This window comes from Ranitomeya variabilis, chromosome 8 (assembly GCF_051348905.1).
Source record: "Ranitomeya variabilis isolate aRanVar5 chromosome 8, aRanVar5.hap1, whole genome shotgun sequence".
NCBI classification, from domain to species: Eukaryota; Metazoa; Chordata; class Amphibia; order Anura; family Dendrobatidae; genus Ranitomeya; species Ranitomeya variabilis.
The window spans coordinates 176,785,467-176,887,785 of NC_135239.1; the positions used below are offsets into that span (position 1 = coordinate 176,785,467).

The following is a 102,319-nucleotide window of genomic DNA, read 5'->3' on the forward strand; positions in this document are numbered from 1 at the left end:
AAAAGATGGCCCTCAGTGCGATATCACATATCCAATAATAACAGTTCTAATATCAGTTATATCCGGTTGAGACAAAGCCCTCCTAAAAACGTACCATATGCACACCGCCCTCATTAACCTGAACCAGGGTCATTGTGGCAACAACCAACAATTGTAGTAACCCACGGGTGTGCGCATTCCACATACCACCGGTAATTATAAGCGGTACCGCCGTAACATACACCCGGCCTGGTGGATCTGAAAATGCATATAAAAGGAGAGCATGTCTCACCTAAAGCTGGGAAGCCAACTGCACGTGCCCCGACGCGCGTTTTTTCTTATACTATGCATCCCCTGGGACCCTGTCATGTCCAATAAAGCTATTACCTGAGAAACATAGTTAATCTGTGGATTAGTAGCGTTATGTAGGTGCCCAAACACAGTACTGAAAGTGCAGCACCTGGGAGAAAATTAACTTAATTTCTCTCAGGAGCCGTTGGCTTTCAGTCATGCAGGCATGACTGGAGCCACTGAAAGTCTCAGCCCTCAGCACACTCTGTCACTGATTGGTTCTGTACTGATGCACTGTAGAGCCGGCTGTCAGTCAGTGCCAGGCCATACTTACAGCCGTTGCCCTCAGTACTGGAAGCGGTAATTGCTCCGAGCATGCTTGTACGACTGAAAGCTGGCAGCTCAGGAGGAAAATAAAGTAAATTTTCTCCTGGGTGCCGCACTTTCAGTACTGTGGCTGGGAGCCTTCATTTCAACCTTTAGATCTAAAAAGAATGTATCCTATAGAACATGTTATATGTAAATCCACCGACATCCGGCGCATGCGCGGATGAAACCATATCCCGTACACTTTGCATCACAGTGTATCTGTTGGATGTCGCTGGACCCTTATTTAATTTACAGACATCGCACTCTTTATTTTTACTTAGTTTTAGACTTAATGCTACAGTGGATGCTTTTATAGGTACATCTTTGAGTCAGCAGCATGATGACATACTAGCGGTTCAGTGACGAAAAGTTTACAAAGTTCCTTTTTAAAGTAGATGTTTAGTAAGTTTCTCAGTGTCGTTAGTGCTATGTGTAGCTGAGAACCACTGAGGTGCCACTTGGAGGAGGCTTGTCAGCCATGTGAGCTACTGGATTGGGAAGACTATGAAAGAATTGCTCATGACATTGGAAAGTAATCCCTGTGGTCACATATGTGCAAATAATCGAATATAAAATGTGAAGTCATTTGCTTGGGTGACCAGTGACATTAATAACCACCCAAATATTCCAGGAGCAAAACTACACTCCCAATCATCCATTTAGCACTTTTTTGTTTATTTGTGGACTGAAATGAAATCTTGATGGAAGTCTATCAAAAAATGAAGTCACCTGTACTGGAAAACACCAATCACTTGTGAATATAATAACAGGTCATAATTCTAGTTCTCCATTTGGCACATTGAGCGGAATCTGTCCCAGGCTGTAACTTTGCACACAGCGCCCGTTTTAATAATGTTTGACTATACACAGATCAAAAGCCCAAATATATGATGCTAGTTAAAATTTCCCCTTGCTTAGGAGAATATACAACAGACTTTTTTTATGCTGTCAGTCAATCATTGTGCCAAGACCACCAGCTGTTTCCACCATCTTCTGTCCTGGCACCGAGATTGCAGGCAGCACTCAGACCACTAATTGGGGCTTTTATGAACCATCTATCAGAGGACTGTGGTTTATTGCTTCTGTTTTAAAGGGGATTTCCAGGACTAATTTGTTGTTCTTACTATGGGCCTAGTACTAACTGGAAGGTAGCTGCTAACAGAGGCAACTACTTACCTGTTCTACCAGTGGTCACTGACCACTCCTGCCAGCAATTTAGCTGCTCCTTGTTCAACAGAGCAGCTCTTCTTCTTCCAGGCTGCTCTGTTGACAGGGTGTCATGAATATACACGCACACTGAGCTCTGCTGCATCTTCCTGCCTGTGCAAGTGACATGCAGCTCAGACGCACGCTGTGGGATTTCTGAGCCCCCTCTCCACACTGCATAGAAAACTCTTCTCACTACTCACTTGATACCAGGGAGCAGCAGCCCCCACTGAGTAGTTTATGGCCTTAAGCTGGCTAAAGGCAGCTGTGGTAACATGTACTCTTTTGTTCATGTAAAAACTTAATAGTAGGACATAACTTGACCCCAATTAGGGATAGAGATATAAAAACCCAATGAAATGCAAGGAACGGATTTCTCCATAAGCGGGTCATGTATCCACTTCGTGTTTATACTGAAATGAACCCCCATGTCATGCTGAGCATAATCATAATTTTGTCATCCTCTTACGAGGTTCATACGACGAGATATGTTTAGAGATGGTTTTTCATATCTTCCAGAAAGGGGAGTATTCAGCCACCCAGTGAGGTCACCACAGGGAGAGTGCCTTGGTTTTGGGCACAGGTATAAGATAGTGAGACCTCATTTTGAACTAGTCTTTGTCCAGGGAACTAGCTGAGAGACACTCTGTGATGCATTGGGACATATGCTCCCCTCCCCCCAGCCGCATGGTCAGCCATGATATGAAAGAACTGTAAGTGTTTTTCTTCCTTTAATCCCTTTTTATTTTGTAATTGTCTGTATATACATAATTGTCTCATTTATTAATATCGTTTTATACTTTTGTAAACACTGCTTACCTTTTGGAGTAAAATATATAAAATTACTAGCTTCGTTTTTCCTTGCACTATAACATACTTACACGTCCTCTGAAGTAAATTACGCTACTAATTGGGTTGGCTCCTGGCCCGTTATTAATTAAGAAATAGGAGCTGGTGGCAGCAAAGTGTCCTGCGCTGGTGGGTATTCCTGGCAGTGACGGAACGGGGTTTTTATAGTCTATTGCTCGCCTGCAGCTGGGAATAATTATATCACCCTCACTGCAGTGTGTGCCCCACAGCCAGTACATAGCAGGCAGCCTTTCTGGCGACTAATTATCCTAGGCGCAGTACCCTGTCTGACCTGAGGGTATGGGTGCGCCAGAGAGCTGTGAGTTCCAAACCGGAACTGGGAAGTGGGATATAAATAAATCCCTCTCAGAAAAGAACCGGGGCAGCCGAACAACCCCGGTTCATGACATATTGGTGGCAGTGGCGGATAATCAAAAATATCCCCCCTGTGATTTGTGACATGTTGGTGGCAGCGGTGGGATGATAAAAATATCCCCCCTGTGATTCATGACCATAGGCCGTGACTGCCGATGTCATGCTGATTCACAGCTGGCTTTCTGTAGTTATCCAGCGGGGGTCTGGAAGTCAGTCAGCATGACGTTGACAGTCACGCCCCGTCAACAGAGCAGAGTGGAAGAGAAGCCACTGCTCTGTCGATGTGAAATCAGCGGAAGCGACTGAATCGCCGACAGTGGCGGCAGAGATTGCTGCTTGGCACATCAGGCAAGTAGTTAGGAACATCCTGCCTGATAGTTCCTAAGCGTTTGGAAAAAAAATAGTCCTGGATGACCCCTTTAACATAGCTCCCAATCGTCCATACATGTCAGGGCTTTTTTCCCACCTTATATACTCACCTCTCTTCTTTCCGACATTTTCATTGCTCTGTAGCTCCTCCTCGACGGACAGTGCATAAACTCAATTATATATTGACTGCTTCGCCCTCCTATGATTGGGTTCCCCCAGGACTCAAACACTCATCTCCATGTTTGCAGGCTGCAGCTCTACCAATGAGGCACAGCTTGTAATAATGTAGCTAGGAGAATTTGGTAATCTTGGCCTCTATTGCAGGCAATGAACCCACATTCAAGTTATACATGTCCATAGAGATACATTGGATATATAACAATGTATTTCTCTGGCCCCTGTATACTGCAGGGAAGAAAAATACTTTTTTTGTTCCTATAAAAATAGTAAACATAATAAGCAGCAATTACGAAAATGTATTTTTTTTTCCTGTGAGTCTCCCCAAGTCACAAACCCACAACCTCAACATTACAGGCAGACGATTAAGCCACAAACTTTGATGATGTAATGTGGATTATTTTGTGTACTTGATCTGTACTGCAGGCTCTGACTCCACAAGCAGATTATATTGAAAGAAATACACTGATATGTACAATGTATGTATTTGTATTCTAGAGGGAAAATAAGATATTTTGCTTCATCCTATAAAATTACTACAAAATAATAACGAAAAACACTTCATAATGAAAAAAAAATGTCATTTTTTAAGGCGTTTTTTTTTTAAACAATAAACATCACAAATAACACAGACATATTTGGTGTCTCTGTAATCGTAAGGACCCGCACAACACAGCGACCAGATAATTTACAGGAATCAATAAAGGATGTAAAAAATGGCGTGAGGGATATTTTTCTCTATTAAACTCATTAAAAAGTAATAAACCAATAATGCTAAGGCCGTGTTCACACGTAGCGTAAATGCTGACCACTTACTGCAGGTCTCTGCATCATACAACACAATAACAATATTCTCTGATTATTATTTGCTGCTTTTCTTTTATACATTTTCCCCATTAATTGATACAATTTTGGGGCAGATTTTTTTTTTTACGCTATTTTAATAGTACAGAAAAGCTTTGATTCTGCGCTTAAAAATGCAATGACATTTTTTTCATGTGTTCTTTTCAGAAGAAGCCTATAGAGAAAAAAATGCACCAAAATCACAGAGTTCAGCAGACCAGAGGGAGTGGAGATTTCATGGAATCACATCCACTTGGCTTGGATACTGTATTTAGACCTTGTTCACATGTAGGGTAAATGCTCCGGATTTTCTGCCCCTTTTTTTGCGCAAAAATTCTGCTGTGTTAAACTGTCCAAACATCCGCAGCCTCCCGTCCAGATGCCAGGTAGAACTGACCTGGACGCTGATCCATAGACCTGTAAATCCATCTGCTCATCTTTAGTCCCAACTGTCCTGGATACAGCCAACAGTCCCGGATTTGGGTCTACACCCCGAAGTCTCTGGCGTTTTCTGAGTGTCCCTATGACAACTCCTCCTGCCAGGGGAGAAAGAAATGGAAAATGGCCTTGAAATGGGGTATGACCAAAATTTGCCCTCTTTCTGTTCTTCAAAATTTGGGAGGTGTGCTTTTAAGCTTCTTTTATTGATAATAATAATAATGATAAATATAATATTAGGACATGTTTTCTTAATATGCTGCACATATTAAGGCTATGTGCACACATCAGGATTCTTTGCAGAAATTTCCTGAACAAAACCGGACTTTTTCCGCAGGAAATCCGCATGCGTTTTTTTGCGCAGATTTTTCGCGTTTTTTTTCCGGAGCTTCCCAATGCATTAAATAGCGGGAAATCCGTGAAAAATCTGCAAAATTAATGAACATGCTGCGTTTTTTACCGCGATGCGTTTTTTTCACGGAAAAAAACAACATGTGCACAAAAATTGCGGATTGCATTCTATTTATAGGCTGCTTAATGGATGCATTTTTATCGCTTTTTTATAGCAAAAAATGAGAAAAAAACGTGAAAAATCCGGAACGTGTGCACGAGCCTTAGACACTTTCTATTTAAAAAATCCCTGATGTAATCAATAAGTCTTTTTCTGCTGACACATTCCCATTGAAGAAACAAGAGATTTCTGGATATTTATATAGGCATCCTAGAAGCAGAAAATAGGAAACGATCGTCTGCTGGCAGGTAAGAATGTCATCGCATGAGACAATACACAGTTTCATATATGTAGAGGTGCGATCCCTTTATGCTAAAAAAATAAAAGTTTCCTTTAAACAGACTGAACTTTGTCGTGGTTTTCGTAGATGGAGATTACACTCTCACGCCCTCGTATGTACGCAGCTACGAGTGTACAGTAAACACAATATGTGGAAAAACCTCAGTAAAACATATGTGTACACTAGGTCAGCAAATATTAGCAGGTAAAGGCTAAGGGAAACATTTTACACATACTGACAGAAGAGAGGGACACATTTCAAATCATATGACTTTTTTTTTTAACCCATGCCTAATATTGACCCTTATCAGACCTGAACTTGTCAAGTACCCCATGCCCTCCAACCCAGCAGCATTCACTTATTTATCAGTAAATTCCCTGCCTAACCGGCCCTGTATAATGTTTTTCTTAGACCTGGTTAATAAAGCATTTATATTGTCCCCCGTTTCCTATGCTAATTAGGGCTTTGACTGGATGATGGGGTGTTAGTTGCCCCGAACTAGTCGGCTTCCCCCATTACTAACCCTATTGTCATATTGTAAATAAAAAGCTTTATAAAGAAACACAAAGCTGACATCAACCCCAACCTTATTACCCCATTTGCCAATGCAACAGGGCAAGTGGGAAAACAAGGCTTAGCGCCAGAATTGGTGCATCTTATGGATGCGTTTTTTCTGGGGTGGCTGAGAACTGATGTTTTTAGTCTGGGAGGGGGCCAATATCCATGGTCCTTTCCTAGCCTGTTAATATCAGCCCTCAGCTGGCTGCCTAGCCTTTGCTGGTTATTAATTATAGTGGGACTCTACGGAATTTTTTTTTGTTGGGTCCTCCATTTTAATAACCAGTAAAGGTTATGTATACAGCTGTGAGCTAATATTAACTGCCTGGGAACCTCCATGGATATTACCCCCCCCCCCCCCCCCGGCTATAAACATCAACCCCTAGCCGTCTGCTTCCCCTCTGCTGGTTAATAAAATTTTGCCTTTTATTCAGATCTTTATTTAGTTATCAATTAAATATGTGTACAGCAAGCTATACAAGCACTATACTAATTATATATGACTGACATCTTTATATCTATCTATTCTATGTATATATGTAGTCTATTCTATTTTGTCAGGTCACACTGTGATTTTAATGTACGCAGCTGATGAAATGTCAGGTTTTTAAGAAGAAAAAAGGAGATGGGTGCTTAAAAATTAGACAGCACTAGCATGCTCCGTGTGCTGTGCGATTTCTTTTCTCTCACCCATTGACTTGCATTGGCGAGTCTTGTCTGATATACAAGGACAATTGTAGCATGCTGAACTGAGAAAAAAATCGCAGATGAGCAGAGACTCATAGAATAACATTAGTCAGAGTGCAATACGATTTTTTGATCAGACTGCACTTGTCTGTTTTTTCGCGAATGAGTATGAGCCCTAATATGAAGTAAAAATATGTAATGTAGGTATAAAGATATATGAAATATTAAGATAGTCATATCTTAGAAAACATAAATTCAAGATCTCAAACGATGTGTGATGCCCTTAGATAGACGTTGTGCTCAGTGTCTCTGCTGGATGTCAGGCTGTATGGTTGCATCATGCAACCATGCAGCCTGCCATCTACTGTATATGTAGCAGAGCTAGACCCATCGTGGTACAAATGGATTAGTAACATCTTTGTGGAAAGGTGAGGAATACCGTTGTTTGTTTTTTTTTTTACTCTTTTGCAGACGGGAATGGCATCGGTGGAATGGGCAAGGTCACAAGTATGGTTTACCCAAAGCACTGTACACGGGCGCTGTAATCAACGCACTGTACACGGACGCCTGTATATGGGCCCTATACCCAAAGCCCTGTACACTGGCGCTGTACCTGATGGACTGTACCCAGAGCCCTGTACACAGGCGCTGTACTAGGAGCACTGTACAAGGGCGCTGTATCCGAGCTGTGTTCGGAGTACTGTACACGGAGGCCTGTACACAGGCACTGTACCCGGAGCTCTATGTTTGGAGTACTGTACTCGCATGCCTGTGCACGGGCGCTGTACCTGGTGTTCTGCGTTCTAAGCACTGTACACGGAGGCCTGAACCCGGAGCTTTGTTCAGATCACTACACACGGGCACTGTACCCGATGCTCTGTACATGGGCGCTGTACCCGGAGCTCTATGTTTGGAGCACTGTACACAGAGGCCTGTGCACGGGCGCTGTACCCAACACACTGTACATTGAGGCCTGTACACGGCGCTGTACCCGACTGACTGTACATGGGCGCTGTACCTGGTGTTCTGCGTTCGGAGCACTTTACACGGAGACCTGTACAAGGAGCTGAGTTCAGAGCACTACACACAGGCGCAATACCTGATGCACTGTACACGGGCACTGAATAGGGAGCTCTATGTTTGGAGCACTGTACAAGTAGGCCTGTGCACGGGCACTTTACCTGATGCACTGTACACTGAGGCCAGTACACGGGCACTGTACCCAACACACTGTACGCTGAGGCCAATACATGGGCACTGTACCCAACACACTGTACACTGAGGCCAGTACACGGGCACTGTACCCAACACACTGTACACTGAAGCCAGAACACGGGCACTGTACCCAACACACTTTACACTGAGGCAAGTACACGGGCACTGTACCCGATGCACTTTACACGGAGGCCTGTACACCGGCGTTGTATCCTATGCACTGTACACGGAGTTGTGTTCGAAGCACTTTACACAGAGAGCTGTACACAGGCGTTGTACCCAGAGGTCTGTGTTCGGTGCACTGTACAACGGATCTCTGTGTTTGGAGCACTGTACACGGAGCACTGTACATGGATCTCTGTGTTCGGAGCACTGTACAGGGATCTCTGTGTTCGGAGCACTGTATACGGGCAGTGTACACGGATCTCTGTGTTCGGAGCACTGTACATGGATCTCTGTGTTCGGAGCACTGTACACGGATCTCTGTGTTCAGAGCACTGTACACGGATCTCTGTGTTCGGAGCACTGTACACGGGCAGTGTACACGGATCTCTGTTCGGAGCACTGTCTGTACATGGATCTCTGTGTTCGGAGCACTGTACACAGAGCACTGTACATGGATCTCTGTGTTCGGAGCACTGTACACGGAGCGCGGCACATGGATCTGTGTTCGGAGCACTGTACACGGGCAGTGTACACGGATCTCTGTGTTCGGAGCACTGTACACGGATCTCTGTGTTCAGAGCACTGTATATGGATCTCTGTGTTCGGAGCACTGTACATGGACAGTGTACATGGATCTCTGTGTTCGGAGCACTGTACACAGATCTGTGTTTGGAGCACTGTACATGGATCTCTGTGTTCGGAGCACTGTACACAGAGCACTGTACATGGATCTCTGTGTTTGGAGCACTGTACATGGATCTCTGTGTTCGGAGCACTGTACACGGAGCGCTGCACATGGATCTGTGTTCGGAGCACTGTACACGGGCAGTGTACACGGATCTCTGTGTTCGGAGCACTGTACACGGATCTCTGTGTTCAGAGCACTGTATATGGATCTCTGTGTTCGGAGCACTGTACATGGACAGTGTACATGGATCTCTGTGTTCAGAGCACTGTACACAGAGCACTGTACATGGATCTCTGTGTTCGGAGCACTGTACATGGATCTCTGTGTTCAAAGCACTGTACACGGATCTCTGTGTTCGGAGCAGTGTACACGGATCTCTGTGTTCGGAGCACTGTACACGGATCTCTGTTTTCGGAACACTGTACATGGGCAGTGTACACGGATCTCTGTGTTCGGAGCACTGTCTGTACATGGATCTCTGTGTTTGGAGCACTGTACACGGATATCTGAGTTCGGATCACTGTACACGGATCTCTGTGTTCGGAAAACTGTACATGAGCAGGGTACACGGATCTCTGTGTTCGGAGCACTGTACACGGAGCGCTGCACATGGATCTGTGTTCGGAGCACTGTACACGGGCAGTGTACACGGATCTCTGTGTTCAGAGCACTGTACACGGATCTCTGTGTTCAGAGCACTGTATATGGATCTCTGTGTTCGGAGCACTGTACATGGACAGTGTACATGGATCTCTGTGTTCGGAGCACTGTACATGGATTTATGTGTTTGGTGCACTGTACACGGATCTCTGTGTTCGGAGCACTGTACATGGATCTCTGTGTTCGGTGCACTGTACACGGATCTCTGAGTTCGGAGCACTGTACACAGATCTCTGAGTTCGGAGCACTCTACATGGATCTCTGTGTTTGGAGCACTGGACACGTCACACGGATCTCTGTGTTCGGAGCACTGTACACGGATCTCTGTGTTTGGAACACTGTACATGAGCAGTGTACACGGATCTCTGTGTTCGGAACACTGTACATGGGCAGTGTACACGGATCTCTGTGTTCGGAGCACTGTACACGGATCTCTGTGTTCGGAGCACTGTACACGGATCTCTGTGTTTGGAGCACTGTACACGGATCTGTGTTCGGAGCACTGTGTACGGATCTCTGTGTTCGGAGCAGTGTACACGGATCTCTGTGTTCGGAGCAGTGTACATGGATCTCTGTGTTCGGAGCAGTGTACACGGATCTCTGTGTTCAGAGCACTGTACACGGATCTCTGTGTTCGGAGCACTGTACACGGATCTCTGTGTTCGGAGCACTGTACACAGATCTGTGTTCAGAGCTCTGTACACAGATCTCTGTGTTCGGAGCACTGTACACGGATCTCTGTGTTCGGAGCACTGTACAAGGATCTCTGTGTTCGAAGCACTGTACATGGATCTGTGTTCAGAGCACTGTACACGGAGCACTGTACACGGATCTCTGTGTTCAGAGCACTGTACACGGATCTGTGTTCGGAGCACTGTACATGAATCTCTGTGTTCGGAGCACTGTACATGGATCTCTGTGTTCAAAGCACTGTACACGGATCTCTGTGTTCGGAGCAGTGTACACGGATCTCTGTGTTCGGAGCACTGTACACGGATCTCTGTTTTCGGAACACTGTACATGGGCAGTGTACACGGATCTCTGTGTTCGGAGCACTGTCTGTACATGGATCTCTGTGTTTGGAGCACTGTACACGGATATCTGAGTTCGGATCACTGTGCACGGATCTCTGTGTTCGGAAAACTGTACATGAGCAGGGTACACGGATCTCTGTGTTCGGAACACTGTACATTGGCACTGTACACGGATCTCTGTGTTTGGAGCACTGTCTGTACACGGATCTCTGTGTTCGGTGCACTGTACACGGATCTCTGTGTTCGGTGCACTGTACACGGATCTCTGTGTTCGGAGCACTGTACAGGGATCTCTGTGTTCGGAGCACTGTACACGGAGCGCTGCACATGGATCTGTGTTCGGAGCCCTGTACACGGATCTCTGTGTTCGGAGCATTGTACACGGATCTCTGTGTTTGGAGTGGATCGCCCCCGTAGGGCAGTGGGGTACTCGGTACTGGGTCCTTTGGTTCTCAAAGGGGGATGTCACGGTGGCCCGACCCGGTCCGTAGCCCTCGGGAGGTCCGTTGTAAATAGGGAAAGGTCTTTAAAGGGGAAATGTTCGTGACGCCACCTGTGGCATTCGGTCAGGGTGACCGACGCTGCTTAGGGGTCCGCTGGGGTGATGTTATGGCAGCTAGATCGTATACCTTCCCACAGGTGAAGTATGTCCCCAGGGCTTCCCAGAGTGTAGATGGTGGATGGTGAGAGGTGCAGTGAAGAACGAGGACACAAGGTTGCAGTCTCTTTACCTTTACTGAAGGCTTCAGCATCCACAGTCCAGGGTACAGATCACAGGGCAGGCAGAGTCCAGCCGGTCTGAAGGCAAATCCAGAGTCCCCTTATCCAGGTGGAAATCAGTAGCCTTCCTCTAGCGCCTGTGTGTTGTAGTACCTTCCTGCTGAGCTTCCCGGTAAGGTCCTCACAACTGATGTTGGTGTTCTAGATGTTATGTCTCTCTCTCTGTCCCCCAGATGGATAGGAACAAACCCGTATGACTGATGGCCTGAGGCTTTTTACAGGGACTCTAGCACGCCCCGGCCCCACAAGTTGCCACCGTGCCTCCTGGGTATAGGTCGTGCAGGTAACGTGGAATTAGCTGTCCTGCCAGTCTCTGGAGCAAATCTTGGAGACGATACTCCCTCGGTGTTCCAGCTACCGGATCCTGCGCCTCAGAAAGGAGGCAGCCTTTTGCAAGTCAGAACTCCTTCTGATTTTCTCTCCTTTTGCTATGACTTCGTTTCTCACCCTCTACAATACAATCCGCTGTTCGTGTCTCTTTCTTAGGATGCTGCTGCACGTGGGGCAGGCGCAGCTCCGTGGCCTTCTGTCTAGGCCTCTGACAGGATCCCACCCCTGTCAGGGACCACCTTGTCAGCAGCTATTAGGTGTTCCTCCTTCTTCTCTGTCTGCCTGACAGGTACTGCCTGGGTGAAGCCCAGTCAGCTTCTGCCTAACTTCCTATCCAGACCACCACTTTTACCTAATTGTGAAGAGTGCCCTAATAAATAGGAGCATAGCTCCCCCTGGTGGACTGGAGTGTGAAGTGATACCTGGTAAAGAGATCTCCTTTATTGCCTTCAGATGTAACATCACTCCCCCTGGTGGAAGAATGACATTACTGCAACAACCAGGACCCTGGGGTGCTGCAGGAGCACTGTACACGGATCTCTGTTTCTGGAGCACTGTACACGGATCTCTGTGTTCATAGCACTGTACACGGATCTCTGTGTTCGGAGCACTGTACACGGATCTCTGTGTTCATAGCACTGTACACAGATCTCTGTGTTCGGAGCACTGTACACGGATCTCTGTGCTTGGAGCACTGTACACGGATCTCTGTGATTGGAGCACTGTACACGGATCTCTGTGATTGGAACACTGTACACGGATCTCTGAGTTCGGAGCACTGTACACGGATCTCTGTGTTCGGAGCACTGTACACGGATCTCTGTGTTCGGAGCACTGTACACGGATCTCTGTGCTCGGAGCACTGTACACGGATCTCTGTGCTCGGAGCACTGTACACGGATCTCTGTGATTGGAGCACTGTACACGGATCTCTGAGTTCGGAGCACTGTACACGGATCTCTGTGTTCGGAGCACTGTACACGGATCTCTGAGTTCGGAGCACTGTACACGGATCTCTGTGCTCGGAGCACCGTACACGGATCTCTGTGCTCGGAGCACTGTACACGGATCTCTGTGATTGGAGCACTGTACACGGATCTCTGTGATTGGAGCACTGTACACGGATCTCTGAGTTCGGAGCACTGTACACGGATCTCTGTGCTCGGAGCACTGTACACTGATCTCTGTGCTCGGAGCACTGTACACGGATCTCTGTGCTCGGAGCACTGTACACGGATCTCTGTGCTCGGAGCACTGTACACGGATCTCTGTGCTCGGAGCACTGTACACGGATCTCTGTGCTCGGAGCACTGTACACGGATCTCTGTGCTCGGAGCACTGTACACGGATCTCTGTGCTCGGAGCACTGTACACGGATCTCTGTGTTCATAGCACTGTACACGGATCTCTGTGTTCGGAGCACTGTACACGGATCTCTGTGCTCGGAGCACTGTACACGGATCTCTGTGATTGGAGCACTGTACACGGATCTCTGTGATTGGAGCACTGTACACGGATCTCTGAGTTCGGAGCACTGTACACGGATCTCTGCTCGGAGCACTGTACACGGATCTCTGTGATTGGAGCACTGTACACGGATCTCTGAGTTCGGAGCACTGTACACGGATCTCTGTGTTCGGAGCACTGTACACGGATCTCTGAGTTCGGAGCACTGTACACGGATCTCTGTGCTCGGAGCACTGTACACGGATCTCTGTGCTCGGAGCACTGTACACGGATCTCTGTGATTGGAGCACTGTACACGGATCTCTGTGATTGGAGCACTGTACACGGATCTCTGTGCTCGGAGCACTGTACACGGATCTCTGAGTTCGGAGCACTGTACACGGATCTCTGTGCTCGGAGCACTGTACACGGATCTCTGTGCTCGGAGCACTGTACACGGATCTCTGTGCTCGGAGCACTGTACACGGATCTCTGTGCTCGGAGCACTGTACACGGATCTCTGTGTTCGGAGCACTGTACACGGATCTCTGTGCTCGGAGCACTGTACACGGATCTCTGTGCTCGGAGCACTGTACACGGATCTCTGAGTTCGGAGCACTGTACACGGATCTCTGAGTTCGGAGCACTGTACACGGATCTCTGTGCTCGGAGCACTGTACACGGATCTCTGTGCTCGGAGCACTGTACACGGATCTCTGTGCTCGGAGCACTGTACACGGATCTCTGTGCTCGGAGCACTGTACACGGATCTCTGTGTTCATAGCACTGTTCACGGATCTCTGTGTTCGGAGCACTGTACACGGATCTCTGTGCTCGGAGCACTGTACACGGATCTCTGTGATTGGAGCACTGTACACGGATCTCTGTGATTGGAGCACTGTACACGGATCTCTGAGTTCGGAGCACTGTACACGGATCTCTGCTCGGAGCACTGTACACGGATCTCTGTGATTGGAGCACTGTACACGGATCTCTGAGTTCGGAGCACTGTACACGGATCTCTGTGTTCGGAGCACTGTACACGGATCTCTGAGTTCGGAGCACTGTACACGGATCTCTGTGCTCGGAGCACTGTACACGGATCTCTGTGCTCGGAGCACTGTACACGGATCTCTGTGATTGGAGCACTGTACACGGATCTCTGTGATTGGAGCACTGTACACGGATCTCTGAGTTCGGAGCACTGTACACGGATCTCTGTGTTCGGAGCACTGTACACGGATCTCTGTGTTCGGAGCACTGTACACGGATCTCTGTGCTCGGAGCACTGTACACGGATCTCTGTGCTCGGAGCACTGTACACGGATCTCTGAGTTCGGAGCACTGTACACGGATCTCTGTGCTCGGAGCACTGTACACGGATCTCTGTGCTCGGAGCACTGTACACGGATCTCTGTGCTCGGAGCACTGTACACGGATCTCTGTGCTCGGAGCACTGTACACTGATCTCTGTGCTCGGAGCACTGTACACGGATCTCTGTGCTCGGAGCACTGTACACGGATCTCTGTGCTCGGAGCACTGTACACGGATCTCTGTGCTCGGAGCACTGTACACGGATCTCTGTGTGTTCGGAGCACTGTACACGGGTCTCTGTGCTCGGAGAACTGTACACGGATCTCTGTGTGTTCGGAGCACTGTACACGGATCTCTGTGCTCGGAGAACTGTACACGGATCTCTGTGCTCGGAGCACTGTACAGTGTACACGGATCTCTGTGCTCGGAGCACTGTACACGGATCTCTGTGCTCGGAGCACTGTACACGGATCTCTGTGTTCGGAGCACTGTACACGGATCTCTGTGATTGGAGCACTGTACACGGATCTCTGTGCTCGGAGCACTGTACACGGATCTCTGTGCTCGGAGCACTGTACACGGATCTCTGTGCTCGGAGCACTGTACACGGATCTCTGTGCTCGGAGCACTGTACACGGATCTCTGTGCTCGGAGCACTGTACACGGATCTCTGTGCTCGGAGCACTGTACACTGATCTGTGTGTTCGGAGCACTGTACACTGATCTCTGTGCTCGGAGAACTGTACACGGATCTCTGTGCTCGGAGCACTGTACACTGATCTCTGTGCTCGGAGCACTGTACACTGATCTCTGTGCTCGGAGAACTGTACACGGATCTCTGTGCTCGGAGCACTGTACACTGATCTCTGTGTTCGGAGCACTGTACACGGATCTCTGTGTGTTCGGAGCACTGTACACTGATCTCTGTGCTCGGAGAACTGTACACGGATCTCTGTGTGTTCGGAGCACTGTACACGGATCTCTGTGCTCGGAGAACTGTACACGGATCTCTGTGCTCGGAGCACTGTACATGGATCTCTGTGCTCGGAGCACTGTACACGGATCTCTGTGCTCGGAGCACTGTACACGGATCTCTGTGCTCGGAGCACTGTACACGGATCTCTGTGCTCGGAGCACTGTACACGGATCTCTGTGTTCGGAGCACTGTACACTGATCTCTGTGCTCGGAGCACTGTACACGGATCTCTGTGCTCGGAGCACTGTACACGGATCTCTGTGCTCGGAGCACTGTACAAGGATCTCTGTGCTCGGAGCACTGTACACTGATCTCTGTGTGTTCGGAGCACTGTACACGGATCTCTGTGCTCGGAGAACTGTACACGGATCTCTGTGCTCGGAGCACTGTACATGGATCTCTGTGCTCGGAGCACTGTACACGGATCTCTGTGCTCGGAGCACTGTACACGGATCTCTGTGCTCAGAGCACTGTACACTGATCTCTGTGTGTTCGGAGCACTGTACACGGATCTCTGTGCTCGGAGAACTGTACACGGATCTCTGTGCTCGGAGCACTGTACATGGATCTCTGTGCTCGGAGCACTGTACACGGATCTCTGTGCTCGGAGCACTGTACACAGATCTCTGTGCTCGGAGCACTGTACACGGATCTCTGTGCTCGGAGCACTGTACACGGATCTCTGTGCTCGGAGCACTGTACACGGATCTCTGTGTTCGGAGCACTGTACACTGATCTCTGTGCTCGGAGCACTGTACACGGATCTCTGTGTTCGGAGCACTGTACACGGATCTCTGTGCTCGGAGCACTGTACACGGATCTCTGTGCTCGGAGCACTGTACACGGATCTCTGTGCTCGGAGCACTGTACACTGATCTCTGTGTGTTCGGAGCACTGTACACGGATCTCTGTGCTCGGAGCACTGTACACGGATCTCTGTGTGTTCGGAGCACTGTACACGGATCTCTGTGTTCGGAGCACTGTACACTGATCTCTGTGCTCGGAGCACTGTACACTGATCTCTGTGCTCGGAGCACTGTACACGGATCTCTGTGCTCGGAGCACTGTACACGGATCTCTGTGCTCGGAGCACTGTACACGGATCTCTGTGCTCGGAGCACTGTACACTGATCTCTGTGTGTTCGGAGCACTGTACACGGATCTCTGTGCTCGGAGCACTGTACACTGATCTCTGTGTGTTCGGAGCACTGTACACGGATCTCTGTGCTCGGAGAACTGTACACGGATCTCTGTGTTCGGAGCACTGTACACGGATCTCTGTGATTGGAGCACTGTACACGGATCTCTGTGTTCGGAGCACTGTACACGGATATCTGTGATTGGAGCACTGTACACTGATCTCTGTGCTCGGAGCACTGTACACGGATCTCTGTGCTCGGAGCACTGTACACGGATCTCTGTGCTCGGAGCACTGTACACTGATCTCTGTGCTCGGAGAACTGTACGCGGATCTCTGTGCTCGGAGCACTGTACACTGATCTCTGTGCTCGGAGCACTGTACACGGATCTCTGTGCTTGGAGCACTGTACACGGATCTCTGTGCTCGGAGCACTGTACACGGATCTCTGTGCTCGGAGCACTGTACACTGATCTCTGTGTGTTCGGAGCACTGTACACGGATCTCTGTGTTCGGAGCACTGTACACGGATCTCTGTGTTCGGAGCACTGTACACGGATCTGTGTTCGGAGCACTGTACACGGATCTCTGTGCTCGGAGCACTGTACACGGATCTCTGTGCTTGGAGCACTGTACACGGATCTCTGTGCTCGGAGCACTGTACACGGATCTCTGTGCTCGGAGCACTGTACACTGATCTCTGTGTGTTCGGAGCACTGTACACGGATCTCTGTGTTCGGAGCACTGTACACGGATCTCTGTGTTCGGAGCACTGTACACGGATCTCTGTGCTTGGAGCACTGTACACGGATCTCTGTGTTCGGAGCACTGTACACGGATCTCTGTGCTTGGAGCACTGTACACGGATCTCTGTGTTCGGAGCACTGTACACGGATCTCTGTGCTTGGAGCACTGTACACGGATCTGTGTGTTCGGAGCACTGTACACGGATCTCTGTGTTCGGAGCACTGTACACGGATCTCTGTGCTCGGAGAACTGTACACGGATCTCTGTGTTCGGAGCACTGTACACGGATCTCTGTGATTGGAGCACTGTACACGGATCTCTGTGTTCGGAGCACTGTACACGGATATCTGTGATTGGAGCACTGTACACTGATCTCTGTGCTCGGAGCACTGTACACGGATCTCTGTGCTCGGAGCACTGTACACGGATCTCTGTGCTCGGAGCACTGTACACTGATCTCTGTGCTCGGAGAACTGTACGCGGATCTCTGTGCTCGGAGCACTGTACACTGATCTCTGTGCTCGGAGCACTGTACACGGATCTCTGTGCTTGGAGCACTGTACACGGATCTCTGTGCTCGGAGCACTGTACACGGATCTCTGTGCTCGGAGCACTGTACACTGATCTCTGTGTGTTCGGAGCACTGTACACGGATCTCTGTGTTCGGAGCACTGTACACGGATCTCTGTGTTCGGAGCACTGTACACGGATCTGTGTTCGGAGCACTGTACACGGATCTCTGTGCTCGGAGCACTGTACACGGATCTCTGTGCTTGGAGCACTGTACACGGATCTCTGTGCTCGGAGCACTGTACACGGATCTCTGTGCTCGGAGCACTGTACACTGATCTCTGTGTGTTCGGAGCACTGTACACGGATCTCTGTGTTCGGAGCACTGTACACGGATCTCTGTGTTCGGAGCACTGTACACGGATCTCTGTGCTTGGAGCACTGTACACGGATCTCTGTGTTCGGAGCACTGTACACGGATCTCTGTGCTTGGAGCACTGTACACGGATCTCTGTGTTCGGAGCACTGTACACGGATCTCTGTGCTTGGAGCACTGTACACGGATCTCTGTGTTCGGAGCACTGTACACGGATCTCTGTGTTCGGAGCACTGTACACGGATCTCTGTGTTCGGAGCACTGTACACGGATCTGTGTTCGGAGCACTGTACACGGATCTCTGTGCTCGGAGCACTGTACACGGATCTCTGTGCTTGGAGCACTGTACACTGATCTCTGTGTGTTCGGAGCACTGTACACTGATCTCTGTGCTCGGAGAACTGTACACGGATCTCTGTGTTTGGAGCACTGTACACGGATCTCTGTGTTTGGAGCACTGTACACGGATCTCTGTGCTCGGAGCACTGTACACGGATCTCTGTGTTTGGAGCACTGTACACGGATCTCTGTGCTCGGAGCACTGTACACGGATCTCTGTGTTCGGAGCACTGTACACGGATCTCTGTGCTCGGAGCACTGTACACGGATCTCTGTGCTTGGAGCACTGTACACGGATCTCTGTGTTCGGAGCACTGTACACGGATCTCTGTGCTTGGAGCACTGTACACGGATCTCTGTGCTCGGAGCACTGTACACGGATCTCTGTGTTTGGAGCACTGTACACGGATCTCTGTGCTCGGAGCACTGTACACGGATCTCTGTGCTCGGAGCACTGTACACGGATCTGTGTTCGGAGCACTGTACACGGATCTCTGTGCTCGGAGCACTGTACACGGATCTCTGTGCTTGGAGCACTGTACACGGGCAGTGCGCGCAGTACACGGAGCTCTACAGTCACTGGAACTGCTGGAAAAAAAGCGACTTTTTCTGTGTGGGCGGAGTTACCATAATGGAGGCGGGAACTACTTATATGGGCGGGATTAATGTCAAGAGCTACACTTGTCAACGGCGCCAGCTCAGCCTATCAGAGAGCCGGGGCGTGGCTTTTACTTTGTAACACTATAGTTGGCAGAGTGTGCGGCCTAATGACGAGGCGGGAGGAGCCATTCAGCATCAACACAGGGGATGGCGCTGAGAAGGGGGTTGGGCGGCTGTGGAACTCCTGAGTTGTTACGTTCTGAACCTCCCCGTCCTGTAGTGATGTTTACTAATGGAAGCGTCCATGTCCCCCCCTCCTCTCCAGTCCTCACCGCTATGCGCGTCTCCGAGCGGCAGGATTGAGGCTCGGGAGTGACTGAGCGCCGGGCTCCGGGAGTGTCCGCTGTCGTGCCCGGTCTTCTGCGGTGTCCAGCGCAGGATATGTGCGGGGGCTCCGCTCTACAGGACGGAAGAGGTACGGATGAGTGACAGCGGCGGCTGCGGGGAGTGCGGGGCTCCGGCTCTGCTGCTGCGGGCGGCGGGGAGTTTAGAGAAGTCGAGATAAACAGTTTCAGTTGTATCTATCCCGGACGTGTAGTGAGCAGCGGAGGGACATGGGGGGCGTCAGTGTGTGGTCTATATACTGGGGGGGCAGTGTGTGGTCTATATACTGGGGGGGCAGTGTGTGGTCTATATACTGGGGGGGGGCAGTGTGTGGTCTATATACTGGGGGGGGGGGCAGTGTGTGGTGTATATATACTGGGGGGGGCAGTGTGTGGTCTATATACTGGGGGGGGCAGTGTGTGGTCTATATACTGGGGGGGGCAGTGTGTGGTCTATATACTGGGGGGGGGGGCAGTGTGTGGTGTATATATACTGGGGGGGGCAGTGTGTGGTCTATATACTGGGGGGGGCAGTGTGTGGTCTATATACTGGGGGGGGCAGTGTGTGGTCTATATACTGGGGGGGGCAGTGTGTGGTCTATATACTGGGGGGGGCAGTGTGTGGTCTATATACTGGGGGGGGCAGTGTGTGGTCTATATACTGGGGGGGGCAGTGTGTGGTCTATATACTGGGGGGGGGGGCAGTGTGTGGTGTATATATACTGGGGGGGGCAGTGTGTGGTCTATATACTGGGGGGGGCAGTGTGTGGTCTATATACTGGGGGGGGCAGTGTGTGGTCTATATACTGGGGGGGGGGCAGTGTGTGGTGTATATATACTGGGGGGGGCAGTGTGTGGTCTATATACTGGGGGGGGCAGTGTGTGGTCTATATACTGGGGGGGGCAGTGTGTGGTCTATATACTGGGGGGGGGGCAGTGTGTGGTGTATATATACTGGGGGGGGCAGTGTGTGGTCTATATACTGGGGGGGGGGCAGTGTATGGTGTATATACTGGGGGGGGCAGTGTGTGGTCTATATACTGGGGGGGGGCAGTGTGTGGTGTATATATACTGGGGGGGGCAGTGTGTGGTCTATATACTGGGGGGGGGGCAGTGTGTGGTGTATATATACTGGGGGGGGCAGTGTGTGGTCTATATACTGGGGGGGCAGTGTGTGGTCTATATACTGGGGGGGGCAGTGTGTGGTGTATATATACTGGGGGGGCAGTGTGTGGTCTATATACTGGGGGGGCAGTGTGTGGTCTATATACTGGGGGGGCAGTGCGGTGTGTGTATATACTGGGGGGGCAGTGTGTGGTCTATATACTGGGGGGGCAGTGTGTGGTCTATATACTGGGGGGGGCAGTGTGGTGTGTGTATATACTGGGGGGGGGGGCAGTGTGGTGTGTGTATATACTGGGGGGGGGGGGGCAGTGTGGTGTGTGTATATACTGGGGGGGGCAGTGTGGTGTGTGTATATACTGGGGGGGCAGTGTGGTGTGTGTGTATATACTGGGGGGGGGCAGTGTGGTGTGTGTGTGTATATACTGGGGGGGGGCAGTGTGGTGTGTGTGTATATACTGGGGGGGGGCAGTGTGGTGTGTGTGTATATACTGGGGGGGGGCAGTGTGGTGTGTGTGTATATACTGGGGGGGGGCAGTGTGGTGTGTGTGTATATACTGGGGGGGGCAGTGTGGTGTGTGTGTATATACTGGGGGGGGCAGTGTGGTGTGTGTGTATATACTGGGGGGGGCAGTGTGGTGTGTGTGTATATACTGGGGGGGGGCAGTGTGGTGTGTGTGTATATACTGGGGGGGGGCAGTGTGGTGTGTGTGTATATACTGGGGGGGGCAGTGTGGTGTGTGTGTATATACTGGGGGGGGCAGTGTGGTGTGTGTGTATACTGGGGACAATGGTTTGGTGGGTGCTGGGGGCAGTGTGGTTGCAGGTCATGCGGAGTGCGGGCTACATAGGTGATGTGCTGTGGGGTACATGGGGGGCTTGTTGCGGAGCAGTGTGGTATTTGTATGTGGGGCTGTGAGTGACAGGAGACCGGGGGCACAGGCTCCGTAGTGTGTGTGGTTTTGTGGTCTCTGATCGGTGTGGGGGTGATGTCGCTGGGTGTTATATCGGGGTGTAGGAGCCGTTGTATGCTGTAATAACGGCAGCTCTGTGGTTTGTGGCTGCTGGGCACTGGACTATTATGTGACACATTGTAATGTGATGTTTTGGGGGCTCGAGTCAGACTGGTGGGGTACAGGGTGTTATAACATTGGACTTGGGAATATGTAGCTCACCGGAGAATGAGGTGACGGTTTGGGGGCTCTGCTTGTGACGCTCCTCTGTGCCCCACACATCAGTGTCTAGATACCTTGTAAGTTATGCTTTGTCTTTTTTTGGGGGCTGCTCTTTTATTGTAGAGATCAGTGGGAGCCAAAAAAAATCCCGCCAAATCTGTGCTGAGAGGATGCTGCTGGGACACGGCTGCCACATTTGGACACTTTAGCCTTTAGTACTTTACCGCAAACATTGAGTGTATCCCGCATTGGGGCTTGGGCAAGTTGGAATGTTTGCAAAATTTTTACATAAATAAGGGCTTGTTGACATGGGGTGGTTATGCTGCAGATTTTCTGAGCATTCTTTTTTATTATACATATAATTTATCTTTTTTCTACAATTTTTAATTTTTTGCTTTTTTGGTGTAGAATTGGTTTATTTACTCTGTAGATTGCAGAAACCACTTTGCCCCGTCCTCTGGATTTAGTTGTATTTTTTTTTTGTTCAGTGAAAGTTACACAACTCCCAAGAATCTGCAGCGTCCAAATGTTATTTTTCAAGCGCAGCGGTTTTGTGCCAAGATCTAACCCTGTGTATAAACACATTCATATCTTCTGGGTGGAAGAAGAGTCGGTCGGAATAATTTCTGCTTTTACACAGTGCTGTGATTTTTATGAAGCGGCCGTGGGTCTCGTGCAAATCCTAGACTGTGGCGTAGTCGGATGGACGGCCGCCCCTGTGCCGGGCATGTGGTGCCACCTTTATTGATCACTGTCCTGCTCTGTAACCCCTACGTTCAGTGCAGCTCACTTCAGTCTGTCACATTCATTGTTTGCTTTTCTGGCCTTTTTCAGATACTTTCTGGATATATTTACATGCAGTTATTTCCCTCCTCCTTCTAAATATACTAGCTCTTCTTCAGAAATTCTTCAGATTTAACTTTGTCTACAGTTTAAGCAAAAAAAAAAGTATCGCTTTTCGCAAAAAAAAAAAAAGATACCGTATATACTCAAGTATAAGCCGACCCGAGTATAAGCCGACCCCCCTAATTTTGCCACAAAAAACTGGGAAAACTTAATAACTCGAGTATAAGCCTAGGGTGGGAAATGCAGCAGCTACCAGTAAATGTCAAAAATAAACAGAGACCAATAAAAGTAAAATTAATTGAGACATCAGTAGGTTAAATGTTTTTGAACATCCATATTGAATCAGGAGCCTCATATAATGCTCCATACAGTTCATGATGGGCCCATAAGATGCTCCATATTCAAATATGCCCCATATAATCCTGCCTTAAGGTTAATAATGGCCCCGTAAGAGGCTTCATAGACACATTTGCCCAATATAATGCTGCACAAACGTTGATTATGGCCCCATAAGATGCTCCATAAAGATATTTGCCCCATATAGTGCTGCACAAACGTTGATTATGGCCCCATACAGACACTTGCCCCATATAGTGCTGCACAAACGCTATGGCCCCATAAGATGCCCTATATAGTGCTGCACAAATGTTATGGCCCCCATATAGTGCTGCACAAATGTTATGGCCCCCATATAGTGCTGCACAAACGTTATGGCCCCCATATAGTGCTGCACAAACGTTATGGCCCCCATATAGTGCTGCACAAACGTTATGGCCCCCATAGATGCTCCATACAGACAATTGCCCCATTTGCTGTTGCTGCGATAAAAAATTAAAAATCACATATTCACCTCTCCGTCGCTCAGGCCCTCGGCACTTTCGATATTCACCTGCTCCTCGTTCCGGCGCCGCTCCATCTTCAGCGTCTCCCCGTTATACTCACCTGCTCCTGGCGCTGTGAAGTCCCTGCTTCCCTGCAGCTTCCTCCTGTAGTGAGCGGCCAGTCACTGTTACCACTCATTACAGTAATGAATATGTGGCTCCACCTCTATGGGAGGTGGAGCCGCATATTCATTACTGTAATGAGCGGTACCATGTGACCGCTCACTACAGGAAGAAGCTGCCGCGCCAGGGACCGCGCCAGTGAGTATAATTAGACAGCCATCGCTCCCCCTCCCCTGCCGACCCCTGGGTATGACTCGAGTATAAGCCGAGAGGGGGACTTTCAGCCCCAAAAAATGGGCTGAAAATCTCGGCTTATACTCGAGTATATACGGTAATAATAATAGTAATTATATATAATTATTTTTATGAAAAGCGTAACATTTTTAAATAGATTTATTTAAAAAATGTTTCACTTTTCATAAAACATAATAATAATTATAATAATAAATATATATAATATTTATTATAATTTTTTTATGTAAAGCGAAACATTTTTTAAATATTTATTTTAAAATGTTTAGCTTTTCCTTTAAATAAAACAATTATATATAGTAATTATTATTATATATTTTTTTTTATTATGAACAGCGAAACATTTTTTTTTTTAAATTTTTAACCTTGACCGTATATGTTTGCAGCATGCAGAGATTGGACCCTATGTGCTTGTGATTATTTGGCTTTCCAGCTTTAAAACCACAGCCAGTGTCACTTTTCTGTCCTAGTCTAATTGATGTTTCTTAAGGCCGCGTTCACACACAGCGGATCGTGCTCGCAGACAGAACCTGCAGCGGCTCACTTTCAGCTGCTTGACATAGAATCACTTTCATTTGCAGGAAATCGGCCGTGTGGTTTTGCAGGGCGAATCAGACAGAGCTTATTGACTGAGGCACTCGGGGATGCCGTGGTTTTCTGCAGCGTGTGAATACAGTCCAAGGGTTTTTCCCATTTGCACATGGGACCAAATCTGTGAGTTGATCCCTGATGATCGGGGTAATGTAACCCAGCAATGTGTTTGTGGATTATGTACCTGTCATTCCGCACTTGTTTAAGGCCTGTTCGCTAGTATAATCGTTAATTCGATAGTTTTGTCCCCAGCCCATCGCCTCTTGTAAGCAAGGACAATTCAAGGGCCAACATGAATGTTCCAATCTGCTAGAAAATCTGGTTTTGCTCGTTCCCCGTTTGATCACCTGCGTGTTTACATGGCCGATGATTGGTATGAACACCTATCGGTCTGCATAAATGGGCCTTTAAGGGGTAGTCTGGCCTGAGGCTACAAGTCTGCAGTCGAGTACGACTACAGACTTGTGAATCTTCATAATACACTGCTTGGATTTGCCAGCAGCGGCGGGTGCATAACTGCAAGTATGTGATGCAGTCACGTGCCCACTAGACTTTTCCATCCTCCCTCTGTTCACTTGTATTGAGCCATGCTAGACACGTCTAGTCTTCATGTGACTGCGTACTTACACTGGAGAATCCGGGCCGCTCACACACACTGTGAAGATTCACAAGTCTGACTGCAAGCCTGGACAACCCCTTTAAGGCATAACTTGTGCATATCCACAATAAAATGCATAAACCGGGCGGCACAGTCTATTTTATCGGGGTTGTCTCCAGACCGCTACCCTCTGTATGGGTGCTCAGCAGTGATTGATACAGCCCTACAATGCTCGACTTTGGGTGTTCCTCTGAAAAAAGTGACCATCTGTGTAATCCATATATAAGAAGAGACGAGGGCACTCACCAGTCTTCAAAATTCAAGCTTTTATTGGCAACGTTTCCAGATAAAATTCATGGCTGGGAACGACTGAGCCGAAGCTCGTGTGAGCAGGGGAGAACAGGGACAACGGCCGTTTCGCGCTGTGCTTGCGCTTCTATGGATAACTTGTGCATATGCCTTGAATGTAAAAGATGCCACGACCCCCTTTAATTTTCTAAGCTTTTACGTTCAAACTCATGTTATGCTATATGGTTAATCCTACTTATTGCGTTTTGGTTTTCTGCACTGTCCTGGGGGACACAACAAGCTCGGGTGATGGAGCATTGTCTAGGAGGTCAGCAGTAAGTGCTTCTTCTCGCCCTGTATTGGAATGTCTTGTACGTCATCTGATCGGGCACTTTCTGCTGAGCTGTTGGACACCTAAACGAGGTCTGTGGCCAGAACAAACCCTAGAAGAACAACTTCCCTCTGTATATTTCTTTAGAGTTTATTACTTAGGAATCCGCCAAGGATTGTGTTGGCCAGTGTGTGACTTCACTAACTTCTTGCCCCGTCTCCCGGGCTTGTGTACGTCTCACCGGTGAAGCTGGAGCCCAGCGCCTTCTCCTCCTGGTGTCTCTATGTACAGACTTGCTTTGCATACAATGTATCATGGTTACCATTGTTTGCTAGAAGTTCCCTTTACATACTTTCGGCTTGTGCAGTAATGGAGCGCTACGATGTTGTAAGTAATGACATCAGGCTTGAGACTTATGGTATTCACGTGACTTGTGCTTGGGGAAGATGTAATTTTAGTAGCTGGGCGTTCTGTAATAACTCCTCGTGAGTTTTCTGTGACGGCATCCACACGCCCCACCCCCATGACACCTCCGAAACTAGAAGTAACAGGGACCCAAAGAATGCGTTATATTAACGAGCCGTTTATGGTCCATGTAACTAATGTGACTAAAACATATTCATTAAGTCATAAAAAGTTAGGCAGCTTTTTAATCGTGATGACAAGATCTCTGCTTGCAGTCAGTGAATGTTTTTGATGTCGTTCAGAGGCTGAAATCCAGTCTGAATCTAAATCTCATTCACTTCTGCCCTTCATCCTCGCAGCTGGATGTCTGCTTCTGGGCCAAATCCTGACTGATAAACTCCAAGTTTTTTTTTAAGGATTGACCACAGGTTCTTAAACGGATTGAGATCTGGGAAGTTCCCTGGCCATGGACCCAAAATGTCAATGTTTTGTTCACGGAGACACAAAGTTACCTCTCTTGCCTTGTGACATAGTCTCCATCAAGCTGAAAAAAAGCATTGTTCATCACTAGTGGTGAGCGAGCGTGCTCGGCTGTCGTGTTCTTGGAGAATGCTCGGGTGTTATCAGAGTGTCTTCGGGGTGCTCGAGTAATATTTTCGAGTCCCTGCGGCTCCATAATTTGTGCTGTTCTATAGTCCTCTATATCAGGGCTGTGGAGTCGGAGTCCATTTTGGTGGAGTTGGTGTCATGGAAATTGAGTAGTCGGAGGTTTGGCTTACCGACTCCACAGCCCTGCTCTATAGTCGAATCACCATACTTTCTGCCAAATTTCAATCTATCCTTTGTGTTTTTCTGGCTAGAAGTGGCTTCTTACCTGACACCAGGCCAGCGTTCACTAACCCTCAGCTCACTGTGTGTGTATGGACTGACAACTGCCTGCTGCCATGCCTGAACAAGCTCTGCACTGGAGTTAATCCCTTAGCTGAGTCCTCTTTAGAGACTGTCCTGGCTCTTGCTGGACTTTCTTGTGTACCTGGAAGCCTTCTTCACAACAATTGAATCTTTAAAGTTCCCGATGATCGGATTAATGGTTGATTTAAGGGCAAACTTGCAAGCAGCAATGTCCTTGCCCGTAAAGCCCTCTTGATGCATAGCAATGATGATTGCACGTGTTTCCATCTATGGTAATCATGGTTAATAAAAGAAAATTATTTCAAGCACGTCCACCTATTTTAAAGCAACCAGGCTTCTCTTTTATAAATCAATCAGCATGACAGAGTAATGTCAGCTACCTTGTCCTTGTTGATACTTTCTCCTGAGCTAATGAGATGAACTCTGTATTGATATAAGCGGATCATTTTGTGGCAGGGCCATATTTTTGTGGGAGTGACCATTTTTCCTTTTTTTTTTTTTTTTTTCTTTTGGTCCATTAATTTTGTCTGTCCAGTTCTAACGGTTTAGCAATCTTGAACTTAGGGGTGTTGTTATTCCCTCTGGGGCAAGGGATAGCTGGTAAATTGGTCTGGCCAGTTTACATACATGGTTCTTAGTCCCGTTCAATGCTCCTCTTCTCTAAGTACTCTGGAGTTTTCCTGCATTGGGACGTTGTATATATTTACGTATGTCACAAAATGTTCTTTCCTATAGGCGACCCTTCTCTTAAAGTGTACGTTTCCTCCGAAGTCTTTACACATTACATCCTGTTTCTTTTGTACTTTGACTTCCTTGGGCATTATTGTTATAACGTTATTCTGGTCATCTCAGGATAATCGCCCCTGTATGGTTTTGACCTAGTCACAGCAGAGAAAAGGGCTTCTTTTTTCTTCTTCAGAAACAGCACCCACATCTGTGCATTGTCTGTGTCTGGTATTGCAGTGTACGCCCATTCATGTAAGGATGAGCTGTATTACCAGTGTTGCTAGTTTTGTCCCCCAATCCAGAATAAATAAACGTTCTGTTGGCTTTTGGGCTGGATTGGATTTGGTGTAACCCCATTGAACTGTTTTGGGTGATTTCAGATCTAGAGTATGGACAATGATGTCCTGAATGGTCGCGGGTAGTGTTGAGCGATACCGTCCGATACTTGAAAGTATCGGTATCGGAAAGTATCGGCCGATACCGTCACAGTATCGGAATCCAATCCGATACCGATACCCGATACCAATACAAGTCAATGGGACTCAGGTATCGGACGGTATTCCTGATGGTTCCCAGGGTCTGAAGGAGAGAAAACTCTCCTTCAGGCCCTGGGAACCATATAAATGTGTAAAAGAAAGAATTAAAATAAAAAATATCGCTATACTCACCTGTCCGACGCAGCCGGGACTTCAGCGAGGGAACCGGCAGCGTTGTTTGTTTAAAAATCGCGCTATTACTTGGTTACGTGAATTCCCGGCTTGTGATTGGTCAGGTCGGCCATGTTGCCGGGACGCGGACCAATCACAGCAAGCCGTGACGAAATTACGTCACGGCTTGCTGTGATTGGTCCGCGTCCCGGCAATATGGCCGCCCTGACCAATCACAAGCCGGGACGTCACGGGAGGCTGGACACGCGCTCATTTTAAAATGGGCGCGTGTCCAGCCTCCCGTGACGTCACGGCTTGTGATTGGTTGCGCCGCGATCAACCAATCACAAGCCGGGAGGCTGGACGCGCTCATTTTGAAATGGGCGCGTGTCCAGCCTCCCGTGACGTCACGGCTTGTGATTGGTTGCGCCGCGATCAACCAATCACAAGCCGGGAGGCTGGACGCGCTCATTTTGAAATGGGCGCGTGTCCAGCCTCCCGGCTTGTGATTGGTTGACCGCGACGCAACCAATCACAAGCCGTGACGTCACGGGAGGCTGGACACGCGCCCTTTTTAAAATGAGCGCGTTTCCAGCCTCCCGTGACGTCACGGCTTGTGATTGGTTAATGGCGGCCATGTTGCCGGGACGCGGACCAATCACAGCAAGCCGTGACGTATTTTCGTCACGGCTTGCTGTGATTGGTCCGCGGCCCGGCAACATGGCCGCCCTGACCAATCACAAGCCGGGACTTCGCGTAACCATGTAAAAGCGGGAATTTTAAACAAACAACGCTGCCGGTTCCTGCGCTGAGGTCCCGGCTGCGTCGGAGAGGTGAGTATAGCGATATTTTTTATTTTAATTCTCTATTTTACACATTTTAACATTAATGTTGTTCCGATACCCGATACCCGATACCACAAGAGTATCGGAATCCCGGTATCGGAATTCCGATACAGCAAGTATCGGCCGATACCCGATACTTGCAGCATCGGAATGCTCAACACTAGTCGCGGGTCTTCTGACCTGACCTCGGCAGCCTCATAGTCATGTATAGATCATTGAGTTTGGGTCAGGAGACCCACGGCCAGTCTGGACATCCCGATCCCCACTCAGACCTTGCATGTTGGACTACATGATTTGCCATGAATGCCTATAGGTTGGAAAAAGCCTTTCACCAAAACCTCCGATCCTCTTTTCTCCTTGTATGTAGCTCTTCTCCGTTGACCCGTACAGTCAGTGGACTTTGTTCCTTCAATTGTCCTCGAGATGAGGCTTCCTCAGTCATAGAAAAATATTACACATCATGTTGGTTTTCCCTCATATTATAGAAAAAAAAAGTCCTATGTTCACTAAAGAAAGTTGTTTCCTCTTCTTGAGGAGACCTATTCCGTTTTTCCTCCTGGCATTGCCCTAAAAACTTTCTGCCAGTTGGGATTTCCACAAGGATCTTGACCCATGACAACATATATCCATGCACATCGCTTTCCATTTTGTATATGTCGGTGCCATTAGCTTCTTTTATATGATTCTCGGTGTTCTTTATCCAACACATTGCACCATCCATGGTCCAACCTATGGCTTCATATTTCGCACCAATGTCGTGCTGTATCCATGAGCATGTAGGCTGTACGAGTCTGCTGAATGTATGGCCCCCCCTGTGTACTTTACATGGCAGGCAGCCAGTGTTTTGTCTGGCATGTACAGGTCTCTCTCTTTTTATATGTATGTCTCAGACGGTGATCTGTGCCCTGACATGTAGCTCACTGCCATGTTTCTCATGTGGTTGTGCATCAGACAGGAATGCGAGATCAGCCTTTGAATAGGTTCAATGTCACTGTAAAACCCCCATTTAATCCCCTCCTTTTTTACCTGGTTTAGGTGAACTATTAGATGTAGGAGTAGACCACACAGACCCCATTACAGTTTAGTATACATACCGCAGGTGCTCTAGGAATGGATAACTAGGGTTGTAAAGAGAGAGTATGAGTAATTCCTCCATTTTTAATATTTTTTTCTTTGCGTTTGGTCCTATTTTGCCTTTTACAATTAAAACTGTGACATATACAGTAGAAAGAAATCTGTTTCTCAAGACTTCCTCAACCTTATTGTCCTATCGTTGCTGCAGCTGGAGCCTCTCCCCTTCTTTGCCTTGTTTGTAGGACTGAAAATCACTAACCCCACCTCACTCTCTCATGAGCCACTAACTGAAGATTAACCCGTTTCATAGGATTTCTGCCAAATTCTGTTTCAGAATCATGTCGAAAATGCTGCAGACTAAGTCGAGTCAAGACCAGCTTATAAATCGGACTGAGATCGCAAGGCAGTACACGGACTGGCCAGTGGCTCTCCTGGGAGGGGGCGATCAGGGGAACGGCGCGGCACATGCACCCTGAGATAGCAGAAGAATGGGCTGCTGCTCGTCCTCACACTCCACATGGACTGGGTCACGGTTTAGCTGCGTGCGTGTAATCCTAGCCTCTTGTCCTTGTGAGTGTTTTCAGGAGCCGCTCTTGGGATTCTCTCTTTGTCTGAATAGATAGTGAATTCGACTGAGACTTTTACCCATCCTGGAGCCAGAGTCAAGATTTGTTATTTGGCTGCTTCATCTGGGTTTATTTGTAGTGTTATACAACTGTGTGTAATGCTGCCAATTTATCTTTGTTTTACCAGATTTAAAATATATATATATATATATATATATATATATATATATATATATATATATATATATATATATATATATATATATATATATATATATATAATATTCCAAATAACTGGATTTTTACACTGAAATTGTGGGTTGCGGACTGGAGTGAGATTTCTGGCTTAGGCTGCTTTCACACATCAGTTTTTTGCCATTGGGCAGAATCTGGAGAATTTGGGGAAAAAAACAGATCCATTGGAAATTGTGAAAAACTGATGCAACGGATCAGAGAGAGAGAGACTCCAGAATGGAAAATGCATGTTTTTAAATAAACAAACAAACAAAAAAAACGAATCCATCCCGGATTCCATCGCTTAACCTCACATTTCACCCGTGTTTTTTTTTTTTTGTTTTTTTTGCCGAAACAGTTGCTGTCTGTTTTTTCGCCAGACAGAAAAAACATTCCTATGTCAGTTTTCTCCGGCCGCCGGAAAACGGATTTTCGACGGATCCGGCAATAAACGGATGAAACGTGAGGCCATCCTTCTCAATTCGGCACTAATACAAGTCTATGAGAAAAAAAGGATCCGGCGACAACTTTTGCCGGATTATGGAACACCATAGCTTTTTTTTTTTTTTTCTTTACTGTATGACATCCGTTTTGCATTCGTTTTTATATTCACTCTATCTTTAAAAACTGAAGATAAATTGACCAAACTTTCTTTTTTTTCTTCTTCTCATTGGCACTTTGCAGTGGGTTAACTTAAAATCTAATACAAAATGATTGTCTTGTGTTTTTAATGGGAGTCGAATGGTCAATTCTGATCCACAAAAGCGGGTGAGATTGGGACATGCCCTGAACTTAAATAGAATGGCCCCCCAAGGCTTTGTCGGTCGGGGTCCTCGTGTGATCGGCGTTGGTCGGGGTCCTCGTGTGATCGGCGTTGGTCGGGGTCCTCGTGTGATCGGCGTTGGTCGGGGTCCTCGTGTGATCGGCGTTGGTCGGGGTCCTCGTGTGATCGGCGTTGGTCGGGGTCCTCGTGTGATCGGCGTTGGTCGGGGTCCTCGTGTGATCGGCGTTGGTCGGGGTCCTCGTGTGATCGGCGTTGGTCGGGGTCCTCGTGTGATCGGCGTTGGTCGGGGTCCTCGTGTGATCGGCGTTGGTCGGGGTCCTCGTGTGATCGGCGTTGGTCGGGGTCCTCGTGTGATCGGCGTTGGTCGGGGTCCTCGTGTGATCGGCGTTGGTCGGGGTCCTCGTATGATCGGCGTTGATACTACCTGGTGTTCCGCGTTCTATTTCTTCTGCTGGAAGAAGCTGCAGCCGGGTGATTGCACAAGCGGAGGTGTGAGGCTCCATGGCAGGACGCTGCCCGCTCACCCGCCCGATGCCAGATGTGCATATTTCCATTCCTCCGGAGCAGCTGATTACGGCTCTTGTACTTTCCGCAGAACACGTGCTCTGGATCGCGTCCCAAGTAAACACCAGCAGCTCGGCCTTTTTGCGCATAAGAGATGTTATAGGACTCGCATTTGACATTCTATATAAATGTTATTTGAAGGTTTTTTTTGTTTTTCTTTTTCTTCTTACTGTTCAACATGGAGACATCTTTGTCGTCTTTGTCCTCTGTTATATGTACTGATGTGGAGCGTTGTACGCGACCAAGCCTTTGACATTTCACAAGCCTGTGATCACAGCAGAGCGCTTCTTGCAATACTTTCCTTCCTTTCGGTGATGATAAAAATGAAATTGTGTTATTAAGCAAAAGGCGTTGGTGCAGCCGGCGTTCAGATGTTATGTGACGCAGCAAGAGCTTGTATGCACAATGTTCTGCCGGTCTGCGCTGGGGCCTATGAATACTGGCGTAACCCATATAGGTGGCCATTACATTGTGCGGACCCCTGTGGGTATAATTATTCACATATTTTACCTGCATATACTTCAACGGGCTCCTCTCATCGTTGATGGAGTGCAGGTTCCCTAAACCTGGGTGGCTTCAACAATCTGGCCAGCTTCAGCGCAGCACTTACAAGCTCTATAGCAAAGAGCTTGTAAGCACTTAGCTTCTTGTCTAGGAGGCTGTGACAGACTGCAGCGGTAATGTGCAATACACTATTGAATTAAAAATCCCTGCAGTCTTGAAGAAAACTCCTTACAAGCACTTTGCAATTTGAGACCACCCCTTTAAATGGTATCCGTCAGCAGGTTTTTGCTATGTAATCTGAGAAGAGCATGATGTAGGGGCTGAGACCTTGATTCCAGCGATGTCACTTACTGGGCTGCGTTTAGCGGTTTCAGTATATTCAGTGTATTATCAGCAGGAGATTATCACAACAGGACTAGGTGGCTCATGCCTGCTGGTCCATCCAGTCAGCACATGTATTAAGTACTTCTTAATATCTGGTAGAATTGTCAATTTTCACTTTTTTTTTTTTTTTTCATCTCCACAAAAGTAGGGAAGTGAATGGCTTTTTTTTTTTACACGACTGCCTAAACAAGCTACGGAAACTGAAGTCATGTATAGTATAGCGCTCTGCTGCCCGGATGGGTGGCATTCCTCCACAAGGTGATCCGTGGGATTGATGGCGTCAGCTGCTGTTGTCTATACCCTCTACTACATTGACCTTGCCGTACGTCACTAATTCCCTCTCTTTTGTGAATTGTTAAAGGGGTTGTCAAGTTTAAAAAAAAAAAAAAAAAAAGTGTCCCATTTTCTTCTATAAGCATCCGTCACTCCAGCTCCACTTCAAACTTGTGCTCAACATTTTAGGAGTGTTTCTTGTGTCTGCACATCATTAGGGCTGCTTGTGTAGGAGCCAGGCCCACTACTCGGTGCAATAGCTGAGCCAGCCCCCTTCTCTGTATAGTCACAAGTCATGACTGAGACAAAGGATGATCCTAGCTATTGAATTGAGCCACCCAACCAGCCCCCTTCTCACACACACACACACACACACACACACACACACACACACACACACACACACACACACACACACACACACACACACACACACACACTGCAAAAAAAAAAAGAAAAACTGTAACCTGATCCTTAAGTGATTCGCTAACCTGTCTTCATTGAAGACAATTTTTATTTTATTTTATTTTTTTAGTGAAGTCGGGGGGAATGATCATCGGTGGAAGTGAAGGGTGGAGGAGTCTTGTAGGAGGGAAGAGAAACTTTTTTTTTTTTTTTTTTAAAGCGATATTTTGCAGTTTCTTGTCTTCACCTTTTATTTTCTTAAAAAAAAAAAAAAAGAAAAAATATATATAAATAAAAAAAAAAGGCTACTTTTTTATGTTTTTATTTTAAGGTTAACTGGTTGATGACTCGCACACTGTTACTTCAGGATGAGCATAGACGTCCTCTTGGTTGAAAACTGATGCAAAACTTCGAAATAACATGGATGCATCATGTCCCGATTTCGGACTACCAGTCCTTTTTTGCACTGAACTGTCAAGTTTAATTTTTTTTTTTTTTTTTTTTTTTCTTGTGCTCCATGGTTATATAGAGGATTGAGGAGCGAAGAAAAAATTCAGATAAGAGAAGCTCTCCCATTGGACTGTCAGAATGAGTTCACTGACAGATTCTTAGTTAACTCCTCCTGCATCAGCTATAAGAAGGTGCGAAATGGAGCAATATTGTTTATGAAACCAAATTGCAATTTTTTTTTTTTTTTTATCCAAAAATACATCCATTAAAGTAAGAACAAAAAAAAAAATAATTGTCTCCAACAGTGGATTAATGAATCGGGCCCAATGTGTTTGATTGGGCCAAAGTCAATACTTCGAGGGGGGCTGCCGTTTTACTTGGTGGTGAAGGAAGGACTGTTCTACTGTGATAGCAAAGCAACATTTATTTTAGTTTGAAGAAGAAAAAATTGACGCCGTCTGCCCACAGTTATTTGTGCAGTGCGCAGAGGGGCCCGCAGGCCCTCCGGGGGACATGACTGCTGACACCGCGGAGGGAATGTTTCCTGTAGATAGTCGAAGTCTTGACAATCTCACGGAACGTTTCACCAGTGAAATACAAATGGCACCATGGCTGCAACGTGGGGAGGATAAGCTGGTGGTCCAACTGGGGGGCAACTACGACTTATCCGCGTAGGCAGAGAGCCCGCCGCCCGGACAGCCGTGCACCAAGGACCGGAGAATCTTCTCTAAGTTCTTCGGGTCACACAGCGAGATTGACATCTCGAGCCGCCAATGTCCGAAAATCACATTCTGTAAAAGTCTTACCGGCACTCGCAGTCCAGCCGAAAATGCTGATGCTCTGCCGGCACGCAGAACGCCCGCTCGGATTATTTGTGTCACTGCCAGGCCGCTAGCTGCTGTTTTTAGCCGTCCCACCCGGTCTCAGGAGATCCGTCACTGAAAACTTGCCTGCTTGAAAGGTTAAAATGCTCCCTGCCAAGTACGTCTACAGCACTTTTCTTCTTCTTTTTCTTTTTGTTCACTAAAATCTCAAGTATTATATTAGATTCTTTGTTTGTTTGTTTTTTTTTTTTTTTGCTTTTTGGTCCGTAATCGCATATCACAAGTGCAGTAATTGCACCCGTCAATCAGACTCCAGCTTATCAGGTTAGGGTATGAGAAGCCGTACTCTACATCCGCACTAGTTTATAAACCTAGGACAATAATTACCTTCTTTCTACCATTATGTTCTTTTATGTAACTTGCCAGCTGTCCGTGAAGTCATGCTTTAGTCGTGGAGGGAAGTGTTGGGAAGGCATCAAAGTGGTTCTTCCATCTCCTAGATAGGGAATGACATAGATGCGAGTCCCACTGCCGGCATTTATCTCAAGACCAAGATCCCAGGACCAAGGTTCTGTTGGTGTTGGAAAGGTGGCGGCGCGCGTTTCTTTTTCTCAGGAACTATGGAGGTGATCAGGCGGTGATAAACTCTATGGATGTATTCCAATCTCGTACATTTATCGCATAGTCGCCACATATGCTCTAAACATGTGGGAGATGCCGATCCCACCGGCCATACCTTCATGCATCCCGAAAACAGGGCCCGAAATGCGTGTCGGTGATGAGGTGGTTGGTATAATTATTCATTTTTCTATGTGCAATCAGACCACCTCTCCACTAAAAGATGCTCTGTTATTAAAATAGGTGCAGGTCCCATAGGTGGGGACTGGCACCTACTCTACATTTATAGCCTACCCTGTGCATATATTATAAATGCACAAAATGGGAATACCCTTAATAACCCTTTTAATGTCTCAAACAATCTCATCATTTTCAGAGGCTGCGCTGTTTAAGAAAAAAAATAAAATAAAAAATAAATATAACTTACCTTGCAGACCTATAAGCTGAAAACAAGGCAGATTGCTGGGAAATTTCACATTCCCTCTATCGTACAGGGTATTGAATTATTAAAGGGAATCTACCTTTATTTGTCTTTTTTGTTGTTGTTTTTTTTTCTATGTAATCTGAGAGCAGCCCTTACTGGGCTGTGTATTGTTGTCTTAATAAAATCAGTGTTTTATCAGCAGGTGATTATCACTACAGGACTAGGTGTCTTGTGCCTCCTAGTCAACTGCTGTGTTGCTCCACCCCACCACTGATTGGCGGCTTTTTGCCAATCAGAGGTGTGGGCGGGGTTATACACAGCTCAGCAGTCCAAGCTCTGCTAGATCTGCAGCAGACAAAAACAGGGATTGTATCAAAAGTACAGCACCTAGTAAACTAAGTGATATGTCACTGAAACCGGGATCTCGGCACCTACATCATGCTGCTAACAGATTCCCTTTAAAAAAAAAAAAAAAAGTGTGCTGTAAAGCGCTATGGAATTAATGGTGCTATATAAGTAAGTAAAATAAATGTTATTCTAAAAGGATAATGTGAGAACTACATAACATTCACTAGTAAACTTGTTTCCACCTTTTAGCAAATGCACCATCCCAATAAAGCACAAGTTTCACCCCGGGGTAATGCATCTACCTCTGTATTTAAATAGTTGGTGCCTCCGTCCTGAAGCAATGAGCGCAGAGGCCTAAAATAGACTCCAAATACTACAACTTGTGTTGGGTAATGCTAGATATGACCACAGGCTCCAAGATTCATCTACTATTCCAGGAGCACGGCTAATGTTAGTTCATGAAATGCGACTGTCTGCATATCTCCCATCTGATATCTTCTGAGACGTACGACTTATTTTGCCTGTCCAGCAGAGAGACGGCTTGTGTTCTGCTAGAGCTATATAGTCAACTATTTATTAAATAAATAAAAAAAAAAAAAAAAATAAGCCAGGATTTATTTCGTACCTGTGCAGCCAGGTTCACTTTGGGCAATAGTGGCTCCGTTGTGAAATGCGTTGCAAAAACTCACACAAGACCCCACCGACCAATGTGTTAGTGCATTTTCAGGCACTTGAGTGTAATTGTAACCTCTGTGTTACATGACAGCAGATGACTAATGACCGTGACAGATGGACACAGCCTTAGAAGATGGCGGTGTCAGTCCCGCTCACCCAGCTGGTACACACGTGGACCCCTCAGGGCACCGGTGACCGCTGCAACAAGCTGTCCCATCCTCCATTTAACATCACTTTCACTTAAGTACTAACCAGAAGTATCTCCTGGTCTTTTGTACATGGATCTTTCTGGTAAGAAGGAAACAAGACAACTCTTTAAGATCTGAAATCTTTTATGGATCCAGTATTTTGGGTCCAGTTTTTGCAATTTTTCCTGCAATACATCTTTACCTGGGGATTTAATGAGTGTCGGTTCAAGGCTACGTGCACACGTCATCTTTTTCGGGTGGAAACTGTTGAAAAAGGAAAAAAAAATCTATTTCCTTCTCACCCCAAATGGGGGTGGTCTTTCTTGTCCTTCCTCATTCTCGGATCCTCTACCAGAGGCCTGGGAGTTTGAGGGTTGTTCCCAGCATTGTGCTTTTCTGGACAGAGAGCTCAGATGTTGCTCCTGGGATCTGTTGTAGCCATTCTTCCAACTTAAGGGTCACTGCTCCAAGTGCTCCTATCACCACTGGAATCACTGTTGCCTTCACCTTCCACATCTTCTCCAGTTCTCCTTTGAGGCCCTGGTATTTCTCCAGCTTCTCATATTGCTTCTTTCTGATGTTGCCATCACTTGGCACTACCACATCTTTTATCATTGCTATCTTCTCATTCTTGACTACTATCACAATGTCTGGTTGGTTAGCCAACACCTGCTTATCGTCTGGATCTTGAGGTTCTACAGGATTTTAGCCCTTTCATTCTCCACCACTTTTTCTGGGGTCTCCCACCTGGACTTGGGGGGACTTGGCCCATATACTGTGCAGATGTTCCTGTACACAATTCCTGCTACTTGGTTGTGGCATTTGGTATACGCTGTTCCTGCTTGCATTTTGCATCCTGCCACTATGTGTTGGACCATTTCAGAGGTTTCTTTGCATAGTCTGCACCTTGTGTCTTGTCTTGTGTGGTAGATTCCTGTTTCTATGGATCTGGTATTTAGTGGTTGCTCTTGTGCCGCTATGATTAGTGCCTCTACTGTCTGAGTCCCGCTTTCTCCAGCCATTGGTAGGATTTCTCCATGTCAGCCACCTCCATTATCTGTCGACTAGATGGTGGCCCGATTCTAACGCATCGGGTATTCTAGAATATGCATGTCCACGTAGTATATTGCCCTGCGACGTAGTATATTGCCCCGCGACGTAGTATATTGCCCCGCAACGTAGTATATTGCCCAGCCACGTATGTCACAGGTTAAAAAATAAACATACTCACCTTCCGAGGGGCCCCTTGTAGTTCTGTCACCTGTGTCCGGTTCAGGCGGCAGCTCCCGGTCCGAGGGTGTGATGACGTCTCGGTCACATGACTGTGACGTCACGGCTGGTCCTTCTCGCGTAGGCGCGCAGGGCCTGTGATGTCGCGGTCACATGACTGTGACGTGATGGCAGGTCCTTGTTGCACACCAACCTCAGCACCGGAACCTGCCGCTTGCATGGACCGGTCACCGAAGGGTCGGAAAGGCGGCGGAAGGTGAGTATATAATTTGTTGTTTGTTTTTTTTTTTTTACTATCATTTTTAACATTAGATGTTTTTACTATTGAGGCTGCATAGGTTAAAACTTGGTCACACAGGGTTAATAGTGGCGGTAACGGAGTGAGTTACCCGCGGCATAAAGCGGTCCGTTATTGCTGGCATTAACCCTGTGTGAGCCGTGACTGCTGGGAGTATGGAGCGGGGGCCGGGCACTGACTGCAGGGGAGTAGGGAGGGACTAATCGGACTGTGGCCATCGCTGATTGGTCGCGGCAGCCATGACAGGCAGCTGGCGAGACCAATCAGCGAATGAATATCCGTGACGGAAGTACCCCTTAGACAAATAAATATATATATATATATTACATTCCATGCAGCGGCTTGTCTTGCCGTGGCGCTTCATGTTCCTGTTCTTCCTTCCAGATCTGTTGTTGTCTTAGGCTTTCTCTCCGCATCTCATCTTTTGGTGCCATTTTCCTGATGTATTCCTGGATCCTCCTTATTTCATCTGTGATGGTGGTTTGGATGCTTATCAAGCCTTGACCACCCACCTTTCTGTTGGTATACAATCTGGGTGTTAGACTTAGGGTGGAGACCTCCATGCATTGTGAGGAGCTTTCATGTCTTCACATCTGCAGCTTCCATCTCTTCTTTTGGCCAGCACACTATGCCAGCAGGGTATCTGATAACTGGCAGGGCATATATATTGATGGCGTGGATTTTATTATTCCCATTGAGCTGGCTCTTCAGGACCTGTCTTACCCTTTGATGGTATTTGAATGTAGCTGCTTTCCTTGCCTCCTCATCATGGTTACCATATCCCTGTGGGATGCCGAGGTTCTTTTAGAAAGCCTGTGTATCTGCTATGTGCCCTGCTGGTAATTTCAATCCATCAGTCTTGACTACCTTGCCTCTCTTTATTACCAACCGGCTGCACTTCTCCAGTCCGAAGGACATCCCAATGTCTTCTCTGTAGATCCTTGTCAGGTGGATCAGTGAATTGATGTTTCATTCGTTTTTTCCATACATCTTGATGTCATCCATGTAGAGGAGGTGGCTGATGGTGCTTCCACTCTTGAACTTGTATCCATAGCCAGACTCCGTAATTATCTGACTGAGGGGGTTCAAGTCAATGAGAAAGTTTAAAACATGTCCGGATGTTCTTCTGAGCATTTTTCCATCTTTTTTTGCTTTATGTAACTGCTAGTGGTTCCTTCATTATTCAATGGAGTGAAAAAAAAAAAAAACGACTGTAAAACAACAAAGAACAAAAAGACCTCACAAAAACCATGAGCAAATACTTTACAAAAAAAAGAGTCCTGGTGGCCAAAACACTCAGGAAATGACTGAATAAACAACACAAGACAATTCAGGACAAAAAAACTACAGCGTTTTCTGAAGCGTCTTCTGTTAGAAAAACTTTTATTCACCTGAGTTTAAAAGACTGATTGTGCACAGAGCCAAGTGTCAAACGTTTGTCCATGAGCGTGGATTAGGCCGACTGATGCTAGTTCGGGATGCAGCCTTTGGTCAACCACATCCAAAGTCCCAAATTATTTCTTTGTAAGGTCAATCTCTGGTATTAAAAAGGTTGACCAGCGCTGCAGTCCAGTACTTCAAGGCCGTGTTCACACGATGAGGTGTTGTTGAGTTTTAGATATTGCAGATTTTCTGCGCCCAATGAGTAACATAGGTTGCTTTCATTTTTTAAAAAAAATATGCTGCCTAAAATACTCTCCAAAAACTTATCTTGGGAATGTGTCTGAATGTCACCATGTTGTGGCTGGTGAGGCTCAGGAGAAGAGTTGAGTAGATTTCATTCATCTATTTGTTTACCGCACTAGAGGTGAAATCGAAATTGCCGAAACTCTGATGACCCCACCCAAGGATGTCTTATTCACTGTCCAAAATCTGCTGTATAGTGATGAGGGGCGAGAACCTCAAATCAGCTGCCTGTAGATGGGTCTGGCCTGACCGAGCTCCCTGGTCTTACGGCAAGGCTCGTTAAAGAATTGGGCTTTGACTGCATCCATAACTTCTCCTTGGGAACAGTCTTGGGCAGGAGTGGTCGTCACGAGACTACGTTTTGAAGAATGCCTCAATTCTCTGCATTTGTCACTAAAGATTTATTCTCCAGGAGACGTTAGTCACTGTGATGTCACATATTCCTGCTCCTACGAGAACCATTAAGGAACTGCGTCTGTAAACACGTTTGTTGGCATCGGTGTAAAAGCTCCATGTGAGTTTATACAGACAGCGCTGTATAAACGGTTTTATCTCCGCAGCCCCCTGAAGACGGGCTGGAGTAAGTGTAAAAGCCGTGTACCTGCGGTCAGAGCGACATCATTGCCCGTCCATTGTTCTCTAGTCTCTTCTTGTAAGTATGTGGAGCTCATTTCAGGGGCTCAATAGTAATTGGACAAATTAATTTTATTATAAATAAAATGTACATTTCTAATACTTTGTAGAGAATCTTTTGTAGGCAATGCCTGTCTGAAGTCTGGTTTAGACATTCATGGCTTCCAATGTGTTTCCTCCTTTCAGACCTTTACTGCAATGACTTGAGTTGTTTCTTGTTTGTTGGTCTTTCTGCTTTGTTTTATCTTAATCTTCTGAAATGCGGCTCGATGGGGTTGAGATCTGGTGATGACTCGACCATTGCAGAATATTCTACTTCTTTGCCTTAAACTCCTCTGTTGCTCTCACAGGATGTTTTGGGTCATTGTCTGTCTGTACTGTGAAGTGTCATCCAATCAACCTTGCTGCACTTAGTTGCCTCTGAGCAGAAAGAATCGCCCTGTACATTTCAGTATTCATCTGGCTGCTTCTGTCTTCAGTCACATAATAAACACTAGTGACCCGGTGTCACTGGCAGCCATGCATGCCCATACCATCACACTGCTTCCACCATGTTTTACAGAGTGTGTGCTGTGCTTTGTTTCCTGAGCTATTCCAAGCCTTCATACTTTATGCTTCCCATTATTTGTTACAGGTTGATCTTAGTTTCATCTGTCTAAAGAATTATTTTCCAGAACTGGGTGGCTTATTTTTCTATTTTTAAGACTGATTTAAATGGTTTGCACTTTGTGGTGAACCCTTTGTATTTGCTCTCATGAAGTCTTCACTTTAGACTAGAATTAGATACTGAAACACCTACATCCTGGACAGTATTCTTGATTTGGTGAATGTTGTGAAGGTTTTTTTCTTCACCATGGAAAGGATTCTGCAATCATCTACCACTGTTCTCTTCGGTGTCTGTCCTAGCCTTTTTGAGTTCCCAAAAACACCAGTGCACTTTTCTTTTTTTTTTTTTTTTCTTTTTTTCTAGAATGTAGAAAACTGATTTTTGCTATCTCTCTGATGGATTTTTTTTTTCAGACTAGTTGTACTTTCTCTTCCATTGAGAGCTACTTTGACCGCATGTTGTGGGTTCAAAGCAACAGCTTCCAAAAGCAAATGCCACACTTGGAATCAGCTCCAGACCCTTTACCTGCTTAACTGATGATGGATTAATGGAATAGCCCATGCACCCCTTTTAAAGAGCTTTTAAGATAGTTGTCTAATTACCTTTTTCGCGTTTAAAAAGAGGCAGCTGCATATTAAAGAACTGTAAATCCTAAACCTTTTTTCCAGTTACTCAAATTAAAGCTGAGTCTTCACTTTAAGCCCGTATTGATTATATAACTGTATCTTGAATATGTTTATTTAAACGGCTAAAATGCCAAAACTTGTCACTGTCCAACTATTTCTGGACATAACTGTTTATTATCCAGTATGAATATTTGGTTAATTTATCAACTTTCATAGGAATTTGGGAAAGTTTAGAAATATTTAGTTTTAATATATATTATGCTCTATTTATCTTCAGGTGCTATTTAAGTAGTGATTTTTTTTTACAACAGTAAATTAAGTTATTTCTTGTTATTGGCCAGTTATAGAATATTTTCCCTAGAATAAATTCTCGCAAATGAGTTGAGGAACATTGTACCTCTATGGCACCTTTCACAGCGCCCTAAAGAGGACCTGTCACCAAGTCAAAAGTGAATAATTGTTGCTGATATTTTATTCCCACTGTTCCCCTAAATATTCTGGGTTTTTTTTCCCCTTTAAATCCACTAAGGGGGCGTGTCTCACAGGATTCTCTGGGGGTGTGTCTCACTGGATTCTCTGGGGGCGTGTCTTCAGACTGCTTCGTTATTACTCTGAGCCACGCCCACCTTAGTAATGTCTAATAAGGGCCATAAAAAATTAGCGGTAAATATAAAGGCCCATATCTCTAGAACTATATGGGGTGTATTTAAAAATAAACTAAATACGGTACTCTGGAATAATAGGAGTAAAGTACAAGCAATAACTGACCTCTTTAATATTGCCATGTGCATGAGCCCCTAAAGGGTTTTTTTTTTCACGAAGACCATGTCTCTTCAGTATGTTCGATTGGGACATATGGATTTTATAGAAGGAAATATCCTACTTGGAACCACATTCTGTAACAGAGAGAGACTATCCACTCGGTATGAGCTGTTCTCGGTTTGGATGACTGGAGTTGCCCTCGTTTTTCTTGGACTGCCATTCATTTGGCTGTGGTTTCCCATGCCCAAATTTGCCGGGGGTTTGGGAGTCCTGATGGCAGTTTTGCCGGGGATTTGGGAGTCCTGATGGCAGTTTTGCCGGGGATTTGGGAGTCCTGATGGCAGTTTTGCCGGGGATTTGGGAGTCCTGATGGCAGTTTTGCCGGGGATTTGGGAGTCCTGATGGTGACTTTTTGAAAAGGACTGATGGGACATCCCCTTTAATCCATGCTGGGTTGGTCACGGTAGTCTTCTTGGAGTTGATTTTTAACGTGTAAACTGTGCAGCTGTTTTGCTGTTAAAGTAATGCGCTTTCAATTCTATTTTGAGTACAATTAATTTCTAATCACATCTTCTATTACCTGAGGCTACACCAGTCTTAAATAGAAACCGGATTAGTACAGTGGAAAGCTTCAGCCATGGAGCTATTCCGTCTAAGTGACTTGCTGTCATCATTTCGGTCAACTTTTCATCTGACAGAGAAACCTCTGCCGGGAAAAGCTCTATTTGTCCGGATTGTGAAATGCTCACGTCTCGGCCTACATGTAAACACTGCAGCCTGGACATAACCTCCCAGGTCCTGCTCTGTGTTTGGGTATCTCGGGCCTCCTGAGCGAGCAGGATAAAACCTGCTTATGTCTGACTTTTCGACAAACCTGTTTACTTTGGACATGACGGACCCGTGGTCCGGGCCTATTTATAATACTGTCCTTTTGACCCGTCCCTGGAGACCCATCAGGGCCAAAGTAAACATTCACGGACTCTATGGCTTAGCCTCCTGTTATGTGGCAAACACGTGAACGGTATCTGGAAATATTTTTGAGATCCATGGGACAAAGTGAATAATCTTTTTTAGATGTCACACTGCAGAGGGAACCGTGAAGAAGGCAGTCTGGTTTTCTGTAGGCCCTTTTCTAGCAGTGTGGAGAACGTAGTAGTATCGCAGTAAGAACCTATGAGTGGCTGTTATGAAGCCAAATGTGCTCTTCTATAATCAGTTGTGGTGGGTATAGCACCTCACCATCTCAGTAATACGTTAAGTTCACTTCTAGACCTCTTCTTACATCATTGCTAGAATACTTATGTTCCCTTTGATTTCAGTGTCATACCTTTCATCGGACCTTGCCATGGACGACTTCATTTTCGTGACTGGTAGTGATCCCAACTTAAGGAGCCCTACATCTTCTCAATTGTTTTAGGGACGTGTCAGAAAATGTCTAAAGCTTAACTCGATGTAATGCACAAAGTCGCTCCAGCCCTGGTCCTTTTTAGTTAAAGCGATTCTGTCCCCAACTTTCATACTACTTTATTAAAGAGGACCATAAAGTGGATTTTTCTTTTAATTTAAGCTGAATACCTTCTCCAATTGTTGATGATCTGCCAATTCTGGAACAGTTTTTCATTTTATGTTTGGACCCCTCCGTTCCAAAGTTATATTCCTTAGTAATAAAGGTGCAAAGTTTCCTTTTAACCAACTGGGCGTGTTCCAGAGAACTTAGCTGTGGGCCTATTGCTTTTTCTCCTCATACGCTGGCCAATCAAAACAAGGCCACACCCACAGAGGTCTGTAGCATACGCCTAGTTGTTGAAGGATTTTTTTTTTTTTTTTTTTTTTTTTTTTAAGCCAAGGGCATAATCTTGGAGAGGAAGGGTGCAGATATTCGAAAAACCCTTCCAGAATTGCAATTACTAGACCCCTGTTATGTCAAAATTATAATGACGTGAATGATACATCAGCCTAGGGTTAGTCATTTTGCTCATCTTTAGCTTTGAGGGTATGTGCACACGTTCAGGTTTTTTTGCGTTTTTTTTTCGCGTTTCTTCGCGATAAAAACGCTATAAAAACTCATTAAAAACGCATGCATAATGCATTCTATCATTTAGAATGCATACTGCATGTTTTGTGCACATGGTGCGTTTTATTCCGCGAAAAAAAAACACATCGCGGTAAAAAAAAGCAGCATGTTCATTAATTTTGTGGATTTTCCACGTTTTTCCCGCAATTCTATGCATTTGGAAAAAACGCCCAAAAAAACGCGTCAAAAATGCGTCAAAGCGCATGCGGATTTCTGGCAGAAATGTCCGTTTTTTTTGTCAGGAAAATTTCTGCTAGAAATCCTGACGTGTGCACATAGCCTTAATGTTGAACAAAGTAACATAGCCTTTTAATGAAAATAAATAAATAAAATACTGTTATTGTGAACAGTTAAGCGAGTTGAAGATGAAATGATCTGTAAGGCTGTGTGCACACGTAGCTGATTTTTCGCGTCTTTTTGCGGGTATTCGCTATAAAAACGCTATAAAACCGCGAAAAAACACTCACATTAAGCATCCTATTTAATAGAATGCAATCCGCATTTTTTGTGCACATGCTGCGTTGTTTTCCTGAGCGGAATCGCATTCCAGAAAAAAAACACAGCATGTTCATTAAATTTGCGGAATCGCGGGGATTCCGCACACATAGGAATGCATTGATCTGCTTACTTCCCGCATGGAGCTATGCCCACCATGCGGGAAGTAAGCAGATCATGTGCGGTTGGTACCCAGGGTGGAGGAGAGGAGACTCTCCTCCACGGACTGGGCACCATATAATTGTTAAAAAAAATAAATAAAAAATAGTGATATACTCACCTTCTGATGGCCCCGGAGTCTTCACTCCTCTCAGCGGTGCACGCTACCACTTCAGTTCCCAGGGATGCTGTGTGTGAAGGACCTGCGATGACGTCGCGGTCACGTAACCGCAATGACGTCGCTACAGATCGCTTGGAAAACACTAACATTCTGCAAGCTAATTATGCTTGCAAAATGCTAGTGTTTAGCGGAAAACGCATGCCAATTCCGCATGCGATATACCCGCGGCAGGAGTTGCAGAATTGCCGTGGAAATTACCGTGGCAATTCTGCAACGTGTACACTTAGCCTAAAAGGGCTAAAGTTAAAGATGACACATTTGTTTGGTATTTTAGGCAAAAAAATACATATTTTCATCTTTTACATTTTAAATATTACAAAAAGGAAAATGAGCTGATGCAAAGGTTTGGGCACCCTGCGTGGTTAGTACCTAAAAGCACCCTCTTCTTGTGAGGCTACGTTTACATTGTACTGTAACCTGCATGGAAAAAGGATGCGGATCCGCAGCTGCAATTCCGCTGCGGATCCGCACCAAAAACCGCACCGTGTGAACGTAGCCAAAATATCACAGCTTGTAAACACTTTTGGTACCCACACAAGAGTCTTTCAGTTCTTGTTTGAGGGATTTTCATCCATTCTTCCAGTTCTGTGAGATTCCTGGGCTGTCTTGCATGTAATGCTATTTTGAAGTCTAGCCAAAGATTTTCAATGATGTTTAGATCACGGGACTGTGAGGGCCATTGTAAAACCTTCAGCTTGCTCCTTTTGAGGTAGTCTATTGTGGATTTTGACGTGTGTTTAGGATCATTATCCATTTGTAGAAGACCTCTTTTTAACTTCAGCTTTTTTACAGATGGTGTTATGTTTGGATCAAGAATTTGTTGAAATTTTCATTGAATCCATTCTTCCCTCTACTTGTGAAAGGTTCCCCGTGCCATTGGCTGCAACACAACCCCAAAGCATGATTGATCCACCCCCATGCTTATTGGTTGGCGAGATGTTCTTTTCCTGAAATTCTGTGCCCTTTTTTCTCCGCACATACCTTTTGAGGCTGTGTACACGTTGTGTTTTTTTAGCTATAAAAACGCGATAAAACGCATAAAAAACGCATACATATGCATCCCATCAAGTATAATGCATTCTGCAATTTTTGTGCACATCATGCCTTTTTTTCCCGCGTAAAAACGCATCATGTTCATTAATTTTGTGGATTTTTCGCGTTTTTCCCGCTATTTAATGCATTGGGGGAAAAAAGCGGAAAAAATACGTAAAAAATAGCATCAAAAACGTTAAAAAAACGCATGCGGATTTCTTGCAGAAAATGTCCGGTTTTGTTTACAAAATGCATTAGGCTTGTTTTAGATGTTCTTTAGCATACTTCAGACTCTGAATTTTATGGTGAGGATGCAGGGGATGCAGGAGAGGTTTTCTTCTGATGACTCTTCCATAAAGGCCATATTTGTACAGGTGTCTCTGAACAGTAGAACAATGTACCACAACTTCAGAGCCTGCTATATCTTTCTGAAGGTCTTTTGCAGTCAAGCAGGGGTTCTGATTTGCCTCTTTAGCAATCCTAAAGGCCCCGTCTCACTAAGCGATTTACCAACGATCACGACCAGCGATACGACCTGGCCATGATCGTTGGTAAGTCGCTGTGTGGTCGCTGGGGAGCTGTCACACAGACAGCTCTCTCCAGCGACCAACGATCAGGGGAACGACTTCGGCATCGTTGAAACTGTCTTCAACGATGCCGAAGTCCCCCTGCAGCACCCAGGTAACCAGGGTAAACATCGGGTTACTAAGCGCAGGGCCGCGCTTAGTAACCCGATGTTTACCCTGGTTACCAGCGTAAATGTAAAAAAAAACAAACACTACATACTCGCCTTCTGATGTCCGTCAGGTCCCTTGCTGTCTGCTTCCTGCTCTGACAGTGCCGCCGTACAGTGAGAGCAGAGCGCAGCGGTGACGTCACTGCTGTGCTGCGCTCTCGCTGTACGGCCGGATCTCAGTCAGAGCAGGAAGCAGACGGCAAGGGACCTGACGGACATCAGATGGTGAGTATGTACTGTTTTTTTTTTTTTTACATTTACGCTGGTAACCAGGGTAAACATCGGGTTACTAAGCGCGGCCCTGCGCTTAGTAACCCGATGTTTACCCTGGTTACCAGTGAAGACATCGCTGGATCGGTGTCACACACACCGATTCAGCGATGTCAGCGGGACCTCAACGACCAAATAACGGTCCAGGCCATTCCGACACGACCAGCGATCTCACAGCAGGGGCCTGATCGCTGGTACGTGTCACACATAGCGAGATCGCTACTGAGGTCGCTGTTGCGTCACAAAACTTGTGACTCAGCAGCGATCTCGCTAGCGATCTCGCTATGTGAGACGGGGGCTTAAGAGTAGCTCTCACTGAAATTTTGCTTGGTCTTCAAGACCGTATCTTGATCTCCAATGTTCCTGTTAACTGCCATTTCTTAATTACATTTTGAGCTGAGGGAACGCAAAGATGTTTAGGTTGTACATCTCAGGCGTTACCCTTGTTCATGCTAAACATGCATCACAGATTGACTGACTGAAAATTAGTTTTATGCAGAATTTCAATATAGAAGTGTATTTTTGGCATACTTACATACTGGGCACGCTATTTCCATATTCCATCACATTAATGGAAAGTTCTTGTTCTTGACTTGCAACATTTCTGGTCGATTCCATCCCTGTGGCTGCTCCAGAGATGGCTATAACTAGTCACAGGTTTCTGGTGATCATTTCTGGTCGTAGGTGTCAGACCCTTGTTAATCTACCATTTATGCCAGGGTACAACATAGGTATTTGTGCTTAAATATCCCTTACTTTGCCCATGAGGGAATTGTTTTTGCTTTCTAAATAACACATTTTCTCTCCGTCTGTTTTTCTCACTGAAAGGAGCCTAAAAGCTCTACCACTGTAATAACACTGTTAGGTTGGTAAAAGTTGAGATAAAGCTCCATTTGTCCCAGAGAATCTTTGTGGTTTATGGATTAGCATGGATACACAGAGATGAATGGTTCTCTGTGGAGAAGAATGCATCTACATGTTCATAGCTGCCCCATAATTACCTACATTATGCCAAGGCTCTGTGATTGAGGAAAGTAATGACAGTGTATGATCATACCTGAGCTATAGAAATGTATTTTAAGCCTGCGAAGTAGCTCAGCGTGGACAGCACTGTTTCTGGGTTTTTGCCTCTCATCAGTACAGACAAGGGTACTAGTTGGTTGGAGCATTGTTTTGAAAATATGTCTTTCTGATGAGTTGGATCAGTTAAATGAGATTTAGTATCTTGTCTAAGCCATCATATTCATCCAACCAGTTTTGTGCTGATGAGGGGCAAAAAGCCTGAAACCTTAAGCCTTCGTAATCATCCAACTAGCTTTGTGCTGATGAGGGGCAAAAAACCTGAAACTGTTCTGTCTACAGATTTGTCTCTGGCTTGACTGGTTTGAGTTACTTTGCATATGGATTTCTCATTGAGCATTGCCTTGAAAATATCTCGTTGATGAGAGACCGTATCCCCCTGAGCTTTCATTCTAAGAGTTTTCTCATATTGCCCACCTAGTACTAGTAGTTAATGTTGCAAAGATGAGACAGCGGGCAATTTTCGTCAGGTTGTTTGTTTTTTTTTTGTTTTAGTTTTAGTTGGTTTTTTTATCGGATCCCCCTCTTTCCCACTGCTTTGTTTTCATGCATGGAGGCTGCCGTGTTCAGTATAGATGGTATTTTCTAGCATGAAATCAGGAAGGAAGAAGTGAAATGATCGAGCTCCTTCAGACTGTGATATGTATTTAAGGAACTTGCAGACAAGCAGATTTGGCTGGGGATACTGCATGCAACGACGTGTGCAAAATGACATCACCTTTATTCCGACGTCCTCTGCAATCCCGGCTGCTCTGTGAGTGGATAAAAAGACATCAATCCTCAGGTTTATCTGGTTTACAGATGGCCCCTAATCCTAAAATGTGTGCGTACAATGGAGGCCGACGTGCGGCTACTATGGGGCCCCTGAAGTGCCCTTGCAGTAGGGGGCGCTAACCATGTGCGTTCTCATAGGGATCTACTGCCCCCCACTGACTCCAGGGACCAGGTGTGACAGCAAACCTTGCACCCCCTATAGTTACGCCGTAGGTGTTGAAAGCCTGTACAACAAGCACCTGTAGAAACAGATCCTACAAACAATGAATTTGTGGAAGGGGCTAAATATTTAATGGTTAATATTTAATACAGGGTGTGAAAAACCGCAGCACGCAGCCCCGCCTGTTGTCACTAATGTCGGGGGGCACGTGGTGCAGTCTCCCCACTTTCACCAATGTGACATTCCGCACCCCCTGGCAGTGCGTAATGTCAGCTGGGCACAGTTTTACACAAACGCCCCGTGTCCATAGGGGACCAAGGAGGCATGGAGACTTAGAGAGGGTGGCCCACGCGATCGTCGGTGTGGCACAGCACTCGCTCACAACCTTAACAGGCTGAGAGACCTCTTTCACTTGCACCAGTGAAACAGGACCTTGCCAGGCCGGTAGCACTGACACCAGTTCCTCGTTGGATATAAGTCTGGTCCGTTAATGGGATATCGGGCCAGAAACCAGCCCCGGTAACATGGAAAGTTAAACCGAGAATACGGACGTTTGGATTGAGATAAGAGCACCTCAAGGTTAAATTATATATTTAATCGCCTTAAGTGCACACTAGACAAAAAAACTATATATGCAATTGATTTACATATATGATGGTCAGATATGTAAATACAGGTGGTAGTACAAAAGATATAAGCAGATGATACCAAAGTAATTTACCAGTTGGATGTTAGGCCTTGGTGCTGCGCAGCCAAGTGGAAAGTGTGGGTGTCAGCGGTCTTCAGTTTCTTTTAATACGATATGACTGGGGTGACCTGCCTTAGAAGAGAACAGTGGGCAACAGCCTGGCATGAGCAATTAACCCCTTGGTTTGTCACTCCCTTTCCTTCCTCCGGGATGGTCCTAGTTTCCCTCTCCTTGGGTCTGGTAGCTGAAACTCCAAAACCTATCATAGATCATAACTTCTCAATGGAAGGTAGAGAGGTGGTTTTGGCACCATTAAAATGGAGACCAAACACTGCTTCGCTACCCGGCTTCTACTAGCCGTTCTACTTATTCTCCACCTTGGGGTGCTAGAACGGTAGAGAGACTGGCAGGCATTTTTCACGTTCCTGAGATCTTAAAAATCCAACCGTTGTATGGCTCATGTTTGTCTGGGAGGTTTCTTAGGAGCCCAAGCTGCTTAACTGCTTCAAACAGGGGTTTGCTCTGCCAGAAAAGCCTTAAGGTACCTTCACACTAAACGACTTTGCAGCGATAACGACAGCGATCCGTGACGTTGCAGCGTCCTGGATAGCGATATCGTTGTGTTTGACATGCAGCAGCGATCTGGATCCTGCTGTGATATCGCTGGTCGTTGCTGAAAGTTCAGAACTTTATTTGGTCGTCAGATCAGCGTGTATCGTTGTGTTTGACAGCAAAAGCAACGATGCCAGCAATGTTTTACAATGGTAACAAGGGTAAATATCGGGTTACTAAGCGCAGGGCCGCGCTTAGTAACCCGATATTTACCCTGGTTACCATTGTAAAAGTAAAAAAAAAAACACTACATACTCACCCTCTGATGTCTGACACGTCCCCCAGCGTCCGCGCTGCTGCTCAGAGCTTCCTGCACTGAATGTGTCAGTGCCGGCCGGAAAGCAAAGCACAGCGGTGACGTCACCGCTGTGCCCTGCTACTGCCGGCGCTTACACAGTGCAGGGAAGCGGACGCCGGGGGACGCGAATGTAAGTATGTAGTGTTTGTTTTTTTACATTTACACTGGTAACCAGGGTAAACATCGGGTTACTAAGCGCGGCCCTGCGCTTAGCAACCCGATGTTTACCCTGGTTACCTGGGGACTTCGGCATCGTTGGTCGCTGGAGAGCTGTCTGTGTGACAGCTCTCCAGCGACCACACAGCGACGCTGCAGCGATCGGCATCATTGTCGATATCGCTGCAGCGTCGCTTAGTGTGAAGGTACCTTTAAGGTACCTTCACACTGAAGGTAACTTCACATTAAGCGACGCTGCAGCGATATCGACAACGATGCCGATCGCTGCAGCGTCGCTGTGTGGTCGCTGGAGAGCTGTCACACAGACAGCTCTCCAGCGACCAACGATGCCGAAGTCCCCGGGTAACCAGGGTAAACATCGGGTTGCTAAGCGCAGGGCCGCGCTTAGTAACCCGATGTTTACCCTGGTTACCAGTGTAAATGTAAAAAAACAAACACTACATACTCACCTTCTGATGTCCGTAAGGTCCCTGGCCGTCTGCTTCCTGCACTGACTGTGAGCTCCGGCCGGCCGTCAAGTAAAAGCAGAGCACAGCGGTGACGTCACCGCTGTGCTCTGCTTTTACTTTACGGCCGGCACTCAGTCAGTGCGGGAAGCGGACGCCGGGGGACGTGACAGACATCAGAAGGTGAGTATGTACTGTTTGTTTTTTTTACTTTTACAATGGTAACCAGGGTAAACATTGGGTTACTAAGCGCGGCCCTGCGCTTAGTAACCCGATATTTACCCTGGTTACCATTGTAAAACATTGCTGGCATCGTTGCTTTTGGTGTCAAACACGACGATGCACGCCGATCTGACGACCAAATAAAGTTCTGAACTTTCAGCAATGACCAGCGATATCACAGCAGGATCCAGATTGCTGCTGCGTGTCAAACACAACGATATCGCTATCCAGGATGCTGCAACGTCACGGATCGCTATCGTTATCGTTGCAAAGTCGCTTAGTGTGAAGGTACCTTTAGTCCCAGCTACGCTGCTAGGGGTGTTAGTTTTTACACTTGAGGCTTTCGAAGCTGGACCACCTGCTGAGCCTGGTGTACTGTCTCAGTGTTACATTTTGAAGGAGAAATGTAGTATTTCATGAGTGCCATTTAAATGAATAGTCCCAAACGAGCTGAGAACCCAGAACTGTGGTTCTGCATTCTGGCTCATGAAGGAGGTTCCCATGCAAGAGACCCCCTCTCCTTAATATCCATATGCTCTTAGCATGGGATGTGGTGGTAGTAATCCGTACCAAAAGGCGGCCCTCCACAGTGGCTATGAGGAATCTCCACCATTATGGCCTTACCCTTTTACTTGCAGCTGACTATTTTCTTTTAAACGAAATATTATTTGTAGGCCCGGTCTACACAATGGCGTACATACATGGCAGTCACAACTGTAATGTTTAAAAATAAATTATTAGAGGAAATCACATTTATCTTCCTGTATGACAAGCTTATTATTGAATTAATGCTTTATTATTTGTTCCTTCTGTAGATTTCCTCACGTCCCATTAACCTCTAATGGAGCATATTCAGGGAGCATGGATGAAGATCAGCAATGGGTTTGGTCTTAAGGACTCTGTATTTGATGGACCTAGCTGTATGTCACCAACCATTATGCAGCCGTTCGGGTATCAGCGGCGGTCATCGGATGATGGAAAGCTTGGTGACCCCTCTAAGGCGAGCAGTACTATCCGAGTCTACCTACCTAATAAGCAGAGAACTGTTGTAAGTACAGAGTTATTTCTATTACTTCTAAAAAAAAAAAAAAAAAGTTGTCTTATAGAGGGAACACCTACCCAAATGCTCTGTTGGCACGTGGACCTCAGAGGGGAAATTGCCATGTGTGGAGCGGCCATTGGTCTCCTGACCGGAATTCCGCAGTTTCATATGTATATAGGATTCTGTCGAATTCAGGGCTGGAAACCCGCCACCGCTCCATGTACAGGCCGTAAAACACAGACGTCTGAATCTGGCCTCAGGGAGGTCGGCTACATGGAAAAATCTCTGATTCGTTATGGCTTCCCAGGCAAAATCTACTGTTTTCAGGAGACAACTGATTTAAAGGCAATCTTGTCAGCGGGTTTATGCTATGTAAATTAAGATTTAGGGACATAGACCCTGATTCCAGCCATTTTATCATTTAGTCTACTGGGTGCAGCAGTCATGATAGAATCACTGCTTTCTCAGCTACAGATGTAGCAAAGCTCTGAATGCTGAGCTCTGTACAGCCCCGCCCACATCGCCGATTGGCTGCTGTGTACACTGTAAATTGACAGAAAGCTACTAATCAGTGATGGGGGCGTGGTTGGACTAGGAGGCACCTGACACCTAGTCCTGTAGTGATAATCTCCTGCTGATAAAACACTAATAGTATTGAAACAGCAACACAAAGCCCAGTAAGTGACACACGGCTCAAATCAGGGTCTCAGCCTCCACATCATACTGCTCTCAGATCACATAGCACATACCTGCCGATTCCCTTTAAGATCCTTATCTGTGGATTGATAAATATATTTTTTACTATAAAAGTTTTTCCAGGACATGTGAATAAGGCCTAAAGACCTGTAAGAACACGATCTTATAACTTTTTTCTTTTTTTTAAATATCTACTTGTCTTGACTTGTATTGTAGGCAAAATAACAGGTGGCTGCTGCTATGGCCACAAGGTCACCAAAACAGATACTCATTTGTCGATTTGGAAAGTTTAGCGGCCTTAAAGGGAAACTCCAGTGAAATCCAGACGCTTCCCACATGAATGCCTCACTTTTTTTCTTCTGACTCTCTTCATAGTCCTGTTGAATTTGTCTGTAACTTTTCCAAGGCGGCAGTGTATACCTTCATCTGGTGACAACCGATCTCCATCATTGTGTGGTCAGCAGCCGGCATAAGGCCGGTATCGAGCGTCCATGTAACGTGGACCGCGCTCACATTGCAATATCCAAGCCGGCAGCGGTCAGGCGGGTTATTGGGATGCGGGAACAGTCCGTGTTTCGTGGATGTTTGATACCAAAGAGTTTAAATATTAATGTTCTCTGATCACATCCAAAGAGAAAATGTTCCTGGTTCTGATTTATGGCGTATTATCGAGGAAAGGATTGAAAAGACACAAATGATGAATTAGACTAAGGCTGGGATCAGACGAGCTGATGAAAATTCATCCAATTTTTCATCCGTGTTGTCACCTGTGTGTCCATATTATAGATCCATGTAATATCGGTATTTTAACAAATTTTTTAAATGCACGTCGTCGATGTATCTGTAAAGATAGGATGCAATATGGATGTGTCCTGTATGGGATACGACTTTATTTTTTTGCGCACCCATCAACTTCAATAGGCTTTCTCATCCGATATATGGAAAAGAATGGTGCATGCTGGGATTTTAGTTTTTTTTTTTTCTTTAAATGAATACAGTGTGATTAAAAAAAAAACAACAACCTATCCCTATTGAATTACATCGATCAGCGTGTTCTCCGATCTTTACTCATCCGTATAACACTCTTGTTTGAACGAGCCCTCGTGATAAGGAAATCTGTGCCCACTATTACAAAGAATTCTGTGCCCACAATGAGAAAGAGGGAAAAAAATGTTCAAGATCAAGTAAAGTTAACAAAAACAAAAAAAATGCCCAAATTAAATAATGAGGTGTAAATATTAAGTGTCTTAGAACGATTTTTGCTCCAGAAAAAAGGCACCAGAGCAGTGAAGAATTGTCCCCACTGCTCCTAGGTTAGAATGTCTTCCTGGTATGGTGCCACGTGGCACATAAAGTGCCTGCGGAGGATTGAGACCAGGTATATAGCTCGCCACTCATTCTTTGGGTGTCATGTAAGGAAAGGCATCCACTTGGAAAATTTCCACTAAACTACTTTGCATAAGAATAATTGAGGCCAAATTCTGGGTTCTTTAAATTCCTCCCTGAAAGGAGATCTGAAATTGCTGTAAAAATCTGAAGAAATATTTGGGAGAGGTGATTGTGACAGTCTTCTGTAGGCACGCTCAGCCCGCGGTGGATTACTGGCTTTGTGGCGCTGGCACACGTGTCATGCATGATCCCTATATTTGGGTGTGAAGTAGTGATCACGGCGATGGCTAATCCACCTGACTTACCTGTCGCTCCGCATTGCTGTGCGGATTCTGGCCATACATAAGTAAATGATGATATATTGTTTTATTGAAGCTACGGTATGATGACGGGAAAAGGAATTTCGACCCTGCGTTAATTTGACGGTTTATATGATAAAGTAGCGGCAGGAATGCAGATGTGGTCACACCCGTCTCGTGTGCTAATCTTTTTTTTTTATTATTATTATTATTATTTTTATTTTTGTTTCCCTATCTTCTGTAGTTTGCATTAAAAGCTGCACATTTTTTCACGTTTAAAGAGATATTCCCATCTCGAAAGATCCTATCCCAATAAGTAGTAGGTGTAGTAATATTAGCACATTCCTTCAATTAGAAATGTAGTATAGTATTTCTGATTTGCTATGTCTTTCCTCATGTGCAGACATTGCAGGACTTTAGGTATCCATGGTTACGACCACTGGTATAGTGACAGCTAGTTGCTAGTGGTCGTAACCTTGGATACGTAAGGCCCTGCAATGCCTGCACGTGAGGAAAGAGTTTGTCTCTCCTGGTGGAAAAAAAATAAAATACCAATGGTAGATCATTCTTTCTCCCCTACATGATTTCTCATATACCTGGTTGGAGGACCCAGACATAATCCGTGGGTTTATTTAGGTAATGTGTATAGGAGGGCCTATAGATTTCGGCCTTGCTTTGTTCGCGTGGGAAGTAAACGCCTAGCTCTCCAATGGTGAATCCCTTTATATCTCTTCATTCTTCTCTGGGGTAATGGAGAAGAATTGTAGACCATAATCTGAGACCTAATCTCCTCAATAACCTTAATCTCCAAGTCTTCTCTGGTGCTGCACCAATTCTCTGGAATGCGCTTCCCCCAGACATTTAGTTAAAAGGTCTTCCCCATCTTTGCCTTTTATGGCTGAGTCAGGAATGTAGGGATTTAATCACTGGGGGCAGGAGTTTGGACCTCATGTGGGGTAGTGGGGGTGGAAGATGAGCTATGCCAGAACTTTATTTTCCTAACTCCCTTAGAAGTGAATTGGAGTTACAGCGGCGGTGTAGCACGGTGAATATTGAATTTCGAGCCTTGTTTCGTGTTGCAAATTTGTAAACTCTGCCGACTTGCAGATCTGCTTAATTTTTGGTTAATCTTTGTTTTTTGGCCACTAAGTGTAGTGGCGGTTAATGCTTGCATTAATGAGAACACGTACCGTGGTGACGTATGTGTGCGGTTTAGTGGTGTGTGGGTGCACGAGCCGGCGGCTGCTCCCGGGGTCTTGCACCTGTTTATTGCTGAGATCAATGGTCGGGGATTTCTTCCCTGGAAATCCCTGTTCTACACATGTCGGTTTTGGTTCCTCCTCATCTTCGTTTTATAGCACATGTGGTCTGTAGTGTTTACAGTTCATGTAAAACGTCAGGTATGTGTTGTGTAGTGTTTTATTTTTAGTGCATTTTTGTATATGACAGCATAAGAAATAATTTGCAACGCAAGCGTACTGCCTGCTGGATGATTGCAGGTAACTTGCTGGCCTTACACATTAGAAAGGTGATTTTGCAGGATAGAACTACTGGGTGTAAGGGGCTTCTAAGGCAGGGGGTCTGGAGGCTCAAGGAAGTCTGAGCAGGTTCCACTTTAATGGGGTTTGGGAAGAAAAATGGATTACGTTTTAGTGATGAGTGAACGTGCTGGGATAAGGTGTTATCTGAGCATGCTCTGGTGCTAAGTGTCTTCAGCATGCTCGAAAAATACTTTTGAGTCACCGTGACTGCATCAACAGCTGCAACACATGCAGGGATTGCCCAACAGCTGCGAGACATGCAGCCGCGGGAACCAGGGCTGTGGAGTCGGTAAGCCAAACCTCCGACTCCTCAATTTCCATGACACCAACTCCACCAAAATGGGCTCCGACTCCACAGCCCTGGCAGGACTTCCAAGTTCTTGAAGTGCTACTTTCCATTGGTACGTCCATCTTCACCTCGGGATCCCTGGGCTCCTGATGTTTGACCATGTCAACCCCCTTCCATGCCGCGGTCAGTCCTGTCCCTGACATGTAAGGAGTTTGACAGATGGACATTGCTGGATTTCAGCCTGACGTTCCCACTGTCCAGTAGACGCTCCGTCCCAGTCGCTTCACTGCTGGTTGTGTGCCCGGCACAGGTCATTAAAGGGGCTGGCTTAGCAATTGAGCTGTAAGCAGTCAGCCGGCCTCCTTCACACACCGGTGCAGCAACATGAAAGCGTTTTCTTGTCTAACACAAGATTGGAAGCGACGCTGCCGAGATCTAGGATGGAGTGAGCTCCAGATGCCTGGAACACCCCTTTAATTCTACAGTCCTTTGTTGCAGATGAGCCCTGCTGACGTGTCTGGTAGAGCCTTATTCTCCACTTACTATTATATAAACATGCATGCTCAAGAAAGCAGAACGTGCGTGTTAACTGTGTGCAAGACTGTATTATCATGTGTATGGCCAGGTTTTTTTGCGGCTGACCCTCCAAAAACTTTAGACGCCAAGTTTGTGAATTTCGGCTTGTTTGTTGCTGAAATACAGGACAGTTGTCCATATTTTTCTGCCTACAGGAGCGCACTGTTCGGCTTCCTCTGTGCTAGTGGCAGTGCGCTTCTTGCAATTGACAGTTCTACTGTGCTCACCTGTGCGATCGTCCGTGCTCCAATTCCCAGTACCGGATATTTACCTAGGAGACCGTCTGTTTTTATATCAGGTGGCCGGCAACCTAGGCAACGAGCATTCAACGATGGCAGTAAAAATCTCCTCTTCTTGAGCATGGAGAGGATTTTTAAGAAGAGGTCAATTTGCAGAGTTGATTGTTTTTACAATTTTAAGCATTCAAGAAAGTTGAGGTTTTTTTAACGTCGTGGTTCACACTGTGGATGTTGGGAACCGATCCGCTCTTCACTTTTTTTTTTTTTTTAATTTTTTCACTTTGCACATTCCCTACAGGCCCAGCCGCGTTCTTAACCGGCGGTCTGTGCAGTATGTGAAATCCGTATCATCTGACGTCCCTACGTGTGTCAGTCCCTCCTCTCCCCGATATTTCTTTGGATCTTTCCCAAAAATGAGCAATGACAGAAAGATGGAGAATGCTGCTGTCAATGGCCTGCAGTGTGCTCCACGCAAAGCCGCTCGCTGACTTTCCAGATCTGTCGTCCAAGATAAATATTAGTGAAAGCAGAACTTGGATCCAAGTAAGAAAAATCCACGTCTACATAACTTGCATCTAACGGCATTAAGGATAACAAACACACGACTGATCTCCTGGAAGAACATGGCCGCCCCCAATAATGTATGGATCCCCCCTTGTGCTCATGCTCCTCACAGAACTGAAGTATGTGTCTAATTTGGCAAAAAGTGATTTTTGTTTTTTTGTTTTTTTTACTGTCCAGATCGAGTAAGCCAGACATATAATGCTATATATAGTATGTATGTATGTATGTATGTATATACGTATGTATGTGCTCAGCCTATATGGAAAAACTTCCAGGATTCTTTAAAAGTTTTGAAAAAAAAAAAAACCCCACTTGTGCATTATTGACTAGCGCTGTGTTTTGGCCCCTGATGGTGGACTCCCGCTGTGCGCAGGGTAACGCTGTCCCGCTTTCTTCTTGCAGGTGAATGTACGGAGCGGCATGAGTCTACACGACTGTCTGATGAAGGCGTTGAAGGTGCGCGGCCTGCAGCCCGAGTGTTGTGCCGTTTTCCGTCTTCTATTAGATCCTAGAGGGTAAGAAGCCGATTAGTACAGGATTGTTTTTTCTTCCTATGTAGAAGCTTTTTACCATTTTATGCTATGCACTGGAAAGTCTTTGATGTTTTCACTTTTAATAATCCTGAATTAGAATCGCACAGGATTATCGCTTATATCGGCTTAGTCTGTAAATCCACTAGCTGTGACACCGGTAATGAAGCCTCGATATGCTCAGCCCTCGCTGCTTTACCTATGGTTACAGTCACACTTTATCCTAGCGGAGCCGTGACAGCTATGACTACACTTCTGAGTATTTTTCTTTGTGACGACACATAATGATGGGTGTAGTAGTAGCTTTATTGCAGGTGGCGCGCCGAGCGTATAATTGATCGTCCGTCAGCCGTCTCTCCCGCACACTGGAGCGCTCCTGTGCCGTCTATGAGAAGGCACCGACATCTGCGCTTTATTTATTTATTTGCTTGTTTTCCCTTAGTAAATTTCATTTTTTCTATTTAGTGGAGGTTGATTATTTTTTATTATATGATCCCTCATCGCCAAAAACATTTAATGTAGTTTCCCTATACACATCTATTTTTACAGTGTGTGACCGTTGGGAATCCGACTGCTGGGACCCAAATCGATCACTAACACTGAGATTCCTACGTCCCCCGTAAGATTGATGCTCTGCTGAGCATGTGCGACCACTGAGCCACATACTGGTCACAGGGGTCCAGTTTGCAGCCTAACTCAAGTTTGAGATTTCTCTTTTCTGGGAGTGTCTCTCTGTAATACAGGCTGGATGTGAGCTCTGTGTGTATCCATGATACTTCCGTTCTCCCTCGCTTTTATCTACGAGCACAGCGAAAGAACAGCACTTATTTATTCTCATGTGTTTTCCTACATGTCTGTAAATGTTTTCTCTGCCCTCCATAAAACCTTAGATACTTCCCCCCCCCCCCCCCCCCTCTCTCCAGTGCAGCTCAGAGTACAATCGCCCGTCCCTGCTTCTATCTCTAAATGCCCATAGCAGGCATATAATAAACTAGCATTTCTAGGAACCCCCCTTTTCCAGTGATCAGCCTGTCTGAACAGATCGGTACTCACCCACCCAACCAAAGAGCAAATCGGCAGCACATCACTTTGTGTAAGCAGAATGTGCCGCCGAGGACGTTCTGTCACTCCAGTCCCAATATTAACGATTGCCCTGTGCTCATAGAAGTGTGGTCGCCCTGTCTGAATAGGCCGTTGGATGTAGATCGGCGGTCGTTTTAATGGCTGTGTATGGCGGGTCTAAATGAGACGGAACCCTGAGAGAAGGGAGGGAGAGAGCAGGGTTCTGACGGATCTGTGTGATGTAAATTGTGCAGCCACGTGAGAGGTTTCTGCTAGTTGTAAGTGGAGCGGAGTATCTGGAGGGAGCTGCATTATTCCCTCCCAGCAGGCGCTCGCTCGGCCTGGCTGCAGTTGCTGGGACGTTTCCCAGTGCAAGTTTTGTTATGGTTGAGGTAATCAGATACCGAGTTTCTGTAGGTGGGGACAAGTCACGAAACTTATTCCTGTGGGATCCGTGAGCCGGAGTGTTTGTCAGCCAACAGATACAATGACTTTGTATCTCGGCCGTTCCAGATATTCCATTGAAATTCACAAATAGGAGCTGAGGTGTGTACCCGGCCAGGACGGCGGAGCGCGGAGCCCAGAAATCTACGACTGCGCCTCGGGACACACTTTGAATCTATTTATATGACGGCATTAATACAGAACACCTTTTTTTTTTCGTTGGTTTCTTTGTATCTAATGTTAGACCGATGACGAGCCGTAGGAAAGTGTACTGGGAAAATGGAGCACTGGGTGCGGAGTACAGGGTGGTCCAATGATCACTGGTAAAAAAATAAAAAATAATCATTTTTTTTCCCCCTGACCTAGTTACCCTAAGCTAAACACACAGGCCGTGATTCCTCAAGTGTTCTTTTTTTTTTTTTAACAGATTTCTGGCTTAACCCCTTTACGACCTTGGGATTTTCCGTTTTTGCGTTTCCGTTTTTTTGCTCCCCTTCTTCCTAGAGCCATAACTTTTTATTTTTATTATTATTTTTCCATCAATATGGCCATGTGAGGGCTTGTTTTTTTTTTTGCAGGATGAGTTGTACTTCTGAAAGACACCATTGGTTTTATCATATCGTGTACTGGAAAATGGGAAACAAAATTCAAGTGCGGTGAAATTGCAAAAAATAAGTGCAATTCCGTAATTGTTTTTTGGATTGTTTTTTTTCAACATGTTCACTAAATGCTAAAACTGACCCGCCATTGTGATTCTCCAGATCATTACGAGTTTGCAGATGGCAAACATGTCTGGAATTTTCTTTCACCATTTAAATAATAAAAAAAATATCCTAAAGTTTTGTAAAGAAAAAAAAAAAGGCTCCATTTTCCGAGACCCGTAGCGTCTCCATTTTTCATGATCCGGGGCTGGGTGAGGGCTTATTTTTTGCGTGCCGATCTGAAGTTTTTATTAATACCATTTTAGGTTTAATTGATCGCCCGTTATTGCAGTGTTGTGACTACCAGGGGAAAAAAAACTAGTTCTGGCGTTTTGAGTTTTTTTTCTCTCGTTACACTGTTTACTGATCATTAATTATTTGTAGACCTTGATAGATCAGGCGTTTCTGAATGCAGCGATACCAAATGTGTGTTGTTGTTTTTTTGTTTTGTTTTTTAATTTTGTTTTATTTTGAATGGGGCAAAAGGGGGGTGATTTGAACATCTATATTTATTTATTTTTTTTAGTATATTTTTTATTTTTACTTTTTACTGGCTTCAATAGTTCCCTTAGGAGACTTCAGACTGATCATCCGAACACTTGTGCTACACATGGCATTGTTTCAGCCCTGCTATGATGTATCTAAAATCATCTGCTATTTACGCTGGCCGCAGGGCGGTCCTCATAGCGGATCGGCAGTGACATCCACAAGGGGTCTCCTGTAGACTTCGGACTGTCATACCAACCCTTTGGCGACCTGTGATCACATGACTCTGGCTCCGATGGGCGGGATTAGTGACGCGCTTCCGGTAGGTGTGAGTTAAATGCTGCTGCCAGAGATTGACAGCAGCGTTTGACTAGTTAAGTGTCGTAAATTTCGCCAGAAATATTCTCCAAACCCAACAGACTGAAGTAAAGTTCCTGTGATGGCAGCTGAAAGATGGAGCAAATTAATAAGGTGTGGACCCCTGTACCTGTGCATGAATTTGACGCAGCTGACTCGACCGGCTTCTTCATCAAGACTGGTGTGCAAAATGTCAGTCTTGATAAATCTGGTATACGGTGGCGACCCAAAAAAATTATATAAGCTGGGACCTTCCCTGTGAGACTGGGTGTAGAGGAGAATCAGCCAAGACCCCAGAAGGATTGTGTTGAGAGGCAATCGGAAGCTTGGAGGGTTTAGTGAAAGCGGCCTTGACCATGGGAGGCTTGGCGAAACAGGTGGCAAGTGGCTTTGACTATGGAAGGCTTTTGGTGGTTGGAAGCAAGTGATCTCGACCGCGAGAGGCTTTGGTGGGGATGATGCAACTGCCCTTGACTTTGGCGGGTTGGTTGGCTGAATTCTCTGTATGGTTGGGTAAGGCTTAAGCTGGCCATAGACGTTGGTTGGTTGTTGGCCGATTGATGCTTTGGCCGATCGATTGTTTCTTTCATACACAGGAGCTCTTATTTGGCCAAGTGCTCTTCTGTTTTGTATGAGAGAGACGCTAGTTGACATGTTGTCTGCAGGGCTGTGGAGTCGGTAAGCCAAACCTCCGACTCCTCAATTTCCATGACACCGGCTCCACCAAAATGGTCTCCGACTCCACAGCCCTGTTTGGCCGACACCTTCTCTTGGGGAGAACAATGCGATCGGAGGTTAGAAATGGGACATGCCCCCCTCGACATCTCTCCTGACCATCAGTCAGCCGGTGTCCACATACTTGTTAGACCATTAACCGAACTCGTTGACATCTTCGTAAACCGCAACGTGGAGATAAGAGAAAATCCTTCACCGCTTCTCCTACGTTTGCGCCTGCTCCATAGCTCTCTTCCTTTTGCTTTCTCATTTGTAGCATTTTTCCTTCCTTTGTGTCATGTTTTAATGCATTGTACGTTCCATCAGAAAGCAGCGGCTGGACTGGAGCACCGACGCCATGTCATTAATAGGGGCAGAGCTGCAAGTGGATTTCTTGGATCATGTCCCACTCACAACCCATAATTTTGTAAGTTTCATGATGTCCTTATTTTTATCCTGTTCTTATCTTTTCATCTGTGACTTGTTTGTTTTTTTGCATTAACCATCAGTTTATTATATATATATATATATATATATATATATATATATATATATATATATATATATATATATATATATATATATTTTGTTATATTCCTGTTTGGTTGTTGCCTTTCCTATAATTTGTGTTCTTCTCTACAAATACTTCACAGTTCCCAAAAGGCCGACAAATAACAAGTAGGCAGAAGCTAATATTGAAGAAGCACTCATCCTCCTCAACCTCCTCTTCCTCCTCAACCTCCTCCTCCCATCAAAAGTTAATATATTGCAATTATCATATTATACAGCACTGTGCACTTACAATTGCTCATTTTGCCTTTCTACCCAGCAAATTCTTCTCTTTTCCATTAGGTCTATGACATCACCTGGTTACTAACTGACTAGCTGAATCCTTTTAAGCTCCAAGTAGAAACAGGAGGTCAAGTTTCCCTGTATGACTCATGAGTCATCACTGTAAAAGTCTACGGCAGGGGGAGGATGGAGAAGCTGGGTCAGGAGTTGGAGGGAAATGATAAATGCAGGGACAAGAGACTTCCTGTTTCTGCATAGAGCCGAGAAAAGAGAACAATTATCTGGGTAGAAAGGCAAAATGAGCAATTGTAAGTACACAGTGCTGTACAATATGACTGTAATATAGTAAGAGGGGAAAAAACTTTGATGGGAGGAGAAGTGCTTCTTCAAGGAGCCCATATACCTTACAGTGTTTGGCAAACAATACTGTTCCAGAACATGCAATCTTGTCCAATCCTACATGCGTTTTCTATGGGGAGAGGGGAGTAAGCTGCTGCAAGATACCGCTGTCCGGATGAAAGTGATGATTTTCTCAGCGTTCCTTGGCATCAGTTGTCAGGGGGGAGAGTCAGGTGGCCCATGCAGTCACTACTGACCTTAGCTCTAGATTGTAGACCTAAAGACCTACAAGGTTCTTTCCATGCGCCGACTCATGGCACGAAACTGGTGACCTGAAAAGTCAATAATGGGGAGTTTTCTAAGGTGAAAAGTCATATATCTGTCATCAGCCACTGTCCTCAGTCACTTATTCTCATGTCGTACAACACCCAACACGTTCAAATGGTGATATCAATAGATGGGTATCCATCAGGGTGCACAACCTGCAGGCCACCCTTAAAGCCCTTCTATGGGGCCCCTACTATATGGTCACTGACTTGTCTGTCTGCACGTGGCCCCGGAGAAGTGATGGGAACGTATGAATGAATGGTGGCGCATTATGTGCAAGCAGTTGGGTTTCATAACAAATGTTGCACCATTTGGCTCTTACAGGCTTTTTGTTTCACCTGCGCACTTTATCTTTGATGTGGTCATAAATGAGCAGAGAGGAGCTCAGAAAATGACAGATAAGATTTACATTACAGGAGGACAATATCACAGTGAACGGGCCGCACTGCCGTAAATGAGGTCTTTTGTGTTCCAGACTGGTTCATTCTTGTCACAACGCGTTTCGGCACCAGAATGGTTCTTTATTAGTGATGAGCGAGTGTACTCGTTGCAAGTATTTGTAACTGCTCAGGAGATTGTTTTTGTTGACACAGCTGAATGATTTACAGCTATTAGCCAGGCTGAGCACATGTGGGGGTTGCCTGGTTGCTAGGGAATCCCCACATGTAATCAAGCTGTCTAGTAGCCGCAAATCATTCAGCTGCAGCAAGGAAAACTAAATCTCCGAGCAGTCATAAATACTCGGAGACCACCCAAGCGTGCTCTGGAAAACATAAACTGGCAACAAAATGACTCGCCTATATTTGTATTATTGTCCGTCAGTCACACACTAATCTGCACTGTATTGTTTAATTCAGTGTCCTATGGCTCTCTCCCAGTTTCTGTTACTAATCTGTGAGCTGTGACGTCCTCTCACTATCCAGATTCGCCATAAATGGCTGCTGCATTCCCTGCCTCTGCTTTTATACAGGCTCTCTTGCTTATTTTTGTTTATTCCATGTGATGTAATGACTGCAATGAGGAAGACCGCCCGGCTGCACCTGAGATTCTATGTTTCTTTTTTTTTTTTCTGTTATTTCCGTGAAACAAATTTCTAAAAAATCAATTTGCATCGTCTCAAATTAATATGGTAAAGGCTTTAGCTGACCTTGTTTGTTTTATTTATTTTTTTTTTTTTCAGGTACGAAAGACCTTCTTGAAGTTGGCCTTCTGTGACATCTGCCAGAAGTTTCTTCTGAACGGTTTCCGGTGTCAGACGTGTGGGTACAAGTTTCACGAGCACTGCAGCACCAAGGTCCCGACCATGTGCGTGGACTGGAGCAACATCCGGCAGTTACTGTGAGTGAGCGGTGCCCCGGGTGCGCTCCTTCTAGTATCGGCTTCACGATGGCGCGGCTCGGAAACTCTCCGGCCTCCTAATGGGATGAGTAGAGATTTCGGTACTTGGGAAACATCTGGATGAACCAGTTTATTCTATTTTTAAACAAAGTTATTATTGTAAAATGAAATGACAGCGGGATGAGCAAAAGGGCATAAACACGGCCGCCGTCCAACTCCTTACCGGAGGCTTTCATCATGCTGGGATAGAAAGGAGGCCGAGGGGAACAGCGCCAGCGCGGCTCGTATCGCGAATGTAAATAATTAGCTCATTAATTTCTATCACATGTTCACCACTCCATCAGACTCTGTGGATTCTGTCATCATCAGCTGTTTATCTTTTTATTTAACTTCATCTACTGAAAGACCACCCAGACCTCCGTGTAAATCGTGTCAACTCAAAAGCCCTCTCCACCATAAAAAAATAAAAGTAAAAAAAAAACGTATTTAAATATATGCTCCGCAGTTTTCTGCTTCTCAGCAAGTATGAAAGTCTTGATTGTAGTCCTGGCATAAGTCCGTCAAGTTTTTTTATTGCCCCACTGTGTCACTTACTAGGCTGCTTGCTGTGGTTTTGATAAAAAATCACGCCAAACCTACCAGCTCTCTGTATGCTGAGCTCTGTATAAACCCCGCCCACACCACTGATTGGAGCTGTGTACACTGTGCATAAGCAGAAAGCTGCCAATCAGTGGTGGGGGCGGGGTTACACAGGACAGAAGGACTACATGGCACGTGACACCTAGTCCTCTAGTAATGATCTCCTGCTGATAACAGTGAGTTTATCAAAACTACAGAAAGCAGCCCAATAAGTTACACATTACTGGAATAGGGGTTCACGTCATTATGCTGCTTTAAGATTAGGTGGGAAAAACCTTGTGAAATAATCCCTGTAATTAAAGTCCTGTAGAGGAGCTTTAGAATCTGCGCTGTAATGTATGGCATGGGTAAAGGTAGACTATTTTTTTTTATTTCTATTTTATTAAAACTACCAAAATGTGATATCAACCAGAGAGATGTGTACGTATTATTTTTCACCGCATGGTGGTTTGTTTTTTTTCCGCATTTTAATTTTTCAGTAACTTGAAACGCGTAGGGATAACATTCTCTCTCATGCTATGGCGCTGTTTTATCTCTTAGCAGATTGTTTCCTAACCCAAATAATCTAGATGGCAGCACACCTTCATTACCATCGATGCGACGGATGCGAGAATCAGTCCGTGGCCCCTCAAGGTACATTAATACATTAATTGTTAGGAAGCATGGCGATTTTAGCTCTATTTTGGCTTGGGGCATCCATAACTGTTCTGTACATAGAATAATGCTATTTATATTGCATTATTAGCACATTGTTAACCTACTGCTATTCACAAAGTCACGGGCCCCATTCATTATTGTGTTTTGTGCACTTTTTTCATTATTTTCGACAGTTTTTTTTTTTTTGTCTATTATGTGTCCTCCTGTTTTTTTATTTTTGTTTACTTTTCCAAATGTTTTCGCCTTTTGCAACAAATGTTCTACAAGTCCCCTCTCCGGAGTGATTTCTTCTACTCCAGTTAATTTTTGCATTTAAAGTGTCACAAAAACAGCAAAAAGACAATTTTTGACTTTGCACTAAACCTGTGAACATGGCCCTGATGGCAGGAGAATTGGGCTAGGTTTTTAGCCTCCGTTACTTCCTGACAGTCATGTTGGCTCACTTTTGAGTTTTCTTCCCTGGTCCGATAACCTAGCGGGTCTTCTCTTCCCTCAATGAGCCAACTCCTTCGTCCATCTTCTGCGCTCCCTGGGGAATAAAAAAAAAAAAAAAAAGTATGCGGTTTAGCTTTCCTTAAGAATAAAAACCTCTCTAGCGCCCCCGTAGGTGTGCAGGCTGCTAGAATCCGTCCTTGTGGTCATTCTCCGTGTCCTTTTCTTTTCATCCAGCTCCCAGCACAGATATTCTACACCTCACGCCTTCAACTTCACAACACCCAGTCCATCGTCAGAGTGCTCCCTTTCTCAGAGACAGAGGTCCACGTCCACCCCCAACGTCCACATGGTCAGCACCACGATGCCCGTGGACAGCAGAATGATAGAGGTAATACTTTTTCTCCCATTTCTGACGTGGCATTCATACATGGAGTCCGCTACAAGTTGGTCCTGCAGAAAGCAGCAATAATATAAATATTAATATGAAGACATGGTGGTTTTAGTCCATAAAAAGCATTACTTTTAAAGGTGCTATATGGTCGAAGAAGAAAAAGAATGGTGGCAGCGTGCTGTGCGCACACTGTCGTGATTCCCCGTGCTTGTGTGTGTTTGCATACTTGTGGTCCTGTGCCGACTAGACTTCTGTTCTATTGACAGGAGGCGCGTCAGACTAGTTGGCATGTGACAGCACAGACTGGGAATCATGACAATGGGCAGATTGCTCAATTTGGCAGTCACATGGAGACTGCAGACGTTTCTCCTTAATTCTGGACAACCCTTTTATAGCGGCCTTGTATGACAACTGATCCATATTGGAGTAAATGGGCATACAGCACAGTTTCTTGGGTTTTTCTGATCTTGTACTACTACTCTGGTAATTTGTATACTATGACTGTCTGACCTCTGTTCCTCCCGACCTCTCTATACATAGGCACGTTCTGAATGGGGAGAGGGGAGTACGTGTCTGCCAGACATATCCGACAGTGGCTTATTTTCCGTGAGAATAAAGAATTGGGCATGTTGAAATTCAACATGTCTGATCTTTTTATTCTGATAACATAGGCCAAATGAACGCTGGCGAACATCCAAAAGACAGTAGCTGGTTCCAAAATTATTGGATTCGGCTAACCTTAGTCTATGGGGTATCTTACACTAAAATCCGACTTTTACTTCTTACTCTTATCTTGCGTAGCGCCGTCTGTTTTTCTTATTTTCATCTCTCATTTCCTCTGACTAGAATAACTGGCTCAATACTTCTCCAAGGTCCAGATCCAGACGTTTTTGTTTGTGGGGCCGAGTAGGTATTTGTGGCTTTGGTTCTTGTAGTGTCGCTCAGGGTTGAACTTCTGAGACTTTCTGGTCTTGGTTAATAGCTTGTTTGTGTCAGTTCTAATCATGGCCGTGTCTGAACGTTTTTCCAACTAGAGACTTATTTTTATTTTTGGCACCGTAGAAGCCAACCTAACAGCGTAATGTCTGTGTCCAACCTGTCGTAATATCACATTTGGAGTGACCCGTTTTTCGGTTCTCCACCAGTCAAAGCTCTCTGGTCTTGTTTTGCATGGTGTACTGTTCCAAACACATCCCGTAATATGGCTGGAGTGATAGACGAGGAGGATAAACGTGACCGAGCCTTCTACTACTACTACAGCATGCAACGTGTGCAGCATCTAACCTGAGCTGTTTAACAAAAAGTGGTTTAAAGAACATGTGGCACCCTTCAAAAAAAGTGGTTTAAAGAACTTGGCACCCGTTAAAATAAGTAGTTTAAAGAACATGTAGCGCACGTCAGTATTTTTTTTTTTTTTCCCATCAGAATTTACATAATTGCAAGTTTGCTATTGTAAAGTTTAGGCTAACCTCTTGGAAGGACGTCACATACTCCAGTAAAGTGAAAGAAATGTCAAAGTAACATTGCGAGCTGGTGCGTTTTGAAGCATTATATTTTTAGAAAAAGTTTTGTAGTTTGTGTTTTGTTTTTTTTTTTAATCTTTTTACATTTTTCTAAAGTAACATTTGTTTAAAACTGCAGAATTGTAAATGATTTTGAGTCGTTAGCGTTCTTCATTTCTGCAAGCCCCGGCGCCACTTTGCATGCCGTTCTTGTTGCCAGCTCACCGACCTCCTCCATTTGCTGTCCTCCTGGGGACTTGTGTTGATACCTCTGTGCTTTGTGTTGCAGGATGCTGTAAGGACACATAGTGAATCAGGTAAGGGAATCCTTGCCTAGTTATGAATGTGGATTTTTTTTTTTCCTGTCCTGCGCTAATCTTTTTCCTTTTCATTGTCAGGGAGCCCAAATAACATGAGTCCGACAGGATGGTCCCAGTCCAAAACTCCAGCTCCGACGCATAGAGAGAAATCTGCGGTGTCCAGCAGCCAGGAGAAAAATAAAATAGTGAGTGTTTCTGGAAGGCTCTGGACATGTTTGTAGAATAACATAAGTGTCCTTGTAGCTGCCATGAGGACCCGGTGTGAACTGGACAGTAAAGATGGCGGCACTGTTGCGGGAGGGGCACTGTTGCGGGAGGGGCACTGTTGCGGGAGGGGCACTGTTGCAGGCGGCACCAGTAATCGAGTCTACCAATTTATGGAGGTGATCAGATAGAGAGTTGCCAAAGTCACATATGTAATATTGTTTATTTTTACAGCGCTCTCGTGGGCAAAGAGATTCCAGTTACTACTGGGAAATAGAGGCAAGCGAGGTAATGCTGTCCTCCAGAATAGGATCAGGCTCGTTTGGGACTGTATACAAAGGCAAATGGCACGGTAAGCATTGAATGGATTCTGGAAAAAAAGGTGTTTTTTTTCTTTTTATATAAAAATTAGAATTTTTCATTTGCCGCAAAATAGTGACACAAGCAATTTTTTTTTTTTTTTTTTTTCCTTTTTAAAAATGTATTTCCAATATTTATTTTTTTCGCAACCTAAACTATAAAATAAAAGTATGTTATCATAAAATAGATATATTTTCCCCCTAAGTTTAGTATTGTTGTAACTGTGCTGACTTGAGAATTCAGAAGATACCCGGTCATTTGGCAAAAAACACACCCACCCCTCAAAAAAAAAAAACAAAAAACACAATTTCGGGGAGAAGGAGAGGAAGAAAAAGGGAAAGAGGGGCTAATGAGACCCCTTTGTTACTTTTGGGCTAAATTCGCAGTACAAATAGAAAAAGGTATCATTAACCCTCCAGTTACCCAGATTACGGTGAATTTTTTTTTTTTTAAGAATTGTGAAGCTTTTTTTAATTTATATTTCCAAAACACTATGTATATAAAAATAGTACTGTATATACTCGAGTATAAGGCGACCCGAGTATAAGCCGAGACCCCTAATTTTGCCACAAAAAACTGGGAAAACTTATTGACTCGAGTAGAAGCCTAGGGTGGAAAATGCAGCAGCTACTGGTAAATGTCAAAAATACAAATAGATACCAATAAAAGTAAAATTAATTGAGACATCAGTAGGTTAAGTGTTTTTGAATATCCATATTGAATCAGGAGTCCCATATAATCCTGCATAAAGTTTAATCATGGCCCCATAAGATGCTCCATACAAAATACGCCCCATATAATGCTCCATACAGTTTATGATGGGCCCCATAAGATGCTCCATATTAAAATACGCCCCATATAATTTTGCACGAATGCGGATTATGGCCCCATAAGATGCTCCATAAAGATATTTGCCCCATATAATGCTTCACAAACATTGATTATGCCCCATAGACACATTTGCCCCATACGCTGTTGCTGCGATAAAAAAAACAAAAACAAACACATACTCACCTCTCAGGCCCCCGGCACTTGCTATACTCACCTTTCCCGTTCCACCTCTGAGCGCCGCTGTGTCTTCCCCATCCTCTGCACTGACTCTTCAGGGAGAGGGCGGTGCGCACACTAATCACGTCGTCACACCCTCTGACCTGAGCGTCACTGCAGAGGACGGGGAATACGCAGCGGCGGCAGTGGAACGGGGAGCAGGTGAATATCGCGCACTGCGTTATACTCACCTGCTCCTGGCGCGGTCCCTGGTTCTTCGGCGCCGGCAGCTTCTTCCTGTAGTGAGTGGTCACATGGTACCGCTCATTACAATAATGAATATGCGGCTCCACCCCTATGTGAGTGGAGTGGGGTCCATATTCATTGCTGTAATGAGCGGTACCATGCGACCGCTCACTACAGGAAGAAGCTGCCGGCGCTGGGGAACCAGGGACCGCGCCAGGAGCAGGTGAGTATGATTACACAGCTGCCGCGCCCCATCCCCTGCCGACCCCTGGGTATGACTCGAGTATAAGCCGAGAGGGGCAATTTCAGCCTAAAAAAATGGGCTGAAAATCTCGGCTATATATTTCCTCCTAAGTTTAGTATTGTTGTAACAGTACGGACTTGAGAATTCAGAAGATACCCGAACATTTTGCAGAAAACACACCCACCCCTTAAAAAAAACCAAACAAAAACAAAACATGGTTGCGGAGAGAAGGGGAGGAAGAAAAAAAGAGAGGGGCTAAGGGGACCCCTATTGTTACCTTTTTCTATTTGTATTGCGATTTTAGCCCAAAAGTATCGTTGACCCTCCAGTTACCCAGATTACAATGAATTTATTTATTTATTTTTTTTAAGAATTGTGAATCCTTTTTTTAATTTATATTTCCAAAACACTATGTATATAAACATTTTGCAGTTTTCGCACTGACCAGATAGTCTAATATTAGTCTTGTACTTCCTGTTATCAACAGAAGACTTTTCGACAGTTTTATTATCACCACAGACAGGACTAAAATGACCACTGTATACATACCTTAGGTTCTATCACAGCTCACCTCCTCCTCCTCTCTTGACCTAAATCTGAGCATGAGCCGTAAATATTTGTATACAGGTGGAAAGGGTTGGAGCCGGTCTATGTTCATGTGGCTGCTGAAAAGCACAGTGGGGCCGTTCCATCAAGAATAACTTGACGCACAATGCCAGTCTTACGGAAATAAAGTTTGCTGAATTCATCAAGAAGCGCACATCACTTAATGATCTCGGCGCCTCTCCTCATGATGTGTGCTGCGCCAGAAATGCTACTCTAGTCAGTGACTGGAGTAGTGTGTCTGTTGTACGAAGCAGCTGCATTTTTGATGAATCTGATGGGCATACCGCCAAACTTTGCCCATTTTAGTGGAGCCCATTCAGAGCCTTCGGCCATTGGGGCATCCGTACAAAATTCCAATTTATAATCCATAAAACTTTGGCCCAGACCAAAACACGTTGGAACAGCAAGTGGATTTCTATACGTTACTTGTAGGGTTAGAGGAGTTGTCCACTACTTGGAAAACTCCTTTGTAAATGATGTCATCCCCATTATAAAGTAATAATAATTAATAAAATATATACTCCACCCCCACACCACACACTTTCCAGCAATTTCTGCCCCGGGGCTCACATGACATTGACATGGGAGCCCTGCAGCCAATCGAGCAGCTGTTCTTGGTCATCTTCCGCTCGCAGAGGAAAGTGACAGTAAGTCTAGAACCTCTCTAAATGTCAAATATTAAAGGGGTTTACTGGTATCAGAAAACTCCTGTCCTTTAGCAGTAAACTTTTTTATTTACCCACCCTCCCCAGGTCTTGAGTTGAATCGCTGCCGCCAGTGTCATTTGTATCGCTGAGGTCACGTCCGTAGCGCTGCAGCCAATCAGTGCACAGCAGCTTGTCCATCAACTCTAGCAGAGCCGCTGAGCTCAGTTTTTTTTGTTGTTTCAGCACTGCGCCTGGTGCAGAGGCGGAGACTCTGCAATAGACCTGGGGAGAGTGAGTAAGGCACTTGCGTACGTTCAAAGCTTTTTATATTGCCCCAGGTTCTTATTGTGCCACTTGTACAGGTGGCAGAAGAACGTGACTGCAAAGTGATCCGGAGGTGAATAAATGTGCTCTGGCTGCAGCGTGACGGCCGTCCACATTCACGCGCAATCATGGCGCGTGCACCATGATCAGAGCACCAATAACTTACAGGTGGAGAAGTCATGCGAGTCCAAACTCATCATCTCAGATCAACTGTTTATTGTAACGGACGTCATCAGCGCGGCGCAGACACCGGCCGCTCTGTGCTTCCCACCCACAGACGACTAACAGATGTTACAAGTCAGTAGTCGGCCAAGAAGCTTCCAGAGTAACAGCTGTAGACGCAGATGTAGACGAGGCTGGGACTGGTTCAGGACAAGCGCAACATCTCATGGAAACCACAGAGCGCCTGCTGGTCGGAGAAGTCCTCATTTATGGAGGAGCAGCAGAAGCGGAGTGTGCTGAACTTGCAGGAGGCAGTGACCTGTCCACTCAGGAGAAGTGATCCATACTAGATCGCTCAGCGCACATAGACTGCCATAGTTCTTGGCAGTGTGATTCCTGTTTGCACCTGACAATGCACTGCTGAGAATGATATATATATATATTTTTTTTTTTTTTGCACAATCATCGGATGATCCACAGATTCTGTGTGCAGTGAGCGTCCGCTACGCACAAGAGCGAGCACACACGCTGACATTTGTACACATTCTCATCCCCCCCTCTCCTGTCGGCATCGGCCGCCCGCTGCTTTGTGATCCATAGCCTGAAGAAGCATAGTTTGCACAAAACGGCTGTCACTTACCTCTTTATGTGACGACCACAATAAAGTGCTGCTGCTTTCACGTACTGGTGGTGAGTGCCGGTCTGATTGAGCTTTTCATGCTTTTTTGCTCCCAATTTTGTAATCCCATGTGCATCGAGCGGCCAGTGCTCATAGGAGAGGGATGAGCACACTGCCCCCGCACACCGACACTGTGTCTGTGCGCTCAGTTCCTGCAGTGTTGGTGTGTGCAAGGGTTGGGATTTAGATCAGGCAGCGTTCTGAAGCGAGCGCCGTCAATCACTGTAAAAGCAGCGGCAGAGGATGTTACCGAATTGAAGGGGTGGAACAGTGCACCAAGCCCTTGACTGTGCACCAAGGACCCTTCATTTACTAATCTAAAAAGTATTTTGCATAAAAGTAAATTACAAAAATCTTGACTACCAGTATGTTTTTTTTTATTTATTTATTTTTTTTATGGGGCACTGTCCCTATATAAATGTCTAAATAGTTAAATTTCTGATTTGGGGGTGACAGGCTACCTTTAAGGAATTATTCGGCTGCTTCCGTATCGGGGAGGTGAGCAGCAGCGGTGGCGTCACTTCTAGAGATACCTGCAAGGACGTGTGCGAGATCAGCGGATACTGTACACCTGTCCTTGTTCCTACGAGTGTGACCGGTGCCCAACGCTTGCCGATTAGATTAACCTGTTAATGACCATATAGCCGTCATTGGTCGCAATATGACTTCTATGATTTCTTCGCATACATCGTGGCTCATGAGTCTGGATTTTGGAAGCGGCTGCAGGGAGTTCTGTTACTTTTACCTTGTCCGGTTCGTCTTGTTCCTGCTGATATTTGCCGCGTCCCCCATCCAGTTACATAGTTGTACTTCTTCGCGTGCACAGAGAAAAGTAAAAAGTTTTGGCCGATGACTGTAACTTTGGGTGTTGCCTTCGAAGTGGGAATTACATCATACACATTCAGCCTTGACGAGGAAATGGAGAACCTGACGACCGCTCCAGCGGACACATTAACTCCGTGTCTGCGCCGCCTCCAAAATCTTTGTGTATCGGAATCAATGATGATAGAAAAGTAAAAAGTGTTTAATAGGCGGACAAATGTATGGAGATGCCTGGTGGATGTGATCACAGGTAAAAAGGAAAATGGTCCCCCATTGATGAAAAATCCTCCTAAGTCTTTGGACACACATTATGGTGCATAAATGGGTCCCTCCTAAATAAACTTTGTAGGGATCGGAAGTTCGGCAGCCTTTAATTCTTCTTTTCCCGCTTGCTGACGCTTTGTACATTTTCAGAAACCCCCACAACCGAAGGCTGCAATTAAGGGGGTGACGTTAATCGGCTAACACCTGTCTGCTGTGAGAGGGGAGAGAGAGCGTCTGGTGGTCCGGCTGATTTGTCCTAAATTTTGTGAATTTAAAAGGATTTATCTGGTGACAACAATTCTGATAACTTAATAATCCGTGCGGGTCCGACCACCGGGAACCGCGCAGATCGGCTGAACGCGGAACTTTTATCCCCATTGCAAAACTGATCAGCACACAGCCGACCCCCTCTCCGTTCTTGCTCTGAGGCTCCACTATGCATTTTCCAGCAGCCCCATGGAGAATGAGTGGAGCGGTGGTTGGACAGGCACACGGCTGCTACTTTTTGTGAATAAAAAAAAAAAAGTCCCCTTTCTGCTGATCGATGCAGATCCATCTGGTCGGACCCTCACCAATCAGCAAGTTGTCACCGGACAACCCCCTTTGAAATAATACTGGTTACAAAATAATAGAAATGGGAAAGTTTTGTCTTAGTGGCTCGTTCAGACGTCGGTGCAAAGTGGTCCGAGATCAGACAGTAGTGCCCGGACTGGCTGCAGGTCTCCGGACCCGAGCGTGACAACCTCATAGAGATACACTGTGGTCAGGAGACCTGCGGTCAGTCCGTGCATTAGCGGTCCATTCTCAGGCTGATTGGCATGGCATGGGCCCTTACAAAAACATATGTGCAAAACTGATACATTCAGAATACTATTAAGACCACCATAAACATTAGAGTTCAGCTGGTTTTCACGAGATCGGCCATCCATAATGTGTATGGGGCGTCCTGACAAGTTATGTGGCAGGACATATAAAATTGGGTGGTTGGACTTCAATCAATAGTCCGATGCTAGGTGACCCTCTCCCCATAGAGGAGTACTCGGCCGGACTGAGCCACGCGGTCCTGTGTATGGAGGAGTTTGGGTAGATTGCGGATTCCCACAACCTTTTTCCATTGTGTATGGCTAGTTTTAGGCTGTAAACATCAGTCCTTCTCTCCACCTCAACAGATCCCCCTACCTATTTCACCACCATCTGGTTCTGCTGCTCTGTAACTGCAGCCTGTACTCTGCTTATAGATGTGCAAGTTCAGCTGCAACATGTCAGTGCCCGGTGGGGTTCCCACAGAGTAATGATACGATAAATAACATACTATTTTAGCCTAACCTTCATATAAGTAGGACAAGACAAACAAGGAGGTTCCTGACTAGTAAGAGAAAAAAAATAAGTTTGCCCATCACCTAGTCCGAATGTAGTCAATGCCGCGCTGTGCAAAACTGCGCTCGTTCTTCGCTTCTCGTTTTATTTCATTTTTTTTAGTTAATTAGATCTGGAATATTAATATAAAAACCTACCTCGCGCACTTGGCATTCGGGAGGGGTGATAAGATCTCGAGACGGTCTGCATGAAAACTCCGCTTGTTTTGTTTCATTTGCACAGCGGTGAAAGTAGCGACCAAGAAATTGGCCAATTCTGGAATTCATGATGCGGCCAGCGAAGCGCGGCCAAAATATGCAGTTTTGTAAGAAAGGACGTTTTGAGGGTACGAGGCTTGTGACATCAGTCGGATTTGTGCCTTATATATATAAACCCTGAACGCAATGATCCTCTGGCCTCGGTTTCTATGTAATTTGCCAAAAATACCGAGATGTGACAGTAAACAGTGGCTGGATAATAACAGGCTGGAGACAAGCCGGGCACTGGTTAACTGTTTCTGGTCTAGAGGGAAGAAGTTATCTGGGCAGATATACTCAGTTAAGTTGTGTTTTTTTTGTTCTTTTTTTTTTAAATAACCTAAATGTAAATATTTGGGGCTAAAAATATTGGCCGGAAAAAAGTCACCACTTGTCATCCATATTCTACAGTCTATAGAGAGTGACGCGGAGACCGAGTTAACTGGAAATCCGTAAGTGAGCTGGTTGTGACAGTCTTGTAAGAGTTTGTAACGCTTTTTTTTTTTTTTTTTTTTTTTTTTTTTAATTTTGTCTTTTTTTGAGCTCCCCTCAGCTAATTTATGACCACATTAAAGTTGAACATGGCGGGAACCAAAGAGCCTGTAAAAGCCAAATGGTGCCAACTTTGTAATGAAACATTATTGTGAACCCAAAATAAAAATTGTCTCCAAACCCCTTTTTATTGTTTGCTGATTTTATTTCCCTACTTTTATCATGTCGATCAACTAACTTAAGTGAATGGGAGACACTCAGTCTTTTAAGTAAACGAAAGGCAGGTTTTGGGAGAAAGTTGGAATATACGTCCTCGTCCGGTGTAATAGATTCACGTTCTTTTAGTGGTGGTGCTTTTTAGCTCCTTCTGTTATGTGCAAAACTCTGGAATATTCAGAGACTGATTGATGGGTTAGTCCCTGTGACCAAAAAAAAAAAGAAAAAAATCCAAAATTGAGAATTGTCGCTGGGCTGACCTAATCTGTATCGCTGGTTTAGATGATTCCATCATTTATTCTTCTGCCTTTCAGGGGACGTGGCAGTAAAAATCCTCAAAGTTACAGATCCAACCCCTGAACAGTTGCAGGCCTTTAGAAATGAAGTTGCTGTTCTCAGGTGAGTATACTGAAAAATGGTAACGCCCCATGCACATTAGGTAATAGTTGTAGCTTTCTCATATCCATGGGATTGGTCGACAGTCTGTGTGGGGCCTTCTGAGTTTTCCCCGACAGAAGATGTCCAGGGGTCGCACAGTATAATTTCAACACCAGATCCTTTTCTTATTTAGGAGATAAAGCTGCTGCCAGATCTGTTTGGCAGCGGCTTTTTCCACTCTTCCTTTGAAAACACATGGACATTAGCCCACAGGATGGTGGAGACGGGAAAGATGGGTGTCTGCCAAATGAGAACTCTGCCTTCAGCTATTGTCTACGGCCAGTTTTGTTTTACCATTTGTTGCTTCCCCCAACTTACGGCAGTGCCGCTTGCAGAAGACTACAGAACCTCAAGTGGTCCTCCCTACTCCGTTGAACAGCATTCCTTATTACATTGCAATATCGCTAATGGTGAAAACCCCATAATACCGCATCTAATGTAGCATCCCACAAAAAAAACTATCTGTTGGGTTTACACAGAATAGAAAAAAAAAACTATGCCTCCATAAGAAGTCGTAGCCATACAGTTGTGCCCAAATCTGTGCACAGTATTCACTTGTGAGTGTTACACAATATTTTCTGGGTAATCTCGTCATGTATTTTCCCTTCTCATATTTAGAAGCATTATCTGTTATTCGATGTTTCCTTTGCACTCTCTCTACATGGCTGGTAATAAATCTACTGAAGAGAAGAGGGCCCAATACTGACCCCTGTGATACCCCATTAGTACCGTTAATGCAGTTCACAATTTTTTTCCTAGTTACTCATTCCCTAAGTGCATACATACTGATTTTGTTTCTTCTTTATATGTGCTATGGAAAAAAAAAATAAATCTAATATACACAAACGCTGATGTGGAGGTACACATTTTTTTTTTAAATTGACATAATCCCATTTAGCCTCCTATATAGCGCTGTATAACCTGTGGATCAGATGTGTAATATTTTATATGGCTTATGTGGAATCTAACAATTATATATATTTTTTTTTACTCCTTACAGAAAAACGCGGCATGTGAATATCTTGCTTTTTATGGGCTACATGACAAAAGACAACCTGGCCATCGTCACTCAGTGGTGTGAGGGCAGCAGCCTGTACAAACATCTGCATGTACAGGAGACCAAATTCCAGATGTTCCAGCTCATAGACATCGCCAGACAGACGGCACAAGGCATGGAGTAAGTATTCCTGCTGGGAGCAGTGCTCTCTCCTGCCTGTAAACACTACACCTCCCAACATGCCCTAACAACGACCGTATGGGAGTTGTAGTTTTAAGAGAGATCCAAAGGCAGCCGAGAATTGCCGTGGTGATTAGCCATTTCTTGTCATTCCCACCCACCAGAGGCAGACAGATCATAGGTGCAGCCTGGGGCCCAAGAGGTCAGGGGCCCATTACACCTCCAAAGCAGATGAAATTGTGCATTATGATGAGCTATTGGAATGCACTGGGGCCCTTATCCTGCTTATGCACATGGGGGGCCCTTGTCCTGCTTATGCACCTGGGGCCCTTGTCCTGCTTATGCACACGGGGGGGCTCATGTCCTGCTTATGCACACGGGGGGGGCTCATGTCCTGCTTATGCACACGGGGGGGCTCATGTCCTGCTTATGCACACACACAGGGGGGCTCATGTCCCGCTTATGCACACACATGGAGGGGCTCATGTCCCGCTTATGCACACACACGGGGGGTCCATCCATGTCCCGCTTATGCACACACATGGGGGGGTCCATCCATGTCCCGCTTATGCACACACACGGGGGGGTCCATCCATGTCCCGCTTATGCACACACACGGGGGGTCCATCCATGTCCCGCTTATGCACACACACGGGGGGTCCATCCATGTCCCGCTTATGCACACACACGGGGGGTCCATCCATGTCCCGCTTATGCACACACACGGGGGGTCCATCCATGTCCCGCTTATGCACACACACGGGGGTCCATCCATGTCCCGCTTATGCACACACACGGGGGGTCCATCCATGTCCCACTTAGGCTGGTTTCACACTTGCGTTTTTACCGAAAAAAACCGCATACTTTTTTTTGCTATGTTTAACATTAAAAATGCATGCGTTTTTTTTTTTTTTTTGTACGCGTTTGGCCGCGTTTTACGACGCATGCGTTTTTTTGCTGCATGCGTTCTTTTGCAGAAATGCAACATGTAGTAATTTTCAGAGGCGTTTTTTTGCCGCAAAAAAACGCATGCGTTCATTTGCGTCAAAAAATACATTGATGTCTATGGAAACGCATGCGTTTTTATAGAAAAAAACAAGAATACACCCTGATAAGCCACCCCCCACCATTAGGGTGATAAAGGGATCCTAACCCTAACCCTAGGGATCCAAACCCTAACCTTACCCTACCCCTAACCCTAACAATATGACAGTGAATACTCTCCGAGTTTATTTTTTTAGTACTCTATTGCATTACCGTATATCTTGGGGTGTCCACATTGAACAAAGCTTTTTATTAGAAGAATGTCCTGGTCTCCAGGTCAACATAATAGCCAATCCCTATGGATCCCTTGGGTTAGGGTTTAGGGGTAGGGTTAGGGTTTGGATCCCTAGGGTTAGGGTTTAGGGGTAGGGTTAGGGTTTGGATCCCTTTATCACCTTGATGGTGGGGGGTGGCTTATCAGTGACCTGGTGACCAGGACATTCTTCTAATAAAAAGCTACCCCTAACCCTATTGATCCTAACCCTAACCCTACCCCTAGCTAATTCTATTAATAGTGGGTTTTCTAGTTGATTTTGATGATTGGCAGCTGTCACACACTTCTCAGCATGCGTTTCAAAAACGCAAATGCAGGAAAAAACGCATGTAAACGCGTCAAAACGCCGCATTTTTTTTCTGCATGCAAAAACGCATGCGTCTAAAAAACGCAGCGTTTGCACGCGTTTACATGCGTTTTTTTCACCACCTGCGTTTTTTTTTTTTTACAAACGCTGCAGATCAAAACGCAAGTGTGAAACCAGCCTTATGCACACACGGGGGGGTCCATCCATGTCCCGCTTATGCACACGGGGGGCCCTTGTCCCGTTTATGCACACGGGCCCTTTTGTGCATAAATCCCCAGCCTGTTTGCTCCGTGGGAACTCGCCCTCGCAGCTCTGAGATCCGAGTTCTCGGTGAAGACATTTCTTGATATTCTTGCTCGACGGCTCCTCGTGTTTTCTGCCAAGCAGGATATTTGCTGATTGTGCGCTGAGCGCCGGCTTTGCTCGGTGTGTGCCAGCAGGCAGGGACGTGTCGCAGCTTGTGTCCTCACAGTACAAGCGGTATAAAGGCACAATCCAGGCTGCGCAATAACGTGCACAACCGTCCGGCAGTTTGTGGAGGACAAGTCAGGTTATCCCTTTTATTTGCATTCTTTCTTTCTTTCTTTGATGTTTAATGGCCCTTTGTTCTCTTGCAGCTATTTACATGCAAAGAACATTATCCACAGAGACATGAAGTCAAACAGTATCCTTTACTGGAGCGAAACGGGATTTCACCTGTGTCAGGGGGTAAAGGGCCCCTGAAGAAGTCGGCACTGCCGGCCGGAGCAGTGATCCACGCCATATCCTACAGTCTCCTCCACCTCTGATTCTGTACATTACTATACAAGGAGGTTTTGCTTTTAACTCCTTTAAAATGGAATGTGTCATCAGAAAACGAAGTGTGATTTGTTACTTGTACACCCTGTCGGAGGCCTCTCACCCAGCCAAATCCGATCTACTGCTTTGCACTGATGAGGGGCAAACACCCCTGAAATATGTTTCTGGTTTGCCGCCTTAAGGATGAGCGAGCGTGCTCAGATGAGGTGTTATCTAAGCATGCTCAAGTGCTAATAGACTATTTTCTGGTTGCTCGAATAATATGTTTTGAGTCCCCTTGTCTCATGGCTGATTGACATGTCGGACATATTATTCGGCACGCTGAAGACTCTATGATCACTCGAGCATGCTCAGATAACACCAAATCCCAGCACTACTTCTTATCATAAGTCATGTGGCAGGTCACATTAAAGGGTTGATATAGACAATTAGGATTGCCAGTGTTACACGAGTCTCTCCGATCCATGGCCAGCAGTATTCTACATAGAAGGGCCACGTCCTGGGTTATAGAGGAAGTGGGGGTCCTAGCAGGGTCCCAACCTGTAATGGCCTTATGCCCTCGTAGCAGAAAGCTTATTGTCAGCAATCTGGGAGATTTTATAATTAAAGGGGTGTTCCCATTTCCAAGATCCTATCCTAATATGTAGTAGGAGTAATAATAATATTAGCTAATACCTCCATTTAGAAATGTAGTATAGTTCTTCTGATTCGCTATGTCGCTTAGGGAATTGCTATAGCTTAGGTATCCATGGTTACGACCACTCATAGTGACAGTTCATTAATTGTTAGTTGTCATAACTATGGATACCTAAGCTACTGCAACGCCTGCACATGGTGTAAGTGATCTAGATAATCAGGAGAACTATACTACATTTCTAATTGAAGATATTTGCTAATATTATTATTATTATTATTATTACACCTACTACATATTGGGATAGGATCTTGGAGATGGGAATACTCCTTTAAGGACAACACAGGATTTATTGAATTGCTTTCTGGAAAAATTGTATTGTGCTATTTTACTGTTGTCCATTACAATAAGCGGCTGAGTGATAAAAACTCCCGTTGTCTTCATATACATCTTCATATACGGGGGAATCTTTACATCGCTGCTTTTTAGCTTTTTGTTTGCCAGCATTTTAGGAACTACAACTCCTAGCATGCTGTAGCAGGCGGCTATAAAGGGGTGCTGCAGTAGTCATTTTGGTACAGATTTGGGGAGTCTGCTTCAGGCCAAATTCGGCGCGGCCATGGTTTCAGTCTGAAAACAAAATGACCGTAACTTGGACCAATGTTCTGTGGGACAGTGCAGACGTGAGATTTTTTTTAATTTTATTTTTTTTACAAGTTAGGAAAAAAACCATCTGAATTTTTGCATGAAATTTGGCCATTTTTTTTTTTATACACTCGGCCTTACAAATGGCCCGCTGTTCTCGGGCCTCGCCATCTGCAGATGTTCCAGGTAGAAGTGGGAAGTTGCTTATTATTGAAAGTCCCGGATTGGGTGTGATCGCGCGTCGGGGTGCAGAGCCGCAGAGCCGAGGTTGTGTGCTGATCCTTTACTGTGACACAGACATCTTTCTGCATGAAGGATTGACCGTGAAAATCGGTGATTTTGGACTGGCCACGGTGAAGTCTCGGTGGAGCGGTTCCCAGCAGGTGGAGCAGCCGACGGGATCGATCCTGTGGATGGTGAGTAGTGGCGATGTCGCCCGCAGCGGCCGTGCGGTGCCCATGTGTTTCCTGGCTCCCGGTGTGCGGCTTCACCGCCCGATGCCCTACCGCCGGTTACTTGGTGCGATTGGTGTCATGTCAGTGAGGTTTGCATTGTAGGACTTCATCTCCACGTGAAGAGTTTGATATTAATCAGGTGTAAATATGGCGGCGTCTAACAAGATGTCCGGTATGTCACTGCATCGGCCCAGCAGCACTCCCACGGTCCCCACCGCCCGGTCACCGGTCCTGCCGCCACACATGTGGTCACCGACCGTAGCTGGGACTCCTACTTGTGCGGCACAGGACTGAAGCGTCCGGCCCCAGTCGTTGTTTTACACCAGGATCCTCTGCCAGGGAAGAATAGTGAGACCCCGGTACTAACGGAAATATGGTTTGGCTAATGTGTGAGGGTCTTGGGCTACATCCCTGGTTTTTTTCCTTTTTTTTTTTTTTTTTCTTACCAAATCTTTTGTTAGGGCAGCGTGATGTAGAGACAGAGACCCTGATTCCAGTGATGTGTCACTTACTGGGCTACTTGTAGTTTTGATAAAAATCAGTTTTACTTTCTGCAGATCTAACAGAGCTCTAAATGCAGACCTCTGTATAACCCCGCCCACATCACTGATTGGCTGCTTTCTGTGTACACTGTGCATAGGCAGAAAGCTGCTAATCAGTGGTGGGTTATACAGAGCTCATCAATATAAAGGACTATATGGCAGCGGGTTTACTAGTTCTCTAGTGATAATCTAAGTGGTTTTTTTTTTTTTTTTTTAAATCAAAACGAAGCAAGCAGCCTAGTAAGTGACACATGGCTGGAATCCGTGTTTTTTTACCCCTACATTTTGCTGTGCTCAGAATAGCTGGTGACCAATTCCTTGTAGTGCTGCGATACTTGGGCTTGTGTGTTCAGTTTGTCTTCGCTATGGAGCCTCTTCCCAGGGCGCTCGCTGAGATTTGTGTTGCCTCCTCAGGCTCCGGAGGTGATCCGATTGCAAGACAATAATCCTTTCAGTTTCCAGTCGGACGTTTATTCTTATGGGATTGTCCTGTACGAGCTGATGACCGGGGAGCTGCCATATTCTCACATCAGGGACCGAGACCAGGTGGGTGCAGAGACCGGATAACGCCATTGTCCGCGGGTCTCCTCGGAGCAGCCCGCTCCCCTAATGGACGGCACTGCATGACTTAACCTTGGGTACAGCGCCTCCTGCTGGCAGAGTGGCTGCAGTGTCATCTCGTCTGTAGCCCGGGGGTTGCAGCTCTGCGATGTACAGACCCCGGTATCCCGGCTGTAGTTGTGAGCAGGCGTCTATGCGGACATATTATGGGGCGGTGGCGGATATATTGGGGTCTCTGCAATGTACGGACCCCAGTATCCCGGCTGTAGTTGTGAGCAGGTGTCTATGCAGACATATTATGGGGCGGTGGCGGATATATTGGGGTCTCTGCGATGTGCGGACCCCGGTATCCCGGCTGTAGTTGTGAGCAGGTGTCTATGCGGACATATTATGGGGCGGTGGCGGATATATTGGGGTCTCTGCGATGTACGGACCCCGGTATCCCTGCTGTAGTTGTGAGCAGGTGTCTATGCGGACATATGGGCGGTGGCGGATATATTGGGGTCTCTGCGATGTACGGACCCCGGTATCCCTGCTGTAGTTGTGAGCAGGTGTCTATGCGGACATATGGGCGGTGGCGGATATATTGGGGTCTCTGCGATATACGGACCCCGGTATCCCGGCTGTAGTTGTGAGCAGGTGTCTATGCGGACATATTATGGGGCGGTGGCGGATATATTGGGGTCTCTGCGATATACGGACCCCGGTATCCCGGCTGTAGTTGTGAGCAGGTGTCTATGCGGACATATTATGGGGCGGTGGCGGATATATTGGGGTCTCTGCGATATACGGACCCCGGTATCCCGGCTGTAGTTGTGAGCAGGTGTCTATGCGGACATATTATGGGGCAGTGGCGGATATATTGGGGTCTCTGCGATGTACGGACCCCGGTATCCTGGCTGTAGTTGTGAGCAGGTGTCTATGCGGACATATTATGGGGCGGTGGCGGATATATTGGGGTCTCTGCGATATACGGACCCCGGTATCCCAGCTGTAGTTGTAAACAGGTGTCTATGTGGACATATTATGGGGCGGTGGCGGATATATTGGGGTCTCTGCGATGTACGGACCCCGGTATCCCTGCTGTAGTTGTGAGCAGGTGTCTATGCGGACATATGGGCGGTGGCGGATATATTGGGGTCTCTGCGATGTACGGACCCCGGTATCCCGGCTGTAGTTGTGAGCAGGTGTCTATGCGGACATATTATGGGGCAGTGGCGGATATATTGGGGTCTCTGCGATGTACGGACCCCGGTATCCCGGCTGTAGTTGTGAGCAGGTGTCTATGCGGACATATTATGGGGCGGTGGTGGATATATTGGGGTCTCTGCGATCACCCCCATTATGGTTTTCTCTCCCCTTTAGATCATATTCTTGGTCGGCCGGGGATGTTTGGTGCCGGATCTCAGTAAGTTGTACAAGAATTGTCCCAAAGCCATGAAGAGACTCGTAGCGGACTGCATGCAGAAAGTCAAGGAAGAAAGACCCCTGTTTCCTCAGGTACGTCGGGCTGTCTTGTCACACCGAGGTGGTGGTCTTTGTACCGCCACCCCCCGATTGGGGTGGGCTCGTCCTCCCATAAATGAAAGCTGATGACTACATAATGGTGCCATACTACTTGTATTATGGGGGTATACAGCGACTATTTTATGCCCCGTTATCTAGAAGAAGCGAGCAGAGCTTGTACCTCCATATAAAGCCATGGCCGAATGATCAGGGCGCCCCCTACTGGTCAGATGAATTCACTTGGCATAATACGGCCCCTGCATCCGGAGACTTATAAAGAAAAATTTGTCAAAACACTGGAGGAGAAAAAAATATTGTCTTTGAAAACGCGTCAGTCTGAGCAGATTTTATTTTCTGACTCCTTAATTATAAGTGCATTAAGAAGGCCGGAAATGCGTCAGTGTGCGTCTCCGGAGCCGCTGGTTACATTTATTGTACTTTTATATTTGTAGGAATAATTTGCTCGTGGCGTTTATTATATAACAGTCCGAAGGGGAAGAGCTTAGATGTCCGCACAACGCAGAGGATTGCCGATGTCTGCCAGACGGGACATTCGTGCAGCACCTCCGTAACCAGCGCTCCCCCACAAACATGGGAACATTAAATCTCATAGTAGTAGCGGTGTGTAGCTGGATTATCTGCGGGCTAAAAAATAAAAAAAGGTTTTTAAAAAATATAATAAAACACCATAAATTGGAAAAGCAAAAAAATGATCTTCCAGAAATGCCGTATTTTGGTCACAGCATCACCCAGAAAAAATACAGTAAAAAGTAATCAAAATGTAGTTCGTACCAATGAAATCTACCTCCGTGTGCAAAAAAATGTGTGCGCTCACAGTCCCATTGAGTGAAAAATAGTTGAGTCTCAGAAAATGGTGGAAGGAACCAAATTATTATTATTACTAAAATTATATATATAATATTTTTTTTTTTTTTACAATTTTCCCCCCAAATTTCTAAGCCACTGAAAATGGCAAAAAACAAACATATCCGATTTGTGTTTGGTGTCGCTATAATTGTACAGACCCCGGCAGGATCATATTATCAGGTTACTTTTTCCCATATAATTAAGACTCTAACAATGAAACCTAAAAACTGATGACAGAAGTGCGTTTATTTTTCACCATTTCACTCAACTTGCATAATTTTTTTTACATTTTTCCTCTGTTTTCAGTGCATTACATGGTAAAATAAATGGTATCAAGCAAAGTCACAACTCGTTTCAATTAAAAAAAAAAATCAGTCCCTTGTACAGCTGTGCCGATGGAGGAATAAAAAATGTTATGGCTCCTTGAAGGGGAGGAAAACACTGAAAATGGTTGTGTTAAACCCTGGACAACCCCTTTTTAATGTTAAAGGGACCTGTACGTTGTATGACGTGTCTAGAATGGGACCAAAAATAGATAATTTTGCCAAAACCAGCAAAGAGACCGTGCCGCACATACACAGATGTAAAACCAAATATTCTGGCTACTAGAGGAGTCCGGGGGGGCTTACTGCCTGCTGGGGGAGTGTAAGGTATGGCCTGCAGTAAGCAGCTGAGCTCCCTCTAGTGGTGGCAGTAGGGAGAGCACATTGTTTTAAGCAGTTGGGCTCCCTCTAGTGGTGGCAGTAGGGAGAGCACATAGTTTTAAGCAGTTGGGCTCCCTCTAGTGGTGGCAGCAGGGAGAGCGCATTGTTTTAAGCAGTTGGGCTCCCTCTAGTGGTGGCAGTAGGGAGAGCGCATTGTTTTAAGCAGTTGGGCTCCCTCTAGCGGTGGCAGTAGGGAGAGCACATAGTTTTAAGCAGTTGGGCTCCCTCTAGTGGTGGCAGCAGGGAGAGCGCATTGTTTTAAGCAGTTGGGCTCCCTCTAGCGGTGGCAGTAGGGAGAGCACATAGTTTTAAGCAGTTGGGCTCCCTCTAGTGGTGGCAGCAGGGAGAGCGCATTGTTTTAAGCAGTTGGGCTCCCTCTAGTGGTGGCAGTAGGGAGAGCGCATTGTTTTAAGCAGCTGGGCTCCCTCTAGTGGTGGCAGTAGGGAGAGCACATTGTTTTAAGCAGTTGGGCTCCCTCTAGTGGTGGCAGCAGGGAGAGCGCATTGTTTTAAGCAGTTGAGCTCCCTCTAGTGGTGGCAGTAGGGAGAGCACATTTTTAAGCAGTTGGGCTCCCTCTAGCGGTGGCAGTAGGGAGAGCGCATTGTTTTAAGCAGTTGGGCTCCCTCTAGTGGTGGCAGTAGGGAGAGCACATTGTTTTAAGCAGTTGGGCTCCCTCTAGCGGTGGCAGTAGGGAGAGTGCATTGTTTTAAGCAGTTGGGCTCCCTCTAGTGGTGGCAGCAGGGAGAGCGCATTGTTTTAAGCAGTTGGGCTCCCTCTAGCGGTGGCAGTAGGGAGAGCGCATTGTTTTAAGCAGTTGGGCTCCCTCTAGTGGTGGCAGTAGGGAGAGCACATTGTTTTAAGCAGCTGGGCTCCCTCTAGTGGTGGCAGTAGGGAGAGCACATTGTTTTAAGCAGCTGGGCTCCCTCTAGTGGTGGCAGTAGGGAGAGCACATTGTTTTAAGCAGTTGAGCTCCCTCTAGCGGTGGCAGTAGGGAGAGCACATTGTTTTAAGCAGTTGGGCTCCCTCTAGTGGTGGCAGCAGGGGAGAGCACATTGTTTTAAGCAGTTGAGCTCCCTCTAGTGGTGGCAGTAGGGAGAGCACATTGTTTTAAGCAGTTGAGCTCCCTCTAGTGGTGGCAGTAGGGAGAGCGCATTAAGCAGTTGGGCTCCCTCTAGTGGTGGCAGTAGGGAGAGCGCATTAAGCAGTTGGGCTCCCTTTAGCGGTGGCAGTAGGGAGAGCACATTGTTTTAAGCAGTTGGGCTCCCTCTAGTGGTGGCAGCAGGGGAGAGCACATTGTTTTAAGCAGCTGGGCTCCCTCTAGTGGTGGCAGTAGGGAGAGCGCATTAAGCAGCTGGGCTCCCTCTAGTGGTGGCAGCAGGGAGAACACATTGTTTTCTGCAGATGTTTCGGTGAGTCAGTCCTCAGCGATGGTCTATAGTTGATGCTGCGGTCAGTTTGTCTAGTTTTCTGCTCTCTTTAACGTGTAATAATGTTTATTTTGGCAATGAAAATGTATAATTTTGCTCATAACCTTTTTGCACCTACCAAGTTTTTTTTTTTTCTTTCACAATCCTTTTGTTGTTGTTTCCAGATCCTCGCCTCTATCGAGCTGTTACAACACTCTCTCCCCAAAATCAACCGAAGCGCTTCCGAGCCCTCCTTGCACCGCGCCACCCACACAGAAGACATTAATTCGTGCACGTTGACGTCCACGCGGCTGCCGGTTTTCTGAAGACTCTGCGGCCGGCGCAGCTTCCTCGCTCTGCGTCTTCTTAAGAAGATAGAAATAAAAAATAATAAAAAAAAAAAAGCTTAAGACGGCTCAGTCTCCACGGTCCGTTCTCACGTCGTAAGGAAAGCGCTGCTGCTGTTGGATCTCCGGGGCAGACATGGCGGCCGCTGACGTGGAGGACACACAACCGTTCCCCATTCTTCAGCCTCTGATGCATTTGTTACAGGACTTAATGTTACGTAGGTGCCAACGGGTCAATGAAGCGGCCGGGACGGTCGTCCGTAAAGGTCGGAACATTAAAAAGAAAATGATCCATATTACACGAAGGAGATTCCGTAATGGACGATTTTGCACAACTCTGGACATAGGGAGAAAACGGCCGGAACTTTCCGGTATACGGACGGCGGACACCGGCGACGGCACAATCTGCCGCACTCTGGTACGGTGTTTTGTAACGTAGTGAACGCTCTGCGCCAGGTATTACAGTGCCGGTCAGTCCGCAGAGCGTCGCCCGTGTGCATAGATACGATTAGTGGGCACACGCTGGGATCTGCACTAGATGGGAATCAGTGTGTACAGGCTTTTATTTTTATTTTTTGATTTGGGTTTTAATTTGTCTCTGTTCTTCTATGGCATTTATTTTAAATTACAGCTCTCCTGATTACCCAGTTTTAATAAATTAAATGTGTTTCACATTTGACCACGTTTTGGAGTTTTATTATTATTTAACCCGTTAAATGCTGGTCACTCTGACAGCATCATTTAACTCACGCTTACCAGAAGCGCGTCACTAATCCCGTCCAGCGGTGACCCTGTCGAATAATCGCTAGTCACCAATGGGTCGGCATGACAACCAGAGGTCTCCAGCAGACCTCTATTATGTCACGAGAAAACAATCTCAGAATGGCTTGGATAGGTGAAAGCGTTCCAAAGTTATTAGCCCATGAAGTGGCACAGGTCAGATTGGCTTAGGCACTTGGGTACAAATAGGCCTAGGGCTGAAGGGGTTAATAAGCTACGTATATGTAAGGGCTATCATATCAAAAAATAAACTACAGACATGCATCTACCTAAAAATACCAAAGAGAATTAGTCACTCCGCTTGGTACCGATATCGTCAAATTTGGTTCTTGGCTCATGGACTATATGGCTGTCATAGCCAGATTGCTATGAGCGCCACCCAGTGGTCAGCGCTCATAGCAAGTGAGCATGTCTGCTACATACAGGTGATCTGATCATCCCGTGTGTGTTAGAAGAGATCAAAGTACCGCAGCCTCTAGTCTAGTCTCTCATGGAGAGTATTGAAGCAAGTGAAAAGTAAAAAAAAAGTTTTTAAAAATACATTAAAAAAGTAAAAGTTCAAATCACCCTCCCTTGCACCCCATTCAAAATAAAAAATTATATATATATATATATATTTTCTTTTTTTCGTACGTACCTACATACACGCATGCACAGTATTGCTCGATCTATCAAGTTATAAAAGGAATTGACCTGATAGCTAAACGGCATAGTGAAAAAAAGTCTTAACGCCAGAATTATTTTTTTTTTGGTTGCCATAACATTGCATTAAAATGCAATAACGGGCGATCAAAAGAACATATCTGCACCAAAATGGTATCATTAAAAATTTAAGCTCAGCACGCAAAAAATAAGGCCTCACCCGACCCCAGATCACAAAAAAGGGAGACGCTACGATATCAGAAAATGGCGCGCTCTTTAACACTTTAGACTTTTTTTTTTATTTAAATGGTTAAAAAAAAATAAAATAAAAAACTCCAGACATGTTTGGTGTCTATGGTACTTCGGTAGTGGTGAGGAGGCAGCGGGGTCAGTGCAGGCTGTCGGCTTTCCTGAAGAGGTGGGTTTTCAGGTTCCGTCTGAAGGATCCGAATGTGGTTGATAGTCGGACGTGTTGGGGCAGAGAGTTCCAGAGGATGGGGGATATTCTGGAGAAGTCTTGGAGGTGGTTGGGTGAGGAGCGGATAAGTGTGGAGGAGAGAAGGAGGTCTTGGAAGGTCTGGAGATTACGTGAGGGAAGATATCGGGAGATTAGTTCAGAGATATATGGGGGAGACAGGTTATGGATGACTTTGTAGATCAGTATTAGTAATTTGAACTGGATACGCTGAGGGAATGGGAGCCAGTGAAGAGATTTGCAGAGGGAGGAAGCGGAGGAGTAGTGAGGAGAGAGATGAATTAGTCGGGCAGCAGAGCTAAGGATGGACTGGAGAGGTGCGAGGGTGTTAGCAGGGAGGCCGCAGAAAAGGATTTTGCAGTAGTCAAGGCGGGAGATGATGAGGGCATGCACAAGCATTTTAGCAGATTGACAGTTGAGGAAAGGACGGATTCTGGAGATATTTTTTTTTGAGCTGGAGGCGACAGGAGGTGGAAAGAGCTTGGATGTGCGGTTTGAAGGACAGGGCAGAGTCAGGGGTTACTCCTAGGCAGTGGACTTCTGGTACGGGGGAAAGTGTGATGTTGTTAATTGTGATAGATAGGTCAGGTAGGGAAGATCTATGAGATGGAGGAAAGATGATGAGTTCAGATTTGTCCACATTGAGTTTGAGGAAGCGAGAGGAGAAGGAGCATATGGCTGATAGACACTCTGGGATTCTGGACAGCAGAGCGGTGACGTCTGGGCCAGAGAGGTAGATCTGTAGATCTGAGTGTCATCAGCATAAAGATGGTACTGGAATCCACGGGACTTTGAGTTGTCCCAGGCCAAGTGTAAAGATTGAGAAGAGTAAGGGTCCTATAACAGAGCCTTGGGGGACTACAACAGAGAGAGGGTGGGATGAGGAGGTAGTGTGGGAGTGGGAGACGCTGAATGTGCGGTTGGAAAGATATGAGGAGATCCAGGATAGGGCGAGGTATTAGATGCCAAAGGAGGAGAGGATCTGTAGTAGAAGGCAGTGGTCAACTGTGTCGAAAGCAGAGAACAGGTCTAGAAGGAGGAGTACAGAGTATTGTCTGTTAGCTTTGGCTGTAAGTAGGTTGTTAGTCATTTTGGTCAGGGCTGTCTCAGTTGAGTGATGGGGACGGAAACCAGATTGTAGATTGTCAAAGAGCAAGTTAGATGAGAGGTGGGAGGAAAGTTCAGCATGGACGTGCTGCTCCAGGAGTTTGGAAGCCAATGGGAGCAGCGATATTGGGCGATAGCTGGACATAGCAGTTGGATCGAGGGTATGCTTTTTAAGGATAGGCGTGATTGTGGCATGTTTGAAAGCAAAAGGGAAGGTGCGAGAAGTTAGTGATAGGTTGAAGAGGTGGGTTAGGGATGGGATAAGTGTGGTGGTGAGGTTGGGGAGGAGGTGGGATGGGGTCGAGCGCACAGGTGGTGAGGTGCGAATTGGATAGGAGACAATTAAGCCCCCCTTCAGTGATGTTGGACAGGGAGGTTATGGGGTTTGGGCATTGGTCTGGTATACAAAGTTGTGGTGGTTGAACAATGAAGACTTGCCTTGTCTGGTCGATCTTATTTTTAAAGTGTGCGGCAAAGTCCTCAGCAGAGATGAGTGAGGTTGGAGGGGGCAGTGGGGGGTGGAGGAGGGAGTTAAAGGTTTTAAATAACTATTTGGGGTTGTAGGATAGGGAGGATACGAGGGTTGTGAAGTAGGCCTGTTTAGCAGAGGTGAAAGCAGATTTAAGAGCGAGTGTTGCCTGTTTGAATGCAGTGAAGTCATCTTGCGAATCTGTTTTCTTCAAATGCTGCTCTGCAAACCTGGACACTTGCCAGAGCTTTTTAGTCGTGTTACTGTGCCAGGGTGGTCTATTGATACATTGCTCTCTGCCATGAACGAGAGGCGCAACCGTGTCAATAGCTGATGCAAGAGTGGCATTGTAGAAAGCAGCGGCACTGTCTGTCGTGGAGTGAGGATATGGATGCCAGTGGTAGGATAGTCATAGTGTGTGGGCGTCTAGGTGTGCAAGGTTTCTGTGGGGGTGCGCATGTTGCTTGACATGGGTGACCAGTGAGGAGGACAGGGAAGAAAAAAGTGAGCAGATGGTGGTCGGATAGAGGTAGTGAAGTTAGATAGAGAGCAGAGACAGGTGAAGACCAGGTCTAGGGTATGTCCTTCTGTGTGGGTGGCTGCGGAGGACCGCTGAGTAAGTCCAAAAGATGAAGTAAGGGACAGAAGTTTTGAGGCTGTTGACTGAAGGGTATCAGTGGGGATGTTGAAGTCACCCATGATGATGGTGGGAATGTCGATAAAGTGAAGAAGCCAGGTGGATAATTGATCAATAAAGGCAGTGGCCGGGCCTGGAGGTCGGTATATGACGGCCACTTGGAGGTTGGAGGGAGAGTAGATGCGGACAGAGTTGACTTCAAAAGAGGGGAGGATAAGGGAGGGTAGAGGTGGGATTGGGTTAAAGGTGCAGTTTGAAGAAAGGAGAAGACCCACTCCTCCACCATGTCTGTTGCCAGGGCGAGGGCAGGGCCGGCGTTTGGCACAGGCAGACGCCTGGGGACCCCACCTAGAAAGGGGGCCCCCTGCCTCTGCAGCTCCTGTATGAAGTGCCCAGAGGGTGTACAGCAGTGAATAATGCTCTGTTGTTCTGGAATGCCGCTCCCAAACCCCCCTTGAGACCCCTCAGTGCAGTGATTTACTCACTGTGGTCCGGAGCTCTGTGCTGATTGCTGTAGGATCAGGTTTCACAGTCACATACAGCAGGGATCAGCATAGGCTCTGACCACAGTCACTGCTTGTAATCTGACAGGGCGACCTGCTGTCACGATGACACAAGACAGGAATATTATCTGCTGAATCAGGGTATTTATTATATAGAAATAAATGAATTCCCACGTGAAACACTAAGGGTAAACTATACACATATATAGTACAGGTGTGCATAGGAATCAGCATTTTTGGTGCATTTTTTTTGCAGCCAAAGCCTGCTCTCTTGGCAGTAAAAACACTGCTTTCAAAGCACCCATTTTTTAGGGTATGTGCAGAGGATCCGGAAATGGCAGCCCTTTGGCTGTAGAGGACATGTGCTGCATCCAAAGTGCTGCCATGTTTTGAACACAGGTGATTCCGCGTGTGTTCATTGATCTGTGCGGAATCCCTGCGTCCTATACATTGCACGGATGAGATTTCTCTTGCGGAGACTCGCGTCTACGCCAGATAAATTGACATGCTGCAGCCTGGACAGACGCGCCCCATGTCCGTCTCTGCGGGTGAGGTGCGGGTGTCAGTGCACGCATAGTAGAGATGGAATTTCTTGAAATCCCATCCACTATACTGTAACATCTGCGTTTACTGATTGTGGGCACATACCCTTAGAGCTTTCGCTGTTTGTTTTTTACAGTATGCAAAGAAGCGACATGCTGCAGATTTAAAAAAACGCTGCAGTTGTGAAATTCAGTCAGGGGAAAATAAAAGGGTGTGCAGGAGATTTCTGAAAATCTCAGTTTTTGCTTGTGTTGTAAAATGCTGTAAACTTCTTATTTGTAGAAGAAAGAGCTGCAAAAATTCTGCATCTGAACATGGCCAAAGCTTCTTTATAAAGTGCCAACAAAACATAGGAGATTTCCGAAATCTCCTGCAGGCGCTTGTTTTTTTACTGACTGGATTTCAGAACTGTAGCGCTTTATAAATCTGCAGCGTGTCACTTCTTTCAGTGTGTTTTTACCCGTAGAAAGCAATGAAAGAATAAAAAAGCTGCAGATATTGCAACAGCATTTTTCACTGCAATTTTTTAAGTGGTTTTGGTGAATTAAACTATTAGGTCTCGTTCACATGTTCAGTATTTCACATCAGTATTTGTAATGCAGAAACAGCCGTGGAACAATGAGGCTATGTGCACACGTTGCGAAATCTGCTGCGGATTTTTCCACGCAGATTCCTAAAAATCTGCAGGTAAAACGCCCTGCGTTTTACCTGCAGATTTACCGCACTTTTTGTGCGTTTTTCAACAGCGTTTTTACACCTGCGGATTCCTATTATGGAGCAGGTGTAAAACGCTGCGGAATCCGCACAAAGAATTGACATGCTGCAGAAAATACAACGCTGCGTTTCCACACGGTATTTTCCGCAGCACGTGTACTGCGGATTTTGTTTTCCATAGGTTTACATGGTGCTGTACAACGCATGGAAAACTGCTGCAGATCCACAGCAAAATCTACAGCGTGTGCACATAGCCTGAGAAACACGTCACCACTTCTGTATTTCTCACCCTCCTGGTTTGGCTTACATATGCTGATTTGAAATACTGACCAAACACTCAACATGTGAACGTGGCCTTAAACATACTGTAGACAAAACAAACATCCTCACTCCAAAAAAAAAGCTGAAAAAAGTGTGAAGAACACCACAAATTAAGCTGAAAAACAGGGGTTTTGAATGCAACATTTTTACTGCTAATAGAAAAGGTTTTGGCTACTGAAAAAAATGCTGCATGTGAACATAGACATAGCGTTTCAGAGTAAGACTATCTGTGGTGTTACATAGGACTGCAGGTGATATATACTAGATTATCTGTACTCAGAGTTATCACTGCTATCTCTGGTGTTACATAGGACTGCAGGTGACATCTACTACATTATCTGTTCTCAGAGTTAGCAAAGTTTTATCTGAAGAGTTGAAAAAAATAAAATTTAAGAGGGGGTTGGGGGCAACTCTTTGTCTTGGGCCCCCAATCTTTTCTGACCCTAGCAACACCCCTGCGTACAGCTAATAGTGGCAGCCTAAATATGGGGGCCACAGTGCAATGTTATCATTTGGGGCCCCCACTGTAAATTTTTGCCTGGGGCCCCACTTTGTCTAAAACCGGCCCTGGGCGAGGGGTGTGGGTGAAGTGGAGGCTGCCGTAACACAGCGCAGCAGGGGAGGCGGTGTCAGAGGGTCTTAGACATGTTTGTGAGGCGAAGGAAGGCAAGCTTGTGAGAGGTCATGAATCATATGAAACTTATTGCAGATTGAGCGGGCATTCCAGAGTGCTCCAGAGAGAGGGAGCGGGGGGGGGGGGGGGGGTGTCAGGGGCACGGGTTTTATGTTGGAAGGATAGCGGTAGTTTATATTAGATAGGGAGTGGTAGGAGGGGGTAGTAATGGGAGGTATGAGCTGTGGGGTTCCTGGGTTGGGAGATATGTCGCCAGCAGTGAGGAGGAGCAGAGAAAGGGAGAGCAGGTGTGAGGAGAGTGGCCAGCTTGTTTTATTAGGACAGATTTGAGGTTGAGGAGCAGGTCAGCAGAGGAGGACAGGTGGGGAGGTAAGAGTGCAGTGGAGATGATTATTAGGTTAGAGAGTGCTGGGGTTTGTGGATAGTGAAGGAGAGTGAGGATTAGTGGAGCAAACACTGTAAGGGCATAGGTAATCATGGTGAAGGAGTAAGATGGGTTAATAGAGAAGCTAGATCCAAGTAATTAGAAGTCCTTATTCAGCAGACATACCCAAGAGAGACTAATACATAGAGTGGGCTCCTGACTCCTGCCGTAACTAACTGCAGATGAAATAACTGCGGCGTCTGTATGCTTAGCTGCGTGATGCTTTGCTGCAGGGATGCGCGTGTCTGAGCCCACATGCACACCTTAAGATGCTACAAAATTTATAGGACTGAGTAAAGGATCAGGTGAGAGGGATTGTGGGACCTGATTGGGGATAAATTAGCAATTGGCCAACAACCCAGGAGAAGTTACATGATCAAAGGCACTGAGCCTCTGGCTACACACATATGCTGTAACACCTCTTTACACAAGATAATATCTCCTGTGACCCCAGCATGGATATGCAGCAGTAAGTGTTCAACCCCTTTCTGACCTCGGACGGGATAGTACATCCGAGGTCAGATCCCCTGCTTTGATGCGGGCTCCGGCAGTGAGCCCGCATCAAAGCTGGGACATGTCAGCTGTTTTGAACAGCTGACATGTGCCCGCAATAGCGGCGGGTGAAATCGCGATTCACCTGCCGCTATCAAACGCAGACAGCGGCATTTAACCGTCGCTTACGGCCGGAAATGATCGCATCGCCGACACCCGTCACATGATCGGGGGTCAGCGATGCTTCTGAATAGTAACCATAGAGGTCCTTGAGACCTCTATGGTTACTGATCCCCGGCAGCTGTGATCGCCACCCTGTGGTCGGCGCTCACAGCACACCTGCATTTCTGCTACATAGCAGCGAACATCAGATCGCTGCTATGTAGCAGAGCCAATCGTGTTGTGCCAGCGTCTAGCCTCCTATGGAGGCTATTGAAGCATGGCAAAAGTAAAAAAAAAATAAAAAATATATAAAAGTTTAAATCACCCCCCTTTCGCCCCATTCAAAATAAATCAATAAAAAAAATAATCAAACCTACACATATTTGGTACGGCCGCGTTCAGAATCGCCCGATCTATCAATAAAAAAAAGCATTAACCTGATCGCTAAACTGCGTAATGAGAAAAATTCGAAACGCCAGAATTACGTGTTTTTGGTCGCCGTGATATTGCATTAAAATGCAATAACGGGAGATCAAAAGAACGTATCTGCACCGATATGCTATCATTAAAAACGCCAGCCCGGCACGCAAAAAATAAGCCCTCATCCGACCCCAGATCATGAAAAAATGGAGACGCTACGAGTATCGGAAAATGGCGCAAATGTTTTTTTTTGTTGTTGTTTTTTTAGCAAAGTTTGGAATTTTTGTTCACCACTTAGATAAAAAATAACCCAGTCATGTTAGGTGTCTATGAACTCGTACTGACCAGGAGAATCATAATATCAGGTCATTTTTAGCAGTTAGTGAACCTAGCCAAACAAAAAACCAGTGTGGGACTGCACTTTTTTTTTGCAATTTCACCACACTTGGAATTTTTTTTCTTGTTTTCTAGTACATGACATGGTAAAACCAATGATGTCGTTCAAAAGTACATCTCCCGCAAAAAATAAGCCCTCACAAGGCCATATTGACGGAAAAATAAAAAAAGTTATGGCTCTGGGAAGGAAGGGAGCGAAAAATGAACATGGAAAAATGGAAAATCCCAAGGTTATGAAGGGGTTAATACAACAAATGAATTTAGCAAACATTCAGCAGGCACGTTAAAGGAAATGTTGCAGGATGATAGGCAGCAGTTGCCAGGAAGCGGAGATTGTACCATTAAAGGAAATGTGATGAGACTCGTCTAATGGAATTGTCCAGTGTATATTGGAAGTTGAAAATGTCCCCAGGCCGATGTGATGTGCCCTATACAGATGTCATCTGGTGTTTGTCAGATTAGCGCTGAGGCCACCAGTGGGCTCCTGATGATGTGCTCCGCTATGGCTCCAGTACCCGCTATACCCCGGTCATCACACAGGAGCTGTGGTCTCATGTAATGTACTGTTCAATACTCTGATAATAAGAATATATCCATATAAAGCGTGCATTGTGGTGGGTATATTACCTCCTCAGGTGTAACCGTGCCTCCTGCTGCAGTATCCTCAGTGGTATAGCAGATAAATACCCGAAACTCAAAGCAACTTCAAAATGTGTTTTTTGTTTTTTTTTCAATAAAATATTGTTTCTTTGTCCTGATTGTTTCTAGTCTGATCCATAGCACACACAACAGCTGTTTCCTCCCCCCAGGAAGAGGCCAAAACTGCAGAGGAAGAAGTAGAGAGGCTGAGAATGTTATGATTGGGTTGATATAGTTAACGGGCATTACTCCAGAGATGTAAAAACCAATGGTCACCCAAAGGGGTAACTACCATGAAGAGATCCAGAGTAACGGTAATTAAGGCTTTTATTGGAGAACTTTTATAAAATGCCCTAGCACCCTAACATAAGGTGGAGGCTAAGTGCAGTACATCATTAGTTTATATCAATTGCAAGGTAGTGATATCATAAAGACATATTCATTTCAGTACATCCTAGCTGCCTAAGCATGCCCATAATACACAAACAGTGCCAATGTACATAATCAATTCCTATAATATCTACCTGCAGACAGCACAGCGTTCCACCTCACCCCAACGCACGTTTCGCACCAGGCTTCTTCCGGGGATGATCATGAATATGTCTTTATGATATCACTACCTTGCAATTGATATAAACTAATGATGTACTGCACTTAGCCTCCACCTTATGTTAGGGTGCTTATGCATTTTATAAAAGTTCTCCAATAAAAGCCTTAATTAACGTTACTCTGGATCTCTTCATGGTAGTTACCCCTTTGGGTGACCATTGGTTTTTACATTGCATTTGGAAGTGCCAGCTTTATCTACTTTGGACGTTGGTAATCGTATCCATTACTCCAGAGATCTATTTTTTCTTCTTCTCTCCAATGTATCGATAATCCCACTAAGTTAATTACTTGTATTGTATTCTCTTCTTTAGCACTTGAGCATGCTCGCTCCTCACTAGGTAAGAGTGTCTTCAACGTGCTTGAATACCATGTTCTAGTCCCCACGGTTGCATGTCTCATGGCTGTTAGACACATGCAGCTGTGGGGACTCGAATATAATATTTGAGCACACAAGCGAGCGCCCTCATCACTTCTAGTAACCAAACATTAAACCCAGAGGAATCTGTAGGCACCAGCGATATGCATGGGATGTCTGGGAGCAGACTCCTCTTCTGGGTGATCCTACCATTATTTCCATGGTGCTCTGTCAGTTATAACTACACCCGACGCATTCCACATCTTAGGTTTTCCCTTATTTTAGGCATTATGTAGGTTACTTGTGAATCTCTGGTTTTATACTATTTTATCTGCCTTATTTGGGGGACTTCTATATACCGCTCCTTGACCTGTGGGGGTGACCTGGTCATTCGCATCTACAGGGGTTTATGATGACCACTGGATAGACAACTATACATCTATACGGGGGGGTTATGTATTGGGGATCTCCTTCCCTGAGTGCACAGACCTATTAGACATGATCCTGGTAGATTTGTATGGATTAGTATATGGCTCTACTGTACAGGCCACCACTAGCCTCGGTAACATCTGTTATATATTCTGCTCTACACAGGTTTATGATGTTCCAGTGCATTTATTTTTCATTACGATTTGTGTTTCTCGGCTACTGTGCAATTTACAAATTGATCACCTGTAATGTACAGACTTAGCTTAGTCCATGATACGCGGTACTCTGTGGGGTTTTATGTCACTTATAGTCCTTTTCTAATACAATTCTTTATTTAGGTGTGCACATTACTAGTGTGTTTCTATTCTCGTCTGGCATCTAATTGTGATAAATTACCAGAGCTACCGCCTCACCAACATCGGAGCAACCTACTTTCTCCTTCCCCACCATCCTGTAGAATGTAAGCCCGCAAGGGCAGGGTCCTCGCCCCTCTGGATCAGTCTGTCAGTTTACTGTAAGTGATATCTGTAATTTGTATGTAACCCCTTCGCATGTACAGCACCATGGAATCAATGGTGCTATATAAATAATAATAATGGGGCACCTATAGTTATATACAGTGGTGGCCAAAAGTATTCACACCCCTGCAATTCTGTCAGATAATACTCAGTTTCTTCCTGAAAATGATTGCAAACACAAATTCTTTGGTATTATTATCTTCATTTAATTTGTCTTAAATGAAAAAACACAAAAGAGAATGAAGCAAAAAGCAAAACATTGATCATTTCACACAAAACTCCAGAACTGGGCCAGACAAAAGTATTGGCACCCTCAGCCTAATACTTGGTTGCACAACCTTTAGCCAAAATAACTGCGACCAACCACTTCCGGTAACCATCAATGAGTTTCTTACAATGCTCTGCTGGAATTTTAGACCATTCTTCTTTGACAAACTGCTCCAGGTCCCTGATATTTGAAGGGTGCCTTCTCCAAACTGCCATTTTTAGATCTCTCCACAGGTGTTCTATGGGATTCAGGTCTGGACTCATTACTCGCCACCTTAGAAGTCTCCAGTGCTTTCTCTCAAACCATTTTCTAGTGCTTTTTGAAGTGTGTTTTGGGTCATTGTCCTGCTGGAAGACCCATGACCTCTGAGGGAGACCCAGCTTTCTCACACTGGGCCCTACATTATGCTGCAAAATTTGTTGGTAGTCTTCAGACTTCATAATGCCATGCACACGGTCAAGCAGTCCAGTGCCAGAGGCAGCAAAGCAACCCCAAAACATTAGGGAACCTCCGCCATGTTTGACTGTAGGGACAGTGTTCTTTTCTTTGAATTCCTCTTTTTTTTCTCATGTAAACTCAATGTTGATGCCTTTGCCCAAAAAGCTCTACTTTTGTCTCATCTGACCAGAGAACATTCTTCCAAAACGTTTTAGGCTTTTTCAGTT

The 102,319-nt window shown here is 45.8% G+C and overlaps 1 protein-coding gene across 4 annotated transcripts; it reads left to right on the plus strand.

The window, feature by feature from the left end:
• Positions 1 to 19,334: 19,334 nt before the first annotated feature.
• On the plus strand, positions 19,335 to 90,796 carry RAF1 (Raf-1 proto-oncogene, serine/threonine kinase). 4 transcript variants are annotated; one of them, XM_077276143.1, is made up of 18 exons: positions 19,335 to 19,726; positions 24,555 to 24,687; positions 53,693 to 53,925; positions 59,915 to 60,027; positions 64,134 to 64,233; positions 66,445 to 66,602; positions 67,782 to 67,874; positions 68,568 to 68,721; positions 70,516 to 70,543; positions 70,625 to 70,731; positions 70,985 to 71,102; positions 78,727 to 78,811; positions 79,851 to 80,027; positions 82,270 to 82,316; positions 84,027 to 84,145; positions 85,141 to 85,272; positions 86,653 to 86,787; positions 89,956 to 90,796. In XM_077276143.1, exons 3-18 carry the CDS (start codon positions 53,719 to 53,721, stop codon positions 90,094 to 90,096), a joined length of 1,914 nt encoding a protein of 637 aa, XP_077132258.1. In that variant the 5' UTR covers positions 19,335 to 19,726; positions 24,555 to 24,687; positions 53,693 to 53,718; the 3' UTR covers positions 90,097 to 90,796. The 4 variants fall into 4 exon arrangements, with proteins under 4 accessions (XP_077132258.1, XP_077132261.1, XP_077132257.1 ...); XM_077276145.1 differs by having other exon boundaries at positions 19,594 to 19,726; positions 67,785 to 67,874; XM_077276146.1 differs by lacking the exon at positions 24,555 to 24,687 and having other exon boundaries at positions 19,421 to 19,726; positions 67,785 to 67,874.
• The last annotated feature ends 11,523 nt before the right edge of the window (positions 90,797 to 102,319 follow it).

Coding starts and splice junctions, on each gene's coding strand:
- RAF1 (XM_077276143.1), top strand. CDS start 53,719: ATGGAGCATATTCAGGGAGCATGGATGAAGATCAGCAATGGGTTTGGT. Junction 68,722..70,515: donor TGGACAGCAGAATGATAGAG/GTAATACTTTTT, acceptor TTTGTGTTGCAG/GATGCTGTAAGGACACATAG. Junction 85,273..86,652: donor ACATCAGGGACCGAGACCAG/GTGGGTGCAGAG, acceptor TCTCCCCTTTAG/ATCATATTCTTGGTCGGCCG.